Source organism: Hemiscyllium ocellatum, chromosome 9 (genome assembly GCF_020745735.1).
Source record: "Hemiscyllium ocellatum isolate sHemOce1 chromosome 9, sHemOce1.pat.X.cur, whole genome shotgun sequence".
NCBI classification, from domain to species: Eukaryota; Metazoa; Chordata; class Chondrichthyes; order Orectolobiformes; family Hemiscylliidae; genus Hemiscyllium; species Hemiscyllium ocellatum.
The window spans coordinates 60,261,471-60,396,676 of record NC_083409.1 but is presented as its reverse complement, the minus strand read 5'-3'; the positions used below and the strand labels follow the sequence as shown (position 1 = coordinate 60,396,676).

The 135,206-nt window shown below is 40.1% G+C and overlaps 2 protein-coding genes across 2 annotated transcripts; one reads left to right on the top strand and one right to left on the bottom strand.

Moving 5' to 3' along the window:
* Positions 1–17,326: 17,326 nt before the first annotated feature.
* On the top strand, positions 17,327–56,219 carry LOC132818734 (retinoid isomerohydrolase-like). Its single transcript, XM_060829784.1, has 12 exons — positions 17,327–17,399; positions 18,297–18,404; positions 26,349–26,490; positions 42,537–42,684; positions 48,874–48,955; positions 49,311–49,443; positions 49,798–49,937; positions 51,630–51,759; positions 54,778–54,892; positions 54,991–55,085; positions 55,175–55,286; positions 56,071–56,219. The coding sequence occupies exons 2-12, from the start codon at positions 18,328–18,330 to the stop codon at positions 56,217–56,219; spliced, it is 1,323 nt and encodes a 440-aa protein (XP_060685767.1). The 5' UTR covers positions 17,327–17,399; positions 18,297–18,327.
* A 5,231-nt stretch (positions 56,220–61,450) lies between these two features.
* Positions 61,451–134,696, bottom strand: si:ch211-198n5.11 (methylcrotonoyl-coenzyme A carboxylase 2). The gene is made up of 13 exons (XM_060829783.1): positions 134,384–134,696; positions 127,943–128,290; positions 123,348–123,544; positions 116,401–116,579; positions 112,460–112,540; positions 111,468–111,646; positions 105,228–105,420; positions 94,431–94,522; positions 78,522–78,678; positions 69,855–69,977; positions 68,239–68,381; positions 66,761–66,842; positions 61,451–61,700 (listed from the first exon to the last, which is right to left on the bottom strand). Exons 1-13 carry the CDS (start codon positions 134,401–134,403, stop codon positions 61,617–61,619), a joined length of 1,878 nt encoding a protein of 625 aa, XP_060685766.1. The 5' UTR covers positions 134,404–134,696; the 3' UTR covers positions 61,451–61,616.
* Positions 134,697–135,206: the final 510 nt, after the last annotated feature.

Genomic DNA, 135,206 nt, shown 5'->3' with positions numbered 1-135,206 from the left:
CTGATTCTTTGATGCCATTAACTTTATGATAAGCCAGTAGCATCAAATGTTAGTTTCTGATTAAAACAAATTTCCCCAAAAAAATTGCAGATAGAGATTTAGAAACTTAAAGATGGTGATCAAAGCAATTTATCTAATTCTTGTCTATTAGGTATTAAAGGATTATTCAGATTTGTTGAGATGGGGAAAACTTTAAAGGGAATTGAGAATTAGCAAAGTTTGCAAATTAAAAAGTCTTTTTTTAAATTTGTAAATGATGCAGATCTGAGTCTGCAACATAAGTGCCTGAGCAATCTATCAATAGTGCTGAGAGATATGGCACCTTCTGTGCTCCTCCAGAGTACTGTATCTTGATCTCACGTTGTACAGCAAACATTTTATTAACTGGCACCTATGGACCCAGGAGCGTGCCAGTTGATCAAATATTTCAGATGATCAAGAGGTCCACATAATCAATGTAAAAACATATATGAAGTGATAGAAACATAATGTAGGGGACTATACTATTTACAACACGCATCACCTAAATACTGTATTGTCCAATTATTATAGTTTATTTACACTTTGGCCTTCAATAAAACTACTGAGAGAGCCTTCTCACTCACGCCCTCCACTGACTACTCAGACATTGTGGTAGATCACTGTATTCGAGAAGAAATTTACTCAGTTGAATCAACTGTTGATATATTGTGTGGCTATTTGTTTGAAGAAGTATATTACAATGAGGTAAATAAACTGTAATAAATGGACAGTACAGTCAACTTTGATACTTGAGTTATAACTTTTGCCAGTCTATAGTGTTAGTTGATAAGGTACTGGTTAAAGCAAAGTTTGCTGTGAAATGCTGTCAATCAAGTATTGATTTTTGAAGTAACTGTCCAGTTTAGTTTCTCTCACTCAGGATTCTACTCCTAACTCTGAGAATTTTGAAAAGGCATCTGAATTATTAGGTGAAATGGACTTCCACCACCTCTTAAGGTAGTGTTCCAATCTTAACAACTCTTCTTTTTTTGTGTGAAATGGAATTATTTCTCCTTAGTCTTCCAATTGTTTTAAATCTATTTACTGATCCACTTGCTAGGAAACAGTATTTCCACAACTTGTTCTAATAGAACTTCAGGGACAAACAATTCTAACTTCTCCACTCTTTCCACATGACTGAACTACCACATTCCTGCTACCATTTTGGTATATCACTTCTATACTGTCTGAGACCTTTTTTATCTTTCATAATGTGGAATTAATTGTACATGATAGCAGAGATCTAACCAGTGATTTATATGACTTCAGCCTCAATTCCCTTGCTTTTGTATTTAATCCGTGTCTATCCTATTTACAAAGCCAAGTTAAGAAAGTTTAAAGAAAACACTTTATCAACATCCTGATATCTTCAAAGGTTTGTAAATATACAACTATCCTCTCAATTGTATTATTTAATTGGTACTTCTGCACGTTCCTCTTAAATTGGAACATTAACGTGAGTTAAGTTACATTTACATGTTTTCCCACTTTGCCAGTCTGTAAACTCCTGCAAAGACTATTCTGTCTGTCTTTATTCAATATCCCCAAACTTAGAAATTGCATGCTACACAAGCTCGGGTCATTTGTATGTAATGAGAAAAGTTGCAGGGTACACTCCTCTCTAGTCAGAGCAATTTCTCTGCTTTTTCTCTAATATTTACATTAAAATATTTCCTGATGAAGAGCTTATGCTCAACGTCGACTCTCCTGCATCTTGAAAGCTGCCTGACCAGCTATACTTTTCCAGCACCACACTTTTCGACATTAAAACACTTATTGCCTAATAAAATATTCATTAACTTTCAGCTGAATCTTGATCTACATTTCCCAACTATCCTATTCTGAAATAAATACTTTAAGACCTACATTTGAATGCAATGTGGAATTTCATCAAATTACACAGATGTCCCTCTTGTATAGTGAGAAAATCCAAAAATGGCTTTTTTGTTAAATCATGCGAACATTAAGGCATCTTACATGGGATCGATTAGGAAGGCTGAAGCAGATGATTTAGCATTGGTCATCCGTAAAGGAAAATCTTTACTGAAGAATAAAGTCAGAATTTGTAGTGCATACCTTCCTATGCAAGACTGTAATCTGATTTGGGCATTTGAAGAAATCGAAGGCAAGGAAACCTCCCAAAACCCCTCTGTTTTGTTTCATGAAACAATAGGTTAGCTGAGTCAGCTAGCTGGTATATCTTCTGTTTTCTACCAAATACCAGGCATGTGTACACACTAAGACATAACCTTCCACAATCTGTTTAATTTTTGTGACTGCAGCAAGTTTGCCGCTCTGAGAGATTCCTGAACAGCAGTTTGCAGCTCCAAATGTTTGTATTTAGTTTAGTGCATAAGAAAGTTGGTTATCAATTTAAGCAAACTTGAGCCTATCCTGGATGATCTCCAACATGAGTTTAAAAAAAATCATCTGAAACATAGGATTGGCATTTCCTTAGATATATTTGCTATCAGAAGACTGTCAGGATTGCACTTTCTTGTTGCTTTCATCCATCACTGCTTAATCTAGACACACGGCAGTATTATGATTAAGTATTATGGTGATGCATGAAGTGGTATGTTAACTACATTGAGTGCTGGTGCATCTTTTTGTAAATGTTCCTAGATCTCCTTGATTCAAAAGGGCTCACTGTTTCATAGAACTATTCTCATCTGCCCAATATCTAAAGAATGTAGGTCTTCGCTTACAAAAACTCATTAAATTTATTATCTAAATACAATTTCTGCCCCTTGAAGTAATTTGGTATTTTGGCTGATATAGTAACACATAAGCAAACAGTTCTTAGAAGTGACATTCTTTTGAGTACTATGTACTTTTGTCACAGAAGTTTTTTTTTTGAAAGAATAATCCTGGCCTTCTAATAACATACTAGTTTGTACAAATTCCACAAGTGGCATTTAAAGGCCAGAATGTTGTTTATAAAATGCATCTCTTCAGTTGTCCCCTTGCCTGCCTAATTTATAGCATGTGGAATTAGGGATAAAGGATGTGTACCTGATTGTGAAGTCAACTTTGCAGTTGACATTGAATGGGCAGGAATTGCTCCTCTGTTAAATGTAGGCTAAAAAGAACATATGTAAAGCTTACTATGAAATGTGTATAGCATGTGTGTTCAAATATGCCTTGTGCATGTCTTGTCTTGTATTTTAATCATGAAGTCTTAGAAAATGTATTTCCTGTTATTTATATATTTATATAATGTTCAAAAGTTTATTTACCACATATGAAAACAGATTAAATTAGAGTCTTCATTTTTATTTTGCAGTATTTTTCAAAATTGTGTATAATCTTTAATCTATAAAAATTGTGAACTGAACTGTTGCAAAATTATATTTCTTAGCCATGATTGCTTAGTAAATCATGGTAGTATGCTGTATTTATCAGGGAGCATGCATACTTTTCACTTTCTCTGTTGAATCATATCTGTACAAGTGAATATTCTGTTCCACAACTAGATAATGTGCCAAATAAATCAAGCCACGTAGAAATTGAATTTAATTCTGCTTGATTAAAATTTCATCATGTAATTGCCATGTCTCAATTGTACAATTTTTTGTTTTTTAAGATTTTAAAACCATTTTACTCAGCACTTATAAGATATTGTCACTTTTATTTAAACTTAAAGCAAGATGATCAAGGCTACAATTTTGCAGGATGTGAAATTTTGTGGGATTCTATAGATCAGTCAGTTCTGCTTATTTTAAGTTTATACGGATGGTTGACAGTGTTTGAACAAATAAATTTACTCACGACATAATTTCTGCAGTTATGCCATTTCAAAGAATGAACTGAATCACTGGCCCTGGTGAAAATGGTCATATTTGTCATCAACAGGAGTCTGTTCTTGTTCAGGTGCTTTTTGTAGAATAAAAATTTACAATCTGAGAGAGAAGTTTGACTTTAGCAGTTGACAATCTTTAGGAATGTAAGTTTGAATTTTCTAAACTAATATTTTTGAGTTAAATGAAGGGCTTGCCTGTGCCTTTTAATGCCTAGTAGTAGAGACGTTGACAGAGTGTATTGGGTGCTATTTCTTGGCACTGAGTGGGGTCTCTCTGCAAATGTAGTCATATCTTCGAAGGTACAGTAATCTTTGATTTAATATGGTAGTTATGTTCCTGAAAATCACAACATCATTTGAAGTTTTCTATGGAATGTGTGCTTATGTTGAGGTTGTGTTCAAATGTCAAACAATAATCCACCACCCTTAATTGCTTCCTGTGGCAACCTGGGAAATGCTTCTAAGGCTTCAGTATCAGTTTAGGCTATTGTTCAAAATACTTATCACCCACAAATGGTGTGAAAAGGTTTCACATTGCAGTCATTTTAATTTTTTCTCGCACCTAGTTATGTTCTTACTTGAACATAACGACTTGAAAGGAATGTGGAGTAAACTACTTCACCTCCATTTGTTGTCTTGGCAACAAGTTCCAAACTTGCCAAACACTCTCAAAGAGAGAAAACATTCTGTTCATCTCTTTCCTAAAAGGCTGACCACTAATTTCAAAGCAGTCACTCCTAGCTCTGGATTGACCCATAAGGAAATATCTTTTCCATGTCATGAGACATAGGATCAGAAATTAGACCATTCAGCCCATGGAGTCTGCTCTGCTATTCAGTCCTGGCTGATAGGTTTCTCAATTCCATTCATCCATTTTCTCCCTGTAATCCTTGATCCTCTTCATACTCAAGAACCTATCTAACGTAGTCCTAAATATACTCCAATGACCTCCGATGGTGACAAAACAGACTACTAACAGGAGGTGGAAGACCTGGAAAAATGGTGCACCAAGAAAAACCTAGCTCTCAATGCTGACAAAACCAAGGAACTCATTGCTGTGTATTGACTTTTGGTGGGATTTTACTCATGACACGCGCACACGCAGTACAGAGGTGGAATGAGTGGAGAGTGTCAAGCTCCTGGGAGTGCTCATCCACAGTAAGCTTTCTTGGACTCTTTGTGTGGATGCACTGGTCAGGCAGCTGAGGAAATTTGGCATGATGGCAAATTCCCTTGCTATCTTTTATAGGTGTGCCACTGAGAGTATTCTATCTGGATATATCACTACCTAGTATGGCAACTGTACCATTCAAGATCGGAGACAGTTATCGAGAGTGATGAACTCGGGCTTGGACAATCACAAAGGCCAACCTTCCATCTATAGAATCCATCTACCAGGCCCACTGTCAAGGAAAGGCCGCCAGCATTCTCAAGGATCCAAACCACCCTGGCAATGCTTGTCTACAACATCTACCATAAGGGAGAAGGTACAGGAAGCCTGAATGCACGCGCTAGCCAGTTTCCTAACAGTTTCTATGCTACTGTTGTTGGAATACTGAATGGACTCTCAAACTCTTAATATTCGCCTATACCTGTGGTTTTGTTTTTGCTACTGCTTACCTATTATTTACTTATTTATGCTACTTAACTCTGTGATCTGCTTGCATTTCTCTTAAGACAAAGCTTTTTCACCTTGCCTTAGTACAATAAATTCAATTCGATTCAAATTCCCTATACTCTTAAGATTGTCCCCTTGGGTCCGAGTGTCTCCTACCAATGGAAACATCTTCCCAACAGCCACTCTGCCAAGGCCATTCCATATTCTGTAAGTTTCAATTAGGTTCCCCCCTCATCCTTCTAAACTTCATTAAGTATAGATCCAGAGTCCTTAAACGTTCCTTATGTTCAGCTTTTTGTTCCTGGGATTATTCTCGTGGATCTCCTCTGCACATGCACCAGGACCAGTACGTCCTTACTAAGATATGGGACCCAAATCTGTGCACAATATTCCAAATGTGGTCTGACCAGAGCCTTGTAGAGCCTCAGAACTACATCTCTGCTTTTATATTCAAGTCCTCTCAAAATAAATGCCAACATTGCATTTGCCTTCCTACCTACTGACTCAGCCTGCAAGTTTCCCTTGAGAGAAGTCTGGACTAGAACTCCCAAGTGTCTCTGTACTTCAGACTTCTGAATTTTCTCCCCATTTAGAAAATAACCCGTGCCAAGAAAATAACACAAGGCTCAGTGTTCAGATCACAACATTTCACTTTATACATTTAACAATCTAGATGAAGGAACGGAGGACGTTCTGGCAAGGTTTTCAGATGATACAAAGATAGGTAGAGGGACAGGGAGCATTGAGGAGGTGGAGACACTGCAGAAGGATTTGGATGGTTAGGAGAGTAGGCAAAGAAGGGGCAGATGGACTACAATGTGGGAAAGTGTGAGGATCTATTGTAAAGCATGTGATAATGGGGTATAATACAATCAAGCAGCGTAAGCATGGATTGATGAAGGAAAAACATTGGCCAAATTTGTTTGAATTACTCAAAGTAGGAACAAGCAGGACAGATAAAGGGAAAACAGTAGATGTATTTGAATTTCCAATGTGTTTGATAATTACAATCCATAAGGCTACTAATTAGGATAAGAGCCCATTGTAGTGGCAGTGCTATATTAGCATGGTTAGAGGATTGTCGAGTTAATAGAAGGCAACGCTGGAATAAAGGTAGCATGGTTTAGAATGGTGACCTGTGACTACCAGTGTTCAAAAAGAATTGCTGCTTTGTTCACAATTATTTAAAATATTAATTGTGAAAGTATGTTCTATATTTTGTGAACTATACTTTGTGAACTATACTTTGAACTATACTATACTTTGCATTTTGTATTTCACTGTAAAGTACACATGGCAATGTCATTTATATTCAGTGCATGCACCATTTGAAGTCCCTCCTCCCTAGCTTTTATGTTAGCCTGCTTGGCACACCTTCCTCATTCCTGAAGAAGGGCTCATGCCCGAAATGTCGATTCTCCTGCTCCTTGAATGCTGCCTGACCTGCTGCGCTTTTCCAGCAACACATTTTCATCGTTTGTGATAGTATGTTCATTTCTGTCATCTAAGCTAGTATTTGAGTTTACTGGGTAATAGGAAAGACAAATGGAGCTTTTATTTCAATGTGATTGGAGTACTAAAAAGGTAGGCCTTGCCAGACCATAGCCCACACCCAGAATAGTCTGGACAGTTTTGGTCCCCTTATGTCAGGAGTGATGTATTGCCGTTGGAGGCAACCCAGAGAAGGTTAATTAAATTGATTCTGGGTATGGAGGGCACTTTCTTATTAGGAGGGATTGAGTAGGATTAGAGTTTGGAAGAGTGAGAGGAAACCTTATTGAAACACACAAGATTTTTAGGGAGATTGGCAAAGCGTACTCAGAATATTCTTTCCCCTTTATGGGGCAGTCTAGAACCAAAGGACACACATTTAGAGTAAGGTGTCACCCATTGAACAATATCATGTTTTCCCACACTATTCCATCTGACAGGTCTTTGCCTACTTGTTCAAGCTATGACTGCAACTTCCTTATGTTGGCTTCATTGTGTACAGTTGACCCCCTGTCATCACATGCCATTTAGCCCATGATCCATTTATGCATTCACTATTTTCTGCCACCTAGTCTATCTTCTGTCCATGCTTTTATAAGCATTTATTTTTCCTTTGTGGCACCTTATCAAATGTATTCTAAAAATCCAAGTATAGTATGTCTAAAGACTCCCCTTCTCCGTACGCTTCTGAAAGTTGAGCACTTTTTCCCTTTTATGAAACCATTCTGATTGTCCTGATCACCTTGAACTTTTCTACATGTACTAGATTGTACAACATCGATCGGCTCCTCCATTAAGATTTGATCTAGGGACCAAGGAAAATGCTCCGCTATGAACACTAGAGAAGACATTACCTGGAGGGCAGCTTATCATTGGAAGTGATGTGACAGAGGTCAAAAACGATGTAGTTGAAAGAAACTTGAATCACTTCTCAATCTTTCTCGTTTTGATTTTTGCTGTGCAACAGGAATATCTAAAGGCAAAATTATAGTTCCCTTGAGATATCCCGACTGTAATTTCTAATCCATTGTTTGGAAAGGTACAATCTCAGGGATTGTTAAATTAATTGTGAAGGGAACAAGTAGATAAAATACTGCAGCAGAATTTTGTTTTTAATGTATGATTTGAGGTAAAAGAATATTTTATTACTTTCCATCAATTGCTTGCTTTCAGCTATTTAGTTTGGGATTAATTACACTGGATAAGAGACTTGGAATAGATGTTGATAGTTATTATGTTATTAATAATAACAGGCATTGTAATTGATCAAATCATTGGAATTTTTAATTAATTTTATGTAATGGACTGCTTTCTAACAAAACCTTAACCACGTGCTTCATAGTAACTACTACTAAAATACTCACAATGAAGTGCGTGGTTAAGGTTTTGTTAGAAAGCAGTCCATTACATAAAATTAATTAAAAATTCCAATGATTTGATCAATTACAATGCCTGTTATTATTAACTGGGCAATAGTAACAATTTACAAAATAACTATTTATCGCCTTTTGAAAGACTGAGTGATCTAATTTGAAGTTGACCATTTTTAATGCCAGATCAATTTACTGCCTAATACATTTAGGTATTTTGAAACTTTTCTAAGAAACTTCTCAGTGGACAAAAGTGAAATATTTGCAGTAGCTGCTGTAAATCTGAAATAAGAACAGAAAAGACTGGAATACTCAGCATTACTGATGATACTTATGGAGAGACAGAAATTCTGTTGCATTCTCTCTGTTTAACTCTGTTAAATGTGGTATTATAGATAAATGAAAACAGCCAATATTTTTTCAGAATCCTTCAATGTGCTTAAAAATCAATAAAGTGCTTTTGTATTTGTCACTGTTACATAATTAAATGCAATAACAAATGAGATGGATAAGCAGTTAATCTGTTTTTATGCTGGAGCTGGCGTGGGTCAACAGACAACAGGAAACTGGGATAATTTCCTACTCTTCAAATGGTGCATGCACTGAATATGAATGACTTATTGTCATGTGTACTTTACGCTGAAATACAAAATGCAGTGAAAAGCTTTAACTTGCCATAATTTAGTGTTATTTTGATGATTTAAGAATTAAAGAAAATGAAAATATATAGTTTAAAGAGAAGTCCATCTACATAGAAGTTCTAAGCCGGCTCAGAATCACTACCACCTCGTTACACTATTAATGTCAAAGTCACTGATACTCAGGTGCCATCATTTGCTGTTGGGCCGATTCACAATCCTAATTGCCCACCGGATACACCAATGTTCCCTTAGTGCCACTGCTTCACTGCTGAAGTCACCAATCCTCGTGCCATCTTCTGATGCTGGGCATAACTTGCTGACATCACCACTAAGCTCCCTCTCTCCTCTGCGCTGAGCTCTCTCTCTCCCACCTGCTCTGAGCACCCTCTCCTCCCCTCTGTTCTGAGCTCCCCCTCTGCTCTGAGCTCCTCTTTCCCCCTGCGATGAGCTCGCTCTCTCCGCTCTGCACTGTGCTCCCTCTCTGTCACCTCCCACAAGTCTCACTCCCGGCAAGAGGAGCTGACTGCCACCACAGCTGCACATGCTCAGGAAACGGGGGTCTATTCTTCTGCGAAAGTGCCAAAAAAAGGCTTGCAAAAAGGAAAAAAAAATTGAAAAAAATGGTAAAGGAAAAGCGCAAAATCGAGATGGGATGGGGATTATAGAAAGCAGACGCAAGCGGATGAGTCCTGGACAAGCGGCTGAAATGGAGCGCTGCCACTCTGTTGTGATCTTGGCCAATGTAATACTGCCACCAAAAAGCTGCATTTTTGATAATGCATTGCGACATCAATATTAAGCAGAGGTATTGGCCTGGATTACATGTTGAAATCCTAGTGTGGTTTTGCATCTATAATCTTGGAGGTTAGAAAGGGACCCACAAAGGCGAAATTTCAATTTGTTCTATGTGCAGACCTTCCTTTATCTTGGCATGATGGATCAGTTCTAATCAGAATCTAGAATTATTTTGAGAATTGGTTTTACTCCTGTAAATTGAGGCCATATTTGAGGAGACCCAGTGTACAAAACCTGAAAAGGACACATTTAAAAATAATCTATTGCCTCTTTCATAAATGGGGGGAAAAAAACTCCTGTGCCCTTGTTAATCAATTTAGTCACTTTGCATCATGCTGTTATTTGCCTGAAGTTTCATTGTTGCCAGTTTGCTGACATTGGTATTACGTGCCAGGTTCAGGGATCTTAATATTGGAAAATAGAATGCAGTCTTTTATAGGGGTCCAGCCAAGTGTCCTTTTCTCATGAGTGTTTTCTCTTTTGTTCTTTTTAAATTTGTTTTCAAGTATGTTCTGCTTCACTGACTTTTTGTAGTACCTGCTGTCACACTGAGAGCCACTCTGAATTTCATCCCCAAATAACGATTCTTTTTTCATTTCAATATTTTCTCTGTCAGTAGGAGTGGCTATCACTGCTCCAACAAATATACTTTGTGTTGCCCTAATCTGATTGTGAAAGAAGAAGAGGTCTTTCAAGAAACTTCACGGAGCTACTAGTAAACAGCAAAATAAAACTTCTGGATTTGCAAGTTGAAAGCATCTATTGTTTTCATGAGACTCTGTAATTGGCCAAAATATTTGTTTAAACCTCTTAAGTTTGCAATGCAACTAAGCATGGCTCTATATAATTCCTGTGAAAAGCAAAAGCAACAGACTTGCCCTGCTGAAAGTGGAATTGACATCAACTCCAATGGCAAATCAGTAAGTTTGACTTTTCAGTAACAATTGACATTAATTTGCACTTTTCTAAAACAACTTGTAAAGAAGCTACAAAGTATAACTTGTTCATTGGTAAAACAAAAACCTTTCAGAATTGAACATCCAAGTGGTGGCTATAGGAAGTTGTTTGAAACAGTCAAGGAAACTGCTCAACCGCTGTCAGCCTGTGTTAGAGGTTTGTTATTTCTATTTAACTTTGTTTTAAAAGTCAAATTTGCAAATTAAGAACTAGAAATGTCTACTGTGCTACTTTTGCTTTAGCAAATGTATCACAGCAAATTTGAACTGATAAATTAATGCTCAGCAGTAATGCACAAATTAACTTATCAGTGATTTTTAGAAAAATGACTGCCTGCTTTCTCATAATATTGTGGATTACATCCAGCAGAAAAGCAATTTCATTTTCTAAACGTTTTCTTCAAGCTTTTCATCCTGGTTAAGAGAGAGAGATAAACCCAGAAGCTACATGTGAGCCAGCCTGAAGGCAGAATTGGGAAAACTCTTGAGACATTTATCCAGGGTAATATTAATTGACCCTTGGAAAATTATTGAATAATAGAAGAAAGTTAATATGATATTACTAAAGGCAAATCATATTTTAGAGTCCAAGATGAAACAATGGAGAGAGTTGATGAGGAAAATGAAATTAATGCATGCATCACCTTTTAAAACATGTTTGATAAAGTTATGCATAATATATCTGTCAAAATTGAACTCTATGCAGTTAAGTAGCAATGGCTGCAAGCAAAAAAAAAACTGAGTTTGGAACAGAAAGGAAACAGTAGTGACAAACATTTCTTTAGAGGCTTGAGGGAAGTATACAGAGGTATCTCCAGTGTGTTTTGTTAGGACACTACTGTTTTTGCTAAATTTATGAACCACATGTTGGTGCATATGGCATAATTACTTGGAAGCATAGAAAACAGTGAGGAGGATTGCACCAAATTTGCAGATGAGCAGATATGTGGCAGATTAAATCAGGGGTGTGGATTGATTCATTTTGATGGGAAAAATGACAATATAAGCCAAATGATATGATCTTAAAGGAAATACAAGATTTAAGAGACCAGTGTATCTGTGAGGTCAAAGTTTAGAAGGTGGCAGGAGCAATAGAAAAATCATGTGAAGTATATGGCTCTATAAATAACAAGATAGAATAAACAAGTAATAATAATCCTTGAAATTGGCTAGTGTCCAGCTGAAGTACTGCGCCTGTTCTGGGGACCACATTTCGGCAGGAATCCAAGCCATTGTAGATGGTAGAGAAGAGACTTATTAAAATGGTACTGGAGATGAAGGATTTCAGTTAAGAGACTGAAGAGTCGGAATTATTCCCTTTGTAGCAGAAAATTGCAACAAGTGTTCAAAATCATGAAAACTTTGATAAAGTAAATAAAAAGAAATATTTCTCAACTAAATTGCTCTCAAAATCTGCAGTAGATGCAGTGGTAGGGTTTTTACCGAGGGTATTTATATCTGTTGTGGCAATACTTACATTAGCTCTGTGAACAACCTGATGTGGGTAGCATAGTACTGAGAGATTTGATGGATGTTTGCTTCAGCTTCTGCATTTTAATGCAAAAAATAATAATGAGAGATACTGTTGTCTAAGCTAATACTGAACATTTTGGTTACAAACTGTTGCGTATTTCCCTCAGCTCCAGATGCATTTTTAAGACACAGGCTGAGTTCTTAATGCCATTATATCACATGATGATATCTTAGCATGTCTCTTAAAGATATAGTGTGTACCAGTTGTGGATGTAACAGAAAATTTCCCTTTATTCCAACCAAAATAGAAATCCAAATCAAATATTCATTGTTACACAAAGGCACATGTTATTAATCCAATAATTACATAACAGGTAAAATGGAATTAACAACTTTAGCAAATCAAACTTCAAAATGGCATTTTGGGACTTTGCCAATCATCCTCATCTGATTATCATATCCCCTTCTAGAGAAGTACATCTTAATCTCAGTTGGTCTTTCCTATTCATGTACTTATCCCAAATGCCTATTAAATGTTGTAACTGTACCCACATCCACCACTTCCTCTGGTAGTTCATCCCATACATGAACCACTCTCTGTGGAAAAAGATTGTCCCTCATGCCCTTTTAAAACTTTCTCCTCTCATCTTAAAAATATTTCCCCCTGGTTTTGAACTCCCCTATCCTAGGTCAAAGACCCTTGTTATTCACCTTATTTATGCCCCTCATGATTTTATAAACCCATATAAGGTCACCGCTCAATCTCCTAAGCTCCAGTGAAAAAAAGGTCCCAGCCTATCTAGTCTATTTATACGAAGCCTAGGCCATAGAGCAGACATGTTCTAATTGGATGACTGAACGAGCTCAAAGGCTAAATTATCTATTTCTATCCTATGAGTATTAGTCTTATTACAAAGACACACTAGTGGATAAATATTGGAAAGCTTTGCTACAAATTTACTTGACGTTGATGAGACTACACCTTGATTACTATGTAATTTTTGATTCCCTTATTTAAGAAGGAGAGACATTTATATTGGAGGCAGTTCAGATAAGGTTTGCGAGGTTGGTATCTATGTTGAAGGGATTACCTTATGAAGAAAGGCTGACCAGGTTGGCCAATGCCCTAAAGTTAAGAAGAATGAGATGTAATCTTATTGAAGTGTATAGAATTCTAAGGGGATATAGCAGGGTGAATGCTGATAGTAAAATATCCCCCTGTGAACGAGATTGGAACCAGGGGCCACAATTTGGGGTCTCATTTAAGACTGAGATGAGAAAAAAAATTTCCCCACACTGGGTGATTAATCTTTGGAATTTTCTAAGCCAAAGGAGCAGTACACCCTCTGTCATTTGCAGGCAGGTGGGATTAGATTGGATTGGGATATCTGGTCAGCATGGACGGGTTGGACCGAAGGGTCTGTTTCCATGCCGTACATCTCTATGACTCTATTTGACATATTTAATGTTGTGTTAAGCAAATTGTTGATCAACAATGTGTCAAAGATTTTGGAGGCAGCCATGTTAGTGAAGTTAACACCAGAATCAGATTAGTCAGATTTTATCGATTGGCAGAGCGAACTGAGGGGCTATGTGGTCTATTCTTGCTCATACTCCATCTTAAGATTTTGCAGTCACTGCATCATTGAAATACACATTTCCTCACATCTCACATATTGAACACTGACCATGTTAGGCACATTATCAACACATCTCTGAAGACCCTCACTAATATATGCTTCTTTCCTGTCGGTGAAGTCCCTGCAACTTTGTTAGTACCCTACCATCAGAGGAGGCTGCACCCATATTTGTGGCTTCTCTTAATGCAAGAAAAAGTGCTGGCTGTCCTGGACGAGAACTAAACAATCATCGTCATGGCAAGGCACAATACCTGAGAAGGTGTTAATGCTGAGTCTCTTCACACATTATCCATATCTCTCTTCATTTCCATTTTACACTGTCAGAAGTCACACAACACCAGGTTATAGTCCACCAGGTTTATTTGAAATCACAAGTTTTTGGAGCATAGCCCCTTTATCAGGTGAAGTAAGAAAGAAGCATACAGACACAGAATTTATAGGCAGTGAGGTCAAGGTTGAAAATGTGTTGCTGGTTAAAGCACAGCAGGTTAGGCAGCATCCAAGGACCTAACCTGCTGTGCTTTAACCAGCAACACATTTTCAACTGTGATCTCCAGCATCTGCAGACCTCATTTTTTACCCAGTGAGGTCAAGGACAGAGAGAGCAAAGTATCATACAAATGGTGCGCGTGGAGTGTCAAATAATCGGTCTCTACAGGTGATCAAAAGTGTCAGGCGGTGTGAGTAAAGTGACAACAGCTGAATACCAAGCGAAGGGATGATCTGTAATCTGACTAGACGAGTCGGAGAGACAATAACACAAAATTAAAAATAAGGTGGTGCTGGAGACAAACCAAATGACTGCAATAACATGCGAGGTATAAGAGTCGCATGCCGAGGGTCTAACTAAAGTAACAAGTAATCCACGACTGTACAAATTAATTAACGTAAGGAGAGCATAATAATTACTGAAGGTGGTGATGTCTAAACAGGACAGTAAGGCAGACTATAAAGATACAGAAATGTGGTGGGGTCACATGTATTGCAACACGTTGAGGTAGTTTCCATGGGTACGGAACTTGGTTATCTGTTTTGCTCAGCAGTTCTGCATTGTTGTATATTTCAAAGGCCACCTTGGAGGGCGTTTGCCCAAAGATCGGAGGCTGAATGTCCTTGACCACTGAAGTGTTCCCCGACTGGGAAGGAACATTCCTATTTGGTGCACGGTGTCCATTCATCTGTTGTTGTAGTGTCTGCATGGTCTCACCAATGTAACTTGCCTCAGGGCATCCTTGCCTGCAGTGTATGAGGTAGATAACATTGGCTGAGTCACATAGGTATCTGCTGTGTACATGGGGAGTACCCACCACTTCACCTGACAAAGGAACTACACTCCGAAAGCTAATGATTTCAAATACACCTGTTGGACTATAACCTGGTGTCATGTGATTTATGGTTTTGTCCACCCCAGTCCACCCCAACTCTGCATACTATTTTACCCTATGCACTCCACATGCCCAATTCTGATTGCTTTTATGAACGATTTCTTTCATGAATATATCTACCCTTGTGTCTCCCTTTCATTCCAGGTGTTGAACATGTAGAGATATCTGTGCCACTATAAGATAATGATGGCAGCCTTCCTGAAGGTGCAGCAACATGCAATCTGATTCTTACAAGCATAATTTCACATACTGGTAAAATGTATACTTTAGATGTTACACTGGAGAATATGGCTTCCTGCAAAGAATCACCAGGAGAACATGTGCAGGAGTTAGGGCAGGTAGTAAGCATGTCAGGTCATTTGATGATGACAGCCAATGCAAGGTGTGCTATAGAAGCTCTAGATGCAAACTATTAGGGCCCAAGCTACCAAAATGTCCTATGGACATAGGCTAGGAAATGTTTGCTGCACTAGGTACCCTGCAGTCAGTTTGTACCCAAATTTTTGAAGCATTCAATTTCAATCTGTGCTAAAGCTTCATATACAACTTGAGAACCATTCTGTCCAACACTGACTGAGCAGTCCAACAACTGCACATCCTGTGATTTGCCTGCACTGACAGCTCCGATATTTTCCCATGCAGGTTCAACTGACTGTCATTTTGCCTTTGAGATTCCAGGGTTCTGCTTTACTTCTGTTGTCCATTTTAGCACAAGACAGAGGAAGTGCTATGACGTAGGTACAGCAACATATTCTCTGCTTAATGAGACAGGCAGCTGCTCTGCTCTCCTCTCCCCAGGTAAGATGTTCAGTGTTCTTGGACCCATCTGCTATAACCTACTCATGGTACATAGCAGCTTAAGGTCACCCATCGAGTGTTCTAACAGAAGCTCAACAAGCTTTCACCATCTAATATCTAGCTACTGGGAAAGTCTACCAACAGTGGTTGTAAAGAGAGTGGTGATCAGGTTTACGTGGCTGTTTGTGTAGATAGTTCAGAGGAACTGCTGTTTGATGAACTAACTAGTGCTGCCTTATTCTTCCTTCTCTATGTTTTTTATTCCCCTCCTGCACTTCTTGCTTCCGAGATGTTGGTAAAGGTTAATAACTTATGATAACTGTTTCTAGAAAGAATGCAACAGAGGACCATAAATCTAAAAAGCCAGTCGAGATTGTTAAGCAAGATTAAGCAAGACAAAGGCAACAGAGGGGACTGAAACTGTATTTGAAAAATCATGACTGTGAACTGAAAACTGAACACAGACCTACCCAGTGTGCCTTTTGTGTTATTGCAAACAAATGGACATCTGGAATCCTTTTCAATGCAGAAGGTGCTAGACTGCTGATAGAAAGCCCGCAAGAAAATGCAGGAGCTGGTTTTAGCACCTTGTAACCTGGAGGAATATGCAATGCAGCTAAAACATTATTTAGAAACTGATTTCCTAATGCTGTTCAGATATGTTTATAATCATTATGTCCACATAGAGAAATTTATACAGTTTCACAAGGCTTCATGATTTTGCACAGCTTGTATTCTATGGTTCTTTGATTTTTTTTGTTTTGATGATTACTTTAGCCTTACGAATAATCCAGTTCAGATTTTGTTTCTAATTTGCATTAGCTGTATATATGTTTACTGTTGTAAAGACCATCTCAGGCAATTAGTTGTTATTGTTATACAGACAAATATTACTGCAATGTAGCAAAGGTACGACAAATACTGTTTTTGATGAAGGAATATATGTTGACCAAGAAACTGGCAGAAGGTTTCCATGTAATTTTCCACATCCAGATACTTAGACAGAAATAGCTACTTCCTTTTCAAAAGACAATAAATTCCAGTTCTGGAGCACACCTCTGCCCTGTTCCTCTTACATTATGTGCTAATAAAGGATTTAAAAGCATGCCTTTCTTGTTCATAGGAGTACTACCACTGAGCCAAGTTAGCACTTCAACTGCAATGTTTGCGTATATGCTTCAGAGTATCACAGCTAGTTGAACAAAACCATCTAGCATTACATGCTGATTAATTCATATCAGTACTTTTGACTATCTAGGTGCAATTCCTTCCTGGTTAAAGGGTAGCCTTCTACGATGTGGTCCAGGGTTATTTGAGATAGGCTCAGAGCCATTTTATCATCTATTTGACGGACAAGCTCTTCTTCACAAATTTGATTTCAAGAATGGAGAAGTCACCTATTACAGACGGTATTGTACAATTTACATATTTCATGTTTTGTGATGTTAAGCAGTTCCACAAATTTCGTTTAGAAAGTACAGTAGTAATTCTGCTAGACGAATGTGAGGCGAACAAGTATCACAAAAGCATGGGAACCAATTTTGAATAAGTTTAAGTGGCTTGTTCTTTTGGAACAAAGTTACTTTATTTCATTCTGAATAGCATCATGCACAATATTAACTTCATAAAAATTGCCCAGGGCCTTACCATAATTAAGCAAATTATGATAAACTTCACCCTTAATAAATTTTAATTATTCATTAATTAAATAATTAATAATTTGGATGACCTCAGCCAAAGATTTGGTCAGCATACCTCAGGGCATGGAGATGGCAAAAGATTAGAATTGATATTCCTGCTCCTAACTAGCTATCCAGCAAGCCTGGACTGAAAAACAAATGTATAAACAGAATGGGATTGGGATTGAATACATCTCTGCAAAATAAAGTCTTGGGAATATGTGAGCAACTACTTGCCAATTATTTTCGAATCCTTAGAAATGCACCCCTCCCCCCAACTGCTTTATCTCTCCTTAAATTCCACCTTTAACCAAGTTTTTGGTCACACTTTCAAATATTTATTGAATTATACTCCACTCCTTTTTTCCTTATGGCTCTGTGAAATTAAGTGCTTTGAAATGTTCTAAATAAATGCAGTTCTTTTTATTGTTAGTGATTGTGTATAAGCACTTGTTGTCTTCACAAAACACTCAGCTGTTCAGTGTTTTAATGCAGTTGTTAATCCACTTAAAACAAATGAGAATATATCTGCAGTAGCATAGTAGAGGACAAGATTATATTTAATGTTAAACATTTGTTAATCAAAAGTTATTTAGACTTCAACAGAGAATTTTGTTTGCTTTGTAGGTTTGTTCAAACTGATGCTTATGTGAGGGCCATGACTGAGAAACGAATTGTAATCACTGAATTTGGTACTTTTGGTTATCCTGATCCATGCAAGAACATCTTCTCCAGGTTATAGAAATAATTTTGTTACTATTTAATTCAAAGTCTTTGTCTTGTAAAATGTGAATATCTGAAATGTGAGAAAAATGCACAGCCATTTTGAAAAAAAGAACAAACAAAAAAAAATCAAGCTGACAAAGTGTCATTAAACGTGGAGGTATCAGAAGTAATAGATTGGGTGAAAATTGCTCAGCAGACTATACTAGAAAGACTGCACATCATTACATTGCATTGTCATCTGATCCAAATGGCTTGTACCTGGGAAATGAGATGGAGATAGCAGAAGTATTGGCATAATCTTCCAATCTAGGGAGGTGTCAGAGGATTAAATTAGACAAATATAACATCTCTATTCAAGAAAGGGTGTAAGGACAATTCCCAATTACTGCAAGCCAGTAGTTTAACATTAGAGTTAGGCCAGGAAAAGAAATCAACAGGTATCTGAAAGGTTTGCGTTAATTCAGGAGAGCTAGTGGTTAGTTGACATTCTTCTATTGTAGAGAGATGATGAGAATGTATCTTACAAACATTGTTGATGTCAAGTAAGATCATCTGCACTTATTTTAATGGCTGATCAAGCCAACCGTGGAAAGGCAATTTAGAACATAAGAACCAGGAGCAGGAGGAGGCCACCTGGCCCCTCAAGCCTGCTCCGCCATTCAATAAGATCATGGCTGATCTTTTCGTAGCCTCATCTCCACTTATCCACCCTGTCACCATAACCATTAATCCCTTTATTCTTTAAAAAAATCTATCTTAGCTTTAAAAATATTCAATGAGGAAGCCTCAACTACTTCACTGGGCAGGGAATTCCACAGATTCACAACCATCTGGGTGAAGAGTTTCCTTCTCAATTCAATCCTAAATTTGCTCTCCCTAATGTTGAGACTATGCCCTTTTGTTCTAGTTTCACCCACTAGTGGATGCATCTTCTATACTTCTATCTTATCTACTCCCTTCATAATTTTACATGTTTCTATAAGATTCCCGCCCCATGCTTCTAAATTCCAATTAATATAATCTCTCGTCATAAATCAACCCAGCAAAGCTCCTCTGCACCCACTCTAATGCCAGTACATCCTTTCTCAAGTAAGGAGACAAATCTGCATGCAAGTGTGGTTTCATCCACACCCTATTCAGCTACAAAATAACCTCGCTGTTTTTAAACTCGATCTCTCTAGCAATGAAGAACAAAATTCCATTGGCCTTCTTAATAGTCTTATGCACTTGCAAACCAATCTTGTGTGATTCACGCAACATGCTGCATTATTTTTTCATTCAAATAATAGTCCTTTTTACTATTATTCCTGCCAAAATGGATGACTTCACATTTATCAACATTGTACCCCATCTATCAGAACTTTGTGAACTCATTTAGTCCTCTGCATTCATCTTAATATCATCCACAAACTTTGACAGACTGCACGTGGTCCCCAACTCCAAATCATCTATGAAAATTGTGAATAATTGCAGTCCCAACAATGATCCCTGAGGCACAACACTACTCACTGATCGCCATCCAGAAAAGCATTCATTTAACCCTACTCTTTGCTTCCTGTTAGTCAACTAATTCTCAATCCATGCTAATATATTGCCTGTAATGCCGTGCACTTTTATTTTATGTAGCAGCCTTTTGTACGGCACCTTGTCGAATGCCTTTTGGAAATCCAGATACCCACATCTACTGGGTCACCATTGTTCACTGTGCTCATATTGTCTTCATAGAATTAAACATGATTTGTCTTTCATGAATCCATGCTGCGTCTGCCCAATAGGACAATTTCTATCTAGATATCTTGCTATTTCTTCCTTGATGACAGATTAAAGCAATTTTCCCCACTACAGAAGTTAAGCTAACCCAACTATAATTCCCCACCTTTTGTCTACCTCCTTTTCTAAACAGTGATGTCACATATGCTGTTTTCCAATCTGCTGGAACTGCCTCAGAGATCAGCGAATTTTGAGAAATTACCGCATTTGCTATTTCTCCCTCCACCTCTTTTCATATCCTGGCATGCATTCCATCAGGGCCAGGAGACTTGTCTACCTTTAGCTCCATTAGCTTGCCCAACATTACCTCTTTTGTGATAATGATCATTTCTAGGTCTTCACCTACTTTAGTTAATTATTGGCATGTTTCTCATATCTTCCACTGTGAAGCCCAACACAAAATACCTGTTCAGTGCCTTGGCTATTTTCTTATTTCCCATTATTAAATCCTCCTTTTCATGTCTAAAGGTTTGTCACAAGTGCCTTGTCGGAAGTTGTCCTTGCCATGTGGGGAAAATTTCTGCTGATGGATTGTTTACAGGACTGACTTCTGCTTTGGAACTTCGGAAACCACGTGTTGCTGTGTGTGTGAATCCCTGTCTACAGTTGGTGTTGCCATTTACAGTGAGAATTTCCCCATTTTGCATGATTAATGTTGAGGGATTTCACATCTGTTGTGGCAGCATCCTCGAATCACTATTTGCATACTCTTCTCATGTCTTGTCACAGGCTGAATTGCGTAACCTCTTGGAATAAACAAGTGTGGATTTCTTAAAGAGAGATTCTGCTAAGATGAATCAAATTGAAATACTTGAAGAAGCAACAGAAGAGGTTGAAGAAGAAAATGTAATAGATATTGTTATGTGAAATTTAAGAAAGAGCTTGATTTAGCCCATAAAATGTTGAACAAATAAGAACAAAACTGAGGTGCATGAAATAGGAGGATCATAGCAGATTAGATAAAATATTATTTCAAGAACAGAAAAGAGTAAGTTGTGCTAAATGGTTGTTTTTTAGACTGGAGGATGTGAAACAGTGATGTTCCTCAAGCATCAATGCAAAGAGCGTTGCTTTATAAATTTTGGAAAACAGTATAAAATTTTAACATTTTCTGATAATACCAAACTTTGAGATGCCGCAAGCAATGAGGAGAATAGCAGTTGACTACAAGAGGATATAGAGTCAAAAAGTGTGGTGCTAGCAAAGCACATTGGGTCAAGCAGCATCAGGGGAGCAGAGTGTCGATGTTTCAGGCATAAGCCCATCATCAGGAATGTGGGGGGAGCTCAAGGGGCCTGATAGATAAATAGGAGGTGGGTGGGGGAAAGTAGCTTGGAAGGCAATAAGTAGATGAAGGTGTGGATTGATTGTGATAGGTTGGAAAGGAGGGTAGAGCAGATAGGTGGGAAGGAAGATGGTAAGACAGTTCAAGACGGCAGTGCCACATTGGAGGGTTGCACCTGGGATAAGGTGGGGAGAAGGTAGATTAGGAAATTGGTGAAATCGACATTGATTCTGTGTGGTTGAGGGGTCCCAAGTTGGAAGATGAGGTGTTCTTCCTCCAGGTTTTGGGTAGCTTGAATTTGACAGCGGAGGAGACCCAGGACTTGCATGTTCTTGGTGGAATGGGAGGGGGAGTTGAGGTAGTTGGCCACAGGGTGGTGGGGTTGTTTGGTGCATGTGTCCCAGAGACATTCTCTGAAAAGTTCCACAAGTTAGTGTCCTGTCTCCCCAATGTAGAGGAGACCACATCGAGAGCAACGGTCACAATAGATGAGGTATTTGGATGTGCAAGAAAATCTCTGCTGGATGTGGAAGGATCCTTTGGGGCCTTGGATGGAAGTGAGGGGGGGATTGTGGATGCAGGTTTACACCTCTTGCGGTGGCAAGGGAAGGTGCCGGAAGTGGAGGGTGTGTTGGTGGGGAGGCAGCGTGGACCTAATAAGAGATTCACGGTGGGAATGGTCTCTGCAGAATGCTGAAAGGGGAGGGAGGGAGGGAAATATATCTCTGGTGGTGGGATCTGACTGTAGGTGGTGGAAGTGGCAGAGGATGATGCATTGTATCCGCATATTGGTGGGGGTGAAAAATGAGGACCAGGGTTCTATCCTTGTTGCAGTTGGAAGGGTGGGGTTCAAGGGTCGAGGTGCAGGAAGTGGAGGGGATGCACTGGAGGGCATTGTTGACCACATGGGAGGAGAAATTGCAGTCCTTGAAGCAGGAGACCATCTGGAATGTTCTGGAGTGGAATTTCTCCTCCTGGGACCAGATCCGGTGAAGGCAGAGGATTTAGGAGTAAGGGATAAGTGTTTTACAGGAGGGGGGATGGGAGGAGGTATAGTCTAGTTAGCTGTGGGAGTCGGTGGGATTGAAGTAGATGACTGTTGAGTCGGTCACCAGAAATGGATTTGTGTTGGGTCAGTCGCCAGAAATGGTCTCCTACTTCAAGGACCACAATTTTCCCTCCCACGTGGTCAACAATGCCATGTAGCACATCTATTCCAATTCCCACACCTCCGCCCTTAACCACACCCCTTCAACTGCAACAATGATAGAACTCCCCTAGCCTTCACCTTCCACTCCACCAATTTCCACATACAACGCATCATCCTCTGCCATTTCTACCACCTACAGTCAGATCCCACCACCAGAGATATATTTCCCTCCCTCCCTTTCAGCATTCCACAGAGACTATTCCCTCTGTAACTCGCACTTTAGGTCCTTGCCTCCCAACAACCCACCCTCCACTCGCGGCACTTTCCCTTGCCGCCGCAAGAGGTGTAAAATCTGCACCCACAACAATGACCCCCCGACCGCTTCAACTCGTCCTCCCACTCCACAAAGACATATAAGTCTTAGGCCTCCTCCACTGCCAAATCCAAGCCACCCAACACCTGGAGGAAGAATACCTCTTCTTCCGCCTTGGGAACATCCAACTACACGGCATCAATGTCAATTTCACCAGTTTCCTTATCTCCTCTCCCCCTGCCTTATCCCAGATCCAACCCACTCTTCCTATCCACTCCACTCTTCCCTCCAACCTATCACCATCAGCCCCCACCTTCATCTACCTATCGCCTTCCAAGCTACCTTTCCCCCACCTCCACCCTCCTACTATTTATCTCTCAGCCCTCCTTGGGGTCCCCTCACATTCCTCATGAAGGGCCTTTGCCCAAAACGTCATCTCTCTTGCTCCTCAGTGGATGCCTGAACTGCTGGGCTTTTCCAGCACCACATCTTTTGACTCTGATCTCCAACATCTGCAGTCCTCACTTTCTCCTACAAAAGGATATGGACTAGCAGAATGGCCAAATAACTGTTGGGTAGAATTTAATACAAAGAAGTGTGAACTAACATAATTTAGCTGAAGGAATAAGGACCTGGTGAATCATGTGAATGAATTATTGTATCTATGAATCTCACTTATTAAGAGAGTAAGTAACAATACATGTGGGACTTTAGGTTTCATAAATATTAACATTGAGGACAGAAGCAGGGAAGAAGGAACAAAGAATTAAGATCAGTACAGTAAAGGAACAGGCTCTTTGGCCCACCAAGTCTGTGCCAACACATGGTATCTTTCTGAACTGAAAATCTTTTGCCTCAATACAGTCCATATATCTCTATTCCCTGCCGTTTTGTAGATCTGTCAAGATGCCGCTAAAATATTGCTATTGTATCAGCCTCCACCATCTCCTCTGGCAGCACATTCCAGGCACTTACCACCCTCGCACATCTTGCCTCTCACATCTCTATTAAACTTTCTCCATTTTACCTTAAACCTGTCTCCCCTAGCAATTGACATTTCTAGTCTGGGAAAAAGACTGACTATTCATTCTATCTATGCCGCTCATAATTTCGTAAACGTTTTTCAGGTCACCCCTCACCCTTTGATGTTGAAGTGAAAACAAACCAAGTTTCTCCAATCTCTCCTCATAGCTAATGCCCTCCACATCTGGCAACATCCTGGTAAACCCTTGCTGTACCTTCTTCAAAGCCTCCACAACCTTCTTAGTATGGCAACCAGAACCGTACACAAAACTTCAAATGTGGCCTAACGTTCTATACAGCTGCAAAATGACTTGCCAATTTTTATATCCGACCCAATGAGGGCAAGCATACAATACACCTTTGTGCCCACATTTATTCACTTGTGTTACCACTTTCAGGGAACTGTTGACCAGTATGCCTAAATCCCACTATATGTTGATGCTGTTAAGGTTCTTCCATTTATTGTATACGTCGCTCCTGCATTTAATCTTCCAAAGTGCATCACCTCATATTTGTCTGGATTAAATTCCACCTGCCATTTCTCTGCCCAAGTCTCCAGTTTATTTATAGCTTGTTGTATCCTCTGGCAATACTCTTACGCAATCTTACTAATCAGGTCACCTACATTCTCCTCCAAATCACTCATATATATTACAAACAACAGGGGTCCCAGCACTGATCCATGCAGTACATTACTGGTTACTGATATCCAATCAGAATAACATCCTTCCATTGCTGTCTTCTGTGATTAAACCAGTTCTGTATCCACCTTACTAGTTCACTGCAAATCCCATGTTAATTCAACTTTATATCAGCTCACCATAAGGAACCATGTCAGATTTGATAAAGTCCAAATAGAAAACATTGACTGTGCCCCCCAATCAATTATCTTTGTCATTTCCTCAAAACACTTAATCAAGTTAGTGAGGCACGACAGTCCCTAAGAATCTTCTCCAATAATTTCCCTACAAGTGACACAAAGCTCCATGTAAATTCCAGAATTATCCCTGTTGCCGTTCATAAAAAAGGAACAATGTTAGTTATTCTCCAGTTCTCCAGAGTTTATTATAACATATAGGACTCCGAGGAAACTTGAGAAGGTGTGTGCTGAAAGAATGTTTTCTCTTATGGGAGAAATTTGGACCAGTATAAAGATAAGGGGTATTCCATTTAACAGAGATAAGGACACTTCTTTTCTCAGAAGCAGACAAGTCTGTGAAACTCTTTTCATGAGAGATCATTAGCAGACCAGGTTATTGAATATTTTTAATGCAAAGGTGGATAGATTTTTGACTCTCTGGGGAGTTAAAAGTTAGGAAAGAAATGGTGTTGAGGCAGAACAGGCTTGAAAGGTCAAATCTGTTCCTAATTCACATGCTCACATGTAGGTCAACTGCAATTGATTTTTTTTCTCTCTCTACTCACATGTAGTCTGCAGTTCATTTTCTTCCAGTCAGCCCCTGTTCCATCACATTCTTGATTCTCCACGTTAAGCTTGACACTACTCTGGATTAATATGCTCTCTATGCTAGAAGAAGGCAAGGAAGTGGTTGCTCTTTTCTCCAGTTCATCCCCACTTACTACTGGGCATTTTGGTGTCACTTCAGACCTTCCATGGGGTTAATTATCATGGATATTAGGATTCTCTTGCACTTTTACTGCAAATCCCAGTTGTTTTGACGATGTAGTCATCAGCCAACAGGATTTTGGTCAGGAATATCAGTGCCTTTCTGCTTGTATTGCCTGTGGTCTTTACAAACTCTGTTAGGTCATTAATACAAATATAGATTGACATTTTTTTGTTTTCAGCACCACTTGTCACTCTTACAAGCTAACCTTATGAAGAGTGACTAGACTCAAACCATTAACTCAGGTTTCTTCCCGCAGATTCTGTCAAACTTGCTGAGTTTTGCCAGGTATTTGTGTTTTGTTTCAGATCGCCAGTATCTGCAATTCTTTGTTAAGTCTCATATTTCCTTTTTTTTTCCTGGTGAGCACCTTTCTTGCTCCATATCTAGATATTTAAGAAAGTAAATCTGAGGATATTAACAATAAAGCTTCATGTTTGTACTTGATACTGTGATTTCACCTGGTCCATCATATGCTACCTCCTGGGCATTATTACATATTAACAATCATTCCTTGCACATCATACAACCAGCCAGACATGTTATACATTCTCAAACTTAAATGGTGAGACAGTAGAATTTTTACTGTTTTACAAAACATTTCCAAGAAAATAAGCTTTGTCTTGAATTCAATCCCAATGGTTCTTCATGAGTAGGTGCTTACAGAGAATTCTGGTTGCCTTGCAACAGGACATTTCTGAGATAAATGTGTTTAATCCAGAATTTTCTAATTGTAATATTTGCCTATGTCTTTTTTTACACTTTTTATTTCTGTTCTTTTCAGATTTTTTTCCTATTTCGAAGGTATTGAAATCACTGACAATGCTCTAGTAAATGTGTATCCCATTGGAGAAGATTATTATGCCTGCACTGAAACCAACTACATCACAAAGATCAATCCGGAAACACTGGAAACAATACAAAAGGTTACTCATTCCTGCTTATAATATGTTGCTGTGATTGGGTGATTGAATTAGGGCATTCATAATGAATGTTTTTTGGATGCTGCCTGAACTGCTGTACTCTTCCAGCACCACTAATCCAGAATCATTCATAATGAATGCCGTAAGCATGTCATTCTGTTGTTGTAACATTTTTTTCACGTATTGCACTCCAAATCAGTTGAATAATTATCACATAGTTGTAACATGAAATGGCTTTACTTCGCTATCTTCCCATCAGAGGTACAATAAGTGCATCAATTACTTTTGCTTTAGTACTGCATAAATATTTTACCTTTGAAATCTTTAATTGAGAAAGAGGGAATGAAAAATGTTTTTTCACCTATCTATGTGAGTCAGAGGTGAAATTGCTTAACTTAGAGCATTCATTAATCTGCATTGATTTATTGTACAAAGAACAGCATGACTCACAATTTTGCTATATTGTGGCACTGGCACTGCGTTGCTACCCTTTCAATAAAATCATTAGCATTATGCATTCCAGATCTGGAAGCAATTATCATGGCACTGGTGTTAGAGAGTTAATCCTGTTCAAATGAAAAGGTTTTTGTAAAGGACAATCTCTGGTCATATTCTCACTCATAGAGAACACACAGGGATGTAAATTCAACACCATTGCTTACACAGAACAGATATAATAATATCCAACTTAGTACGGGATATATCTCCATTTTTCTTTGGAATCTGAACCAAAACTAAATTGGTTCCACTTTTATTTTTTCAGCAGGCCGTTGCCTGAAAGAGGCAAAATTGAAGTGAAGTTCCTGCAACTATTTTGACTTCAGCTGGCATTTCTAAATGGTGACCAGCCATGATTTTATTGAAGTGGGCTGAATGGCCTATTTCTCCTATGCCTTGTGGTCATACAGAACTGCCGATTCAAATGTTTTCAAATTGATCTCTGTGGGCTCCTCAGATAAAGATCCTAAGACTTCAGAAATAGTAATTTTGTAGAATTGGATTATAACAACATGTGCTTATCTTTGCCATGACATTTTTCAGAGCCAACTACAGTGCTATTTTTCTGGAATCACATGTAAATGACTAATGAATGGTCCCTGTTGTGGTGTGGTTTGAAGCTGACTGCTGATTAAGATGAGGGTGGTTCACCTTTATAGTCGTTATATTCTCTTTATTCACTCACTGAGTTATCTAGACCCTCAAATTCTTTTGATACTCTATAGAATTCAATTACTTGTTCTGTTGGTTTTAACATTCACTTGTCTTTGCTGCACATTAGCATTTTAGAAGATTTTGCTGTATGCATTATCAAACCATCTTAATATTCATTCTTGTGTAGAACAGTAGCACCACAGTTAACAAAACATGACATTATTGTTGTTTGGAAGATAGGAAAAGGAGCAGCCCATTCAGCCCCTCAAAACTGTTCTGCTATTCTATATTCTATGTTTGATCTTTACCTCAAATCCTTTGATCCATACATTAGCCTCATAAAAGTCAGTCAACCTCAGAATCTTCTTTTGCAAAGGGAGTTCTAGATTTCCCGTATATTTTATGTGGAAAATAAAAGAGCTTCCTAATTTCATCCCTGGATGTTTGAGCTCTGATATTCATTTAATCCTTTGTTCTGGATTCTCCTTTCCCAAAGAAATATGTCTCTTAAGCTACCTAATGTAATTTTTTTTGTCATTTTAAATACCTTAATTAAATCATGATGTTATTTCCCAGTCTGCTTACATTTGTGATTAATTTGTTAACCTATTAGCTTTCTTATAAATGCAACAACCTTATGAAGTAGGATGTCAGCTTCTTTCACTATTTAAGCTTTGTTTATCTGCATTCATTTCCTGGACTTTAAATATTTTACTGGGAAATGGTCTGGTTTTAATATACTTCTGACCTCTCTGGAGTCACTTTACTTTGTCTCCTTGCTATGCTAAGCATTGTACAGCTCCCTCGGTATTTAGTTCATTTTGTCACCAGAGGCCACAACATTATGATTTCAGGGTGACTTCAAATTCTGTTGATTTCTAATAAACCACCAAAAATTAGCTGATCCATTGTGGGAAGCAACATCAACAGTTCTATTAGAAGTTCTTCTCCAGCACAGGAAAACCACCACTGAGCATCTCAACAGTTAATCACATGCCCAGCAAGGTTAGTTACAAGGGTTTAATTAAACTCAGCTGCAATTAAGCTTTTAAACATAATTACTGCTACTGATTAAATATCAATTTCATAATCCCACGATGCAGCAACTTCTGGCCTAGAATTCTCTGTGAGGTCTAGCTTTTATGCGGTTCCCTCAGATTTGAATGATAAGGGTTCATGAGGTTAGGGTAATAATTAGTGAGGTTACAGGATTGGTGAAAATGGAGAAATCCAGAATAAGGATACGCAGGGTATTTTCAAATTGGTATAATGTAAGTTGTGGAGTGCTGCAAAGATCAATGCTGGTACCTAGCTACTACCAGCTATAATAATGGCTTAGATGAAAGTTATTAAGAGTAATGTTTTGTGAGATTACATCGAGGATATGGAGGATGATTAATTTATTTTTTATTAGCTATTTATCCTATATGCATAATTGGTAGAAGAGAGCATTAATAGAACGATGTAGGATCAATCTGAATTCCATATGAATCAGCAAGCATCACGGGTGACATATGCTATTTATTAGCATAGTAGGACTTGCTTATTATCCTATATAATAGATCCAAGTTTTTTAACAATACTAAGTGAGGTAAAGCAGTAAATTATGTGGATGACACAAAAGCAGTTAGCGTGCCAAGAGAGTGAAGGTATTAATATGTCAGGTGAGTTGATGGGGTCTTAAATTATATCAAGGGGTCAGGTTGGGTAAGTGTCAGATGTGGCACAGGTGAGGAGTAAGGAGAGAAGGGATGTGTGTGCAGCATGTCAGGTTAGGGAGGGGTATCGAGTTCAGAGGTATTAGGGGTCTGGGGGCATCAATGGAGAGTTGGAAACTCAGTTTAATAGCTGCCCAGAAGTTTGAGCAGGTTTTAATCCTCATAATGTTACCTAGATTACATTTAAGGTTTACATCAAACCCTCTGAACTCTCCAAATTTAAGGGAATTATTTAGATTTTTTTTTAGATTAGACTTACAGTGTGGAAACAGGCCCTTCGGCCCAACAAGTCCACACCGACCCGCCGAAGCGAAACCCACCCATACCCCTACATTTACCCCTTACCTAACACTACGGGCAATTTAGCATGGCCAATTCACCTGACCTGCACATCTTTGGACTGTGGGAGGAAACCGGAGCGCCCGGAGGAAACCCACGCAGACACGGGGAGAACGTGCAAACTCCACACAGTCAGTCACCTGAGTCGGGAATTGAACCCGGGTCTGAGGTGCTGTGAGGCAGCAGTGCTAACCACTGTGCCACCGTGCCGCCCACTAACAAGTCCACACCGACCCGCCGAAGCGCAACCCACCCATACCCCTACACATACCCCTTACCTTACACTACGGGCAATTTAGCATGGCCAATTCACCTGACCCGCACCTCTTTGGACTGTGGGAGGAAACCGGAGCACCCGGAGGAAACCCACGCAGACACGGGGAGAATGTGCAAACTCCACACAGTCAGTCGCCTGAGGCAGGAATTGAACCCAGGTCCCTGGCGCTGTGAGGCAGCAGTGCTAACCACTTATCCATTTGACTGATCAGTTTGCTGGGCAATTTCCGTGGAGTCAGATGCATCAGGATTTCTGCATGCAGCCAACAGGCCGCTCCAATCTGTGCTGCTGCAGTGACTCTCTGGTCATTGGAAAATTTGGGCCAATAGTTTTTGATGGGACATGACAGGATAGATGTTGAGAGGATATTTCGCCTAGATGCAGAGTCCAGATCAAGCAGCTATAGTTCCAGAATAATGGATTGATCATTTAGGACTTGGATAAATAAGAATTTCTTCATTCAAAGATTGCGAATTTTGGAATTCATCACCCTAGAGGGTTGTGAATATGCAGTCACTGAGGTTATTCAACGCTGAGATTGAGAGATTCAAGTAATCTTGGAGAAATCAAGGGAAATAGGATCAAGCAAAAATTGAGGTCAAATACGAGCCATGAGTTTTTTGTATTCATTCACAGGATCTAGCCGTCAGTGGCTGGGCCAACATTTATTGTCCATCCTTAACTGCTCTTGAGAAAGGAATGGTGAGTTGCTGCTTTGATATGTTGCCAAGTCAAAGTGGTGACTGGCTTAGAGGAGAATTTGCAGGTGGTGGTGTTCCCAGGTATCTGATGTGTTTGTCTTTCTAAACAGAAGTGGTCATAAGTTAGGAAGGTACTGTTCGAGGAACCTTGTTGAAGTTCTGCAATGCATCTTGTAGATGGTACACACTGCAGCTATTATGTGCATCGAGGGAGAGAGTGAATGTTTGAGGATATGGTAACAATCCAGCAAGTTTCTTTGTCCTGATGGCATCAAGCTTCTTGAGTGTTGTTGGAACTTCACCCATCCAGACAAGTGTAACATATTCCATCACACTCCTGACTTGTGCATTATTGATAGTGGGCAGGCTTTTGGGGAGTCAGGAGGTGAATTACTTGCTGCAGGATCCCTAGCCTCTGACCTGCTCTCATAGTCTTGGTAATTATGTGGTAATTCCATTTCAGCATTTGGTCATTGGTAACCACCAGAATGTTAATTTAGGGATTTAGCAAGATCATAGAATGTCAAGAGGCAATGGTTAAACTTGTTCTTATTGGAGATGGTCTTTGCCTGGCACTTGTATGTTGTGAATATTACTTGCTACTTATCAGCCAAGCCTGAGTGTCATTCAAGTCTTCCTGTATATGGACCTCGATTGCTTCAGAAACTTAGGAATTGCAAATAGTAGAGCAGGCTGACAGCGCTGTATGACTTAACTTGGTGCTCTATGTTTGTTGTGATGTTTGCCTTTTTAACCCTTGTTTTTCTGACTGGTGGTTATACTGTGTATAGCTGTTATGTAACTTCTTTTCTCTATTCTGTAACTAAGGATTCTACCTAGGCACTCTGTACTTTAGATGGTGCTATAAGTGGCAACTTATAAACTTTAAACTATACTCATTTGAGTGCATGTGACAATAAAGCTAATTTATAGTGTTGTACAGCATGGAAACAGACCCTTCAGTCCAATTCATCCATGCCAACCAGATATCCTAAATTGATCTAGTCCCATTTGTCAACATTTGGCCCATATTCCTCAAAACCCTTCCTATTCATATACCCATCCAGATGCTTTTTAAATGTTGTAATTGTACCAACCCCCGCCACCTCCTCTGGCAGCTCATTCAATACGCACACTACCCTCTGTGTGAAAAATTTGCCTCTTAGGTTTTTGTTAAATTTTTCTCCTCTCACCTTAAACCTATGCCTCTAGCTCTGGATTGTCTCAGCCCAGGAAAAAGACTTTTGCCATTCACCATATCTATGCCCCTCATGATTTTATAAATCTCTATAAGGTTATCCCATGCCTCGACACTCCAGGGAAACTGGCCCCAGTCTATTCAGCCTCTCCCCATAGCTCAAACACTCCAACCCAGCCAACATCCTTGTGAATCTTTTCTGAATCGTTTCAGGTTTTACAACATCCTTTTTATAGCAGGGAGACCAGAATTAAATGCAGTATTCCAAAAGTGGCCTAACCAATATCCTGTACAGCTGTACCATGGCATCCCAACTCCTATACTCAATACATTGACCAATTAACGCAAGTGTACCAAACACCTTCTTCACTATTCTGTCTACCTGTGACTCCACTTTCAAGGATCTATAAACCTGCATTCCAAACTCTCTTTATTCAACAGCATTCCCTAAGACCCTACCATTAAAGTGTAGAAGTCCTGCCCTGATTTGCCTTTCCAAAATGTGGCACACATTTATCTAAATTAAATGCCATCTGCCATTCACTGGCCCATCTGATCAAAGTCTTGTTGTATTCTGAGGTAACCTTCTTCACTGTTCACTACACCTCCACTTTTGTATCATCTGCAAACTTGCTATATTCAATTCAAAATATCTTGTATATCAGATTAGTAGTTTGCAGTTATAACAGTTACCTGCGGAAAAGGTTAATATTTTGGAGAAACGCAAGTTGTGGTTTTATGAGTTTGAAGAATGTTATAAAGCTCAGGTGAAACCTAAGTAAACTCTTTTTAATGCCTTTCATAAGGCATTTCTGCAGTCCTCACTTTTACCTATGTACAAACAGAACCAAATATTGAATCTTAAACAAGATGCCTGCTCAATTAATGCTGTGTTTTCAATGTTTTGGTCCTGTTCAATATCTTTGTCAATTGTGTAATGGATGGTGTTGCATGGTCCTGTAACCCATTGTGCCAGTCATTTATGCAAAGGTTGTAGCACTCCTTTTCGCTGGTGTATCTTTGCTGGCAATTGACACAATATGTTGAACATTAAGCTGGCCTTGAAATATGGTAATTGTGCTTTGCTTTTGAGATATTATTGTGTTACATGGTTAACATAATATACTTGTGGTAGTGATTAGAATATGTCAGTTGTTGAATCATTATATTTCTCTAGGGGATACTGGTCAATGCAAGCATCAACTTAGTTAAAATTATCTAGAATATTGCTGAGAAAGCCAAGGCCATTGCCATTTTTCTTTCGTGATAACAGTATCCAATGGCAAAACAGTTTGTCTTCATTGTTCAGAAGTGTTCCTCCTGGCTCATATGCAAATTCCAACCATAAGCTTGGAGTATTTGAGCTATAGGGCGAGGCTAAACAGGCTGGGGCTGTTTTCCCTGGAGTGTCAGAGGCTGAGGGGTGACCTTATAGAGGTTTATAAAATCATGAGGGGCATGGATAGGGTAAATAGACAAAGTCTTTTTCCTGGGGTGGGGCAATCCAGAACTAGAGGGCATAGGTTTAGGGTGAAAGGGGAACATTTTCACTCAGAGGGCGGTACATGTATGGAATGAGCTGCCAGAGGAAGTGGTGGAGGCTGGTATGATTGCAACATTTAAAAGGCATCTGGATAGGGATACGAATAGGAAAGGTTTGGAAGGATATGGGCCAGGTGCTGGCAGGTGGGACTAGATTGGGTTGGGATATCTGGTCGGCATGGACAAGTTGGACTGAAAGCCCTTCACAAGAAGACCGGATAAAGTATTTGGTGATGAGTAAATCTAATTTATAACATTGGATTGCAAAACCCACATGAATAATTTGATGCATGCTGCTATGGTTGGTCCTTTCAACCATGCTGAAGCTAAATTTTCATCTTGCAACTGATCAGAAATGTACTTGATACTTGAGGTGGCAGCTAATGGAAGATATTGTCTGAAAGACAGGTGTAAGGATGTGTTCAGGTACCCAGGGCTCAATAATTCAGTCACCAAAGTACTTGTTGAATTATAAATCTTCACCACTGCTTCATCATGTTGTATGACCTAATTGGACTCTACATCACCATAGATTTGCTGCCACCATCAATCTTTTACGTTTGGGATCTACAGGGCCTGCTTTGTCCAGTAGCAAAAGAAAACCATTACTTTGTCAAACAAGAAGAGACTCTTAGTTTAAACAAGATGGCAATTTATTGTATTTAGCAATAAGATACAAGTTACAATGGTATGATAGACATTGTTACAGAGACAATGGCAAGATTTAAATGCTAGATCTTCTTCAAGATCCAGAGATTTTCTCCCCATTTATGGGATCATCCTGTTGAGTGCAGCCAAACACACTTCTCAGTATTATCCCCTTCAGATCGTAGCACGTTATACATCTCCCCTAATCCAGCAAACTCGAGCTTGTTTACCCCAATCCGTCCCCTGCCAGTTTTCTGACTTCACAAGTTCAGGCAACAGGGTGGTTTCCCCATTCTTGCAGAAAATCTTTCCTTCAAAATTAGACTGATAATCTTTTGCTGGAGGACTGTTGACCTTGACTCTGTTCTTGACCACGTCAGATCTTTAAGTCCCTTTTAAAATAGAGGACCTTTTATCTCTTTGACGTCCTTTGTGGAGGACATTATTTCTGTTGAATCAGTCAACTTGTCCATTATATTGTTAGGAGGACACTTAATCTCCTGAATTTGCTTTACCAAGGACCTCTTTCCTGCTGAAACAGCAATTTCCTGTCATAACATCATTGGGGGATGTTTAATCACTTGAATGCCCTGCATGAAAAGTATCTGCTGTGTTGGACCTGATAGTTTCTTCCTTGCAGTATCCTTGATTTCTGAAACAAGCAATTCCTTCTTGACTGTGTCCTGAATCTCTCAATATTGATCAACTGATTATGGAGTCTTTTCCAGCCTATTTTCAATTTTTATGAGCAAATGTATAATGTCAGTCTCCAGGCCAGTTTGTGCTGAAGTAAGTAGACTCTGTACTTGAACATATTGATTAGATTAATGTCCTGTAGGGAAGGAAACCACCTTCTTTATCTGGTCTCGTCCACATAGAGATGTACAGCATGGAAACAGACCCTTCGGCTCAACTCGTCCATGCTGACCAGATATCCTAACTTAATTATTTCCATTTTCCAGTACTTGGCCCATATCCCTCTAAACCCTTCCTATCTATATACCCATCCAGATGCCTTTTAAATGCTGTAATTGTAGTGGCCTCCACCACTTTCTCTGGCAACTCATTCCATAAACGCACCACCCTGTGCGAAAAAGTCACCGCTTAGATCCCTTTTATATCTTTCCATGCTCACACAAAACCTATGCCTCTGGGAACAGACCTCATACATGCCCCTCATGATTTTATAAATCTCTATAACATCACCCCTCAGCCTCCAGGGAAAACAGTTCCAGCTTAATAAGCCTTTCCCTATAGGTCAAACTCTCCAACCCTGGCACCGTCTTTGTAAATCTTTTCTGAACCCTTTCAAGTTTCACAACTTCCTTCCGAGAGGAAAGAGACCAGAATTGCACACAATATTCCAAAAGAGGCCTAACCAATGACTTGTACAGCCGCAACATGACCTCCCATCTCCTATACTCAATGCTCTGACCAATAAAGGAAAACGTACCAAAAGCCTTCTTCACTATCCTACCTATCTGCAACTCAAGGAGCTATGAACCTGCACTCCAAAGTCTCTTTGTTCAGCAACACTCCTCAGGATCGATCGATTAAGTATATATGTCCTGCTCTGATTTGCTTTTTCAGCACCTCACATATATCTAAATTAAACTCCATCTGCCACTCGTCAGCCCATTGGCCCATTTGATCAAGATCCCGTTGTACTCTGAGGTAACCTCCTTCTTGTCCACACACGTCCAATTTTTGTGTCATCTGCAAAATTACTAACTATACCTCTTATGTTCACGTCCAAATCATTTATATAAGTGTCAAAAAGCAGTATATCCAGCACAAATTCTTGTGGCACTCCACTGATCACAGGCTAGCTGTGTGAAAAGCAACCCTCCACCACAATCCTCTATCTTCTACCTTTGAGCCAGTTCTGTATCCAAATGGCTAGTTCTTCCTGTATCGCATGAGATCTAACCTTGCTAACTAGCCTGTTATGAGGAACTTTGTAGAAAACCTTACGAAAGTCCATATAGCGCACGTCCACCACTCTGCCCCCATCAATCCTCTTTGTTACTTCTTCAAAAAACTCAATCAAAAACTCAATCAATGAGACATGATTTCTCATGCACAAAGCCATGCTGATTATCCTTAATCATTCCTTGCCTTTCCAAATACATGAAAATCCCATCCTTCAGGATTCCCTCCAACAACCTACCCACCACCGATGTCAGGCTCACCAGTCTAATAGTTCCCTAGCTTTTCTTTACCACCTTTCTTAAATAGTGGTACCACGTTAGCCAATCAGTTGACTCTTAACTGCCCTCTTGGCAGTTATGGATGGGCAATAAATGACAACTTAGCTAGTGACGCTTAAATCCTCTGAACAAATTTTTTAAAAAATCATTTGCATCATCTCACAAACTTTGCTGATTTTCTAAAAAATGTGTTGCTGGAAAAGCGCAGCAGGTCAGGCAGCATCCAAGGAGCAAGAGAATCGACATTTCAGGCATAAGCCCTTCTTCAGGAATGAGGAGGGTGTGCCAAGCAGGCTAAGATAAAAGGTAGGGAGGAGGGACTTGGGGGGAGGGGAGTTGGGAATGCGAAAAGTGGAAGGAGGTTAAGGTGAGGGTGATAGGCCGGAGAGGGGGTGGGGACGGAGAGGTCGGGAAGAAGATTGCAGGTCAAGAAGGCGGTGCTGAGTCCAAGGGTTGGGACTGAGGTAAGTTGGAGGGAAGGGAAATGAGGAAGCTGGAGAAAACTGCATCCATCCCTTGCTGTTGGAGGGTTACTAGGTGGAAGATGAGGTGATCTTCCTCCAGGTGTCATGTTGCCATTGTCTGGAGTAGGCTAAAGACCTGCATGTCTATGGTGGAATGGGAGGGGGAGTTAAAGTGTTCAGCCACGGGGCAGTTGGGTTGGTTGGTGCGGGTATCCCAGAGGTGTTCCCTGAAACGTTCGTCAAGTAGGTGGCCTGTCACCCCAATGTAGAGGAGGCCACATCGGATGCAGCGGATGCAGTAAATGATGTGTGTGGAGGTGCAGGTGAATTTGTGACAGATATGGAAGGATCCCTTGGGGCCTTGGAGGGAAGTAAGGGGGGAGGTGTGGGCACAAGTTTTGCATTTCTTGCGGTTGCAGGGGAAGGTGCCGGGAGTGGAGGTTGGGTTGGTGGGGGGTGTGGACCTGACAAGGGAGTCACGGAGGGAGTGGTCTTTCCGGAACGCTGATAGGGGAGGAGAGGGAAATATATCCTTGGTGGTGGGGTCTGTTTGGAGGTGGCATAAATGACGAAGGATGATACGATATATCTGGAGGTTGGTGGGGTGGTAGGTGAGGACCAGTGGGGTTCTGTCCTGGTGGCGATTGGAGGGGCGGGGTTCAAGGGCGGAGGAGCAGGAAGTGGAGGAGATGCGGTGGAGAGCATCGTCAACCACGTCTGAGGGGAAATTGAAGAAGGAGGCCACCTGGGTTGTTCGGTATTGGAATTGGTCCTCCTGGGAGCAGATGCGGTGGAGGTGAAGGAATTGGGAATATGGGATGGCATTTTTACAGGGGGCAAGGTGGGAGGAGGTGTAATCTAGGTAGCTGTGGGAGTTGGTGTAAATGTCGGTGTTGAGTCGGTCGCCCGAGATAGAAATGAGAGGTCTAGGAAGGGGAGGGAGGAGTCTGAGACGGTCCAGGTAAATTTGAGGTCATGGTGGAAGATGTTAGTAAAGTGGATGAACTGTTCAACCTCCTTGTTGGAGCATGCGGTAGCGCCAATGCAGTCATCGATGTAGCAGAGGAAAAGGTGGGGGGTGGTGCCAAAAGGGATGAATGCAGATTTCTCCAGCTTCCTCATTTCCCCTCCCTCCACCTTATCTCAGTCCCAACGCTTGGACTCAGCACTACCTTCTTGACCTGCAATCTTCTTCCCGACCTCTCCGCCCCCACCCCCTCTCCGGCCTATCACCCTCACCTTAACTCCTTCCACCTATCGCATTCCCAACTCCCCTCCCCCATGTCCCTCCTCTCTACCTTTTATCCCTGCTTGGCACACCCTCCTCATTCCTGAAGAAGGGCTTATGCCCGAAATGTCGATTCTCCTGATCCTTGGATGCTGCCTGACATGCTGCACTTTTCCAGCAACACATTTTTCAGCTCTGATCTCCAGCATCTGCAGTCCTCACTTTCTCCTTTGCTGATTTTCTGCCAACTCTGTGTGGTTGAAGATTTTCATGCTGTTGACAACGTTGTATCTGTTAATAAAGAGCAGCTGGGGAAAGGGTAGGTTCACTCAAGGATAAGGGAAGGAATTTATCCATGGAGCCAGAGGAAATGGGTGAGGTCCTTAATGAATACTTTGTACTGGTATTCACAAAGAAGAAGAATGTTTTGGATGGTGAGTTCAGGAGAGGCGTGTTAATATTCTAGGCCTGTCAATATCGAAAAGGAGGAGGTATTGGGCATTTTGAAAACCATTAAAGTAGACAAGTCCCTAGGATCGAATGGGATCTATCCTAAAATGCTGAGAAAGACAGGTGAGGAAATTGCTGGGGACTTGTACAAAATCTTTGTTTCCCTTTAGTCATTGTAGAGGTCCCAAAGGACTGGAAAATAGTCAATGTTGTCCTTTATTTAAGAAGGACAACAGGGATAATCTGGGAAATTACAAGCTGGTGAGCCTTCTACCTGTGGTAGGGAAATTATTGGAGAAGATTCTTGGGGATAGGATTTGCTCAATAGGCAGCATGGCTTTGTATGGGGAAGGGCATGTTTCAAACTTGATTGAGTTTTTTGAGGAATAATTTGATTTGTCTTCTTTGTAGTTGCTCTATTTCATGATATCTCTGCCTGAATAGCTATTTGACCTTCTGTTGCTCTGTAACTGTATCCTACTTCTACGTATCTTTTGGAATTCTTTTTAAAATTCAATCACTGGATGTGGAAATCATTGACTAGGCCAACATTTATTGCCTTCCATAATTGGCCTTGAAGATGCAGTGATAAATTGTGTTCTTGACCTGCTGCATTGCATGTGGTGTAGGTACATCAACAGTACTGTTAGGGAGAGAATTCCAAGATTCTAACTGTTAAGGATCAGTGAAATAGTTCAAACCAGAATGGTCTGAGACTTGGAGTGGAAATTACACATGATGTTCCCATGTATCTGTTGCCCTTATCCATCGAGGTAGTAGAGGTTGTAGGCTTGGAAGGTGCCTTGGTAGTTATTGTAGTGTTTCTTGTGTATGTTGTATACCACTGTGTGTTGATGGTGCAGGGACTGAATGGTAAAAGTGTGAGATGGAGTGCCAATCAAGCAGCTGCTTTGGCGTTGACCTTATTGAGTATTGTTAAAGCTGAGATTATTCTGGCAAATGGAGACTCCTGACTTGGGCCTTGTAGATGATGGCCATGTTTTGAGGAAGTGAACTACTACCAAATTCCTTCACCTTTGACCTGCTCTTATAGCCATAATACTATATGGCTGGTCCACTTCAGTTTCTGGCAAATGGTAGGGCCCCTAGGAATTGATAGTCAGGGTATCAGCTGTGGAAATGCCATTTAGAACATCAAGTGGTGTTGTTTGGATTCTCTCTTGTTGGAGATGGTCATTACATGGCACTTCTGTGGTTCGAATATCATTTGCCATTTATTAGCACAAGCATGAATATTGTCCAGGTCTTGCCTAGTGACCTATTATTTTATAGATATAGCATTTGTTTCGAATAGATGGGCAGTGCTTATGCCTGTGAAGTTTTCTTGCTCTACAGAGCTGACACTTACTTTTAGTATCTGCTAATTTTTTGTGTACTGTCTTCTTAAATTTGTCTTTACAGTCTTTATACTTTACAATTGAATGGATTCTTTTGGTTTCCATGTTTTACAGGATTTTAACTCTGCCACAAAACAACATTGGTTTTCTACACTGCTGTATTGGAGGGTTTTTCTACCCTTTAATGGTCAGTCGGGAGGATTTCTGCCTTCTGCAGCCGAAAACAATTCCTGTCCACTTTGACACCTTTTCCAAACAAATCTGACTGCTGCGACTTCAAAGCTAACTATATTCGCTTATTGGTTTTCCTAACACAATTCACATGCTGCTTTGCTGCCAATGATCCCTATTACCTTCCAGTTTTATAAAAGATTATTATTCTCATTAATAGCTTCACTGAGTGAATCGTGCTCTCTGTAGTTTTAAAGCTGTATCCTGTTTTCATTAATGGTTTTACTCAATGAACCTATCTGCAACCTTAATAAGTTCTTCCTCCTTTACTGTAGCTTTAACTATGAATTTACTTTGCTTACTGTGACTGCAATTGTTCTCTTACATTTTTCTTCCATTAGACTTTGTTTGCTTAGGCTTTTAAATTGTTCTTTATTGCTTTAGTTCTGGCTATGTGATGCACCTCATGGTGCCTACTCGCCATGGCGATTATGCTCACTCTGAGGATTTTGCTTGTTGCTTGATTTCTCTGTTTGTAACTAGGCTGTGCTTTCCCCCATCCACAGATTTCAGTTTTACTCACGCAAGCTCCAATTCCTTGTTTATTCTTTGGCTAAACCTCATCTTGGGACTATACCTACAGTTCATCAGCCCTGAATGCAGTCTGCAACTTCCATCTGTAATTAGTGTTACAACTCACGGTTCCCTCTGCATTCCTTAACAGTACTGAAATGCTGTCAATATTGACTGCAGTTTCTGCTTTGTCAAACCTTGCCACAAATCACTGTCCTGCAGGTGTGTCGACTGTTCTGTTCAGTCAGCTACTGCATGAGTGCCTGCACAAGTCATACTCTTAAAGTTGCGCCTGAAAAAAATTCTTCTGGATTCACTTCACTTCACTCCAATGTCTTACATGGTGTTGCTAACAATTCAATCACATTATAATCTGTATTGCTCATCAGCTGTTGTCAGATGAAACCTCGCCACATTGTCAGAGAAAGTTGCTTGATCACCATGTGGCAGATTTAGTGCCACCACCCTGTCTTTAAACTTGGGATCTACAGATCCTGTTTCATCTAATCTGGTAGAAGAAACCCATGAGGTTGTCTAATGAGAAGAGATTTTTGTCTTAAACACAGGATGTCATTTATTACATAACAACAATTGGTTGTAACTCCAAGACAGACATTGTTGCATGAGGGAGATCTAGGTGGTAGATCTCACTTCTTTAAAATCTAGAGCTGTTCTCCCACCTAAATCCTATGACAATATCATATTTAATGGAATTTAACGCATTCTCCAGGAAATACTTTACAGTGGTCACAATGTTTGTGCTAAATTATGCTAATCACTATTTCACTTTTGAGATTTCTTTGTACCTGCTATCAACTTCATGTGGAGTCAAATATATTCAATACTTTAATGTTCTTACAATCATTACTACAGTTTTTAAATAGTAAAATTGATTCAAAGTTAAAATTGCTGCAAATATTCAGTGCCTCTGTCAGCACTTGTGGAAAGATCATACATGTGGATATTCAACTAAAGCCCTTCAAATGCAGTCTGATTTTTAAAAAATATATGTGGAGTTTAATTCAGATAAATGTGAGGTGCTGCATTTTGGGAAAGCAAATCTTAGCAGGACTTATACACTTAATGGTAAGGTCCTAGAGAGTATTGTTGAACAAAGAGACCTTGGAGTGCAGGTTCATAGCTCCTTGAAAGTAGAGTCGCAGGTAGATAGGATAGTGAAGAAGGCTTTTGGTATGCTTTCCTTTATTGGTCAGAGCATTGAGTACAGGAGTTGGGAGGTCATGTTGCGGCTGTACAGGACCTTGGTTAGGCCACTGTTAGAATATTGCGTGCAATTCTGGTCTCCTTCCTATTGGAAAGATGTTGTAAAACTTGAAAGGGTTCAGAAAAGATTTACAAGGATGTTGCCAGGGTTGGAGAATATGGGCTATAGGGAGAGGCTGAACAGGCTGGGGCTGTTTTCCCTGGAGCATCGGAGGCTGAAGGGTGACTTTATAGAGGTTTAAAAAATTATGAGGAGCATGGAGAGTCCAGAACTAGAGGGCATAGGTTTATGGTGAGAGGGGAAAGATATATAAGAGACCTAAGGGGCAACTTTTTCACACAGAGGGTGGTACGTGTATGGAATGAGCTGCTAGAGGCTGTGGTGGAGGCTGATACAATTACAACATTTAAGAGGCATTTAGATGGGTATGTGACTAGGAAGGGTTTGGTGGGATATGGGCCAGGTGCTGGCAGGTGGTACTAGATTGGGTTGGGATATCTGGTCGGCATGGATGGGTTGGACTGAAGGGTCTGTTTCCATGCTGTACATCTCTGTGACACTATATACTGTAAGGTTAATTGTGACCTTAATTTTCCACTATTCTCACACTAAGACAGTGCCGAAGTGCATTAGTAGGTCTCAGAACTAGAAGAAAATCTCTCCAAATTTATCAATTTGAAGAGACTATGAAGGTGTACTAAAGATCTCATTATACATTAAGAAACTATGTATTTGTATAACTAATCAAGTAAAATTTTAGTTCATATTTGGCAATGTAATTTTATTTTGATGCAGGTGGATCTTTGCAACTACTGTGTAATCAATGGTGCAACTGCTCACCCTCATATTGAGCATGATGGAACTGTTTACAATATCGGCAATTGCTTTGGGAAAAGATTTTCTTTTGCTTACAATATTATCAAAATACCCCCACTGCAATCAGGTAAATAATACACATTTAGTAAAATTATTCCAGCTACAAAAATTAATCAAAATCTTCGTCTGGAGAGGACTGATGATGAAATAAATGTACACTAATATTTTCATTGCTGCAGTCATTGCACTGTTACTTTACAGCACTGACTGAAAATGATGAATGCTTAAACTGATCAGATTTGTAAATTCATTATATTAATATTTATTTCTGTCCTTCAAAATGGCACTACAACTTTTAGACTGTTTATATAACTAGAACGACTCGTATATTAGTCTTTCAATAGACAGATGGTCACAAGCAACGTCCACGTCCCATGAGTAAATAAAAAAAACTCCTGCAAATAAAATCAAATAATTCATCAAAAAATTTGAATACAGAATTGAAAGATTTAATTTTTTTAATTAACCTGTTCAAATGTGCTACGAAATACCACAAGAGTAATTGGGACTTGAACTTGGATCATTTGAAGTAGGAATACTATCACTGCACTGCAAGGGCCCTCGGAACATTTGATGTGAAATAATTTTTAATCAACCTGTTCAGAGTTGTTATTATACATCTCTGCAGTAGGTAGGTCGAGAACATGGGCTTAGGGTCTCAGAGGTAGGAACACTACCACTGCATCACAGAGCCCCTGAACTTTTTTAAAAATCAAATAAGCATTGCCCATTGACTGATATCACAATCTGCCAACATGGCCTATTTCTAGCGGACCCACACCTTCTGAGACCATGAAATCTTGGCCTGGAATTGAAACCTGGAGCTTCTGGTTCAGAGGTAGGGACACTATCACTGTTCCACACAAGTCATAGAGTTTTTTTTCTCATATTTTTCTGAACATTTTATTAATTCCCATTCCTAAAGCTAGGAACCTGCATTTGATGAGGGACCCAATGCTGCAACTGCTGCCTCCAGTTCCAGGTATGCAGTTGGTCAATGCTGGAAAGGACAGATGGTGCTTTTGAAAGTATTGACTCTTTTCCTCAATGACAGCTGCGGTGTGACTGAAAAGGTAATTGTTGACCTTGGTGTGGCAATGCTTGGTTTTCAGGTCCAGATGTCAAGAAATCTCTCTTCAGACTTTTAGGTTCAGAAATATACTAGCTACTTCTCGCCAATCACATCTGCACAGATCCAGTGAGTCTTATCCATCATAAGAATCTATTCTAATTAGCTTATTTTATTCACAACTTGCAAAATGGTTTGAAGATTTAGAGATGAAGTGCACTTAGTCACCTAACACACTTAATTCCCTTACCATAGACGTCATACCCTCCCTGAGATGAGCCTATTTGCTCATAAACATGTTATATTTGACCCAGAAATAAACTTTTATATCTGCATCATTAAATCTGCTTATTTCCACTCCCAAGACTTTGTCCAACTCCACCTCGCCTCATCTCTTCTGCTGTTTACACCCTCCTGCGTATCTAGTGTTATTATGCTAAAGATATTTTACAAATAAGATATGTTGTGTTTTATTATTTAACAACGTTCTTGAAGTTAAAATAAATTTGCTTGAAATTATTCATTACTCTGTCACTGAAGTTACCTGTCCATTTGGTTATAAATGATATATCTCAAAAATTAGACAAAGAATGAGTCTAAAAAAAGAACTGACTAGTTTTAAGCAAAGATGCAGATCCTGATTGGGATCCAGATTCCAAAATTTTAAAGGATCCTTTGACATTTGGAAATAAGATGATTTGACTTTTTTTTCGATTATTTAAAATCTTGTGATTGTTTTATAATGTTGTGGATTGTCTCAGTTGTGGGAGAATTTCTCAGTGTTCTAAATGGGAGCAGAGTTTTCAGAGCAGGGTTTTGGGCATGGATTATCCTGAACCTGTTTCAGTGAGTTCTTATTAAAACTATTACGTTTTTCAAATTTAGAATTAAATGCATTGACCAGGCAAATGTAATTGCAACAATGTAGAGTTAAAGTCGGGTATTGGGTGTATGCATGCTGTTGAGTGTCCTTTTCACTTGTTATGGGGAATACATTTATCTGTGGAATCAAACTGATAGACCACTGCAAGAAAACCAGTGTCTTAATATACAGCACTCATACTTCAATTGCAAAGCTGTTAGTGTTATTGCTTCACTAGAGCACTTCTTAATAATTATTTGTGGTAGCTAAGGAAAATATTTGTTGAGCTTGGCATATTACAAACTACTGGAGCAGAACTTTGTAATTCTGTATTTAATGGCAGAATTCAAATTTTTATAAGGTCAAGGATAGCAGTACAGAAGTTACAGCCAGCTGTAAATACACTTAAGATGATTGAAATTTCAATTTTGTTAGAAGAATTCTCTGCAAACCACTCTTACACAGAATCCTAGAAGTTAGTTTCACAACAGGATTTCCTGAATTCTGTCAGTAGGTTATGTAAACTTAAAAGGTAAATGTAGGGATAGATGTGTTGAGTTGATTGGCAGCTTTCATGCCTGATAACTGTGCATGTTGTTTTCTTTATTTTTTCATGGGAAGTTAGCATCTTTAGGATTTATTGCCTTACCCGTATGGCTCTTGAATTGGGTGATGTGCTAGATTATTACTGGGGACAGTGAAGAGTCAGTCCAGTTGCTGTGGATCTAAAGTTGCATGTAAATCAGACAGGGAAAAGATGATGGATTTCCTTTCCTAAAGGGCATTAGTGAACCAATAATTGTTTCATGGGCACCATTCTTAAGATTTGCTTTAAATTCCAGATTTGCTTTAGATTCCAGATTTTATGAATTGAATTTAAATTATACTTGCTGGCCATGGTGGGATTTGAACCTATTTACCCAAAACCATAAACTAGTCTAATGATATAACCATTAGGCCATCAGCTGCTTATCTATATGAGTTCAATTGCTAACATTAAAATTTATTATCAAAGAGAGAGTGATTCACAATGAACTTTGTGAATTGAATTGAATTGAGTTAAATTGCATTTGTTGTCAGATGTACCGAGGCACAGTGAAAAGCTCTGTCTTGAGAGCAATACAGACAGATAGAGTCATAGAGATGTACAACATGGAAACGGACCCTTCGGTCCAACTCATCCATGCCGACCAGATATCCCAACCCAATCTAGTCCCACCTGCCAGCACCTGGCCCATATCCCTCCAAACCCTTCCTATTCATATACTCATCCAAATGCCTCTTAAATGTTGCAATTGTACCAGCCTCTACCACTTCCTCTGGCAGCTCATTCCATATACATACCACCCTCTGCGTGAAAAAGTTGCCCCTTAGGTCTCTTTTATATCTTTCCCCTCTCACCATAAACCTATGCCCTCTAGTTCTGGACTCCCTGACCCCAGGGAAAAGCCTTTTCCTATTTATCCTATCCATGCTCCTCATAATTTTGAAAACCTCTATAAGGTCACCCCTCAGCCTCCGACGCTCCAGGGAAAACAGACCCAGCCTGTTCAGCCTCTCCCTATAGCTCAAATTCTCCAACCCTGGCAACATCCTTGTAAATCTTTCCTGAACCCTTTCAAGTTTCACAACATCTTTCCAATAGGAAGGAGACCAGAATTGCACGCAATATTCTAACAGTGGCCTAACCAATGTCCTGTACAGCCACAACATGACCTCCCAACTCCTGTACTCAATGATCTGACCAATAAAGGAAAGCATACCAAAAGCATTCTTCACTATCCTATCTACCTGCGACTCCACTTTCAAGGAGCTATGAATCTGCACTCCCAAGGTCTCTTTGTTCAGCAACACTCTCTAGGACCTTACCATTAAATGTATAAGTCCTGCTAGGATTTGCTTTCCCAAAATGCAGCACCTCACATTTATCTGAATTAAACTGCATCTGCCACTTCTCAGCCCATTGGCCCATCTGATCAAGATCCTGTTGTAATCTGAAGTTGTAACCTCCTTCTTGTCCACATACCTCCAATTTTGGTGTCATTGGCAAACTTACTAACTGTACCTCTTATGCTCATATCCAAATCATTTATGTAAATGACAAAAAGTAGAGGACCCAGCATCAATCCTTGTGGCGCTCCACTGGTCACAGGCCTCCAGTCTGATCACTGAGTTAAATAGCATAGATGAATAAATAATAGATAAACGGCGGCAAAACAAAAACACAGGTACAGGCGAATGTTAAGAGTTTGTGAGTCCATTCAGTATTCTAACAATATAAGGGTAGAAACTGTTTCAAAACCAGCTGGTGCATGTGTTCAGGCTTCTGTACCTTCTCCTTGATGTTAGAGGTTGTAGAAAAGTATTGCCAGGGTGGGACAGATCTTTGAGAATGCTGGCGCCCTTTCCTTGACAGCGGGCCTGATAAATGGATTCTATAGATGGGAGGTTGGCTTTTGTGATCGTCCAGGCCGAGTTCACCACTCTCTGTAACCGTCTCTGAACTTGAATAGTACAGTTGTCATACCAGCTATTGATACATCCAGACAAAATGCTCTCGATGGCTCACCTAAAGAAGTTGGCAAGGGTATTCGCATCATGCCAAATTTTCTCAGCTGCCTCAGGAAGAAGAGACATTGTTGGGCCTTTGTAACCAGTGCATCCACATGAAGAGTCCAAGAAAGCTTGTTGTGGATGACCACTCCCAGGAGCTTGACACTATCCACTCGTTCCACCTCTGTGCTGTTAATATGTAAGGGGATATGAGCAACATCCCACTGAAATGTCAATAATGAGTTCCTTGGTTTTCTCATTGTTGAGAGCTAGGTTGTTCTCAGTGCACCATTTTCCCAGGTCTTTCACCTCCAATCTGTAGTCTGTTTTGTCCCCATCTGAATTCGACCAACTATGGTAGTGTCATCAGCAAACCTGTAAATGGCATTAGTCTGGTATTTGGCAATGCAGTCATGGGTATACAGTGAGTACAGTAGGGGGCTGAGTACGCACCCCTGGGGAGCTCCAGTGTTGAGTGTTAATGAGGATGAAATATTGTCCCCAATCTTCACTGATCTATGGCCTGTGGGTCAGGAAACTCAGGAGCCAGTTGCAGAGAGTGGGGCTTAGTCCAAGATCACTAAGTTTAGTAATCAGTCTCAAGGGGATAATAGTGCTGAAGGCTGAACTGTTGTCAATGAATAGGATTCTTACGTAGCTGTTCTTAGTGTCAAGATGTTTTATGGAAGAGTGAAGGGCAAGTGATATGGCATCTGAAGTGGATCTGTTGGTCCGATTGGCAAATTGGGGTGCATCAAGAGTAGTGGGGAGGCTGGAGTTGATTAATGCCATGACCAGCCTTTCAACACACTTCATGACCACTGACGTTAGCGCCACTGGTGATAGTCATTGAGACATGGTGCACGAGCCTTCTTAAGCACAGGGATGATGGTGGCCCTCTTGAAATAGGCAGAGAGGGTGGCCTGCTGAAGGGAGAGGTTGAAGATGTCCAAGAAGACCTCTGCCAGTTGATCTGCACGTGCTCCGAGTGCACGGTCTGGTACTCCGTCTGGTCCCATTACTTTCCTTGTATTCACATGAAGAAAAACTGATCTGACCTCTGATGCAGTGACGGGTTTGTCAAGACTTGTTGGAATAGGTGTTACCTCTCTGCCGAAATTCTACTCAAAGCAAGCGTAGAAAGCATTGAAACAATCTGGGCGGAATGCGCCATCATCTGCCATCTTGGACCGTCTCTTTTTGGAACTTATAGAGTCATAGAGATGTACAGCATGGAAACTGACCCTTCGGTCCGACCCGTCCATACCGACCAGATATCCCAGCCCAATGTAGTCCCACCTGCCAGCACTCGACCCATATCCCTCCAAACCCTTCCTATTATATACCCATCCAAGTGCCTCTTAAATGTTGCAATTGTACCAGCCTCCACCACATCCTCTGGCAGCTCGTTCCATATACATACCACCCTTTATGATGCCATTCAGTCCTTGCCATAGTCGCCGGGTGTCTATCTTGGTCTGTAGTTTGGATAGGTATTGGTCCTTGGCTGTCTTAATGGTCTGCAAAGGTCATACTTGGATTGCTTATATTTAAGTGGGTCTCCTGATCTGAAGGCCTCACGCCTGGTTTTTAGCAGGCTCTGTATATCCTGATTCATCCAAGGTTTCCTGTTGGGGAACACACAGGTTGACTTCCTCGGTGAATCTTGCATAATCAAATAAATATCCTGTAAGAATGCTCTGATTATGAAATTAAAGTTTTAATTGTTCATAGTTCTTGCATGGCCCATGTTTAACTACTTGTAATTACAGATAGGCAAGACCCATTGAAAAAAATGGAAGTGGTTGTCCAGTTTCCATGTAGTGACAGATTCAAACCATCCTATGTACACAGGTTTGTATTGACTTTTCTTGACAGAGGAGTAATTTTATTGAATAATCCTAATGCTTTTAGAGAACCAAATTGCGAGCAATTACAGTGAATTGAATAAAATCAAATTTTGAGTGGAGGTTTATCAATAGAGATTTTTGCAGTGATTTTATTCATTAAAAATAGTTCAGAAAAATCTGATACTTGAGGCAGAACTTTCCCAGTGAATGAGGTGCGAAATGATGAGTGACCCAAGATTTTAATGGTGAGATGAGAATGAGACAGTGAAGTGACTTACAAGTTCCTTTTATGTTAAAGGTATCAAGTTGTTTTTGAATTCATTATTAGTTGTGACTGGAAATCATCTTTCTCCAAACAGTTTTGGTTTGTGTGAAAACTACATTGTATTTGTGGAGCAACCGGTCAAAATTAACCTGTGGAAATTTCTCTCATCGTGGACCGTTCGAAGTACTACCTATATGGATTGCTTTGAATCAAATGATTCCATGGGAGTAAGTAACTATTCATCATGTGGAAAAACAAACATTTGACTGCTGTAGGATTTTGATTTATGATTGATGCTTTTCTAGGTGGAAACAGTTAACAGAATTTAACATCTGTGGAGACAGAAACAGAGTTAATGTTTCAAATTGCGACATTTTCTCAGGACTGTTCTGAACTAGCTGCAATTCTTTAAGGAGTGTAATTTCTCCTAATCTCTCCTTTTTCTTTCTTAGTTTCATTTTTAAGTCTACCCTGTTCTCCACATCATTATGCCCACCTGATCATATTGTCCTGACAATATAGTTATTTTTGAACAGAACCTAGAAGAATTACAGTTTGTCATAAGAGTTTATGTTTTACAGACATGGTTCCATGTTGCAAACAAGAAGACTGGTGAATACTATAATATAAATTACAGAACTTCAGCATTTAATATTTTCCATCATATTAACACTTATGAAGATAGTGGCTTTATTATTGTTGATGTATGCTCCTGGAAAGGGTAGGTATCTAAATTAATTATCTGGAGTTGTTGCAAAGAAATGTCTATATTGACCTTAATTTATGTTAAACTCCCCTTTCCAAATCTTTTTACCAATACTGTTGGTGTTGATTCATAACGGAGAGCACAATCATTGGATAGGCTTTGATTTCTCACTCCTGGCCATGTTAATGTGAGTCCAGAAAATGAGTATTTGCAAGCTATCCAATCGTATCATAAATCACAGAATGATGCAAAACATCATTAGGATATTTAGTATATCCTATCTATTGTAGTCTTATCCAACAAATCCCGTTCCCATGCTCTTTCCCCATAATCATGTAACATTTTCGTATTAAATGTTTTCCACCTCTCTTCTGAATACTGCTGTTGAATCTGTGGTTAGCACCCTTTCAGGCAGTGCAAAACAGATCACGAATAAAGAAATATTTGTCTTGGTGCCTCTGGTCCTTTTGTCTATTACCTTAAATCTATTCCATCTGGACACCTTAACTTTTCTTACAGATCATTTCAGAGAACGTCTCTGGGACACCCGTACCCACCAACCTCACTGCCCTGTGGCTGAACACTTCAACTCCACTTCCACTCCAAGGATATGCAGACCTTGGGCCGCCTCCACCACCAAATCATTACCATCCGACGTCTGGAGGAGGAATGCCTCATACTCCACCTTTGAATCCTGCAACCACACGGGATAAATGTGGATTTCAACAGTTTCCTCATTTCTCCTCCCCCCACATTATCCCAGTCCCAAGCCTCCAACTCAGTATCACCCTCTAGACCTGCCCATCACTCCCCCCTCTGACCTATCTCACCTTTATCCACCTATTGCATTCCCAGCTATCCTCCCCCCATTTATCTCTCAGCCCTGACCCACAGGCTTCATTCCTGATGAAGGGCTTATGCCCGGAACTCGATTCTCCTGCTCCTCGGATGCTGCCTGACCTGCTGTGCTCTTCCAGCACCACACTCTCGACTCTAATCTCCAGCATCTGCAGTCCTCACTTTCTCCCACCTTAACTTTCTGCCCCTGCAAACAGTTTCTCTGTATTTATTTTATCAAACAAAACCAGTCGTGATTTTGAAAACTGGTTTTGAAAAACTGGTATTAAATGTCTCGGCTTCACAGCACAGGAACAGTTTTTTTTTTCATTTTGCCTTCTCCAACGCACCGCAAACTGTAAATTTTCTTCTCTTTCCAATGAGCTAAATCATGGTTTCTCTAATGGTTCAGCCATTACAACTTCAGCTTTTTTTTTCAGCCTGAACTATGAATTCAGTGAAGAGGCCCTTAATAGCATATGCCCCATGTTTTATGTCCAGGTCGATGGCAAAGTTTTGCCTACACCACCACTCCCTCACCCTACCCCTACCCTAAATCCAACCTCCATGTTAAAGAGTCAACTTTTCACTCACCATCTTCCCAGTACTAAAAACATGTGAATTTTGTAACCGTGGAGAAATAAATTCTCACCATATATACCATTGATTTTAATTATTGCATCTTCTACTACCACCACATTTTCTAGTATTAGCATGTCTGTTATTAATCTTAAATGCCCAAATGATTTGCAAGTGTACCGTATACAATCTATTAGATAAGTTTTACGGTTACATTATCTTAGCAACTTGTTTTTACCTTCTATCTCTTTGTGCACTGCTGTAAAGAATAATGCATTATTTCTGATGCAGGTTTGAGTTCATATATAATTACCTGTGGCTTGCCAATTTACGTGAAAACTGGGAAGAACTTAAAGTGAATGCAAGGAAGGCTCCTCACCCAGAAGTTAGGAGATACGTTCTACCATTGGACATAAACAATGTGAGTTTTCATTATTGTGGAATATTAAGGGGAAAAAGCATTTAACTTCTCAGTCTGAATCTATCACAAATGGATGTATCATTAGACTGTAATATCCATAATTAAAATGAAGTTTGACAGGCTTTTATTGTCATATTGGTCATCGAACCAAGGCATTAATACACTAAAAAAGCAAGAATTGGGCTAACTTGAGAAAATGATGTGCTGAAAAGTTTAAATATGACAATAAAATTGAGATGTACATCAGGCTTTTTAATAGTTATACAGTTAGACAGTTAAGATGCTGGAAAAACCTTAACGACAAAACATTTGTCCATCTTCTATATTTTTAAGGTGCTGAGACTTGGTGTATATTTCCAGCATTTTCTACTTTCCTTAAAGCTTTGGGGCGGCACTATTGCTCAGTGGTTAGCCCTACTACCTCACAGCACCAGGGACCCATGTTGGATTCCAGTCTTGGGTGGCTGTCTGTGTGGAGTTTGCTCAATCTCTCAAGTGTTTGTGTGGGTACCCTCTAAGTGCTTCAGTTTCCTCTGACAGTTCAAAGATGTGCGGGTTGGGTGGATTGGACGTGCAAACTTGCCCATAGTGTCCACAGATATGCAGGCTAGGTGGGCTAGCCATGCACATTACAGGGATAGGGTAGGATGTGGGTCAGGGTGGGATGCTCCTAGGAGGGTCAGGCTGAATGGCCTGCTTCCACACTGTAGGGATTCTATGATTCTGACATAAAAGTATGAATGGAAGTCAACAGGCTAATACTTAATGTAAAAAATATTGGACTGACTCCCATTAATATTCCTTTTTAAAAAATAAAACCAAATTGAAAGACATTTGGTCAAACTAGAATACTTCCAGATAATTATTCTTGAATTTTAATGTGTGTAAACGGAAGTTTCTAGGTCACTCATTTAGCCGATATTGACCTATGTAAAGCAGGAAAGTTCAAAATCTAATTTTAGTTTAAATAATTTTGGTGACAATTTAAGTGCTAATAGTCAGCCTAAATATCAACAAGATAGATAAGCGGGAAATCAAAAATGGTTCCTTCCTTATGGACGTTTGGGAAGTGAGCAACTGAAAGGTATGGATTGCAGAGCTTTATCCAATGTTGTATTTGCTTACATTAATACCTATCAAAGGTGGAGTTACATGAAACCTGTGTTTGGTGTCTTGTATATATGTGTGTGTGTGTGTGATATATATATTATGTGGGAACGCACATTGTTTCTGGGGCCTTGGTATCTTTGAAATTTTCAAGGCCCTTCCACATCTCAAGCACAAACCAACACCATAGTAGGAATATGTACTTGGAATTGAAACAGCAAAGCAATGCGCTGGAAGCCTGAAACCTGAAGGTGGAATGGTTGTAGGCAAACATAGTTTTTAAACTTTTTGAGAGTTCCCGACATTGCTACTTACCTTCCTCAGATCGAAGATCTCAGGGCGTGTGGGAAGAGAGGCAAGAAGAATGCAGGCTCTACTCCATCCCATGGCTGAAGTACTTTGCACTCAGTACATGTAGCCAATTGTTTACCATAAGTATACTGACTTCAGAGTATTTGAGTTTTGGCTGAGGCAAGAATGAGTTATCATTGTGAAAACCTCCATGTGTTGAATAGGTCACTGACACACACACACCAAAACTAAGTGTGAAGTAGTTACTTTCGGTGAAATAATTCTTAAAATCAATTACACATTCAAAGGGATTAAAATAAACCTACATATGAAAAAATAGGCTAAAGTTAGAGCTCATAGAATCTTATAGCTAAATAGAGGACAGAAAAATGGTTTTGACGTATAATATATGCATTATATGCATACCATATAAAGGCAGTGATCTACCTTGCACACAACTGAGCAATGTAGAGTATGAATTTCAATGATGGTCTGATGCCAGGTATGTTAGCTAATGATTTCCTGACTGAATCAAATAGCATGTTCCTAGAGTACAAGTACATAGATAAGAGCACAAACTGTAGTCACTCAGCTCATGTTAACCATACCCATAGAATCTACTGTTAAATATGATTCCCCATTTGGCCAGTAGTTACTGAACAATCCTTTATGATTTAACAGCTACATCAACAAATTAAAATTAAGGTAATTAGTCGAGCTTGTAACATGGTTCATTTTCACCTGCTAGAAATTACAAATATTCAAGCTCAAGACCCTGTTCTCTGCAAACAAAAGCAACAGTTTAAACCTTGTGCTTTTTTTTTAATTAACCAAGTGCTTGGAGAATTTCTTATTTCCCACTATTATCTAAAAGGCAATGTCTTAGACAATTAGAAGTGACTTGTCAACCAATTTGTACCTTTTTCTCCTATAGGATAACTTGCTTTGGTTGTTTGAAATTTGGCATTTTTATGTTTGGCCTGATAAGTACAAGATGATAAAAAGCTTTGACAACATTACCGTATTGTCACCAAAATCCAAATGCTTTTACCTGAATGAAGAGAGTGTCTTTTCATTTCCCTGATGATGCGTGTTTAGTTATAGAATGGCCTTTGTGATCTGAAAAAATTGTGATCCAAATTCACATGATTTAGTTTCAAGGTAGCAGTCTATAGTCATGTATTAAGAAAGGATTAGGTCCCCATTTACAAACCATTATGGTTACATTACACGGTTTACTCCATTTTGATAGGAACATAGTCACTGCCTGTCCTTGGAGAGGTGGAGACACCCACCTAACCCCTGACCCTAATACTAGATCAGTTAGCTCCCATGCAAAGTTTTATTTTGTTTTAAATTAGTACCTCTTTGGATTCCAAACTGTTCACTGGGTTTGGCTTCCATTTGTAAGGTCCCTGTACTTCCTTGAAAAGGCCAACATGCCACCACTCACTCAGTGCATTTTCTCCAAGGATGTTACCTGTAGTTCAACCAAAATTGCTCTTACAGAACTTTAGACCTGTAAACATTATTAAGAAACCTTGAAATGAAGATTTCTCAGTTAATACTATATCAAATTGTGCATTTCTTACAATACCTTGTTTATTGTGTCTTATTTAGGTTGAACATGGCAAAAATTTGGTGTCTCTTGACACCACAACTGCCACAGCTACAGTTCGGCAAGATGGAACAATTTGGCTGGAACCAGAAGTGCTCTTTTCAGGGCCTCGGCAAGGTGACATGCACTTTTAATAAAAGGATGTGCAAAAAGTTCTGACAAGTCACTTTGAGAGACTCCTTAAAATTCACATTAAAATATTTTCTACATTACAGCATTTGAATTTCCTCAAATTAACTATCAGAAATTCAGTGGAAAGGACTACACATATGCTTATGGACTGGGATTGAATCACTTTATTCCAGACAAGGTAAAAAAAACTAGTGGGTGCGGTTGAAATTTTAACCATTCGACTAAAATGAACTTGTTTCCACTGATGTCTGTTTTTCTGTGATGCAGATATACAAGTTAAACGTGAAAACCAAAGAGCACTGGTTATGGCAGGAACCAGATACATATCCATCAGAACCAATCTTTGTTCCACATCCAGATGCAATGGATGAAGATGATGGTATAATATTAATATTAGATCAATCAACAGCATATGAAATGGTGCTTACTTTGCAGTTTATCATCAACATTTTGAATGATAATAGAAGATTCTAGTCTGCTCTCCCCATATCAAACAAGCAGGGACATCAGGTTGAATTTGTCATTTTAACCCAGGATTCTTCCTTTTTGGCTCCAAATAATCCTGCACACCAACAACCGAGCAGACAGAGCAATTCTGATTGGGAAAAATGTGGAAATCTTAAGAGGACTGGTGGGCTGTTCAGTTCTAATTAGTTAACTCCCCAGTAACACACTCCGTCAATCTGAACTTAAAGTCTCTGAATTTGAATAAGTGTGATGTTTTTACAAACTGCTCTCGGTGTGGAATTTCAGTAATTCAGTTTAGAACCTCTTGAGCATGACAATAGATTTTCAGTTATCAGAGTCTTAGCTGAAGTACGATAAGGCACACAGTATAGGAACTTTTGCAGAAGTCTTCTCATCTATTCTCCTGAATGAATCTTTGTAGAATCTTATACTTTCCAAGTCTTTCCTTTTTTTCAAAGAGGGAATAAAAATTAGTCGAAAATCTTGATAGCTCATTTAGCATGTTAACTCAATGCAGAGCTGTATCTGAACAGCATGAATGTGATTTCCTGTATGGGGCCTTAAATTTCACATATGAATACGGGCAGGTGAGTAATTTGTGGAAGTAGTGTTAAATACTAGGCTGAGTCAGTGAAAGATTGTTTGAATTAAGAAGAAAATATGATTATAAAATACTATTTAATTTTTGTTAACAGGTGTGTTACTGACTTCGGTTGTAAGCCCAGGCTCAGGTCAAAAACCTGCTTTCCTTTTGATTCTTGATGCCAAGGATCTCCATGAAATAGCCAGGGCAGAAGTGGAGACCAACATTCCTGTTACCTTCCATGGAATGTTCAAACCATAATGATCTTGTACCCAGTGTAACTGATATTATGGTCATACAAAAATACAAATGTAAAACAAAGTAATGTATGCAGAACAACAAGTTAATAGCATAATCCTTACTTTATCTGTTATGTTAGTACATGTAAAAAATCACATTAGCTTAATTCCTAAGCTGTATTTTGCAATATACATCAAAATTAGGAAGTGATTGTTGGCATTAACTATGTAGAGTTGATTATTGTGGCACTGGAAAAGTACAACAGGTCAGGCAGCATCCAAGCAGCAGGAGAGTCAACGTTTCAGGAGTAAGCCCTTCATCAGGAATCAGCCAAAACATCGACTCTCCTGCTCCTCAGATGCTGCCTGACCTGCTGCGCTTTGCAAATGCCCCACTTTTCAACTCTGATCTCCAGCATCTGCAGTCCTCACTTTCTCCTATTAACTTTGTAAAGCTGAGTATTTGTTATTAAATTAAAGTCAAAGTTGCTTTATTTTTAAGTTGTGATCAATAAAACATGCTGACACAAATTTTGCCCTCAAGATCTAAAGTGTACGTAGCTGTGATCATCAACCTGAGATAATGATAACAAAATGCTATCCTTCTGGCAATATGACACAATACAATAGATTAGAGTTATGTAAACATGGAACGTATCCCTTTCACCTCATGTCTATCACTAAGTACTCAGAACTTATGGACATTTTAGTCTCAAAAATCTGTTTCTTATGCCTTCTCTATGACTGGTTTTCTCTTCACAAAAAAATCTCACCAGGGCCCCATATCAGCACTTTCTTTCCTATTCATTTCCATTACCATCTTCAAACACTATTACATTGGGAAACCTCTGCATCTTTGAGCCTTTCTCCACTGCTTTCTGAAAAGCTCAGGTATCTTTCCTAGTCATTGTTCATTGTTATGTGGAAGAATGCTCTGCTCATTTTCTCCTCCCTTTCCAAACTCACATTCTAACCCAAGTCCTCAAAATGCACCTTTTAAATTCCAAATTCTTTGCAGTACTGTTTACTTCCAATATTCCTTGAACTTATCTTTAACAATTTCCAAAATCTAGTTTTTGCTACATCCCTTTCTGGTCAAATTAAATTCGAAGTCTGCAGCCACGATGCACTGTTTTTTATTGCTCTGGTTCACTGCTCTGGAGCTTTAAGCAAAGTTGATTATATTCTCACACAAAAAACAGATATTACTGGAAAAATTCAATAGGTATGGCAGCATCTGTGGGGAGAAAGCAGCATTAACATTTTGAGTCTAGAGACCCTTCATCAATTTCTGTTTTGGTTACAGATCTACAGCAGCTACAATTCCTTATTGATTATATCCTCCTTTACATTGGGTCCTCTATATTTTACCTCTGCATTTTCAAACCTGTTTGATAGTAAAAAGCAAATAAGATTATATTTTTGCAACTTGGGCACTGGGAAGTGTGAAATTTAAAATTAATACTTTTTACCTAACAAAATTTCACTGCCAATTCCATCCTCCACATCACTTAACCTTGATGTGCGGTTCATCTTAATAGATTCACCTCTGCAACTTATCTATTTTGCTAATGAATGTCTGCTACACACTCAGCTCCATTTTCCATAAAATATTATCCGTCGCTTAAACACAAAGCTACAACCCTATTTCCACATTTAATATCCTCCTCTTCCTTACAAGTTCCCCCCTGTCCTCATTCAGCCCTAATTGATGACTTCCTCCGTTACTTAACATCTCAAGTCCTTCATTATCCATCTCCAGCTCCCTTTGCATCTATTTAATTTCAGGCCCCCACCTCATGTCTGCCTTCCCACCTAATGCCCCAACATTAATACAGACCTTACCATTGAGTTGGCTCTGATCTGTGGAAGTCTTTCCTTTCATTCTTCACTGATTCTGTTTACTTTCTCAAAATCCACGTATTCAATTGTACTATTGTGCAGTGTTCATTTCTTTCAAGTTATTCTACACCAAAGTATAAAATGAATACAAGGCACTTATTGAAACATTTTTTCTGTGCAGTTAAGAGGATAAACTCAAAAAGTGAATTCACTGAGATATAGGCCAGGAGGATAAATGCATGAAAGTACACAACAAGCATATGATTTTGGAAACTCAAATGTGCCAAGTCAACATTCCCACTAAATACAGCCTTGATTAAGAACTCAATGTCCTTTGACTACATAAGAGATTTAATTGGTGCACATCAAATCTTCTGATTTTATTGTCTACTACTGACCTACATTTCTGTGTGTGTGCAATCTAGATAAACAGAGCCTTTTTGTAATGTGGTGGACAAAAATTTCTTACAAGGTCCAGTAATCTTAAGAGGTTTTATCAAGATGATACTTCTGGTCTCTTAAAAATAATTAATCATTTCAGTAATACTCTTAAAATTAAGTGAAAATGATCACAAATGAAGTTCATTAAACAGAATTAGTTCCAGATCTTGTCTTGAAGAATGAACATCTTTATAAGTTTGATGCTAGTAATAAGCAGAGCATATTTGGTAAGAATGTACACAACATTAACATCTTTTGTTATTCAATTGTACTCTTTCTATGAAAATAAACAACACTAATGCCAGCCAGGACAGTAGAGGGCATTCACCTCTACTGGAGTTCTTACTTCTGATTGCTAGATGCAGAATGACAGCCTGGATACATGGATGTCAATTGAACATATCATTCAATGGAGATGTGATAGGGTCCAAGTTTGGTGTTTATTTTCTAATTCAGTTCAATGCAAGAATAGGCTCCTGGCAGTAGTTGTATATTTGTTGCCCTTAGACAGCAATACCTTCAGGGAAGGGGCAAAGAGAGGGCAAAAGAGAATATATGATGTAATAATTGTATTTTATAATGCTCTAAATTACAGAATAACCAGTACAGAACAACCTTGGTTATCCGTGCGGCAATTATCTGAATTTTGGATTATTTGAACAAGATCTGAAGGTCCCACAAAAACACCATCAGTTATCTGAACAATCTGTGATCCAAACAATCCGAACAAAATACTACACGCCCGTCTCGTTCAGATAATCAAGGTTATTCTGTAAATTATGGGAGTAGAATTGTAGATTAAACTACACTGTCCAGAAAAAAAAATCTGCATTCTAGATTTGTCTAACAGATGACCCATATATTGAGGGATCCTTTGTGGTCCACCAAACATTGTTTGAAATGTAGGGAAGTGTAACTGAAGATATTGCAAAGAGCTGCTCCTCCAATCAAAAGCTGTTCACTTGTGAAGCTGTGCATTATATGATAATGGAAGAAGTAATTGTAAATACTCCAGGACAACTTTTCACCTTTTGCATTGGAAAAAGTTGGTTTAGTTCAAACCTATCCCCGAATAGGTGGAAAACACCTTACTGAAAAGGTGACATCAATTTTTTTTTATTTTAGAATCTGCCAAGTTTGCAGCATCTTTATAAATCATCAAGTTAATAAACAAATGAGAAATATTTGGCAAAACATTGAAGACATTCAGACTGATAACTTATGGACAGGGGTTACTTCACTGACCTTTCATTGTTGGTACAAAGAAAAACAACAATACAGCACAGGAACAGACCCTTTGGCCCTCCAAGCCTGTGCCAACACATTTTGCCCTTCCATATTAAAACGGTCTTCACTTACAGGACCCGTATCCCTCTATCCCCTTCCTATTCATGTATTCATCCAGGTGCTTCCTGAATGCAGTTATTGTCTGCTTCCACCACCACCTCTGGCAGGATGTGAAAAAACTTGCCTCGCATATCTCTTTTAAAAATCACCTCCCTCCTGCACCTTGAACATATGTCCCCTAGTAATTGACCCTTTCATCCTGGGAAAAAGCCTCCACTCTATACATGTCATTCACAATCTTATATACTTCCATCAGGTCATCCCTCAACATGCTGTGTTTCAGTGAAAACAAATCCAGTCTATCCAACCTTTCTTCATAGCTAAAATCCCCCATACCAGGCAACATCCTACTAAACCTTTTGTGTACCCTTTCCAAAGCATCAACATCCTTCTGGGAATGTGGTGACCAGAACTGTATGCAATATTCCAAGTGTGGCCTAACTGAAGTTCTATAAAGCTTCAGCATAACTTGTCTATCCTTATACTCAATGCGCCTTCCAATGAAGGCAAGCATAGCATGAGCCTTTGTTATAACCTTAGCTACCTGTGCTTTGACCTTCAGTGATCCGTAGACATGCACACCAGATCCTTTTGCTTATCAATATTTCTAAGGGTTCTACCATTCACTGTGTAATTTCTACCTGTGTTTGACCTTCCAAATCATGTCACATTTGTCCAGATTAAAATCCCTCTGCCATTTTTCTGCCCATACCTCCAACTAATCCATATCCTGCTGTATCCTTGGACAATCCTCCACACTATCCACAACTCCACCGATCCTTACATCATCTGCAAACTTACTAATAGACCAGCTAAATTTTCCTCCAAATCATTTATGTAGATCACGAACAGCAGAAGTCCCAGCTGATCCCTGTGGAACACCAGTCACAATCCACCATTCCAAACACTATCCTTCCACCGTTACCCTCTGTATCTATCTTGCCAGCTCACCCCTGATACAATATGACTTCACCCAGTCTGCCATGAGGGACCTTGTCAAAGGCTTGACTGAAGTCCATTTAGATATCAACTACTTTTCCCTCAATCATCGTCATCACTGTCGTAAAAAGCTTGATCAGGTTGATGAGGCATGATCTCCCCTGCACAAAACCATAATGTCTGTCGCTAATAAATCCATTTGCTTTTAATGTGTATAGATCTTGCTCCTGAGGATCTTTTCCAATAATTTACCTACCACTAATGTGAGACTCACAGGCTTGTAAATTCCAGGATTATCCTGTTACTCTTCTTAAACAATGGGACAACATTAGCTATTCTCCAGTCCTCTGGGACCTCACCTGTGGCCAAAGAGGATACAAAGATGTTTGCCGATGCTCGGGTTTGAACTCCTAACAGGCTGGTGAGCGATGGTCACTTCATTGAGACCGCACTGTGCAGAAGCTGTTCTTTTGAGGTTAGAATTAGTACACATTGCTATTGCACATGATTTGCAGCTGAAAGCAGTTGCGTTCTACCTGACATTATGGTGTTTGTATTAATATGAAAATTACTCCATTCCCAATACTGAAACCTTGAATGGTTTGGGATACTAAGTACTTAGGTTGTAAGCCAGGCACACCTTTTGCAATAAACAAACAGGAACACTGTAGGATCAAGATAATGTTTATTTTTAATTAGCCTCTTTAAGACCATATTAGCTAGATTGGTTCTTTGAGCATGCTCTGCAATACTTAATCACTATAAATAATATTTGAGTCAGTGCTGCTTTTTGTTACAGCAGCTGCTCATCTTTAATCATTGAGTTGGTGAAATGTGCCATTCTCCAAGTTTACATTCTCAGGACAGCATGTTTTTCTGGTTGTGAATGCAATCGAGGTTTCTGTTTGATGATATTTAGACATTGACCTATTACCTGTAATCAGAGACATTTCACAGTTAGATTCAATGTTCACAAGCACATTTCTACATGTTTTGAAATCTTGCATTTGGTTATTCAGTTAACAAATTATACTTTTCAAACCAGTGTCTGTAATTGAAGTCCAAACTTTGCAGTAAGATTTTTTTTCAAAATATTCTGACTTGGAAATGTGTGCAGTTGTTCTATTTAGCTAGAGTTATAATGAAAAAAACGGGAAAAGCACAACATGTCAAATACCTGTTTTTCAATCTACAGGCATTCAGAAAGTAAATCCTAAACTATAGAACTAGCACTGGTTAACTCATAGAGTCATAGAGATGTCCAACCCGTCCATGCCAACCATATATCCCAACCCAATCTAGTCCCACCTGTCAGCACCCAGTCCATATCCCTCCAAACCCTTCCTAGTCATATACCCATCCAAATGCCTCTTAAATGTTGCAATTGTACCAGCCTCCAACACTTCCTCTGGCAGCTCATTCCATACATGTACCACCCTCTGCGTGAAAAAGTTTCCCCTTAGGTCTCTTTTATATCTTTTCACTCTCACCCTAAGTCTATGCCCTCTAGTTCTGGACTCCCCCACCCCAGGGAAAAGACTTGGTCTATTTATGCTCCTCATAATTTTGTAAACTTCTATAAGGTCACCCCTCAGCCTCCAACACTCCAGGGAAAAACAGCCCCAACCTGTTCAGCCTCTCCCTGTAGCTCAGATCCTCTAACCCTGGCAACATCCTTGTAAATCTTTTCTGAACTTTTTCAACTTTCACAACATCTTGTACAACCAATGTCCTGTACAGCCGCAACATGACCTCCCAACTCCTGTACTCAATACTCTGACCAATAAAGGAAAGCGTACCAAATGCCTTCTTCACTGTCTTATCCACCTGCGACTCCACTTTCAAGGATATATGAACCTGCACTCCGAGGTCTCTTTGTTCAGCAACATTCCCTAGGACCTTACCATTAAGTGTATAAGTCCTGCTAAGATTTGCTTTCCCAAAATGCAGCACCTTGCATTTATCTGAATTAAACTCCATCTGCCACTTCTCAGCCCATTGGCCCATCTGGTCCAGATCCTGTTGTAATCTGAGGTAACCATCTTCGCTGTCCACTACACCTCCAATTTTGGTGTCAAATGCAAACTTACTGACTGTATCTCTTATGCTCACGTCGAAATCATTTATGTAAATGACAAGAAGTAGAGGGCCCAGCACCAATCCTTGTGGCACTCTACTGGTCACAGTCCTCCAGCCTGAAAAACAACCCTCCGCCACTACCCTATGAGCCAGTTCTGTATCCAAATGGCTAGTTCTCCCTGTATTCCATGTGATCCAACCTTGCTAATCAGTCTCCCATGGGGAACCTTGTCGAAGCCTTACTGAAGTCCATATAGATCACATCTACTGCTCTGCCCTCATCAATCTTCTTTGTTACTTCTTCAAAAAATTCAATCAAGTTTGTGAGACATAATTTCCCACGCACAAAGCCATGCTGACTATCCCAAATCAGTCCTTGCCTTTCCAAATACATGTATATCCTGTCCCTCAGGATTCCCTCCAACAACTTGTCCACCACTGAGGTCAGGCTCACAGGTCTATAGTTCCCTGGCTTGTCTTTACCACCCTTCTTAAACAGTGGCACCATGTTTGCCAACCTCCAGTCTTCTGGCACCTCACCTGTGACTATCGATGATACAAATAGCTCAGCAAGAGGCCCAGCAATCACTTCTCTAGCTTCCCACAGAGTTCTCGGGTACATCTGATCAGGTCCTGGGGAGTTATCCACCTTTAACCGTTTCAAGATATCCAACATATCCTCCTCTGTAAGCTGGACATTTTACAAGACGTCACCATCCATTTTCCTACAGTCTATATCTTCCATATCCTTTTCCACAGTAAATACGGATGCAAAATATTCATTTAGTATCTCCCCCATTTTCTGTGGCACCACACAAAAGCCGCTTTGCTGATCTTTGAGAGGCCCTATTCTCTCCCGAGTTACCCTTTTGTCCTTAATATATTTGTAAAAACCCTAAATGATGATTGAGAACCTTTGAAACATCACCAAACACTGACAAGTCCAACAGAATGCAGCTTCTAGGTCATTGCATCTCTTCTTGGTAATAGGAAGAGGAGAACAGGTTTGACTAGAATTAGATGACAATGGAATACTCAAAATATATGTCAGGCCAGAACTAATATAATGGACAATTCAACAAAGGTTTATTTTAGAAGCAAGAGTTGAAAGAGATTCGGAAGAGGCAACTTTGCAAATGAATTTTATTTTAACAATAAAAAAAGTCAGAGTTCTTTACATGTGGAGTTCCAGGTGGACACAGATTATGAATGAAGAAAGATGATAGTCCTGGAGTAATAAACAATTTGACCATGGAGAAAGAGAAGGTACACAGTTGCCAGATCAGTCAGTCATCAACTTTCAAAATTGAGACTAAGAGGGCAGCTGTCACACCAATGAAGGCAGAAGAACAATTAAAGTAGGCTCTTATGCGTATTTGGAATTCAAATGTGAAAGAAATATAGCTGTGGAAAGATAATAAGAGTTAGTCATAACAAGAGGAAAGAAAAATCAAAGTCAAGGAACACTTTTTGTGTATTTGTTCCCTGTTTTGAAAATCGTAATTTACCTTGCATTTTAGGAACGTGAATGAAGTAGGACCCTTAATCAATGCTTAATAAAGTGGCACACTCCGGGCAATACGAGTTCAGACAGCCCAGTAAGAATCAAGTCAATGTTTGTTCCAAGTGCAGATTGCTCAACTAAACCATGGGCTCAAAACTTTTTTTGACTAAAGGAACCCTTTCCAAATGAAACAGTAACACATGAAACTAAAGTATAATGCTATAAAAGACTTCATAATACAAAAATGTTGCAAAAAGAAGTTATAATAATGTTTTTTAACAAACTATCAATACCTTAGAGATCTGTGAGATCTGTGGGTATCTGCTTCTCACTCGAGTTTATGTCTATCTTTAGCACAAATAGAGAAAGCAGAGAATGGAGAAAGCATTAGGGGAACAGAAATAAAGCAGGATCACAGAGACAGCACAGCACAGTCAAATAGACAAACCGAGCTGGAGAGTGACAGGATACAAGTGAGGATGGAATACATAGAGATCACTGAGCAAGTTGATCATGAGGCTAGGAAGGCAGGAACTCACAAAGGGCAGGAGCATGGACAGTTTAGCTGGAAAGAGAAAACAATTCTTAGTCAGGAGCCCAAGTGGAGCAAAGGAAACCTCCGAGTTCTGTTTGGTCACTACCTTTAACAAAGGCTCTTTAGGTAGTCACCCACACCACACAGCCATAATGTCAGCTGTGTATGTTGGAACATCTGGAAAGCCTGAAACTTTGTTTGAGAGGTGCTGACCAAAATGGAGGTATAGCAATACTACTGCAACTGATCTCACTGCTTCTGAATAAGGGAGGGGAGAAATATTAATCATGGTCTCACTGCTGAGGTGACTGCTAGTAACTACATGAAGATCAGACTTAGCTTTCATACTTCTGATAACTGAATAACTAGGGAGCCAGTTGCTGGTTTGTGATGCAGATTGACTCCAATAATGTGAGTCAAATTCCCACACTGCCTGACGGCACTATGAAAGTCCTGCCTTCCTGACCTCACCAGTCACCTTGAGATGTGGTGACCCTCAAGTTAAACTCATCACCAGTCATCTCTCTGTAATGAGAGATCAACCCTATCATCCTCTGAGACATTGGCAACTAATACCATTACGGTCAAAGTCATACAGCACGGAAATAGACCCTTCAGTCCAACCTGTCCATGCTGACCAGAACACCAAATTAAACTAGCCCCACCTGCCTGCATTTGGCCCATATTCGTCCAAACATTTCTTAATAATTTACTTATTAAAATGTTTTTTACATGTTGTAACTGTACCCTCATCCACCACATTCTCTGAAAGTTCATTCCACACACAAACCATTCTGCGTTAAAAAACAGTTGTCCCACGTGTCGTTTTTAAATCTTTCTCCTCTCACCTTAAAAATATCCCCCCTAGTCTTGAAATGTTCCACCCTAGGGAAAGAACACCTACCATTCATCTTATCTATGCCCCTCATGATCTTATAAACCTCCATAAGGTCACCTCTCCACTTCCTACGCTCCAGTGAAAAAAAAGTCTCACCCTATTCAGCCTCTCCTTACAACTCAAACTCTCCATTCCTGGTAACATTCTGGTAAATTTCTTTGGAATCCTCTCCAGCTAAATAATATCTTTCCTATAACAGGGCTACCAGAATTGGACACAGTACTCCAGAAGATGCCTCACCAACATTCTGTATAACCTTAATACAACGTCCCAACTCCTATACACATAGATATGAGCAATGAAGAAAGTGCGTTAAATGCCTTCTTAACCACCCTGTCTACATGCGACACAAACACCAAAGAATTATGTACCTGAACCCCTATGTCTCTCTGTTCTACAACATTACTAGATGAATAACTTGGAAGCTGTTAGTGCCCATGGACTCATACCCACTCCTTTAGTCAGTGCCTTCAGAATAGAGTAAGACAGGGAGAAACCGAGTCAGTAAATGTTCAAAAAAGTTCATTGATTTCTTTTCAAAAAGAATGCAAAGTAAGAAATTTACCCCAGTTCACCAAGGCTTATTTCTACATATGTGATATGGATCAAATTTTTCATTTTGATTCACAGTTTAGAAAACATGTTTCCAAATGAAAACATCTCCATAGACATTATCTTAATAAAGCCTCATAGAAATAGATTTTGAGATAGTTTGTTAATAATTCATCATTTTGACTCTGGAAATTGCTACATACAAAGGACTATATACTCCAAATTGCCTTTTACTTTTACAAATTGAAAAAACGTCACAAGTAATAAATGACCCCTAGAGTGAGATATGCAGACAATTCTTGCACTTGTGAAAATGTATCAGGAATAGAAGGGAAAAAACTCAGGAATGAGATGGGGCTATTATGAAATAAGAACATAACTAGGCAAATGCAGCACAAACTATAGCTAATTGAAATGTGAATTTACCATCCGAGTGTCTTTAGGCAGTATTATACCATCATCCCAAACTCTGGAAGAGGAGTGAAAAGCAGAACTCTCGTTCTCCAGCCTAAAGAGAAAAATGGTTTTGGTGTGAAACCACGTAATCATTCAAAATCAGACTTTCTATATTACTTTGAACCAAATGCAAAGTACATATATTAATCACATTTATAGAGGGTTGAACTATTTCTAAATTCTGTAAATACAGTAAAAGGTTATACCTCACTCCTTTTTTTATTAATTTACAATTAATAGATGTTTCATGTAGTTCAGACTTCAAGATTATTTGCATAAAACTAAGACTTGTTGATCAAATTAAAAATTAAAGGACTAGCATGTTTACATCAAATTGTGGAATCTGTGATGCTGTTTTTGATGACAAAAGGTGCTGAAATTTTTAATTCATCAATACATTTTCAGGTTCCACCAAAACTGAGAGGCATTTTTTAAAAATCTGACATTAATAAAGAGTTGATCAACAGCTAAACTGATCAATTAACTCCTGATTTTAGCTTTAGATTACAAAATGAGGTTCCCTTGATGACTTAGTGAAATTATCCAATGAACAGCTATAATAGACAGGCCTCTTGATTAATGCCCAACTTGGATGGTGCTAACTGATCACCAAAGGAGGCTTTAAAAGCACAGTAATCATAAAAAAAAGTACAAGATCCAGGAGGTCATTTAGCCCAAGAAATGATTGCTGTCCCTTTTCAGTACATTCCTATTTCTGTAACCCCTCACCATATTGCTGCAATAATTTCTCCTTCAATAATGTGTCAAATTTCCTTTCAAATGCTGTTATTTAACCTGTCTATCAACCTAGTAAGCAGCACATACAAAATCCCAAATTCTCATTGTGTGAAAAGTTCTTCATGTTGCCTCTGCTTTCTTTATCAATTACCTTAAATCTGTGCTTTCTGGTTATTGTCAACTATTGGAAACATTCTCTAATTACTTTACCTAAACCAGTCATGATTTTAAATTATTGAATAAAATATCCTCTTTATATTCTTTGGTCAAAGGAAAACCATCTTAATACTTTGATCTAAATGCTTCAACTTAGAATTTTCTGCATATTCATTGCACCAACCTACCCATGTCATCTTAAACTCGTACAATCTTCTTCACAGTTTACTTACTGTACTTACAAGTTTCAAACCTTCCATAAATTTCAATATTGTGCATGCAATTTGAAGGCCAAGTTATTAACGTATATCAGAAAAAGCTGAGGTCACAGTACTGATAATATCTAATTTTGATAATATCAGGCCAGATGGACATACATTGATAATGACTGAAAACAGGATTAAAATTAACTATAAAAGATCTAGTGCTGAAATTAATAGTCAACAGTTATTATCAAAACTAGGACCATAAGAAATAGGAACAGGAATAGGTTGGTTGGCCCAAGCCTGCTCCACCATTTATTGGGAGTTCATGGCTGATCTGACAATACTAACATTTCTTTCATGATCTTCAGTTGTGTCTCATCTTGGATTTCACCATCGGATTTCTGGATCTCTCGGAAGTAACTTGGGCCAACTAGTCCAATCCTGGCATTGGGCCATAGAAAAAGGAAGTTCGGATCAAATGATCTACCGCACTGAAACATATGTAAATTTCACTTAAACATTATCCACACAGATCCAAGTGAACATAACGTGCAATAACCAATAATGTGCCCTCCTGTACTATTTTCTTAATTATAATCTTCCATTTGTTAACTTTCATTTATATGGCCACAAATAGAACAGAAGGATTTTCTTATCAAATGGAACCCTAAGACAAGTACAATAACATTTGTGAAATTTTCAGCATTAAAATAGTGGCCTAAAGATTTTACACAACATTTATCCCAAATTTCAGCAAACTCCCAGAGAATTTGCACAAATTATTAACACCTTTTCTCTTGGTTTGGTTGAGGTAACAGTGAGATATAGAAAAAAATCTTCATGGAAATTTTTCTGTAAATATATTTAACAATCAGAATTGGACAAGTTATCAGTAAGCCTTTTTAAATTACCTTATGCCTAAGGCTGCAACAGTACTGTTCATATTACAATATTAATATTGCCACTTCTATCCCACCTTCCAGATTGAACTGCACACATGTAGTTGATTTAGGGTAACATTACTCTAATTTGCTGCATCAACTCCTTTCTCCTCACTCAATTTATTGTTAGTAATTCAATTAATTGCACAATAGTTAAGTGATGCCCAAAAAATGTGGGAGGAGCAGTATTGATTACAGAGAAAATGGGGAAAAAGCATTTCTAAAAATGTCACAACTGAAAATATGGTGTCAAGAACACTCACTGGATGCAGTGTGGTAGGTAAACAGCCTATGTGTACACTGTTTTACAGGCTCAATGGCACCAGGACCATAAGCAGAAAATCAGCAAAATGAATAAGCATCTTGTTCTATTTTGGATGTAGGTTTGTATTAGGGTCAGGAAGCAAACTTGAGTGTCAGTTGCACACTGTGAGCATCTTGTTCCCTCTTTGGAGCTTTGTTGCACTCTTTAAATGATTTCTTGGCTCTCTGTGTGCAGAAGTGATAGTCCCCATGCAGTATCATTAGCAGGATCCTGCTAAAGCTTTTTTAGCGTACCAGATGATTCCTGATCCAGAAAAAACAGGTCAGTTATAGTGAGGTGATAGCAGTAGACAGAAGTCTCATCTCACCATCACTTTTAACCAATGTTCTTGCCTCGATTAGAACAGAACCAACAAAACAAAGAGGAATCACAGGCAAGCCCAAATATTTTGTCTGACATATATGAGTACACCATCCAGCAGTAGACACTGAATAGAGATCAGGAATAATAGCTTTGGCTTGTCTTTACCCTCCTAACTTCAGGATACTAAATTATTCCTATCATCCCCAAACAGGAGCCAACAGAGTGTAGACCAGGAATTGAATTGAATCTCAGAATACAATTATTATTATTAAACTAACTAGACTATGTTCTGCCTGTGCTTTCTCCACAAGATAGAACTCCTGGAAAACACTACTTTTAAACTACAATTATCTTCAATGGTATAAGGGCCATACAATGACATTTCTAGAATGTACCATAGGAAAACTTTCACCACCATAGCAGCCTCCAATTATAATGGTTATCTTGGGAACGGTGGAACACGCCACAGCTGATATCATCGTGCCCTGGGCCTTAAGTTGGTTGGTAACATCTTCAGCCTATAAAGAAAACCACAAGATGATTTGCTGAATTACATAATGCACATGAATCAGGAGAAGACTTAAAAAAGGAAACAGTATTTTCAATATTGATTATTCTTTATTGTGAACTTCCGAATGAACACCAAGAACATACATTTTAATTACCATTAAAAGGATTAATGTTTTTTAAACCCCCATTAGATAACCTCTCAACTCAAGGAAAACAAGTCTTGAAAATTTGGGCAAACAAAAGCACCTTCTGAGCTGATTTTATCAAGTTAATTCTTGGAACATGGTCATTCACATTCCTTATATTAAACGCTAACATTGATGAACAATTAGCCCAGGTTTTAAAGGACAGTGGGCTCAGATTCAGAAAGTTCTGATCTCAAATATGTCCAAAAGAATTAGAAAAGATAACAGCCTTTCAGCTTTTACAGATCGGACACAAGCGTTTTTAGATATTTTTTAAACAACCTGTTCAGAACCAGGAGCAGGTGCAATTTGAACTTACATCTCTTGGCCCAGAGGTACCACTATACCAAAGGAACCCTAACCCAAACCTACTATCCCAAACAGATCTCCAGGATACTAAACATGTAAAATGCTTGAACTTGATGGGGTGATTGACTCTTTGATTTGCACCATATTTTCTGGATGCCCTGGTAAGCAGGTTCCCATTATACCCAGTGGCAGTATTCAAGCCATGCAATCCCAGTTCTTCTCATCTGCTTGTGTAATGAGATGAGAGGATTCACAGTCATGCGTATTCAATGCAATTTTTAGGTCTAAATCTTCATGGACTAAGGAGGCAAGTAGAATCATCTAGTATATCAATTCCTGATTGAAACAAAGGGGCAATTTTAATCCCAGCCACTTGCAGAAACAGGAAAAACAGTCACAATTGATCTCTTAGTTTTGATTAGATTCCTTACAGTATGGAATCAGGCCCTTCGGCCCAACAGGTCTACACTGACCCTCTGAAGAGTAATCCACCTAGACCCATTCCTCCACCCTAAACTTACCCCTGACTAATGCACCTAACACTATGGGACAATTTAGTATGGCCAATTCACCAGACCAGCACATCTTTGGAGCACCCAGAAGAAACCCAAGCAGACACGGGGAGAATGTGCAAACTCCACACAGACAGTTGCCCGAGGTGGGAATCGAAATGGGTCCCTAGTGCTGTGAGGCAGCAGTACTAACCACTGAGCCACTGTGTCGCTTATTGACTTATGTTCTAGCCAAATCTTGAGTCTTCGGCTTTAATCTGCTCTTTAGAGAAAAGCACCTGTTGGATCAGTTCGGAGTCCTTTTAACAAGCATATAAATTGCCAAAGACTTTAGGCTTTGACTAGTTTTTAACTGGCCTAATTAAGGAACCTCTGCAGGTTTCTTACCAGGTGAGAAATGGCTCCAGAACTAAGTGAAGCCATTTCATTGTGTGCCCAGGAACAGTTGAAAGGTTTTAGTTTCCTCAGTCTTGATATTCTCCAGCCTGACCCACTGAAACCTACTCCCTGCATGGACTAACAAAGCTTCTTTTGGTGCCAGTTTGTGGATTCGACTCCCCAAATATCTGATCCCATCCATCAGCCAAGTGCTACTCCTTTCACTGCTGACCTTCGGTAATTTTGATACTTGTTACTCCCCTATCTGCTGGAACCCCACTCCCAGTTAAATTTTCTCCATAGTGATATCTGCTTAAAACTACATGTGTGAACAACGCCAGTGATGCATTTCACTTGCAAAGAGAATGCAATCTCTCACTGTCAGGAGGACATGGTTTAATGCTGAAGAAGTGCTACTCCTACACCAAACCTAACAACTAACTACAATTCTGTCTGGGTCAAGAAAGAATATGATAAATATTTGAAAGAGGATTGATCCTAGGTCCTCTCCTATTTCTCATCTACAGCTGTACCTCAATGACATCATCTAAGATCAAAGCTTTAGTTGTAACATTCACACTGATGATACCACACTCAATCTTTTAATCACTTCTCTTACCTGTCCTGTTAATGATAAATTATCCGTAAAGAATTTCCTCTAATTAACTATGGAAAAACTAAAGCCATCCTTTCTGGTCTCTCTTCAAACACTATTCCCCAACTACCAATACCAGATCTCTACCTACCAACAGTCTGAGATTAAGTCAGTCCATTTGGAACTATGGTGCCACATGATCTGAGATTAGTTTCCAAAATCACATTTGTGCCAGAACTAAAACCATCTGTTTTCATCCTCAACACTGTCTCAGATCTTAAGCTGTTGAAACTCTCATTCATGCCATTGTTACCTCCAGACTCAACTATCCTGACGTCCTCATGGCTGGTTTCCTCATTCAATCCTCCACAAAGCCAAGATTATTTCAAAGTCTGATGCTCTTGCCTGAACGCTCAGCCTACCCCATTCTCCTGCAATCTGGTGCTCCCTGACACACATTGGACCCGAGTTAAAACAACATATTTCCTTGAAAGTTCTCATCTTCATTTCAAAATCCCTCCTTATCTCTGTAGACTTCTTAAAAAACAACCACTCTTATAAAGTTTTTGAACAGCTGACCTACTATCTTCTTAAACCAAAAACTAGAACTGTGGATGCTGGTAATCAGATTGAAAATTGGAAATTGCTGGAAGCATCTGCGGACAGAAAGCATAGTTAACATTTAGGGTCCAGTGACCCTTCTTCAGAACTGATCTCGCACGGCCTGCTGCATTTTCCCAGCAATTTTGTTTCTAATATCCTATTTTGTGGTCTAACATCTGCTGTAGTCTTCTTGGACCTATATGACTGACGTAAGTTCCAACATCTGAAAGATGTGTTGTTTCTTCAACTATGAAAAGAATGTGTGCGTGTCTGTGTGTGATGCATGATGCTTCCATACTTAAGGCATGATGACCATCAGGTTCAACTCACCACCAGAGAGAGAGTCATCTCTCTGATTAGAGAGAACAGCCTGTGATCCCTTGAGACTTTGGCAACTTTCATCTTCCACATATTTCAGAAGGAAAAATGTCTCATGTGTGTCATTTTCAAAGGAAAACTGTTACATAACTGGGTTACTTTCATCTGCATGTAGGTTGGGTAAGCCAAATTAGTCACAATGGCACAGAAGACATATTTCAAGAGTGTATATGGGATGGATTTCAGCAGTAATACATTAACGAACCAACAGGAGAACAGGTCATCCTAGGCTGACTATTGTGTAATCTAGTTGTGCAAGGCCCCTTGAGCCCATTGTGAAGATTAGCAACCATAGTACTCATCATCAACTAGACATGATGGAGTTGATTCTGAGACTATAGTCCTGAATCTAAATAGAGGAAATGGTGTTTCAATGATGTATGATGGTATGAGGCATGAGTTGCAATGATAGATTGGGGGATTCTAAATGGATGACTGCAAACCTCAATGGCAATCGCTCAGAGAGTTCATGGGTGAACTATATCAGTTGTTCATTCCTGCCTCATGCAAAGATAAAATGGGAAAGGTGACCAAACCAAGGCTCACTACAGAAATTAGAGATGCTATTAGATCCAAGGAACAGGCATACATTACACCTGAGTAGTAGGAGCAATTTAGAATTCAGCAAGGAAGGGGAAATTCAGGGAAAATACAGTAAGCTTGCAAGAAACGAAAAAACCGATGGTAAAAGTTTCTAGAGATATGTGAAGAGGAAAAGATTGGAAAAGACAAATGTAAGTACCATACGGTCAGAAACAGAGGAATTTATATTGGGGAGTAAAGAAATGGTTGACCAAATAAACATATACTTTGGTTCTGTACTCACAAAGGAGGACACAAATAACATACTAGAAATTAGATTAGATTACTTACAGTGTGGAAACAGGCCCTTCGGCCCAACAAGTCCACACCGACCCGCCGAAGCGCAATCCACCCATACATTTACCCCTTACCTAACACTATGGGCAATTTAGCATGGCCAATTCACCTGACTGTGGGAGGAAACCGGAGTACCCGGAGGAAACCCATGCAGACACGGGGAGAACGTGCAAACTCCACACAGTCAGTCGCCTGAGGCGGGAATTGAACCCGGGTCTCTGGCGCTGTGAGGCAGCAGTGTTAACCACTGTGCCACCGTGCTGGATTGAATGTTGGAGGACCTGAAGGAAATCAGTGTTAGGTATGAAAATGGTATTGAGGAAATTGTTGGGATTGATCATCTACATCCCAGAGTGGTTAAGGAAGTGTCACAAGAAATAGTGGACACATTGGTGGTCATCTTCCAAGATTCTATTGACTCTGGTACAGTTCCTACAGATTGGAGGGTAGCTAATACCTCTATTTAAGAAGAGAGGCAGACAGAAAATCAGGATTAAGGTGCAGACAGCCTGACATCAGTAGTGGAGAAAAGGGTTATAAAAGTTATAGAAGATTTAATAGCAAAGCACTTGGGAAAAGGTAGCAGAATTGGACAGAGTCAGCAAAGATTTATGGAAGGGAAATCACGCTTGATAAGTCTACTGGAATTCTTTCAGGATATGACTTGCAGAGTTGATGAGAGGGAGCTAGTGGATGTGGTTTATTTGGATTTTCAGAAAATTTTCCACAAAGTCCCACATTGCGAGATTAATGCGTAAAATTAAAGCACATGGTACTTGGGGGGGGTAGAATGTTGAGAGGAATAGAAAAGAGTATGAATAAACGGGACTTTTTCCAAAAGGCAGGCAGTGACTAGTGAGGTATATTAGGAATCGGTGCTCGGGCCTGAGCTACTTACAATAGATATTAATGATTTGGATGAAGAAACTAAATCTAACATTTCCAAATTTGCAGATCACACAAAGCTGGGTGGGAGGGTGAACTGTGAGAAGGATGCAGAGATACTTCAATGTCATTGGGTCAAGCTGAGTGAGTGAGAAACTGCATGGCAGATGCAGTATAATGTGTATAATTGAGAGCTATCTACTTTGGGAGCAAAAACTGCAAGGTGGATTATTATCTGAATAGCTATAAATTGAGAAAAAGGAATGCGCAATGACACTTTGATGTCCCTGTAAACCAGTCAGTGACAGTAAGCATGCAGGTGCAGCAGGCAGTTAAGGTGACAAATGGAATGATGCCTGCATAGCTAGAGAATTTGAGTACAGGAGCAGGGATGTCTATACAGAGCCTTGGTGAGACCATAACTGTAATACTGTGTACAGTTTTGGTCTCCTTATCTGAGGAATGATGTTCTTGCTATAGAGGGATTTACCAGATTGATTCCTAGGATGGCAGGACTGATGTATGCAAGGTTGAATTAGTTAGGATTACATTTGCTGAAGTTCAGAAGAATGACACAGGTGATTTCATAGAAACTTTTAAAATTCTAACAGGATGAGACCTGGCAGATGCAGGAACAATGTTCTTGATAAACTGGGAATGTCTGGAATCAAGGGTCATAATCTAAGGATACAGAATAAATCATTTAGGACCTAGATGAGGAAAACTTTATTCATCCAGAAAGTGGTGACTCTGTGAAATTCACTGCCACAGAAAGCAGTTGAGGTCAAACATTGCATGATTTCAAGAACTTGGATATAGTATTGGGCTAAAAGGGATCGAAGAATATGGGGCAAAAGTGGGAACTGACTATTTTGCCCGAAACGTCGATTTCGCTGCTCGTTGGATGCTGCCTGAACTGCTGTGCTCTTCCAGCACCACTGATCCAGAATCTGGTTTCCAGCATTTGCAGTCATTGTTTTTACCTAATTGATTTTAACCCTACTGCGAATCCTCTTGCAAGGATGCCTGCCTTGAAGAAGTTTTCCTCCTCTCTCTACAAGAATCTCAGGGAGTCCCTCTCCCACTGCAACTCCCAGGTCATTTCCTCTGCCCTGAAGCTCTTCAACCATGTCGTGAAACAAACTCGGTACCACAGCCACATTTGCTTCCTCAGTGCCTGCCTCCGTAACCAACTCATCCCACACGGATTCCGAACCACCTTTAAACCAGCAGAGTTTGGCAAACTTCCAGTTCAGCACTCTCCCCATGACTTGTCCGACCTGCTTATCTTCTTTTCCACTTGTCCACTCCACCCTCTTCTCCCTGACCTATCACCTTCATCTCCTCCCCCACTCACCCATTGTACTCTATGCTACTCTCTACCCACCCCACCCTCCTCTAGCTTATCTCTCTATGCTTCCAGCTCACTGTCTTTATTCCTGATGAAGGGCTTTTGCCCAAAACGTTGATTTCGCTGCTCATTGGATGCTGCCTGAACTGCTGTGCTCTTCCAGCACCACTGATCCAGAATCTGGTTTCATTGTTTTTACCTATCTGCAGTCATTGTTTTTACCTATCGAGATGCTTAATTAACTATGATTATAATAATTCCCCAACTCTGCTTCTGCTATGGCACAGAAAGCTTACTGTTGTTTGGCAGAAAATGGCAGCTTCAATATGGAGGCTTCAGTACCCTTAGAAGTGTGTGCCTTGGCTAATGGAGAAATTCAGACTCTTGTGACAGTGCCTTGCTACATTGAGTATTGTTGAGCTCATACATCACAACTTGGCAATTAGTGGGTGCATGATTGCATGTCTGAATTGGATTATTTCAAGAATGTCCACTTTCAGGTTAACTGTGAATTGAAGACAGATAGTACTGTTCAATCATTTGAATAATAATGAGAGCAAATGGTCCCTGAACAGGGTTCCCGTACCGTCTTTGAAAAGCCAACTCCTCCCATTTTGCAAGAAGTTTGTCCCGGGTTCTGACCTTATAATGCAATTGACTCTTTTACTAATGTGGTGAGATTCCAACTTTGTGTGTGAGTGACTTGCAGACTCTGATTCTTGACCCCATTTCCACTGCCATACCTGTGGCACCAATGACACCCTCATTACTTCAGATGAGCCACTTTACATTAAAATTCATGTACTCTTTTACCCTCAGAGCCCAATACTATGGAGGTCTCTAAACCGTTGCTGGGATTGCACCCTACCCACACTGAGGCCAGAGTAACCATCACTTGCCCTGAAGTTGTCTCCTCAAAGACACTAATAGGTTTCGGCCTACTATCTGAAATTGTCTCTTATAACTGTGACAATTCCTTCACAAACCCAAGTTAATCTCCAGATTTGAGGTGACCACAACTTCGGCAAACCCAAGGACCGACCTCTTGAAAAGCACCTGGACTATTGCACCTTCCCCACCCACCTCAAGTCAGTGCTCCATCCTAATTGACCATGGTCTATCCTTTGGATGGATTTTGCAATAGCACCTCAATGGATCAGCAAGTAAGGCTGTTGAGTATAGCATAAAATAAATTGCTTCAACCAAACCTCCAGGGTCTGAGCATTGTCCAATCTAGACTGCAACAACAGGAATCCCCAGATTTGTGTCAAATCAATTTCCTAACCAATTATGGCCAACCTCCCTGACAAACTGACGTTCACCTTATTCCACAAACACTCCTCCCTTTTGACTTGGGTTTGCTGTGTAGGCTGCTGGCAGAAGCTGCACCTCTGACAGTGGCGCAATATTATGTTGGATAGCAACAACACTAAACTCGTTAGGACTTTTACATGTACTTTTCACTGATTCCTACAGCTCTGCCACTCCCTGTGCGATAAGCTATATCTTCCTACCTGTCAATGTTTGCTAAAGCAATAAATAAAAGCCAGAAGATGCTTGGATCCCCATGTCTAAGCTAACAAGTACTGGCTGTCCAAATCTGTTAAAAGAAGTGATGCCTATGTATTTAAACAAGGTGAAAACATATGCCATAAGGCTTGATGTCACCTGATGGTGAGAATTTGAAACACTTGCCATTTAAATACACAGAATTTAATCACAAGGGTTATCTTGACGACAAAAATCTGATTTCTGAACACTTGGTAATTAAGGCATCATGCTTGCAATTCATTTTGCAGGAAAATTGCTCCTTTTAGGTTTTCAAAGGTTCTAAACAACACATTCCACCAACCCAATTTTCTCCCCACATTGGTACTGATTCATGTTAGAGATTCATGGTTTGACATGCACTTACACATTTTTAAACTTTGCCCTAGTGATTATTGTTCAACGCAAAGTTTAGACAGTCAAGATTGTCAGATCATACAAATCCAGAGGTAATCACAGACACCTACATCAATTCAATTTCCAGAAATTGTTGCTGAACAGCAATTCAGTCATGAAAATCATACCCAGTCTAGAGGGCAATACTACCCTAGCTGAGATCAGCTAAACCATATAAATTAATGATTAATCTAGGACCTTCTTGATTCTCGAGTTAAATTGTACACTGCAGCGTATTAGTCGGTTCTGATATAACTCAATAGTTCCGTTCTCGCGCAATCTCACTTTACAAGAAAATTGTGCAATAGTCACACCGCTAAAACTAATGGGATCGCAATTCCAAATTGGCCCATTATAGCCAATACAGATAAGGGATGTTCACATTCTACAAATAACGGTCTAAATTCTTCAATTGCGTTAAAGCCAATTCATGTTGAAGAAACTCACATTATAGAAGAACTGATTGTATTTGAGAATCAATTCAGTGACAACACCAAACTATAATACTGCTGCATAAACCATCTCTGTATTACCTTGGATAATGTTCCAGCCATGGTAACATTTGATCGTGTGTTTTGAAGAAATATGATAGGAATGTCTCTCTGGTCACAAAGTTGCACAAAATGACTGCCTTTTAGTGAAGCATTATGAGTGAGTTCTCCATTGTTGGCCACAATTCCAACAAGATGACTGAAAAATTTAAAAAAAGCAATTATATTTACAGCCTATGAGTACTCAGCCTGAGAAGTAACATTTATAACAGTAGTAAAAATATTTAAATTAATTTTAGTCACATAATTACATAAAATAGATATTCAATGATTATTTACAGATAGTTATTACTGATATTTACTTACATGTAACATTAGAATGATACCATGCCACCTATTCAATACTCTCTCACAGCCTCTCCACTTACCATGAAGGTGATTATAGAGTCATACAGGAGAGAAACAGACCCCCCAGACCACGCTGACCATGTTCTCAAAACAAACTATTCCCACTTGCCATAGTCCTCCAAATCTTTCCTGTTCATGTACTCGTCCAAATGTCATTTAAATGTTGTAACTGTATCCACGTCCACCACTTTCTCTGGCAGTTCATTCCATATACAAACCACTCTGTGTAAAAAAAGTTGCCACCCGTGTCCTTTTTAAAACTCTCTCCTCTTACCTTAAAAATATGCCTCCTAGATTTGAACTTCACCAGGAAAAAGACCCTTCACCTAAACTTGTGCTCCTCATGATTTTATAAATCACTGTAAGGTCACCCGTCCACTTTGTACGCTCCAGTGAAAAACATCCCAGCCTATCCAGTCTCTCCTGATAACTCAACCACTCCATTCCCAGCAACATCCTGTACAATCTTCTCTGATTTAATAATATCCTCTCTATAGCAGGTCAACCAGAACTGCACACAGTACTCCAGAATAGGCCTCAGCAACATCCTGTACAATCTTAACAATGACATCCCAACTCCAATACTTGGAGGTCTGAGCAATGAAGGCAAGCATGCTAAACACCGTCTTAACCATCGTGTCTACCCGTGATGCAAATTTCAAAGAATTATGTAACTGAAACCCTAGGTCTCTCTGTTCTACAAAACTACCTAGGCCTGACCATTAACTGTATAAGTCCTGCCTTTGTTTGTATTACCAAAATGCAGTGCCTCACATATATCCAAATTAAACAGCATGCGGCACTCCTCAGCCCATTAATCAAATAGATCAAGATCTCTTTGTAACCTTCGGTAACCTTTTTCACTGTCCACTATACCATCAATTTTGGTGTCAACCACAAACTTTCCAGCCATGCCTCCAATCTTCTCATCCAAGTTATTTATATAAGTAACAAGCAAAAACGGGCCCAGTACCTTTTATCCTTTCTTACCTATGATTTAATGTGTGGTAGCAACTCCCATGTAGCTATTGTTTATACACGTTCCTAATCAGTGTACTTATCCAAATGTCTTTTAAATGCTATAACCGTGTCCTGCTTTATAGTATAATTCATCAGAAGTAAGGTAATACTTGTACAAATGTTTTCCAATTGGTATCACTGTATATCAATCTGGAGTAGAACCCAGGCAGATCTTCCAACAGGATTGAGATTATATTTTTGGCTAAACTGTAGCAAAAGCAGCTACAAATGTTAGATTTATAAAGGGTACAAAACAATATTAAAAGACAGGTAGTAAACCATTGCATCAGACCTCAGAGCGAATTAGAGGTTTTGTAGTTCTCAAAGAAAATGCCACCACTGGCCTACTGGTAAAGCACTGTGTTGTGCAAACAGAAGAATTGTGTGATTCCATTATTAATTTCTAATGAATAAGCTACTCTGACTAGTTATTACAAGTGGCCTCAGGACTATTATGTTCATGAAAAGAACAGTCAGTCAGTGTTCCTGTCAATGTTTCCTCAACATTGTGCAAGTCCCCACACAGTCCATGCAATTGTTGGAACCTTTAAATTACTGAGCACATAAATATTTAAAGGGAATGTGCACTTAAATAAGTCACTCATACACTTCTGAAAGTATTAGAGTAATCGTTGGTCCCAATGTTCTCCAGTGACTAGAATATGCATTTGGATGTCAAACAAGAACAGGTGAACAATGCACACCATATAAGGTCATACATATAGCTGAATCATAGCCACCTGTACAAAGTGCTGTATAGTTGCTCCCAACCATAAATTGTACCCAACCAAGATTGGGGAAGTGAAAGTTAAAGGGAGAACAATACAATATGAATGGGTGAATGAATAACTGTTAGTGTTGTGAGCATTACATTGAAGTGTCAACCTACAATGTGGATTCAAGAATGTAATTGGAATATACAACCTTCTGACTCAATGGTGGGAGTGATATCACTGAGCCAAGGCTGATGCTTCGACAATGGTAAATAGTCCTTACTGAAATGATATAACTCTTCACTTTAATTATAGTATTCATAATAACCTTAATCCACTCAGTAAAACAGTTAAGCAAAAGCGCATTATTACTAAACAATGTAGGACCATTGTATTTAATGTCTAGTAATACAAAGAATTCCAAAGCGATTAAGCAAAGCTTCAGTCATAAAATGCAGACTTAACTGCAACGTGCCTGTTGCACACCAAACTTTTCACCTACAAAATAACTTAAGTGCTGTTTCATCTACACAAAATATGGTTCTTGTATTTTTGCCTTTTTAGTTCATACACTCTCAAAGAGAGTGCTGTATGAACATTTAAGGAGTGACGTAAACTGAGCTGAAATCCAGGACCATCATGGGTTATGTGATTTTAGGAGAACCAGTTACAAGGGCTAAGTTGCTGGCTTGATCCTTACATTATAGCATTATAGAATGTTACATACAGTAGGCTGTTGTTTGGCCCATTCTGCTGGAGCTGGCTCATCAAATAGCTGTCCAATTAGTACTACCTGCTGCCCTTTCACCACTAGCCTGCTAATCTTTTCCCATGCAAGTCATTATCCAATTTCCTTTTGAAAGTGCTATGATTATGCTTCTATCAGTCTTTCTGATGGAGAGATCCAGATCCCACCTTGAACAAAGAAAAATATCTGTTCTTACGACAATAATCTTAAATTTCTGCCTTGAGGTTACTGATCTTTGTGTCACTGGATATGATTTCCCCTTATTTACTCATTAAAATATTGTGAACAACATTATTTAATTCTTCTTCACATGCTTTGAGGATAGTAACCATATCTAACCATCTCCCCTTGTCATTCAATGGCGTCACCATCACTGAACCCCACGCTATCAACATCCTGGGGTTACCATTAGCCAAAAAGCAAGCTGTCAGCCAGATAAGTACTGTAGACACAAGTGTAGGTCAGTGTCAAGTAACTCACCGTCTGTTTCCTCAAAGGCTGTTTACTATTTTAAAGGCACAGTTTGGAGTGTGATGGAGTATTCTTCACTTTTTGAGTGCTGGTCCAACAACACTCAAGAAGCATAACAGCATTCAGGGTAAAGCAACCCCATCCACCAATTTCACCATTCATGCCCCGCACCACCAACACACAGAGGCAGCAGTGTTTAAGAGCTGCAAGACTGCAGTGATTCACCAAAACTCTTTTAACGTATCTTTCAAACATGTAACCTCTACCAACCTAGAAGGACAAGAACAGGAGATGTATGGGACTTTTACCAAATGCAAGTTCCCGTCTGGGTCTCTATTCATTGCCATTCCTTCACTGTCTCTGAATTACACTTTTGGACCTTTCTTCCCAATAGCACCGTGGATGCATCTACACCACAAGACGTGCAGCAGTTCAAAAGGGCAGCTCACTACCACCTGCTACAGGGTTGAGCGACAAGCTGACATAGCAACTTTGACTTTTAAATATCAGACTATATAATGTAGCTCTCCAGGAGCTTAATTTATTCTAGGTATGATGTATTTTCAAACTCATATTCATTCCACAGCTTCCTTCCATTGACTTTACAATATCCCAAAATGAAACTGAAATATCTCGCCACTAAATGTTTGCATTTTTCCTCTTATGTAGTTTTGTAATCTTGCCAAATGCAATGTCTTACATTTGGAAATCGATAACTTGAATTTATGTAATGTCTTTCACATCTTGAAGCTGTCTTTAGGAGGTAATTATCTCCTAATTTTTTGACAGTCTTATATTAATTAAAAGCTAGCATTTCCACAATTTTTTTGGAATAAATATATATTGTGCTCCGTATGCCTCCTGGTTTCTTGGTCAAAAGGGTTACTATTCCCAAAACAACATCTGACATCATTGGCTTCTTTTCAAGTATGAAGCAAATGGATGAATTTTGGCAAGCTGTCAGGTTACTGAATGCTAAATCTCATCTTGCACTCAACTATTGTCCTCATTTTCCAGGCATCACTGGATTTCAATTTTGCTACTGAGCATTGGTGGTGGAAGCAGCAAATGCTAGTGGATGTGGTATCAATCAAATTGGCTGGTTTTCACTGGATTGTGTCAAGTTTCTTGTGTTATTGGAGTTGTACTCATCCAGTCAAGTGGGGAGTATTGCACCACACTCTTAACTTGTGCCATGTAGACAGTGCCAGACTTTGGGGAGTCAGGGGGTGACATTACCACTAAGTAGCCACTGTATTGATATGGGGAGTTCAGTTGAGTTTCTGGTCAATGGTAACCCATAGGATGGTGATAGTGAGGAATTCAGTGATTGTAACACTCTTGAATCTCAAGGGGCGGAAGTTCGATTGTCTCTTTTGGAGACTGTTATTGCCTAGTATTTATGTGGTGTGAATCTTACTTGCCACTTGTCAGCTCAAGCCTGGATATATTGTTGAGTGTAATTATTTTTATACAAAAGTATTGTATAAAAAGAATATTGTTTTGGCTCACCAATATGATATCAAAAATACATAATTAACATGCAGATTTAACTACAATGACAACTACCTGATTAAAAAAAAATAAGATTACAGATCTCACATTTCCCTATTGGCAGGTCCATATAGGGAAGGAAAGCCTCATGTTTGACCCCCAGCCTTTTCAAATTGTCTCACTTTGTAATACTAAAGGTATGAATTAGGCAGCAAGTAACTAGCTGATGCTCCCATTTCTGATCAACGTTTCTTGATTTGCTAAAGGTGGACATATGGAGTCAACGAATGAGTATAAAATTGGACTGAGCTGTGATATTACTATTCACAACTCTCCCCCTGACAGAAATGATGTGCCTAGAGTCACATTAGTGCAATCATAAAATTAGCAGCAAGTCAACAGCTTAAAGGATGAGACAACATCACTGTGTGAAAATATTTATAAAGTTTGCTCGCTGAGCTGATAGATTTATTTTCAGATGTTTCGTCACCAGGTTAGGTAACATCTTCAGTGAGCTTCCATTGAAGTGCTGGTGTTCTGTCCCACTTTCTGTGGGTGTGTGTCTTGGTCTGTTAAGGTGGGTGATATCATTTCCGGTTCTTTTTCTCAGAGGTTGGTAATTGTGTCCAAATTGATGTGCTTATTGATGGAGCTCTGATTTGAATGTCAGGCCTCTAGGAATTCCCGTGCATGTTCCTATTTAGCCTGTGTATGTTGGATGTGTTGTCCCAGTCGAAGTGGTGTCCTTCTTTGTCTGTTTGTTAAGATATTAGTGATAGCTGGTCATGTCTTTTGGTGGCTAGTTGGTGCTCTGGTCCTTCTAGGGTTTTCCTTTCCTGTGTGTTGAGGGTGTTCCCTTCTTTCTTCCTGATTAGTGTTGATGCTACTGTCTGCCTGATTGTCTGCTGGGTTTCTTCTGTGAGTCCATTGTCTTTCAGGGTTGATTCCAATGCTGCTAGGAAGTCCTTTTTGTCTGCATCTCTGTAATTGTAGTTCATCCCTCTTACTCGGATGGCTTTTTCCATGTCTGTTAGTGGTCAGTTTAATAAGTTCTTTCTCCAAGCTCCTGAATTGTCTGTGTTGTTCTTTTATGTGAGCTTGTCCAGTTTTTCTTGTAGGGCTAGTTCTTACTTTGCTTTGGTCTGCTGTTGTTTGATGCTGATGGCTCATTCTAACGTGTTTTGTCCATTCCTGGTCAGTCACGTTGGTGTACAAAGCTTTTGTGCCTAGTAGAAGACTCATTCCACTCCATCCATTCCACCCAAGATTTCCTGAACATCATCAAAGACACCAAGATAGAAGAGGACAATGTCATGGTCCCCTTTGACGTAACAGCTCTATTCACATCAATTCACATCAGCGTGGCCAAAGAAACACTGGCTGCACTACTACACAAACCAAGGACACAAACCAGACTGCACCAACTCCAGCAGCAAGGACAGCATCCTCAAGCTCACAGACCTGTGCCTTACTATCCACTTCAATGACAAGACCTACAAAGAAATCAATGGGACACTCAATGGACATACCCCCACATTTCGGAATCCTCAACTGTTCCAGTATCTTCCATCGGCCTCCGGAACCGCTAGGGCGCCATTACCCATGCGGCCGCTGCAGCAACCGCCGCCGCGAATCATGATGTCACTTCTGCCCCCACCGTCCATGCAGCCTCCGTGGTCGCCGCCCAGACAACCGCCTCCACGATTGCCAGGAAGACCATCGCCGACAGATTCGCGGCCTCCGCGGGGTCAACAGCCACTAGGAACAACACCGTTTCTGCCGTCACCGCAACCACTTCCGCCCCCGGAGTTGCTGTCGCCACATCTACTTTCGCCCCCAGTGATGTCACTCCCCTGCACAACGACCATGCCACATGCATCTTCGCCTCACGCCTAACCCTGCCCCCACAGCTAACACCACCCCCACAGCAATCTCCGACCCCACAGTGAACTCCGCCCACACACCTAACTCCACCCATATGCTTAACCCCACCCCCACTCCCAGCTCCGGCCCCACACCAGGTCCTAGCTCTGAGCCCTGCCGCATTTTCACCATCCCTCCAGACCTCCTCCTCTCTGAGGATGAAAGATCAGTCCTCAGCAGAGGCCTCACCTTCATCCCCCTACGCTCCCGGATTAACGAGTTCAACACGCAGCGAGACATCGAACAATTCTTCCGCTGCCTTCGCCTCCGTACCTACGTCTTCAACCAGGATTCTCGTCCACCCTCTGACAACCCTTTCTCCCGCCTCCAACACACCTCATCCACCTGGACACCCCGTGTTGGCCTCTTACCCGCCCTCGATCTCTTCATAGCCAACTGCCACCGCGACATTAACCACCTCAATCTGTCCACCCCTCTTACCCACTCCAACCTCTCACCTCGCAATGTGCAGGCCTCCACTCCCTCCGCTCCAACCCCAACCTCACTATCAAACCGGCAGACAAGGGAGGCGTGGTGATAGTTTGGTGCACCAATCTTTACATTGCTGAGGCTAAACGCCAGCTTGCGGACATCTCCTCCTACTGCCCCCTTGACCATGACCCCACCTCCCACCACCAAACCATCATCTCCCAGACCATCCATAACCTCATCACCTCAGGGGATCGCCCATCCACCACCTCCAACCTCACGGTCCCACAACACCGCACCGCCCGTTTCTACCTCCTGCCCAAAATCCACAAACCTGACTGCCCTGGCCGACCCATTTTCTCAGCCTTCTCCTGTCCCACCGAACTCATCTCTGCATACCACGAGACGGTCCTGTCCCCCTTAGTCCAAGAACCCTCCACCTACATTCAGGACACCACCCACGCCCTCCACCTCCTCCATGATTTTCGCTTCCCTGGCCCCCAACACCTTATCTTCACCATGGTCATCCAGTCCCTATACACCTCCATTCCCCCCCATCATGAAGGCCTCAAAGCCCTCCACTTCTTCCTTTCCCGCTGACCCAACCAATACCCTTCCACTGACACCCTCCTTCGACTGACTGAACTGGTCCTCACTCTTAACAACCTCTCTTTCCAATCCTCCCACTTCCTCCAAACCAAAGGAGTAGCCATAGGCACCCGCATGGGCCCCAGCTATGCCTGCCTCTTCGTCGGATATGTGGAACAGTCCATCGTCTGCAGCTACACTGGCACCACCCCCCACCTTTTCCTCCGCTACATCAATGACTCTATCGGCGCTACCTCATGCTCCCATGAGGAGGTTGAACAGTTCATCCACTTTACTAATACCTTCCACCCTGACCTCAAATTTACCTGGACAGTCTCAGACTCCTCCCTCCCCTTCCTAGACCTCTCCTTTTCTATCTCAGGCGACCGACTCAACACAGACATTTACTATAAACCGACTGACTCCCACAGCTACCTATATTACACCTCCTCCCACCCTGCCCCCTGTAAAAACGCCATCCCATATTCCCAATTCCATCGCCTCCGCCACATCAGCTCTGAGGACCAATTCCAAGACCGAACAACACAGCTGGCCTCCTTCTTCAAAGACCGCAATTTCCTCTCAGATGTGGTTGACGATGCTCTCCACCGCATCTCCTCCACTTCCCACTCCTCTGCCCTTGAACCCCACCCCTCCAATCTCCACCAGGTTAGAACCCAATTGGTCCTCACCTACCACCCCACCAACCTCCAGATACATTGTATCATCGTTTGCCATTTCCGCCACCTCCAAACAGACCCCACCACCAAGGGTATATTTCCCTCCCCTCCCCTATCAGCATTCCGGAAAGATTCTGCGACTCCCTCGTCAGGTCTACACCCCCTACCAACCCAACCTCTACTCCCGGCACCTTCCCCTGCAACTGCAAGAAATGCAAAACTTGTGCCCACACCTCCCTCCTCACTTCCCTCCAAGGCCCCAAGGGATCCTTCCATATCCGTCACAAATTCACCTGCACCTCCACACACATCATTTACTGCATCCGCTGCACCCAATGTGGCCTCCTCTACATTGGGGAGACAGGCCGCCTACTTGCGCAACGTTTCAGAGAACACCTCTGGGACCCCCGCTCTAACCAACCCAACCGCCCCGTGGCTGAACACCTTAATTCCCCCTCCCATTCCACCAAGGACATGCAGGTCCTTGGCCTTCTCCATCGCCAGACCATGGCAACAGGACGCCTGGAGGAAGAGCGCCTCATCTTCCGCCTAGGAACCGTCCAACCACAAGGGATGAATGCAGATTTCTCCAGCTTCCTCATTTCCTCTCCCCCCACCTTATCTCAGTCCCAACCCTTGGACTCAGCACCGCCTTCTTGACCTGCAACCTTCTTCCCGACCTCTCCACCCCACCCCCTCTCCGGCCTATCACCCTCACCTGAACCTCCTTCCACCTATCGCATTCCCAATGCCCCTCCCAAGCCCCTACTCCCTATCTTTTATCTTAGCCTGCTTGGTACACCTTCCTCATTCCTGAAGAAGGGCTTATGCCCGAAACGTCGATTCCCCTGCTCCTTGGATGCTGCCTGACCTGCTGCGCTTTTCCAGCAACACATTTTTTAAATCAATGGGACACCCATGGGATCACCAATACCAGGATTCTTAGCAGATGCAGCGATGCAGAGACTAAAACGAACAGTCCTCCCCACGATTCAACCCAAACTTCGGGGCCACTATGTGGATGACACCTTTGTCATCAGGAAACAGAACAAATTAGTGGAACTCTACAACATCCTTATGACATAAATTTCACCAAAGAGGAATAGAACAATAGGCACCCCTTCCTAGAATACGTAGTGGAAGGAAAGTCCCAGGAGAACTGCAGACCACTGTCTACAGGAAAGGAACACACACTGACCAGATACTCAACTTCAGGAGCAATCATTACAACACCCACAAACGGAGCTGCATCAGGATATTATTTAAACAGGCCACAGCATGCTACAGCACAGGAACTACGAGCAACTGAAGAAAAATACTCATTCAGCGAGCACCCGATAAACACAATCTACTGATTCTTAAACAACAAACCCAAACAAGAAGACACAACACGCCCAGAGACTCTAGCCTCACTACCATACATCACAGACATCTTGGAGAGGACTACCAGACTACTCCAACCTCTTGGCATCATGGTAGTCCACAAACCTACCAACACACTGAAACAGCTACTGATGAACTTAAAGGATCCTGTATCAACAACCAGCAAATCGAATGTCATATACAAACTATCCTGCAAGGATTGTAACAAACACTACATTGAACAGACAAGCAGCAAAATAGCAACCAGGATACACGAGCACCAACTAGCCACCAAAAGACATGACCAGCTATCACTGGTATCCTTAAAAACAGACGAAGGAGGACACCACTTCAACTGGAATAACACATCCATTCTAGGACAGGCTAAACAGAGACATGCATGGGAATTCCTGGCATTCAAACCAGAACTCCATCAATAAGCACATCAATTTGAACCCCATTTACCAACCTCTGAGAAAAAGAACCGGAAATGATATTCCCCACTTTAACAATTCAAGACTCATTCCACTCCATCCACTCCACCCAAGATTTCCTGAACATCAAAGACAACAAGATAGAAGAGGACAACGTCATAGTCCCCTTCGACGTAACGACCCTATTCACATCAATTAACAGAATTACAAGATTGGGACAGAACACCAGCACTCCATCGGAGGCTCATTGATGACGTTATCTACCATGGTGACAAAACATCGGAGAACAAACTGACCAGCTCAGCGAGCAAACTTACAACCTGAACCTCAATCTGAGTGACAAATCGTCTCAAAAGTCGGACTTGCAAAGACAAATATTTAAAAATTATGACGAATCACAGTTATTAGTTACACCATCAAAATCTTTTAAAGAATACTTTCCATAAACATGAGAAATCACTAGAAAGTAATTTCAACTAGGTAATGGCAATGCTAAAAATTACATCAGTATTATCCAGTGCAATTTGTTTACCCTAGCAAGCATTATTTGTGCTTTATACTTTGCTGTTAAAAGCCACCACAATGAAAAAAAAAACAACATTAGAAGAAACATATTTGTTTCAGCCTAGTCCTAATAATCCATTTTGGATTTCTGTCAATCTAACTTTATACGCAACCAGAAATTATAATCGGTTTAAACTAATCAACTACGGTTCATGAAGTCTGGCATTTAATTCTGGAGATCAGATCCTCTACTAATTATCAAAGGTTCATTATCTTATGGTACATTTTGCTCTTATCAAACACAATCCTAAATTATTACACAAACTTTCATTTGTTGAGAAATTAAGGTGAAGGGCCAGGGTCCACAGTGCTGGTCAAAAAACATTGTAAAAAGACAAGTTTTTTTTAAAAAAGTAATAACTAGGTACTAAATCAGAGTTTCAAAAGCCTGAGGCTTAAAAAAAATCAAAGTCAGGAATTCCAGTTTTGGGCAAAATAAAAGTGGTAGTATGAGTCTTAAATTCAATACAGTAGGATATTAGGAAGTTCAAGAAGTATTGTGTATTTCATGGGCTTAAGAAGTTTTCAAGGACTATTTTGTGATTTTTTGTGCGTTACTTTTTAGTTTTCACTCACACTAATTTACTAAGCCATGAAGATTCATAGTAACAAAACTTTCGCATCTATGTTGACATACCATCCAAAATCATCACCTGCTTTTAAACTTAAAGCCATAATAGACAAGGAGTGTATTAATTTCTAACACACTGCAATATTTGAATTGGTACAAGATAACACATCTTAATTAGCAATCAGCATTTTTTTTTAAATAATCACAACACACCCAGAAACAAAATGCCATCACACTAAACACGCTTTGCAAAGACTAGCGAGGGCAAAGGAAATACATAACCATTAAAAGTGCACAAAGTTAAAAATTGTCACTGAGCAGTTACTATATATTGGATCCCAATCTCAGAATTAAATTTAATAATTGATACTGTATATTTTCTCCCATGTATTAGCACCTGAACTTAAGCAGCCTTAAGGAAGACATTCCACATTCCCAACCATACCCCACCTCACAATTCTCACAGACTCCATTTCTCTCCACCTAACTCACTGCTCTTCCTTCCCTCCCTCCCTCTTCAACCCCACCCCCCCCCCACCTACCCTCCAGTATCCCAATTCCAGTCCAACACAACAACTCAAGTTTGTCTGGTTCACAGTACAACCTCTCACCTTCTTGCTGATCCTTCAGTCACAGGCTGTTTGTCTCCCACACAAGACAGAAAAGCCTGTGCTTGCACGAGCAGCTCCTTGAATCTTACCATTATTTTGATGGCTCCTGTAACAAAGTCACCTGCCCTATTTATCTGAATGCTGATAAACACAGAGACTATGAGGGGTAGGCTATTCGGTCCTTCAAGTCTGCTCTGCCACTCAATATGATATGGCTGATCCTCTATCTCAATGGCATATTCCCATGTTCTCTCCATACTCCTTAATGACTCTGAAATATATACATTTATCTCTTACTTGAATATATTCAGTGACTTGGCTTCCACAGCCTTCTGTAGTAGAGAATTCCACAGGTTCACTACACAGGCTACACTCCACTATACTACACTAGTAGTTAGCACTGCTGCCTCACAGCGCCAGAGACCCGGGTTCAGATCCCGCCTTGGGCAACTGTCTGTGTGGAGTTTGCACATTCCCCCCGTGTCTGCGTGGGTTTCCTCCCAGTCTAAAGATGTGCAGGTTAGGTGAATTGGCCATGCTAAATTGCCCGGAGTGTTAGGTGAATGGGTAAATGTAGGGGAATGGGTCTGGGTGGGTTGCTCTTTGGAGGGTCGGTGTGGACTTGTTGGGCCGAAGGGTCTGTTTCCACACTGTAAGTAATCTAATCTAATCTACTTTGTGGAATAAATGCTTCCTTGGTGTAGTTTTAAATGGCTGACCCTGTATATTGAGACTCAGTCCTCTGGTTCTAGACTTCCCAACAAGGGAAAACATCCTCCCTGCATCTAGTGTATTTCAAGTTTACAGAAAAAAAGAATTTAATGTTCAAAGGAGCAGAGACTCTGGTAATATCGTTAGAGAACAGAAAGACAAGAATAATTGCAACAAAACGCAGGAGGTAGAATAGAATAATTTTTCCATAACGTTATTTTCCTGCATCCTCACCTTGTCCAAAAGTGACAATAGATAATAGGTGCAGGAGTAGGCCATTGTGCCCTTCGAGCCTGCACCACCTTTCATCATGATCATGGTTAATCATCCTCAATCAGTATCCTGTTCCTGCCTTATTTCCATAACCCATGATTCCACTATCCTTGAGAGCTCTATTCAACTCTTTCTTAAACGAATCCAGAGACTGGGCTTCCACTGCCTTCTGGGGCAGAGCATTCCACACAGCCACCACTCTCTGGGTGAAGACGTTTCTCCTCATCTCTGTCCTAAATGGTCTACCCCGTATTTTTAAGCTGTGTCCTCTGATTCGGCACTCACCCATCAGCGGAAACATGTTTCCTGCTGCCAAAGTGTCCAGTCCTTTAATAATCTTAAATGTCTCAATCAGATCACCTTTCAGTCTTCTAAACTCCAAGGTATACAAGCCCAGTCGCTTCAGTCTTTCAACATAAGATAGTCCCGCCATTCCAGGAATTGACCTCGTGAACCAACGCTGCACTCCCTCAATAGCCAGAATGTCTTTCCTCAAATTTGGAGACACAATATTCCTGGTGCGGTCTCATCAGAGCCCTGTACAGCTGAAGAACCTCTTTGCTTCTATACTCAATCCCTCTTGTTATGAAGGCCAGCATACTATTAGCTTTCTTCACTACCTGATGTACCTGCCTGCTTACCTTCATTGACTAGTGTACAAGAACACCCAGATCTCTTTGTACTGCCCCTTTACCTAACTTGACTCCATTTAGGTAGTAATCTGCCTTCCTGTCCTCGCCACCAAAGTGGATAACCATACATTTAAGCACATTAAACTGCATCTGCCATGCATCTGTCCACTCACCTAACCTGTCCAGGTCACCCTGTAATCTCCTAACATCCTCCTCACATTTCACCCTGCCACCCAGCTTTGTATCATCAGCAAACTTGCTAATGTTACTATTAATACCATCTAGCCATTCAGACAGGGAGCCGTTTATCACTACCCTTTGTTTCCTGTCAGCCAATCAAATTTTCAATCCAAGTCAGTACTTTGCCCCCAATACCATGCGCCCTAATTTTGCTCACTAACCTCCGATGTGGGACTTTATCAAAGGCTTTCTGAAAGTCCAGGTATACTACATCTACTGGATCTCCCTTGTCCATCTTCAAAGATACATCCTCAAAAAATTCCAGAAGATTAGTCAAGCATGACTTCCCCTTCATAAATCCATGCTGACTCTGACCTATCCTGTTACTGCTATCCAGATGTGTCGTAATTCCATCCTTTATAATTGACTCCAGCATCCTTTCCATCACTGAGGTCAGACTAACTGGTCTATAATTTCCTGCTTTCTCTCTCGCTCCTTTCTTAAAAAGTGGTACAACATTAGCCACCCTCTAATCTGCAGGAACTGATCCTGAATCTATCAAACTCTGGAAAATAATCACCAACGCATCCACGATTTCTAGAGCCACCTCCTTTAGTACCCTGGGATGTAGACCATCAGGCCCTGGGGACTTATCAGCCTTCAGACCTAACAATCTCTCCAACACCATTTCCTGGCAAATATAAATTCCCTTCAGTTCAGGTCCTTCAGCCACTGTTACCACTAGGAGATTGCTTGTGTCTTCCCCAGTGAACACAGAACTGAAGTACCAATTCAACTCTTCAACAAAGTGTGCCTCAAATGTGGCAGTAATACTTAAGCTGTGGATGGAAACTAGACCTTTGCTACTGAAAAGAAAAAAAAATCGTCTCATATTTGCTCTACTGTTAATGGCTTCTTCCAGCTGAGTACAGAGAAGATATTGAGATCAAGGTTGTCAACAGGTGAGGAAGGACGAATAGCTGTAGATCAGATAAGCAAAAGACAAGAGAAAACCTTGACATTGATTTTTACTCTAGTCAGTAGATAGAACACGCACCAGCTGTTGCCGAAAACAACCCTGGTCCTTTTAAACAGTCAGAGTTTATTACTGTGCCACCAATGAACTGCAGACCCCAAACTGATGTCCCAATATTTCTTGCTAGATCTGAGCTGCTACGACAACAAATCACCCAGAGATTGAACCAGACAGCAGAAAGGTAAGTCAGGAGTGGCATGATTGATCATGGAGAGGAAAAATACTAAGCGGGTTATTCACCCACATCTTTCTTATGGCAGGCCAGCACCTTCTGGCCCCACAAAAAAGAATTTATTTAAATTTTCTGGAAATCATCTTTTTCCTCTGCCCACCTGGTTCACCTGAGCAGAGTATGCATGGCACATGTTCTGTCCAGCTGTTCCTCTAAGTGGCGCAGATAGAGACTCTGATTTTCATAGAGTAATGAGGCTCCTGTCTAATTCAGATTTAAGTTCCAGCAGAAGATGTTCAGCCGAGGTCCCCAGCAAATAAGCTAGTGGCGTGGAAATGGCATAGTGAGTTGTGCACAGTTGTCTTATTTTGGCTGCAACCCTGAATTGGTGGGACCGACACAGCTACATCCATGTGAATTAAAGTAGGCTCTACTGGACACCAGCTGAAACTACACTGGGAAGCTAATGCAATCCACGAGGAAACAAATTCCTCACTTATTTATTAACTGTAGTTATTATGCGACAAGTGGTCATTTCCTGTTTAAGTTCAGGCAGTGACTGTGCCTCTTTGAATCCAGGATTTATACTCATTTCATACGTCACTGTCTGGGCAAACAATGTGCTGAATACAAGCCTGTGGATACTTTCAAATGGAAATCACTGGCTAAATTTTTTCCCTCCTCTTCTATAGCCCAGTGATGCTGAGATTAACTGTACTAACTGTAAACATTAAATGAACAAAAATTATTTAATTAAATAGTCAGCTTGAATCATAAATATCTGGTCAATACAAGATCCATCTCTTATTGTTAAGAAAATAACTAAAAATAAAAGTAAAGTCAATGTCTATCAAGTTTCAATGTTGTATGCAAACTATTCTACTAAGCTTCTACACTTTCTTTTAAAAGTATAAAATCTATCATTTCTCACCCTTTAATCTGAGCGAAACCAGTTACTAGCGTGGTTCCATATAATGCTTTGAACTCCAGGAACTTACTTCCATCCGTCAAACGACTCAGAACCTATAAAATATTAAAATAAATAGTTAATTCTTCAGAGACATGTTCGATGTATTAAAAAATGAGATTTCAACTAACCAAAATTAATAGTTGAAAATAACTTGTTTTATTATATTCATTATCTTTAGATGTACAACAAAAATGGAGGCAAAATGGAGCACGTCCACAATGCTTAAGACTTAATATTCAGTTTATCCACTTATACCAAAATACCAGCATAGGAAAAGTTTATACAAGATCTTGAAAATCAGACTGTATATCTTGAGCAGAATACTACAATGCTTGCTTCTTGGACTATATTTAGTGAAATAGTGCTATTCACACAACTCTTGTTTCAACTGTACAGTGAGCTAACCTTTACAGAGCAACTGTTAACTTCTAGTCCTGATCATAGCCAGTGACCTGGCTGACATGTACACAGGCTGTGATATTCTTCACGACCAAATAACTCTCTTAAATTCATCATCTGGGTTCATGTATGAAACAAAGGCCATTGATAAAAGATACTTCAGGGCACTGGATGTTTATAAAACCATATCACAGCATGATTAATAGTCTTGAAAGGCACATAGAATTGTTAAGGAAAACAACTGAGAAAGAGAAAATCAAATCCACAACCACTGAGTGCAAAATCTGATACAAAATGAGCAAGAATCATTTGACACTACAGAGAAATACCTCACAAGGATAGCACACCAGAGAAAGGCTAAGAAATGGATGCTAATCAAGTCATTCCAAAAATGGTTAAGTTTATGCTAATAAGTAGGGATAAATGATTTCATTAGCCATAGATTGGCTTGCCAATGACTATTCCTAAGTATTCTGGAATATCAGTAGTACAAAAATATAGGCAGGGGTGGGGGAGTTAGTTTACAAATGAAAGAAATGCTTCATCAAGTGAAATAGTCAATAGGCACTCACCCAACCATTAACTATGCTATTTTTAATGATTAGACAAGCAATGATTTTCTAATACATCCTGGAAGACCAACAATTACTACTCAGTTGTATCGAATATAAAAGGTGACAACAAAACTCAATTCATAACACCTAGCTATCTATAAGATTATTAAAGTGCCCAGTGTAGGTATCATTAGCCACTTGCCATCTCAACTCCCTTATGATGCGTATGTGGCGACACTAAGTAAAACTAAAATTCACTGGAAAGTGAACATTCCAGATATATAAACAGAAATAAAATGGAGCTATAAAAGGTCTGTGACTGCAGCTGATTCCAAACATCCCTTGTAGATTTTTACTAAAGGTAGAGTAATGATATAAAAAAATCCATAACTTATTAGAAAATTAATGATTTGTTCAAGAGAAAAGAAAGTGCGAGAACTAAAGTTCTGAAGTGTTAACTCTGTCCCTCTCTCCACAGATGCTGTCAGACCTGCTGAGTTTCTCCAGCATTTCCTGTTTTTTACGCAGGAAATGAACACTGGATGCAATTTTAAGTTGATTCATTTAGTGAAAGCAGAACAGTACAGGAATCAAAATTGCTGTTCAATACTCACAGCCCACAGGCATATTTACTCGCACATTCAACTGGTGAGCCGAGGTACCAGCCTAAATCATTATAGCTCCTACAATTTCTAGAGGATAGCTGTATTAACACATTCGTCTGGATGAATTTTCGACCAAGAGCTGGGAAAAGTATGCACTATGCATCTTTCGTCCATTTAAATTTAATGGAATTAGATTAGATTACTTACAGTGTGGAAACAGGCCCTTCGGCTCAACAAGTCCACACCGACCCGCCGAAGCGCAGCCCACCCATACCCCTACATTTACCCCTTATCTAACACTACGGGCAATTTAGCATGGCCAAATCACCTGACCCGCACATCTTTGGACTGTGGGAGGAAACCGGAGCACCCGGAGGAAACCCATGCAGACACGGGCAGAATGTGCAAACTCCACACAGTCAGTCGCCTGAGTCGGGAATTGAACCCGGGTCTCTGGCGCTGAGGCAGCAGTGCTAACCACTGTGCCACCGTGCCGCCCAAATATGAGGCTCCAAACTGAAAAGCAAAGAATTATTTTTTTGAGATTAGCAGAAGCACATGCCCGCCTCTCACCTCAAAAAGAATACCTTTGGGATCATGACCTCTGTAAACTCTCTGCCTTTACAAATGGAATCCATCTTCCTGATTTTGCTGCCTGCCAGCCTTAACTGTCCACAGGCCTCTGCATGCTGTGCTAGAATGCCTGCAATTTCTGCATCAGGAATTAAAATCCACCCATTTTCACACAATAATGCTCCATACTATTTTAGTGCCTTCACTAAAACATTTCTTTTATAAATACAATGTAAAAATTAATATGAAATGTACCTGAGAGTATATTTATATTCGTGATTGTGTAATTCTGGTTATTGCAGACAGTGAGCAGGAAACTTTCTGACAATAAACAAGAGATGAATTCCCTGTTCCTAAAAATGAAAATACTGACCCCTGCTGAAGAAAATGTGAATTTTTGGATGCCAGATACAGATGAGCTATGATAACTCTCTTGGTCTAAAAAATGCTAATGCTCAATTGCTAGGCTCACACATTATGAGTTTACTCAGCTTTGACGGTCAGATTGCAAATTGTATACCTAGCTCCGCATCTCCAATACCCCTGTTTTATCCGTACAAAAGACTTGGCTTTGTTCAATAGGCCTCTTGGGCATTAACTTATAGAATCTCCAGAGTGAAGAAAGAGGTTATTTAGCCTTTCAAGTTTGCACTGACCCTCTGAAGAGAATCCTACCCAGATCCAGACCCTCACCCTATCCTCGTAACCTCACATTTACCATGTGTAGACTAATCCACCTGGCCTATACACCTCTGGACACTGCGGGGCAATTTAGTATGGCCAATCCACCTTCTGGCAGGCAGATTTGCCACTGCAACACAGCTGTTCATAAACTAACTAGCAGAGGGAGGGGACAAACTGGAAATTTGAGAAGGAAGTTTAAGAAGGAAGTTAAAGGGAAAGTTAGAACAAGAGAAGTCAAGAAAGACAACGGAATCAATGGAGCAGAAAGCTCAAAAAAAGGATCATGCCGTAGGGTCAAGTGAAATAGGGATTGATACAAAGGGTGACGGGAGTAACAAATTAAAAATATTATATATGAATGCATGAAGCATTAGAAATAAGGTGGATGAGCTTGAGGCTCATTGGAAATTGGCAGTTCCGATGTTGTGGGGATAACTGAAACGTGGCTTCAAGTGGACAGGGCCTGGGAAATGAATATTCAAAGCTATACGTGCTATTGTAAGGACAGACTGACTGGCAGCGGGGGTGGGGTGGCCCTGTTGGTAAGGAATGATATTCAGTCCTTTGTGCGGAGGGACTCCGAATCATGGGGATGTAGAGTCAGTATGGATAGAGCTGAGAAATTCTAAGGGTAGAAAGACCGTAATGGCAGTTATCTACAGGCCCCCAAACAGTAGCCTGGATGTAGTGTGTAGGTTGAATAAGGAGCTGAAATTGGTCTGTTGCAAAGATATTACTACAGTTGTTATGGGGGATTTCAACATGCTGGTAGACTGGGAGAATCAGGATGGTACTGGACCCCAAGAAAGGGAGTTTGTGGAGTGCCTCCAAGATTGATTCTTAGAACAGCTTGTGCTGGAGCCTACCAGAGAGAAAGCAATTCTGGATTTGGTATTGTGCAATGAACCGGATTTGATCAGGGATCTCGAAGTAAAGGAGCAATTAGGAGGTAGTGACCACTATACAATAAGGTTTAATCTGTAGTTTGAAAGGGAGATGATGGAATCTGAAGTGACAATATTTCAGCTGAATAAGGGGAACTATGGAGCTATGAGGGAAGAGCTGGCCAAAGTTCAATGGTGCAATACCCTAGCAGGAATGGCAGTGGAACAACAATGGCAGGTATTTCTGGGTATAATGCAGAAGATGCAGGATCAGTTCATTCCAAAAAGGAAGGAAGATCCTAAGGGGAGGCAGGGGTGGCCGTGGCTGATGAGGGACGTTAAGGACTATATAAAGACCAAAGGGGAAAAAGTATAACATAGCAAAGATGAGTGGGAAATCGGAGGACTAGGAAGCTTTTAAAGAACAACAGAGGATAACTAAAAAGGAAATACGCAAAGAAAAAAATAAGGTATGAAGGTAAACTGGCCAAAAATATAAAGGAGGATAGTAAAGGCTTTTTTAGGTATGTGAAAAGAAAAAAAATGGTTAAGACTAAAATTGGGCCCTTAAAGGCAGAAATGGGTGAATTTATTACGAAATGGCAGAAGAGTTGAATTGGTATTTTAGATCTCTGGGGAAGACACGAGCAATCTCCCAGATGTAATAGCGGCTGAAGGACCTGAAGGGAATTTATATTAGGCAGAAAATAGTGTTGGAGAGACTGTTAGGTCTGAAGGCTGGTAAGCCCCGGGGCCTGATGGTCTGCATCCCAGGGTGCTAAAGGAGGTGGCTCTAGAAATCATGGATGCATTGATGATCATTTTCCAATGTTCTATAGATTCAGGATCAGTTCCTGCAGATTGCAGCATGGCTAATGTTGTCCCACTTTTTAAGAAAGGAGGGAGAGAGAAAACAGAGAATTAAAGACCAGTTAGTCTGACCTCAGTGGTGGGAAAAATGCTGGAGTCAATTATAAAGGATGAAATTACAACACATCTGGATAGCAGTAACAGGATAGGTCAGAGTCAGCATGGATTTATGAAGGGGAAATCATGCTTGACTAATCTTCTGGAATTTTTTGAGGATGTAACTCTGAAGATGGACAAGGGAGATCCAGTAGATGTAGTATACCTGGACTTTCAGAAAGCCTATGATAAAGTCCCACATAGGAGGTTAGTGAGCAAAATTAGGGCACATGGTATTAGGGGCAAAATACTGACATGGATTGAAAATTGGGTGGCTGACAGGAAACAAAGAGTAGTGATAACGGCTCCCTTTCGGAATGGCAGGCAGTGACCAGTGGTGTGCCGCAGGGATCAGTGCTGGGACCACAGATTTTTACAATGTGCATTAATGATATAGATGAAGGTATTAAAAGTAATATTAGCAAATTTGCTGATGACACAAAGCTGGGTGGCAGGGTAAAATATGAGGAGGATGTTAGGAAAATACAGGGTGACCTGGACAGGCTAGGTGAGTGGACAGATGCATGGCAGATGCAGTTTAATGTGGATAAATGTGTGGTTATCCACTTTGGTGGCAAGGACAGGAAGGCAGATTACTACCTAAATGGAGTCAAGTTAGGTAAAGGGGCAGTACAACGAGATTTAGGTGTTCTTGTATATCAGTCAATGAAAGCAAGCATGCAGGTACAGCAGGCAGTGAAGAAAGCTAATAACATGCTGGCCTTCATAACAAGAGGAATTAAGTATAGAAGCAAAGAGGTCCTTCTTCAGCTGTATAGGGCCCTGGTGAGACCGCACCTGGAATATTGTGTGCAGTTTTGGTCTCCAAATTTGAGGAAAGACATTCTGGCTATTGAGGAGTGCAGCGTAGGTTCATGAGGTCAATTTCCAGAATGGCAGGACTATCTGACGCTGAAAGGTTGCAGCGACTGGGCTTGTATACGCTTGATTTTAGAAGACTGAGAGGGATCTGATTGAGATGTATAAGATTATTAAAGGATTGGACACTCTGGAGGCAGGAAGCACGTTTCCGCTGATGGGTGAGTCCCAAACCAGAGGGGTAGGCCACTTAGAACAAAGTTGAGGAGAAACTTCTTCACCCAGAGAGTGGTGGGTGTTTGGAATGCTCTGCCCCAGAAGGCTGTGGAGGTCAAGTCTCTGGATACTTTCAAGAAAGAGTTGGATAGAGCTCTTAAGGTTAGTGGAATCAAGGGTTATGGGGATAAGGCAGGAACAGGATGCTGATTGTGGATTATCAGCCATGATCATAAGGAATGGTGGTGCTGGCTCAAAGAGCAGAATGGCCGACTCCTGCACCTATTGTCTACAACATACACATTTTGGACTGTGGGAGGAAATTGGAGCACTTGGAGGAAACCTGCACAGACACGGGAAGAATGTGCAAACTCCACAGTAACCCAAGGCTGGAATTGAACCCAGGTCCTTGGAGCTGTAAGGCAGCAGTGCTAACTACTCAATTTTTGTACAAATGGCAAAAGGATTTGTCTGCTTGGAATCCAGACATGAGTAAGAGGCCTTCCGATTGAAATTTCTCGAGATTTTTGATTAGGAACCCACCTCCAGGAATATTGTGCATTTGGGCAAGTTGTACAGGATGACAAGTCAGAATCATGATAAAGCATGTAGGATTTCATAGGCCACTGGTAGACATCACAGTTAGTTACTGCACAGAGAAATGGTGACTTTGAGGAGTTCCTTCTGAAGAAATTAGGAGATGGGAATTAGATTGAATTGGGAAGATATTCTGCAGGGAGAAAGTGAGGTTTGCAGATGCTGGATGTCAGAATCAAAAAGTATGGTGCTGGAAAAGCACAGCTGGTCAGACAGCATCCGAGGAGCAGGAAAGTTGACGTTCTGAGCATAAGCTCTTCATCAGGAATGTGGAGGAAGCCCAAGGGGAGAAGGTAGCTGGGAATATGATAGGTAGATGAAGATGGGAGGTGATAGGTCATAGCAGAGGGTGGAGCGGGTAGGTGGGAAAGATGATGGACAGGTAGGACAGTTCAAGAGAACTATGCTGAGTTGAAGGGATGGCTCTGGGATAAGGTGGGGGAGAGGGGAAACGAAACTGGTGAAATCAACATTGATCCCATGTGGTTTGAGGGTTCCAAGGCAATAGATGAGGTGTTCTTCCTCCACAGGTCAGGTGGCTAGAATCAGGCAGTGGAGGAAGCCCAGGACCTATCTGCAAGATCTGCCAATTTTCTTACCAACACCTCTTTCATTAATATTTGTCTAAATGACCTGCTGTTGTCATCACAACATTCTGCCTATGGTTAGCCTCAAGTTAACTGCTTTCCCCTTCTATATTACAGAGTGCATAGCACCGGCAGGTCTCAAAGACTTCCTGTTGTTCATTCGTCACCTCTAAGCTGTATATGTGCTGCCCCTGATGGTAGATAGCTAATAGCTCGTTCAAAACATCTCTCAATTGCTTGTTTAACTGTATGGCTGTCACTGCTGTCCATCAAGACTCTTCCTGGAAAAGACAGAAGAAGCTGAAAGATATCTTAATACCAGCTCAACAGCGTTTTTTTCGTCCAATTTTCCTATTGTGTCCCTATCTCCTATATCATTACTTATACATTTTTGATTTTACTTGCAGTCATTTAAATACCAAATATTCTATTTGCTCTTGGAAACATTTCCCTTCATTGTCTAAGATTTAATGTTATGCCTTTTCTGTTCTCCTGCATTAATTCAACCCATTCATAGAGTCAGAGATGTACAACATGGAAACAGGCCCTTCGGTCCAACCCGTCCATGCCGACCAGATATCCCAACCCAATCTAGTCCCTCCTGCTAGCACCTGGCCCATATCCCTCCAAATCCTTCCTATTCATATACCCAACCAGATGCCTCTTAAATGTTGCAATTGTACCAGCCTCCACCACGTCCTCTGGCAGATCATTCCGTACACGTACCACTCTCTGTGTGAAAAAGTTGCCCCTTAGGTCTCTTTTATATCTTTCCCTTCTTACCCTAAACCTATGTCCTCTAGTTCTGGACTCCCCGACCCCGGGAAAATACTTTGCCTATTTACCTTATCCAAGCCCCTCATAATTTTGTAAACCTCTATAAGATCACCCCTCAGCCTCCGACGCTCCAAGGAAAACAGCCCCAGCCTGTTCAGCCTCTCCCTATAGCTCAAATCCTCCAACCCCGGCAACATCCTTGTAAATCTTTTCTCAACCATTTCAAGTTTCACAACATCTTTCCGATAGGAAGGAGACCAGAATTGCATGTAATATTCCAACAGTGGCCGCAACATGACCTCCCAACTCCTGTACTCAATACTCTGACCAATAAAGGCAAGCATACCAAATGCCTCCTTCACTATCCTATCTACCTGCGATTCCACTTTCAAGGAGCTATGAACCTGCACTCCAAGGTCTCATTGTTCAACAAAGAGATTGGGTTGGGATATCTGGTCGGCATGGACGGATTGGACCGAAGGGTCTGTTTCCATGTTGTACATCTCTATGACACTATGAATGGGTTGAATTAATGCAGGAGAATGGAAAAGACATAACATTAAATTTTAGACAATGAAGGGAAATGTTTACGAGAGCAAATAGAATATTTGGTATTTAAATGACTGCAAGTAAAATCAAGTATGTGTATAAGTCTTGCTAAGATTTGCTTTCCCAAAATGCAGCATCTCGCATTTATCTGAATTAAACTTCATCTGCCACTTCTCAGCCCATTGGCCCATCTGGTCCAGATCCTGTTGTAATCTGAGGTAAACCTCTTCACTGTCCACTACACCTCCAATTTTGGTGTCACCTGCAAACTTACTAACTGTACCTCTTATGCTCGCATCCAAATCATTCCTTCAACACTCCACCATCTGCCAGCCAATACATGGTTAATTTTGTCAGCTCCACAGTTTTAAAAAGAGTTTTAAGGTGCCTCATTCTTGCACCCAAATTGCTGGGTTAAAATAAAACTTTCCATAGTCTTCTTTTTAACTTCCAGCGTATTATGGCATTCAGGCTAAAATTTGACTTACTGAAATGCTGTTTAGTGAACAGTTGGACTAGCAATACAGTTAAAGCCCTAGGATTTTGCATATGCTTTTCTGCATAATGTTGACACAGTTACTCACATTGGGGACTGCTTTGTTTCTGGATTTCAAAAGTAAAACATCATCACTGCTTTAACGTATAACATTTTGTATTATTTCAAATATAAATCTATCAGAAATTTAAACCATCTAGATGAAAGAAAATCAGAACACTTGTCGATAAGTGAAATAGTAAGCAATTTCTTTCCACAATGTATGTTAAGAATCTTCACTTAACTTGCTTAATATTTAAAAAAGTCTAAAACACAAGTCTTGTACAGTAAATGGGTTAAATCCCTAGCACCAAGCAGCCTGCCTCATCCCAGCAAATCTGAATGCCAGAGGTCAAGTTCAATGATTGATTGATTTAAACTCTCAATTGCTACATAAAATCCGGCTTCCTTAACTCCTTCAGGCAATGGTGAAGGGAAGGAAGCGTCTCTTGTTACAAGGAGTCAGAAAAAGTTGTGGGGATAAAAGCTAGTGCTGGAAGTGGCATAAAAGGCGAGAGTTAGGAACAGGAGTACCAGGGCAGAGTCAACGGGGTGGAGTGGTGGCAGACTTGGGAACTTTGGGAATATGAGACGATGACCATGGGATGGATGAGGTCTGGGTGTTGGGAGCTGCCACTGACCAGGACGAGAGCCTTTAAATGAGTCGGTGTTTAGTTGAATTCAACTGGTCCATCTTCTGAGTCCAGAGTGAGGGCATCATTCAAAGAATGGATGAGTGCAGGCCAGCAGGGGGACCTGTCACTAGACGGTTTGGGGAGAGTTAATCAAGCTCATCAGGATGCAGGCAAAGGAAGCCTGCAGAAGGTGTGGGAGTGTGGAAGGAAGTTGCAAAGTGGGAAGGACAGGAGGAGAGTACAACAGATCTAAAGGATGAGGAGGAGGATGCAAAAGGTACGTCAGGGAAGAAAGAAGCTGCAACATGTGTGAGAAGGGAGATGAAGGCTACAATGAGTTGGTGGAGAGGTAAGGTGAAAAGTTTGGAAATCCAAGGAAACTTCAAATCATAGAGATGATGTATTCCTTGTAAATGAATATGAAAAGTCTAGTTTAACGCTGCACAACTTCAGAAGGTATCATACTTGGAAAAAATTGCAAGTAGATCCTAATGATCTATAAAGAACCATGTCAATTGTTAAATTTAGATCTGAGATTAAGATGCAGTAATTAGAGTCATAATTACCTGGTTAAAATGTTCCAGCTTTCTGCTTGTGCAATCAAAATGCAAGAACTATGACCGCAGTAGTACACATTTGTATTGAAAATACTACTAGATGTTCTTTTTTCAAAAAGAATTAATTCATTCATCTCAATGTGTGTTTTGAATCAAGCCGGCAGAAGACCATTATCTCCTTCCCTCCTAAAGTTGATGATTCTAGGGATGAAGATCCAGGGGATTCTCCCTCAGGTCCTCCATTTGTCAGGGATTTCTATTGCTCTCTTCCTGAAATTACAGGTGGACAACCCCTATGGATTTCCTCCATCATGTCAATGTTTGTCACAAGAGAAAGTATTGCTCATATGCCCAATTCTGTTCCCATGAACCAGCTACACATACACTTTTCAGCAATGTGTCACTAATTACTAACAATCAGGGGCAAAAACTCAAGCTGATTATTTTCCATTTCCAAGACAAAGCTAATTAAAATGCTCCAACTCCTGATCTAACCATCTCAGTACAGACATTGAATCTGGCATTCAAGTGCTCATGGCGAAAGTGAGGACTGCAGATGCAAGAGATCAGAGTCTAGAATAGAGTGGTGCTGGAAAAGCACAGCAGGCCTCATTCTTGATGAAGGGCTTTTGCCCAAAACGTCGATATTCCTGCTCCTCGGACGCTACCTGACCTGCTGAGCTTTTCCAGCACCACTCTAATCTAGATTCAAGAGCTTCTGTTTCAGCAGATATCATGCATGCTACGAAAGCAAGGGAAGACACTGCACTAATGCTTTGAGACTTACACGACTAAGTAATTGTAGGTATTTCAAAACTAACCAGTTTAACATTTAATGTATGTGCATAATCCCTTGGAGCAAGACCATTCAGTTCTTCAGCTGCGTAAAGAGGCTCTTCAAAGTCAGATATCTTGTTTGATGGAATATCAAGATTTAAAGTGGCGATAATATTTCTGACACATTCATATGCTTCTTCCTCTGTAGCTGCAAAATGATCAATGCATCCGCTAATCCTGAAAAACAGAAACATCACCAGTTTTACAATAGTCTAGTGGAATGGTAAGTATTGAGGCTGTTGAGCAGCAAGAAAGAGAATTCCTGCATCCAAAGTACCTGCACCAAAAGCACGGTATTGAGGTTTCCAGTTGTTGGTGGGAAAGGCAGGAATAGATTGTAAATCACATTTCTCTATCATGTCACAGAAATTTGTACATTTTAAGTTAAAGCACTGCTTCACCCTAACCTCTACAATGATGAGCTGAAAAGTTATGAAAGGAATGGTAAGCCAGTTACTGATCACCACTCCATGTATTCTCTAAAGTACACTTATTTAAAACATCACTATGTTTGGTCCTTCAAAGGTTTAAAAAAGTACAGATAACTGAGAAAACTCAGAAAGCATGGTGACAGTCTAGATGGGCTATAAATGAAGAGGATAGGAAGGTACAAAGTATAATCACATTGTATACTACAGTAATGATATATCTAGCAATGAAATAAGGCAACGGCTTAGTGGTATTATAGCTGGACTGTTAATTCAGAGACCCAGGAAATGTTCTGGAGACCTGGGTTCAAATCCCACCACTGCAGATGATAGAATTTGAAGTCAACAAAAATATGGAATTAAAGTGTCTAGTGATGACCATGAAGCCATTGTTGATTGTTGGAAAAATCCATTTGGTTCACTAACTCAGGAAGGAAACTGCCATCCTCACCTGGTCTAGCCTGACTCCAGAATAATGTGGTTGACTCTTAACCGCCTGTGGCAAATTAGGCTTGGGCAATAAATGCTGGCCTACACAGTGATATAACCTTCATCCCATGAATGAGTAACAGAAAAAAAAGGTCATTTGGTCCAACATGTCCATGCTTGCCCTTAAATGTTTTTGCACTGGTTTCCTCAAATACTTCATGTAGTAGCATGTGGTTCATACTAACCATTCTCTGGGTAAGGAAATTTCAATTCCCTATTGGATTTATTCATGACTGCAGCACAATATAAAATATATTAATATAAATATAGTGCAGTGTTATGGACTGGACTAAACCCCCTTCAAATACATCAAGTTAGGGTCTAGTCTATCTTTTTCTTATTCAAAGGCAAATTAAGATGCTGTGTTCTTGATATAATTTGGCTGGACACTATTTAGCTTTAAGCAAGACACACAATTCTTACTCTACAGTTAAAATACAAACAAAAGAAAGAATTGATATAACTTTAGCTCTACTGGAAAACCTGACAGAAAAATAGATGAGTTAACTACTAAATAGCAACTGTTGCAATATAGTAACATCCCATAAACACACCTTTGGCAAAGACACATTCAGTAAAATAGATTGTCTCAGATTCAATGTTTCTCCAACCCAGGAGGAAAAAACATCAACAGAAAATTCTAACGGGGAGAGAGAACTCAAGCACTTTGTTGTAGAAGGGAAACACATACGGCAGCTTCAAAATCTAAACAACTACTGAAAGCTAAACTAAAACCCTGGTTCCATGCGAGCCTGACTCCAACCATTCATGCTGCTTCTATTGTTCTAACTTTAAAACAAAACCCAAGGCCTCACAAGCTGTTTACTTTACTGGCTTGCAACAGTTCACTTGGTACTTCTGTCTCAGCCTCATTTCATAAAAAAAAGGACAAAATACACATCTTAAATTCATAGTTTTGTCACAATATTAATATAGTATAAAATAATAACTTGAGATTTTAATGGCTAGATTCAGAGTTTTTGGACTTACTTTTGAAAAACAACGGCATTTTACTGACACAAAAGACACCAAATCACATTAAAATGGCTGCCAGTCGCATCACTCTGGGCTACATTCTAGTTAACGGTGACACAGAGCCTAGGAAGATCGCCAGAAACAACAGATCTTGAAGTGATGCTGATAACAACTTGTTGCCTCAAAAGTAATGGAGATTCAGTGCATAACTGGACAATTAACTGTGGCCATGAAACCATAGTTAAGAAGACATACAGACATGAACTATCAAAAACTACTTTTTGGAATGTACAATGAAGTTTTGTAGCTCTGTCAGGGAGAAGTCACATGACCAATCAAGTTATGTATGGAAGTCTGGACTGAGAGAGAATATAACAGCAGTGAGGTAAAGCTGCTATCTCTCCCTCCAAACTAACAGCTAAGTTTTTTTATTTATTGAGTCTTTCCTGATGTCTACATCCCTACAAATAGGCAGAGATTCTTCTGGAAAAGCTTATGAGTAAAAGTTTGTACAACAACATTTGCAGAAGGTAAGGTGACAGTCTGGTCACATTTTGATAGACCATTTCAGTGAGGAATTAAAAGCCTGAGCAGTACAGTATTATTTTATTTCTCAGGGCATAATTTGGCCAAATTTACTTATGGTTACATTTAATCTGTAATTATGTTATTGAATGTCACGTGCATGTGTTGCAATTTGGGACTTTCTTAACTTTTGATGTTTTTATCCAGGTGGGTTTCAGAGAAATTAATTTGAACTCAGACTTCGTTAAAAACTCATAGAACCTGCCTGACTCATCCTTACAATTGGCATATAATGAGTTAACTATTTACATTCATTGTAAAGACCATCCGTTCAAATTTTAAGCACACCTATTATAATCAAACAAGGAAGAAAAATAAGGAGGAAAGCTATCTGATTTGTTCTTACCTGGTCGCAAGATGATCTTATATACATGGCTCTTCTTTCTGATAACCCTACAAGTGAAAACATTTTCACTGTATGTACCATTTAGTCTAACTGGTTTTTAGCTGGCTTGTTAGTCACTTCTACCCTGACTTCAAATGTACTAACCTTAATTGTCATGAGTGCGCACTGTGTGGTACCTTACTGAAGACTTTTCGAAATAGAAATATATTAGATCTTTAATAGTAGTCTTACCTGCACCTTGTGCTACTTCTTTGAATTCAATCAGGTTAGTTAAGCATGATCTTCCTTTTAAATTATATTAACTATTCTTTATTGTGTTTTCAATTTCTATTATAGCTTTGAGTAAGGATTCCATTATCTTTCCAAACATCAACATTAACAAACTCATCAGATTTGTTCTATTTTCTTTTTGATAGAGGAATAACATTGATAACTCAAGCACTATTGTCTTTTCCAATTAATCTTTTATATATGTAATACAGCCTCAAGTATTTATTTCCTAACTTTTTTTTATAAAGTATGCTTGTAATCCATCTCTATCAGGGAATTTATTCTAAGTTTGAATCATTTATCAGTTATCTCCTAAAGAAATCAGCTAGTTCCTTCTCCTCTTCCTTATAATCAAATTTCAGATAACAGAATTGGGTTCAAAAAGGGCCTCCATTGATGGGTCTCAATTTCTTCTGACAAAAAAAAACTCCAGATTCATCTTTGACAATAATGTAAGATTGTTTTTTCTCTTTTCTCCACTGTTAGCCACCCCTTTACACATCACTTCCTTGCTTTTCCACCTCCACTGTCGACATGTTCAAGACCTCACCAACATCTTTATCACACAATTAAAACCAAACATTTTATTTTGTCTTGGTACTTGTCCATTCCTGATGTACGGCTTTTGCCCGAAATGTCGATTTTCCTGCTCTTCAGATGCTGCCTGACCTGCTACGCTTTTCTCTTGAAACTAACAATGAGTTACCCCATCCCTCATTTTCCATGTCTTGTCCATTCTCCTCTTAGCAATAATACTCATCTCTATTCCTTTGACTATATTCACCTTCAACTCTCAATCATCCAACTTCCCAGCCTGCCCTATTCTATCCAGAATTTCAGAAGCTTCCCTCTCCTCAGGTAGTAACTCACCTTTCTGAATTACCAAAATCACTGTCCTAACCAAACTATTCATCAAATGGTACATCTGTCTTCACAAAATATCATCTCAAACACGGAATTTCATGAATGAAGCTCTCCAATCAGATTTCTAACTCTGCTATAGCATCAAAAAGGCCCTAACCAAATCACAAAGGGGATTTGCTGTGGCATGGAAGATGGTGTTCAAAGTGCAGTACTAAAAGATTTTAAAAATTCATTTAATTATTAAAACCAATAACTGGGGATAATACTTTCTCCCAATTATTTGCTCATTTGAATAATATTTTCAATTTTTTTTTTAGGAGGTACAGGTAAATACATTATTGTTTACTACAAACTCCCCACCTCTTCAGCCTCATTCACAGCTATTTTTCATGAGTGAACATTAACAGTGAGTGTCAGACTAGGAACTGAAGCTGGGTAGATGTGGTTTATTACCATTGGCCCTCAGGATGCTGCAAACACATATTAAAATTGAGACATTATTTTGTGAGGGTGATTGAACTGAGAAATCTGCAGGTCACCACAAAATAACCCTATTAATTTCTTTGGAAATTATGAGTTTGTATGTCAATTTGTTATATGCTCCCTCAGAATCTTCTACATTAAGATCACTTCTCATTCTACTAAACTCGAAAAAGGAAATAGCCAACCTGCTCAATCTTTCCACATAAGACAAGCAATTCATCATAGGAATTAGTCGACTGAACCTGCTCTGAACTGCTTCAAATGCAAGAATGTCTTCCTTAAGTAAGGAGACCAAAACTGCACATGGGACTCCAGCATGAGGCTTTGCAAGGTCTTCTATAGTTACAGAAGCCTTCTCTACTTTCATATTTCATATCCCTTGCAATGAAGGCCAACATTATAATTGTAATCTTAATTACTTGCTATACCTACAAGTTAACTGTGTCATTCAAGTGTAAGGACAAGATTCCTTTGTATTGCAGTATTCCACAGTCTCTCTCTTCATTTAAATAAAAGTCCTCCTGCCAAAGGGTTCAACCTCATATTTTCTGATGGAGTATACTCCATTTGTGAAATTAAGTTGCAGAAGTGAGGCAATTTCTTCTCTCAGAGGGTGTCAGTCTTTGGCTGTCTCTTCCCTGGAGAGTAGTGGGCATTGCATCAAGAGAACGAAAGGTTTCGGGGACAGACAGCTGTCCATGATCAATCATCAATGAAGCAGGTTTATGAGCCTCTTTCTGCTCCCGTTTCTTATAGAGTCACAGAGTCGTAGAGATGTACAGCATGGAAACAGACCCTTCGGTCCAACCTGTCCCTGCCGACCAGATATCCCAACCCAATCTAGTCCCACCTGCCAGCACCTGGCCCATATCCCTTCCTATTCATATACCCATAACTGTGCAGGTTTGTTTTCTCTCTCTCGATCTCCTGCAATGACCTCACCACGTGCTTCCTTTGTCTGTTCTTCTCCCTTTTGAAACTGATGTTGTTTTGACTTTTTTTTCCAAAGTTCCAAAACAATGCAACAGCATATAAAACAGTAACTGCTGCTCCTGGAATTCAAGGAAATCACGTCCAGCACCTAAAATACCTCAAAAAAAAAAGGAGCAGCTGTTACAGCCAGAAATTTTTCCCGTCCTCCATCTTGGATTACCCAGAATCTACAGTTCTAAAGCACACATCCTGCAAATATGAACCCACAACTTGCAAACCCCAATAACACACCTGGTCAGTGTGGGAACTGAACCCATGATCTTAGCATTAGTAACAGCACAGTCTAACCATCTGAGCTAAATCTACTGTTTTTAAAGGAATTAGTGAACCAGATGGTTTTTCACGACAATTAAATCATGGTTATCATCAGATTTACTTTTAAACTGAATTCAAAGTTCACTATCTGCTGTGACAGGATTTGAATCCTGGGTCCCTGGATTAATAGTCTAGTGATAATACCACTGAGCCATTGTGTCCCTGTAATTGTATCCTTCAATTCTTGCTGCGGAACTCAAATACCACCATCCGCTGTAGCAGGATTCAAACCCATATCATTACCTGGGCTTCTGGATTAAAGGCCCAGTAACAATACCTTTAGGCCATCCCTGCCCCTGATCTTATGATTTTGGCAATAGACTAATATAAAAATCTAGTGCACACTGAATACCTGACTCAGCAATTAAAGCAATTAGCTAAACTCTTCAAGAATGCCTGCACACACAAATATTTATAAATTTTATGCCACTTAGAATAATGATTCCTATCCCATTATGATCATTTCAAATACTTACTTTGCATGCAGACTTGCACCCCCCAGTTCTTCAGGACTAACATCTTCTCCTGTTGCTGCCTTAACAAGTGGGGGTCCAGCAAGGAATATTGTCCCAATCCTGTCCACCATCACCGTTTCTTCTGCCATTGTTGGGATATATGCACCACCAGCAGTGCAAGAGCCACACACAACTGCTACCTTTAAAACACAATGACATGTGGATATTTCAGCACTGAGTTCGGTGCATTCAGTAACTAGCTAATACAGAAAAGAAAGAACTTTTTATTTTTTCAAAAATAATGGTTTCTTTCATCCCCAATTATTTTCTGCTTTTCTGAATCCTTTCTTCCACAATTTCCAGAAGAAACAGGAGACATCCCAATAGCAATTTGACAGTTACCATTAAAGTTACAAAAAGAAAATCAGGAGTAAAGTAGACCGAAAGTTGTCATTATCTACTTTGTGCTACTGTCAAGGAGCAAATTCATGCCAATTTAAAGCCTCAGCTTTTTGCCCCAACCCATGCTTAGAAAAGATCAGACAATAGGATCAACCTTGAAAGTTAGGTTATTGGTCTGTTCCCCATCACTAACATTAATAGCAGACATTAGTCCGAAGTTCCTGTAAAGACAGGTGGGAGAACTTATTCAATAGACAAAAATAATAGTCTAACCATGTCATCGGTGCCATAATGTAATAGCGACATTGAGCTAAGAGGAAGATGTGGTGTTTACTGCTCAGCAACAGATCCATAATGGAAAAGGCCAACTGCCCAGCAGAAGTAAGTGTATAGAATTGCGTTTTTGAGTAATGAAGAGATGAAGTCATCCCTGTCTCCAGGTCCCTGAATGGCTGCTTAGATTTCTCTGGCTCTATCATACGCCTAATTTCAAGGGATCTCCAAGCCCCTATTTTGGAGTAAACACCTGTGCATTATCCCATTAATGCATTTGAGATTCACAGATCATTAACGTTCATAATAGAAGGACAGCAAGAAGAATTTTCTGTTACCTGAGGAATGCCCAGCGCTGACATTACTGCTTCATTGTAGAACATTCGACCTCCATGGTTCTTGTCAGGAAATATGTCTGCCTGAAAGAGGCACAGGTACAAATTGAGTCTCTACACTCCAATGTACAGTTGTAATCTTATTATCAAACTCACAATGGATTACAAAGACATTTCAGACTTTACCTGCACTAGCCAATAGGCCACAACTGGTAGGGACCCCATCAGTGTAAGCAGCTCAACAGATCTGAAAGAATAACTGATCATTGGTAGAAAGCTGACCAGGCACAATGTTCTAATTGCTACCTCAATAAGATTCATCTGAGGACAGCCAGCTTAAGGAAATTTGTGCAGGTTCTACATTCTTTTGGATGGACTATGAAAAGGAGAATGGCAACAAGAATGTGAAAAGGAAAGCTGGCAGTGAACTGATGGTCTGCTGGTAATCAAACACCTCTGCATGGTAACTGCAGGCAAGTCTCATCAATGTGTATACCCCTATGATGGCCAAACTCTTTAAAGTTAAGGATAAATTTAATGGAAGACCTCCACTCTTTGATTGGTACAACAGCAAAATTAAACAAGTTTAGCATTTTTGTAGATTTCAACATTGATTAGATCACCAAAATAAATACCTTAGGAGGGAAAAAAAAAACAATGGTCTTCTCTTGCTGAAGATGTGCACTAAGTATGGTTTCTTCATAGTAACACAATTTTCCATCTCCTTAATTGCAACAAAGTGTCTTGGATACACCTTCAACCCTATGCATGGTCATCCAATTGACAATGACATCAGCAGGCACAAGGTCAGAATGAAACCCATGTACAGACCAACCATCACAATGATATTTCAAATCTAAGGTCCAAAAGCATCTCAGTGTCTCAAGGGCCAAGTAGGCAATCATGAAAGAATCACTCTGAGAAACTTGAGAGTCACCCGTGTGCACTGAAATGGACACTCACTACATGACTGCTCTGATGAAAAGTCATCTAGACATGAAACATTAGCTTGCTCTCTCTTCATGGATGCTTTTTTTTGTTTTCATTACAGGTTCCAGCATCTGCAGTACTTTGCTCCTCCAAGATTAGACAATCTCAGGGAGATGGTGTACTCTACTACTATCCAATCCTCTCATAAACATTAACATTACTTTGCATCAAACATAGAACAGTACAACCCAGGAACAGGCCTTTTGACCCACCACATCTGTGCCAATGATGATGCTAATCCCATTTGCTTACACATGGTCCATATTCCTCTATCCCCTGGCTGTTCATCAATCTGTCTAAATGCTTTTTAAACATTGCTATCATATTAACTTCTACCATCAACCCTGGCAGAGCATTTCAGACACCTACCATCTTCCATGTAAAAAGAACTGCAATTAAAATGAGATCATCCAGGAGTTACTGCTAGAGAAACTTCATCTCTTTAGGGTTTTGCTCAATGACAAGTCACCACTGTCCAAGCATGATGCCTCCTGAAACATTCCCAGGACTGCTCAATGTATGCTCAGAGAGACACAACACACTTGACTGCATCAAAAAGCAGGTGAATTTCACCCAAATGCCAATCACTAACAATAGAACAAATCTCTACAATGTTTTGAAGTGTACCTTTGAGCTCCAGTTTACTAATCCACCACCAATTTTCACACTGTCAAGTCAATCGTGTTCACATAGAAAGTCTAAATGTCAAGATGTTTATCAAAACACTTTGACCACATCCTCAATAGACTTTGATTCACCAATGATAAAGCAATCAAGAGGCTGTTAAGGGTTTTCATTAACTAGTGTCTTGATGATCACCTTACATTGTTAGAAACAATGCGCAATCATACACCTATCTGGCAAGAAAACTCTAGTAGGTGATGCTATCCCAGCTGATATCAAAAAAATCAAAAGGTCAATACTTGCCGAGAAGATCACTCAACTATTTAAGTCTATAAACAAACAAGGGGTCATTCTGTAAGAATACAGAGATATCTCCATTGTTGACCTGTACAAGCAGTAAGCAACTCCTCAATCTTGCATATAGTCAGGGAATGTTACTCCTTTCCATTGGCAGCAAAATTATTGCAACAAACATTTTGAACACCTAATGGAACATTTTGATCAGGATCAGTTGCCACAGTCAGTGCAATTTCAAAAAAGTGCTGAGGAACCACTGATACGGTATCTGCAACTTGACAACTCCAGGAAAAATATCAAAAATAGAACATGCACCTCTGCACTACTTTTCTTCACTTTGTAAGGGCCCGTGACATATCAGCCATAAGCACCTTTGGAAGGCCTTGGAAAATTCATCACTATGGTTTGACAATTCCATAATGACATACTCATGCGGGACCTATATCATGGTAAGTGCTCTGACCCACTCCCAATCACTGAAGAAGTTAAACAAAGTTGCATCCAGCACCAATCCATTTCAACAATTCTTTTCTTCGTCATTTTCCCCAATGCCTTCCTTGATGGTGATCCTGTAATCAAAATCAAATATTATGTGGATGGAAAGTTACTCAACCTGAGACAACCCAAGGAAAAGATCAAAAGCCCCAAAGGACACATTTCACAATTTTGTATTTGCCAATGACTGTGAAATAGCTGCGAGATCAGAGCTGGAGATGCTGTGAAGCATGGGCTTGTTCTCCAATGTACTGGCTTTATCATCAATACGAAGAAAACTCAGGTAATGTACCAGCCTGCTCTAAGCACCCCTACCATGAACTCTAGACCAGAACCCGTTAGAAGCAGTTAGGTTCACTTATCTAAGCAGTACATTCTCTACGCAGATGACTAGATGCATGAATTGCCAAAAGAGAATTAGCCTTTAATAGAATTTGAACATCAATCTGGAAACAAAGAAGAGCAGGTCTATCAACCAAACTGATATTCTACAGTGTAACAGGTCCTTGCTGTACAGATGCAAGACTTGAACTGTGGAATGTGTACCAGCGTGATGCCAAAAGGCTCAATGACTTCAACTGTCTTCCAGAAGATTCTGAAGACTGGATGGCAGGACAAAATACCAGACACTTGGGTGTTCACCTGAGTTGGCATGCCAAGCATCAAAACATATTGAGACAGTCACAACTGAATTGAGCTGGTCATGCAAACAGAAGAGGTTGAATTCCAGGGTGCATTTTCATGATGGCCAAAGAAAGCCCTATACGTACATTCTGACAGCTTTACTTAAGAGGTTAGCTATTGAGCCCAAGTTATAGGAGAAGCTCCCCCAGGATCACAACATTTGGTGTAATAAAATAACAAAGGGTGTGGACTCCTTCAAAAACAAACACATGCAAGAAACAAAGAGAAAACACAAGAAGAAGAAGAAATCCTGAGCCAACAGCTGTCTAAATCTTAATTGTCTGCATGATCCTCTCTATCTGTAGACTTAAAAGGTACAATTTGGCCTTAGCATGTTTCCACTGAAGTGTTACTAAATGTTTGATGATGGGTACTGTCACCTTTTGAGCATAGTTATCTCAATAGACAAATAAAATTGTGAGAAGTCAGCATTGGTCCGTGTTCTTAAGCTGTCATCAAGGAAAAGAAAGGATTATAACTACGAACTGAGCTACTTCCACTCTGTTCATACTTCATGTTCTGCAGATTTAATCAGTTCTACAGGAATATCTTTCCAATGCACAATGCACTCATCGTTTTGCTAACATTAGCACTATTTCCCCTAACTGTAGGGAACTGATTAATGCTCACCTGACAACTGCTCAAGGTAGCACAGGACCTGTCTCATCCTGGTACTCTGTAGTGCAATGACCTCAAGCAAAATAGTAAGGCCCATGATAAAGAAGTTAGTTCTTGAGAGTATATCACAAAGAAGTAACAAGACTTTAGCAAAATCAGTGAAGTTCATGAGATATCATCATAATCTTTTGACTGGTTTGTAAAGGCTCCTAATCTGTGAAACATTCCATTGTTACCTGAAGTGGTAAAAATGCTCCCCCACTATCCACCAAGTAAATACAAGGCAGTCCATTTTGAATTGCAATGTCCTGGGCTCTCAGCTGCTTCTTCACTGTGATTGGGTAGGCTGTCCCTCCTTTGATTGTTGCATCATTAGCAATGAATACACACCAAACGTCCCTGACTTTTCCTACTCCTAAACAGATGATGTAAAGATAACAAATAATTAGAAGATGACATTCAATCACAATCATAATTGCAAATTTACTTTAGAATTAATGTGGTCGATAATTTAAACTATTGAGATCCTGGGCCAAAGTAAGAGAAAATAAAATAAATCAAGCATGATGTACGGTTTGTGACTCAGTGACCCAAATGCAAATGGCAAGGGCATGAACAAGAATAAAAAATTGTATCATAGTTTCTCCTCCAATCGTTTGCTACTGCCTATTACCCCAGTTCACATGATATTAAATAGTCCCTTAGACGAGCTACTAGTTTCATTTAATATGAATCAATTATTTCAGATCAGAAAATTGCAAACAAATCAAGTTGTATCATTTTATGAAGTCTGTCCTCACTACTGCAGGAGTCAGAATTATGAAAGTTCAATTAAACATTCACATTGTTACAACTGACATTGTCTACATATGTAGCATGTGTTTTAGTAAAAGGGTAGCTCTTTTAGTTTGACATTCACAAGCTAAATAGCCAGAAATGTTTTATTTTAGAGACATAGACTTATTTATCATTTCGCACTAAGTACAATAGCTTCTCTCCTGGCAACTCTGATAGACACTGATTATTCATAACTTAGCAAGGACACTAAGGAATTTGTTCTCTTTAAATTGTTAGACTTTCATTTTAGGATCAGCCTGATTTATTGTTCAGTTCAGCATATTTGGTTACTCGCTTCTTCTCTTCATTTGCTTTGGAGCAGTGGTTTAAAATATTGCTTATAATCTAGATTATTGCTTATTTTAAAATATCTGGCACTTTGTCAAAGCATGTACAAGGTATTGGATGTTTTGTAATTCACTTGGCTACATCAGAAATTGCCAATTTGTTTAGTTGTTTATTGTTCTGGTTTGAATTTTATCTTGACATTTAGAGCATTAAACTACTTCCTTTTTAGCGTGGTAAAATAAGTATTATTCTCACTACTATCATCTATGAAATTACTATCTAATTAAGAAGTTTCATAATTATTAGAAAATATTATAGTCCTGTGTCCATACACAAATATTTGCTACAGGCATCATTGGATAGTAATTGGAAGCAGGATGGTTGATTATTTGTCTCTTTTTTACACAAATTTGTCCATTTTGAATTGCAATGTCCTGGGCTCTCAGCTGCTTCTTCACTGTGATTGGGTAGGCTGTCCCTCCTTTGATTGTTGCATCATTAGCAATGAATACACACCAAACGTCCCTGACTTTTCCTACTCCTAAACAGATGATATAAAAATAACAAATAATTAGAAGCATGGGAGTGAAAATTTTCCTCTGTCTGAGTGGATGCAATGGAGGCGGAGAATTTGGGAAAACAGGATGGAGTTCTTGCAAGATATTGGGTGGGAGGTTCAGTCCAGGTAATTATGGGAGTCTGTGGGTTTAAAAATGTCCATCTGTATACTGTTGTCAGAGTTGGAAACAAAGAGGTCAAGAAAGGTGAGGGAGGTGTCTGAGGTAGACCATGTGAATTTAAGGGCAGGGTGGAAGTTGTGGGTGAAGTTTACTCCATGTGCAATTGAGAGTAGTAATAGAAGGATAGAACAGCTGAATGTGTGGCTGAGGAGCTGGTGCAGGGGAGAAGGATACACATTTATGGATCATTGGCATCTTTTCTCAGGTAGAAGTGACCTGTATAAGGAGGACAGGTTGCACCTGAATTGGAAGGGGGCTAATGTAATGGTGGGGAGATTTGCAAGAGATAGTACTGATAAATTAAATTATTTATTTCAATGCAAGAGACCTGACAGGTAAGGTAGATGAATTCAAGGCATGGTCGAGAACATGGGACTGGGATATCATACTGCAAAAGAGATGCGACTCAGAGATGGACAGGACTGGCAGCTTAATGCTTCAGGATACAAATATTATAGGAAGGATAGAAAGGGGGGCATGAGAACAGGGGGAGTGACATTTTTGATAAGCGATAACAATATGACTGTACTTAGGGAGGATATACCAAGGAATACGTCCAGTGAAGTTATTGGAGGGAGCTTAGAAATAAAAAAGGGATGATCATCTTATTCGGATCGTACTATAGACCCCCTAACAGTCAGTGGGAAATTGAGAAGCAAATTTGTAAGGAGATCTCAATTATCTGTCAAAATAATAGGGTGGTCATGGTGGGGGATTTTAACTTTCCTAACATAGACTGGGACTGCCATAGTGTTAAGGGATCAGATGGTAAGAAATTTGTTAAGTGTGTGTAGGAAAATGTTCTTATTTAGTATATGGATGTAACTATAACAGAAGGAGCAAACCTTGACCTACTCTTGGGAAATAAATCAGGGCAAGTGACTGAGGTGTCAGTGGGTGAGCACTTCGGGGTAACCGAACATAATTCTACTACTTTTAAAATAGTTATGGAAAAGGATAGACCTAATCTAAAACTCAGTGCTCTAAATTTTGACAGTATTCGGCAAGAATTTTCAAAAGTTGATTGGCGGTGGATATTTGCAGGTAAAGGGATGGCTGCCACGTAGGAAGCCTTCAAAAATGAAATAATGAGAGTCCAGGAAGATTATGTCACTAATAGGGTGAAGGGCAAGGCTGGTATTTACAGGGAATGTTGAATGATTAGAGAAATTGAGGTTGTGGTCAACAAAAAGGAAGCATATATCAGTATAGACATCAGGGGTTGAGTGAATCCCTAGAGGTGTAGAAGGATAGTAGGAGTATGCTTAAGAGGGAAATCAGGAGGGCAAAAAGGAGACAAGAGATAGCTTTGGCAAAAAGGGTTAAGGAGAATCCAAAGAGTTTTTACCAATACCTTGAGCATCGGGGCTCTCCATTTTTGTTTCAGCAGCAGGAAGAGCACAAGTGTCGACAGGAAGGTGAATCACTGATTTAAAAACTTATCTTGTGAATAGGCAGAGCACATGCTGAGCAGGAGCAGACAGGGGACTGCTGAGTAAAGTGAAGTTACATATTTGGACGGTTGCATTACCTAAAACACTACTTAGATAGTATTTCCCACTCATCCTTCTCCTCCAACCAAAAAACAAGGTTCTGCATGCCAGATTGGTAGGGAAAGTAGTTCTTTTTTCATTCTTTATTTTTCTACAGTCTCTTTGGGAGTTTAGAACAGTGGGAAATGGCGGTTAGGGCAATTGAATGTTCCGTCTGCAGAATGTGGGAGGTAAGGGTCACCACTAGTGTCTCTGCTGACTTCATCTATGGGAAGTATACCCAACCCCACGTCCTTGAAAACCACATTAGGGAACTGAAGCTGGATTAGAATTAACTTTGGAGCATTCGGGAAGCAGAGGGGCTTTACTGAGAGGAGTTACAGGGAGGTAGTCACACCTCAGGTCCAAGAAAAACGCAGGTGAGTCTTTCGGTCCGGGATGGAAAGGAACCAGCAGGCAGTGCAGGGAACCCCTATGGCCGTTCCCCTCAATAACAAATGTACCATTTTGGATACTGTTGGGGATAGGCCATGGGGTACAGGTCTCTAGCACAGAGTCCGTCCCTGTTGCATGGAAGGGAAGGTGGTAGATGAGCAGAGCATTGGTCACTGGGGAGTCCATAGTTAGGGGGACAGATGGGAGGTTCTGTGGGAACGAGAGAGACTCACCGTTGGTGTGTTGCCTCCCAGGTGCCAGGGTTTGTGATGTCTTGGATCCCGTTTCCAGGATCCTTGAGAGGCAGGGGGAGCAGCCCCAAGTCGTGGTCCACATAGGCACTAACGACATAAGTAAGAAAAAGGATGGGGATTTAAGGCAGAAATTCAGGGAGCTAGAATGGAAGCTTAGAGCTAGAAAAAACAGAGTTATCATCTCTGGTTTGTTGCCTGTGCCACATGCTAGCAAGGCGAGGAATAATGAGAGAGAGGAGTTGAACAGGTGGCTACAGGGATGGTGCAAGAGGGAGGGTTTCAGATACCTGGCACTCATTCTGGGGTAGGTGAGACCTCTACAAACAGGATGGTCTACACCTGAAACAGAGGGGTCCTAATATCCTGGGGGGACCATTTGCTAATGCCCTTCGGGAAGGTTTAAAGTAATTCAGCAACTGCATGTCCTTGATAAGTATGTACCTGTCAGGCAGGGAGTAAGTGGTCCAAGCAAGGGAGCCATGGTTTACTAAAGAAGTTGAATCTCTTGTCAAGAGGAAGCAGAAGGCTTATGGTAGGATGAGATGTGATGGCTCAGTTAGGGTGCTTGAGAGTTACAAGTTAGCCAGGAAAGACCTAAAGAGAGAGCCAAAAACAACCAGATGGGGACATGAGAAGTTGTTGGTGGATACGATAAAGGAAATCTATAAAGCTTTCCATAGATATATCAGGAATAAATTAATGACTAAAGAAAGATTAGGGCCAATCAAGGAAAGCAGTGGGAAGTTGTGCATGGAGGCCAAGGAGATAGGGGAAGCACTAAATCAATATTTTTCATCAGTATTCACACTGGCAAAAGACAAAGTTGTCGAGGAGAATATTGAGGTACAGGCTATTAGACTAGACGGGATTGAGGTTCAAACGGAGGAGGTTTTAGCAATTCTGGAAAATGTGAAAATAGAGAAGTCCCCTGAGCCAGATGGGATTTATACTAGGATTCTCTGGGAAGCCAGGGAGGAGATTGCACAGCCTTTGGTTTTGATCTTTATGTTGTCATTGTCTACAGAAATAGTACCAAAAGACTGGAGGAAAGCAAATGTTGTCCCCTTATTCAAGAAGGGGAGTAGAGACAACCTTGATAATTATAGACCAATGAATCTTACTTTGATAGTGGGTAAAGTGTTGGAAAAGGTTACAAGAGATAGGATTTATAATCATCTAAAGGAATAAGTTGATTAGGGATCGTCAACACGTTTGTGACTCACAAACCTTATTGAGTTCTTTGAGATGGTGACCAAAAGGGTGGATGAGTGTAAAGCTGTTGATGTGGTGGATATAAATTTCAGTAAGGCATTTGATAAGCTTCCCCACAGTAGGCTATTGCACAAAATATGGAGGCATGGGATTGAGATTGATTTAGTGGTTTGGATCAGAAATTGGCTCACTGAAAGAAGACAGAGGATGGTGGTTGATGGGAATGTTCATCCTGGAGTTCAGAAGGATTTGTTTTAGGTCCACTGCTGTTTTGTCATTTTTATAAAAGACATTGATGAGGGCTTAGAAGGATGGGTTAGTAAATTTGTGGATGACGCTAAGGTTGGTGGAGTTGTGGATAGTGCTGAAGGATATTGCAGGTTACAGAGGGACAGAGATAAGCTGCAGAACTGGACTGAGAGGTGGCAAATGGAGTTTAATGTGGAGAGTGTGAGGTGATTCACTTTGGAAGGAGCAACAGGAGTAAAAAGTACTCAACTATGGGTAAGATTCTTAGGAGTGTAGATGAGCAGAGAAATCTCGGTGTTCATGTACACAGATCCCTGAAAGTCACCACCCAGGCTAAAAGGGTTGTTTAGAAGGCATGCCGTGTGTTAGTTTTTATTGGTAGAAAGTTAAAAAATCACACAACTGCAGGTTATAGTCCAACAGGTTTAATTGAAATCACTAGCTTATGGAGCACTGTTCCTTCATCAGGTGGTTTATTAGTAGTGCGATTGAGTTTCGGGACCACAAGGTCATGCTGCAGCTGTACAAAACTGTGGTGTGAGAGCACTTGGAGTATTGCGTACAGTTCTGGTCACCACATTATAGGAAGGATGTGGAAGTTTTGAAAAGGGTGTAGAGGTGACTTACTAGGATGTTGTCTGGTATGCAAGGAAGGTCTTATGAGGAAAGGACTTGAGGCTGTTTTCATTAGAGAGAAGAAGGATGAGAGGTGACTCGATTGAGAAATACAAGATAATCAGAGGGTTAGATAGGGTGGACAGTGAGAGCCTTTTTCCTTGGACCGTGATGGCTAGCACAAGGGGACGTAGCTTTAAATTGAGGAGTAATAGATATAGGACAGACATCAGAGGTAGTTTCTTTACTCAGAGTAGTAGTAGAGGCATGGAACGTACTGCCTGCAACTTTAGTACACTTTCCAACTTTAAGGGCATTTAAATGGTCATTGGATAAATATATGGATGAAAATGGATTAGTGTAGGAAATATAGGTTTCAGATTGTTTCCACAGGTCAGCGTAACATCAAGGGCCGAAGGGCCTGTACTGCGCTGTAATGTTCTATACCAGAAATGCCTAAGTATGTATTTCAGGAAAGGAGTGACAGGACAGGTTAGGTCTTTCTGTTTAAAAAAACATAGGCAGAGGGTTGACCTAATAAGATATTGAAAATAATTAAACTTTTGATAGAATGCACAGAGAAATAAGAGAATATTTCTCTTGTGGGGAAGAGCATAACTAGAGATCATCAATGTATGACAGTCACCAAGACATTCAACAGAGAATTCAGAAGACATCTCTTTATGTTGAACGGTAAGAATATGGAAATTACTACAACAGGTTGCAATGAATAGCATAGGTGCATTTAAGGGAAGCTCAACAAGCCCATGAAAGCAAAGAAAACAGATGATTACAAACATAATTAAACTGGCCAGGATGGGAGAAGGCTCAAATGGAGCATAGGAGCATAGGATTACTCAAATGGCAAATTTCAGTGCTAGATATCCTAAATAATGTCAGAAAAATATTTATGACCAAGCCAGAAGTCAGCAACTCCAAATGATATTTGCAGAGAAAATAATGTTTTAAAATCCCAGAACAAAATCTCTTCCAGGAAAAGAAGATTTCAGACTGATAGTTACAATATTCTTTTGAAATAAAATAATCTGAATATTAATACCAGTTATGCAGCCTGCAGCAGGAATATCTCCATATGGCATTCCCAGGCCAGCAAAAGGAGACAGCTCCAGGATCTCCCCTTTGTCCAGAAGTAATTGTAAACGGTCTCGGACCAGGAGTTTTTTATTCCTCTGGGTGTGCCTCAAAATTGCTTTATCACCTCCACCCTTGGTTACCTGCTCCATCAGTTCCAAATACCTGTTTTTTTTAGAAACATTAATAATACAGAAATTCAATCAAAAATCTCTTTACATCAGACTTGATGCTAAAAAAAATAGAAAGGAGATGGGCAGCTGGGAATGCAGCAGCAAGTTGGAGACAGGAAAGAGAATGATCGCAGTGGATTTTGATCCATTTTCTAAATGCAGTCACTGAATATTGGGAACAAATATTTTTATACTGTTACACCACTACACGTAGACAGCTTGCCAACATTCACTGTTTAAATTCTGGAATATATTTCAGGCAATCTTGGAACTGAACCTTCAGAAAGAGGAGAAAAACTGATATGGATTTAAGGATATAAACTGTTTGCGAAAATAAATCAACAAACTATTCATTACTTGAGTCTTCATTTCCTACAGCCTTGAGAATCTGCCATTGATGGCCCCAGATTTGATTCCATCATCTGCTCCAAATATGGTGATCCTATTACTGGCTTTAAAGCCATTGGACTACAGAAGTAAAAACTAGTCCATGTTCGCTATCCACTCCTAACGGTACAACCAAGTTAGGTGACTTATGAATGTTTTGGCACTAGTGCATTGACTTGAAGCCAGACTTGTTTTGACACAGGGGGCATGGATTGATCACACAGGAAGGATAAAGCCAATCCTGCTTTCTGTAAGCAGAAAAACATCACCTAAATCTTGTAGGTGCTCAAGTCATGCTTTTTGAGGAGAGGTAAATTTGAGCCATTTCAACCAATAGTCCATGTATAATTTTTTCAAAACTTGAAATTAAATTTAAAAACTTAACCAGTGAATGACAAAGGCAAAAGAAGATTTCATCTTTTTCTTGAAGATGAAGATGAATATGAGAATAATAAAACATTTTTAGATCATGGCATTTAAAAGCTTACCCTACTGTTTGAAAGGGAAAACAAGAAGAAAGGCCCATGTGGTCCATATATTCTGCACTGGAGTAGAAATAATCAAAAACAGCATTGTGAACATCATGACATCACAACTGTTAGAGCAGTTTGTCTCTTGTGTTATACATTGTCTCTCCCTAACCAATGTGCAGAGGATATTACCTGAAAAGCCTGGAATAATTTCAGTACAAAAGATACTTGGCCTCAACTAGTCTCAATGGATAAATCAACTGAAAACAGATTATTCTTTGCATGATCACAGAAGTCTTTGTTTCATAAACTAGACTTAATACAATAAGAATATTATCACATTTAAAAATTAAATTTGGAAGGTTGTCATTTTCTATGATGATGTGGAGGTGCCAGTGTTGGGCTGGGGTGGATAAAGTTAAAAATCACACAACACCAGGTTATAGTGCAACAGGTTTATTTGGAAGCACTAGCTTTCGGTGTGCTGCTCCTTCGTCAGATAGCTAATGGAGTAGGATCATAGGACACAGAATTTATCTGTAACCTATGATCCTACTCCACTAGCTACCTGATGAAGGAGCAGCACACCAAAGGCTAGTGCCTCTAAATAAACCTGCTGGACTGTAACCTGGTGTTGTGTGATTTTTAACATTTTCTATGTCAGTGTCCCTGATAAGAGTAAATTTTAAGTCATCAAGAATATGGTCCTGATCTTATTAAGCCTTTGCGTGATTGAGTCAAAGTACATCTACTAGTTTAAAGAGGCTTGTAGTTCAGAGGTATTTTCCTTTCCTCTGGACCAGAAGATCTTGCTTCACACTCCACTTGCTTCAGAATTGCGTTATAACTTGTCTGAAATACCTATCTACTAGTTTTACATTAAATTCAAGATGCATTTATTATATGTTTATGCATTGGTAGTTGATTTTCTATCAATGATAGATAGTACCATAATCCATAATATAAAATGTTTGAGATGTCATGTTGTGAGTCACAATCTTTGTTATTTTATGGTAGAGCATATGCTTGTGCAATCTATATTCATCTGCCATCAATTCAGGAATTGAAAAATTTAAGGGTCTTACATGAGGGTTTGAACAAATGAAATCTTAAACTACAGGTTTTATTATATGGTTAGATTTAATTTATTGAATTATTTTTAAATATCTTTTAATGCCTTCAATCCAGTTTTTACTGCCTCTCCCAAAGTCAAGGGTTTGGATTTGATATTTTTATCCTGAGCTCTGTTAGCTGAGTCAGAAAATGCATCTGCAGTGTGAGATGTACCAAATTTCAAAAGATGAATCAGTTCTTCTCAATGAATTCTACTACTAGTATACTATTGTTTAGCTTTGATATCCATACATCTAAAATTTGGAAGAAAGAAGATACTTGACAAGCTTTATTACTGTAATTTTTATTTGAAGAGAGAAGTTATGTTATTCTGAGGATGAAAACCATGTCTGCCATGCTCTTGTGTTGTGTTCCATAAACTTTAAGAAGTTAGATAAAGGCTGGGTAAAGTATAAGCTTTAAAAGGTAACTTAAAGGGAAATGTTGGGGTGGTGATGGCAACAAGATGTAGTAGAGGGACAAAATGTATCAAGAATGTCTGCTGACATCCTGAAGACACTCTCACTATGGTGCAAAATATATATGCGCAGTACCTCTGCTGGCACTGATAGTGAAATCATTCTGTCCTGTTTGCTCATATTTATTGGACTTATTTGGGCATCGCCTTTTTTTTCACTGATAGGGCATTTCACAAAGCGTGCAAGTGCACAATTTTCCATAGTGCAATGTGAACCTTTTGGAGGTATCATGAGACAGTTGAATATAATACGTTATTGGAAGAACAAGGGTAGGGAGCACTGATGTGAAGGTTGGGAGGAGCGTGAGTTAGAGAGGGGAGAAGAGGGGATTGAAAGACACCCACTGAATATATCTTTCATACAAATCCCAAATCCATATGAAGCCCTGTAGCCATCAAGGTCCCTTTCAGTGCCACATCATACAATTCTACTTAACTCCCATCTGAAAGGAGGAGGAACAAAAAGATGATTATAGCAAAGTGAAGAAGAAAAGCAAACAGGAGATTCAAAGACATCAGAGACTGCATCATCTGATCAACATTATAAAATTAACTGGTTAGTTTAAAAACTGAGAAAACGTTTTACCATATAGAACAGTAATTTCCAAACTGACAAACATGGAATATATTCACTGCACAAGTATCTATATATTTACATCAAATGGACTGATTTGTCCTTTGCTAATTTTCTTCATTCTGGGCAAATGGTAAGGAACACACAAAGAGTCTGAAGAGACACGAAGCAAATAGGCAAAAAACTTGGCAGATAAAATATAATGTAGATAAATGAGGCTATGCACTTGCCAGACAGAAGAGAGAAATTGAATATTATTGAAATGGAGAAAGACTGCAGAAAGCTATACAAGAAGAGGATTTGGGGGTCCACATCCAAGGATCATAAAAAGATAACATCCAAGTTCAATGGGTAATAGCCAAAGCAAATGGAATGTAGGCCTTTGTTTTACAGGGGAATGGAGTATAAAGTAGGAAGGTTTTGTTAAAACTATTCAAGGCACTAGTCAGATCACAGCTGGAATACAGTGAACAGTTTTGGGTGCCTTCTGGCTGGCATTGGAGGCAAACCAGAGAAGGTTCACTAGGTTGATACAGGGTGTGAAGGGACTGTCATATGAGGAGAAGTTGGCTGGAGCTGTACTTATTGGAACATAGAAGAATGAGAGGTGACCTTATTGAAACAATATATTTTTAGGGGACTTGACAAGGTAGATATGAAAAAGTTGTTTTCCTTTGGGGACCAGCATAAATATGCAACCTTTTACTGTGAAGTTAACATAAAGATGATGCGATATGTCATTCTCAGATTTTACTGAATCTGTCAAACTCTATCACAGATGGCTGTTCCAGTTGGGTTATTAAGGATGTTCAAGGCTCAGATCTTTAATCAGTAAGGGAATCAAGGGTTATGGGAAAAAGAGAGGAAAGTAGAGTTGAAGGTTATCAGATCAACCATGATCTCAGTGAATTGCAGAGTAGACTCAATAGGCTAAATGGCCTACTTCTGCTCATCCACTTTATGGTCTTATGCTCTTCCTACACACAGTAACTTTGTTTAAATTGAGAAAGCTAGAAAGATGAAAGCCCAAATTTGAGGTAAAAATGCACAGGCACTGGTAAATGTCATTTGTATAAATTCTAAGATGAAATATACATGTCTACAAAATCAGCAATGCAAGGTTTCCTTCTTTGCAATAAATGTCTGGCAGCAATAAATACCTAAAAATTAGAAGTGGTTTTCTAAAACTGTAAAACAAAGCAAAGCATAGTCCAGCCATTGTTGCTTTACTTAAGATCAGCTAATTTGCCACTGTTCAAATAATCTTGTAATCTTAAGGTCCTTATGGTTTCAGTGTTGTGGTGGATTCACCAAGTCTACTGTTTCATACTTTCAATAAAGCCCATCTGTAACAAAACAAAACCTTACCTTTCACTACAGGCCATACTGTTGCGCAAGTTAAATTCAAAAACATGCCGGTGAATTGGCTGAATACTTCCATTTAAAACAGGATATGATTTTGTAAGGTAAGTTCTTATAAAACTGCTGTATGTTAAACAGAGAGGTAAGCAAAGTACATTCTTCCATGCAATTCCTTTCCTAAGAATTTGTCTCTTGAGACAGGTGTGGTCTGTCCATAATGTTCTCTGAGCATGAATACAATTAGGATGTTTTCTTTTGTTGGAGGTGCACGTTTTCTTCTGTCTTGTCAGGTATTCTTGGAATATGAAGCTGATGTTTAGCCTTGAACACAGCCAACCAGCAACCCATTTGGGACTAGTAACAAGCAAAAACACTTTAATAAACAATATGTTTATTCTCAATTCATTAAAATTTACAAACATACTCAATCTATTACAAGTAATGTTTCTAATGCAGTATACCATTTTAAGCAGGCTTTTCATTTTTATGGTTTCACTGTAGGTTATCCCCAAATGGTCCTTTCCCCAGGGAAGCAGAGCCCAACACTAGATGGCATAGGTTTAAGGTGAGAGGGGAAAGATTTGAAAAGGACCTAAGGGGCATTTTTTTCAGACAAGAGGGTGGTGCATGTATGGCATGAACTGACAAAGGAATTGGTGGAGGCTAGTACAATTACATCATTTAAAAGGCATCTTGAATAGGTATATGATAGGACGGATTTAAAGGGATATGAGCCAAATGGCACTAAATTAATTTAGAATATCCGGTCGGCAAGGACGAATTGGACCGAAGGGTCTGTTTCCATGCTGTGCAGCTCTGACCTTTTGCAATCTGTTGTTGAGAGAATGATTTGTGTTTAATTACTCAGTGAGAAACTGTAAATTTTAAGGCAGGAAGCAATTAATACAGAATAAATATCACTAAAAATTATTTTTCACCCAATTAAAAAAAACTTTCCAAAATAACAAACACACAAATAGTCATCTGGTCATACACAATTTGAGTATTCCTGAAAAAAGACATATTTAGTTGATGTTTTCATCTTGCACTCATCAGGACAATTTGAAAAACAGTAGCAATGCAAAAGAAAAAGAAACATGTTCGAGAGGAATTGGTTGGCGAGTGAACTTTGGTAGACACCACATAGAGAATATAGAGTTAATGACGATGAGGATTAACTGCCAAGCTTTGTTCACTGCAAATTTAAACGAATGGCTTGGATCTTATTCACCAAGGTTGGCAATAAGGCCGATTTTACAGTGCACGACAGTGTAGAAATCTCAAGTGTACATTAACTCGTGGAGGTAAGTTTGGAGCAGATAACAAGTAGCTGAAAATGTGTTGCTGGAAAAGCGCAGCAGGTCAGGCAGGATCCAAGGAACAGGAGATTTGACGTTTTGGGCATAAGCCCTTCATCAGGAATCCAACAGATAACCAGTAGTAAGGAACCATCTAGCCGATTTCTTAACTGGACTATCAAGAAAAGGGAGGTCAATTAATTGCTCCATTTAAAGATTAATTTGAGTGCAGAATGCCCATTAAGACATGTAAGGAAATTATCACATATAGCTGCAAATTCAAATATATATGTACCATCTGCACAGCAGAAATATATGAAGGATAGGAAGCTGAAGTGTCATTCCATCAAGGTCATGGATATCATGGAGAAGATGATTGAGAGAGCTGGGCCCAGCAGGGATCCCATAACAACACCATCCACTAGGCATACTTGCTTTCATTAGCCTGGAGCCCAACTGCCTAAGCTGCTAAGCTTGTAAGTTAATTGTGCAAGCCTGAAAACACCATCCTGTGGGATAATAGCTACCACAATCAGATTTTTTTTTTGACCATACAAGCGCATTCTCATGAATAAGGCAAAGACCATGACAATGAGTTCTGAAAATTGCTGTCAAACTCAGATTACCATGTAGGATAAGGCATCTCAAAATGTTTGAGTAACAGATGAAATTAGATGTTTCACACTGGTACTATACTATAGCAACACAAGCCACTAACAGAAAGCTACTATCAGGTCAAAAAAGATGCTCTGCCTATCATACAACTGAGTCATGCAGTATATCTATTTCAGTGACAGTAAAATGCTAGGTACATAGGCGTCACATCCCAAAGACTGATGGATCATATCAAAAAGCATATCTCTTGTTCACAAGAAACAAGGTGCTAACTATACACAACCAACCCACACTTGCAAATTTCAACACAATGTTCAATATTAGGTGTGATTCCACAATTGGAAAATATTTGCAAAATAATCGTGAGCATGTGAAGAGTCACATTGACAACCAAATTAGGATTGTCAAATGGGCTTAAAAAGCATTCTTGCATATACTGGAAGTTACACACATTAATACACACAACCGTGTTCTTTTTAGACATAAAAGGGCACGTACAAATACTGCACCTTATTCAGATCAACAAAATAGAGAACAGCCATTCTCTGCTTCATTTCTCAGGGCAATGCCTTGACCAATCAGGCCAACCCAGCTGATTTTAAAATCAAACAAAGCTTGGTCATTAATTATCAGTCATTATTAAAAGGTGTATTTTTCCACGGCAATGCCTTTACTGATTGGTATCCACTTGCCAAGCAGTCAGCAATCTGCTCTCATACAGTGTATATGGTTTGGATATGCCGGTGTTGGAATCTGTGTTACAATCGAGCCCTCCACAATCACCTGATGAAGGAGCGTCGCTCCGAAAGCTAGTGTGCTTCCAATTAAGCCTGTTGGACTATAACCTGGTGTTGTGTGATTTTTAACCTCATACAGTATAAATACTGTCTCAGGTAAAAACAAGGACTGAAGATGCTAGAAACCAGATTCTAGATTAGAGTGGTGCTGGAAAAGCACAGCAGGTCAGGCAGCATCCGAGGAGCAGGAAAATCGACATTTCGGGCAAAAGCCCTTCATCAGGAATAGATCATAAATACTGCCTTCCCTACATATTGGTATTTTTTCTGAACAGTCCTGATGAGAACAAGATAAAAAGCTTCAACAAAATGTGTATTTTATCAGCAATAACAAACATAAAATAGTAGCTGCTTTGTGAAAGGAATTAACAAGTTGCTGCCATTACTTGCCAGTATGAATTTCTTCTGACATACCTTCCACTATAAGGATTATCACTGAAAATGCTGCAATTAATTGCTCACAAATCAGCTGCCAGCTTATAGAATATTTTAGACTTTGGTCCACAATAAGGATTCATTGTAAATGATTAGCCACTGAATGCACAAATTAAGTGCTAAGGTTTTTTTGAAGACTAGAAACATACTTTTTTTAAATTAAAAGTCTACCTTTAAATCTAGCCTCAGTTCCTGGGAACTCTAACAGTCATATCTTGAATTAGTTTCACTTTTTTTTTTAAAACATAGCTCACTTTGGGGACAGCACCTACAATGCAACATTAACAATGGTTGCATTAAGTTGACAATAGCAAGAGGAATATCATAAAGATTGTTAGCATAAAATCTATGCCCCACTTTGAGTTATGAAAGCGTAGATGGTTGGTGTTGTATTTGTGGGCCTGCTTCCACACTGTAGGGATTTGCCCAATTATGGCAATTTTCAGATACAACAGAAGTTTTCAATGGTATTTCACAAGGTTCAGTATTATGACCACTTTTTAATTTATACTAATCACCTGGACCTGACATTACAGGGTATAATTTCAAAATATGGAGATGATACAAGACTTTGAGTAGTATAAACAACAAGAAGGAATGCAACAAACTTTGGGAAGACACAAATGATGAAATGAGCAGACAAAATACAGAAGAAATTTAATACAGAGAACTGGGAAATGATACATTTTGGTTAAAAGAATGAGAACAGAACATTAACGAAAGGGTACAATCCTAATGTATGTTTAGGGAGAGGCCTGGGTATAGAGGTACACAAATCCTTGAAGTGGACAGGATAAGATAAGAAGCTTGCTAAAATAAAGGATCCTTGGCTGAACATCTGGATCCCTGCGGTCCCCGACCCCTCTTTAATCTTTTCTGAATGCATTCTTACCAAAGCTGATCCTTCTCGAGCTGGACTCAACTATGACTTGAATGAGAGGAAACCAAATGGATAAAATACTCATGTCTGGCTAGCCGATTCCTTTAAACTCAATAGTGGAGGACTCAAGGTTCTTATACCCCTGCTCACAATCCATCCGTGCCGAATTGCAGTGACGGCACCAGATTGTTTTGGGGGAGGGGGGGAGGGGGCATGTGTCTCTGTTCCATGATCAGTCAATAAGCATGTACAATCGGTCTGGTTCTAATACTTATACCTTATTTTCTTAATACAGCTGGCCACAGATCATCCAGAAACACGGAAGTTATACATTTCCGTGTTCCTCAGGAGGAGCTGCGCACATGGCTTAAAACAAAGACATTTTACACTTTTCTTAAAGAAAGGTACAGGCCATATTCGTATTGTACATTCAGACAATTACCAATAAACTTACAAAATAAGCTTAACTGACAGCTACTCGGCCCAATGATGTTTCCTGGGAACCAACTTTGTTTTCCAACACTTAAGCCACCCTTATCACACTAACCGAGTCTTTGCATCTGCATCTGACGGTCAGTTTGGATGGCCAGTAACGTCTTATCTAATCGAGTTATTTCTATGCTGTAAAAGTAGCATTGTCTGTTGAGGTAGACTGTGATTAGTCTATTATGCAGATATAACAGGGTTAAAAGCCATTTTATGCAGCTTTTAGCAGAATTGTCAATTTGCAGCCTAGAAGACATTTTGTTATATTATTTGCATCCAGAAGCCATTTTGTTGCCACTTAAGTTAGTAAGAGCATGTGTTAAATGGTTATTCCTGACAACAATTAGTTATCTCAGATTGTATTCAGGTTTCAGATCCTCATGGCTTTATTTGTTGAGGAATAGAATATAAAAACAAGGAAGTTTGCCAACTTGTACTTTAAGGCCTTAGCTGGAATGCTGTGTTCAATTCAGGACACTATTCTTCAGAACAGATATCAAAGACTCAGAGAAGTCACAATAGTTGTTCATCAGAATGGCACTTTAGTTATGCAATGAGATAAGGGGGAAACTGAGGTTCTCAGAGCAGATACGGTTAAACTGAGATATCGAAAGTACAGGAAAATCATGAATGGCTATTAAAGTCTAGATAAGTAGAAGCTGTTTCCAATGAAACAGGGATGAAAAAGAATGGAAACATGTTTAAGGAGACTGAAAGAAAAAGATGGATAGATTTTTATTTTGCATAGAGTTGTGATCTGAGATGCACTGGCTGAAAGAATAATTGAAACACTGAATGGTACCTCTGAAAAAGGAATTTGGTAATCAAAGTTTGTGAGAAGATTTGTAGCTCGGGTGCTCGTTGTTGTGGTTCTGTTTGCCGAGCTAGGAGTTTTTGTTACAAACGTTTCGTCCCCTTTCTAGGTGACATCTTCAGTGCTTGGGAGCCTCCTGTGAAGCGCTTCTGTGCTGATTCCTCCGGCATTTATACTGGTTTGAATCTACCAAAATGTTAGCTCTCCTGCTCCTCAGATGCTGCCTGACGTTTTTGACTCTTTAATTCCGAGACTATTCCCTCTAGCTTGAGACTCTCCCATGAGGTGGAAAATCCTCTCAGTCCCTTAAGAATTCTATATATTACCATCAGATTACCTCTCGTCATTCTAAATAGCAGGGAGTACAGCCCCAAACAGTTTAATCATTGCTCATAAGACAATGCCTCCAAAACCAGAGAACATCCCAGCAAATCTTCTTTGACTGTCTCCAACAAAATTACATTTTCCTTAAATATGGGGACTAAAACTCTTCTCAGTACTCCAGATGTAGTCTACATAAGACCTTGTACAGTTATCGTTCTGATGAAGGGCTTTTGCCCGAAATGTCGATTTTCCTGCTCCTCAGATGCTGCCTGACCTGCCGCGCTTTTCCACCACCACTCTAATCTAGACTCCAGCATCTGCAGTCCTCACTTTGGCCTTGTACAGTTACAGTAAGAGTTCCCTACTCTTTTACACCAAACCCTTTGAAATAACAGTCACATTCCATCAAACCTTCCTGACTACCAGGTGCACCTGTGTGCTAACTTTCTGTGCTCAAGTCACCCAAAGTCCCTTCAGTGTTATGGCTTTCAGTTTCTCTCCATTTAACTATATTCTATTCTTCTGCCCTCCTTTCCAAAGTGCACAACAGCTGTTGGGCCTGGGAGGGATTATAATGAAAAGTGGCACTAATATATTGATGTTTCAGAGTTAAATCCGATTAAAGCAGGTTACATCAGTGACTGTTTTGCTCGGATATTGTAAAATCCAAATCGGATGTTTTGATGAAATTTACAATCCGCGTGACCCCTCCGGGGAAGGCGGGGTAACAGCATTACCCGGGTCCGAGGCCTGAGGCCCAACCGGACACAAGCCGCTCACTCAATGCCCGCCACTTACGCTGTTAATTGCCGGGACATTTCTCCAGCAGATTTCCGCCGCTTCTCTCGCCGGAACTTTACCCGGAGGAGGCAGCGCGTGGAGCCGGAAATGAGAGCCAAGGGCCCGGCTTGGCCGAGCCCGGCCCTCCCTCCGCGGGGCCTGCCCTCCGCGGTCAGAGCCAGGCCCCGGTGAATGTCTGTCTGCGCTACTTTTTTTGGACGTTAAGCGCCGGTTTTCCGGTGTCAGAACAGTGACAGTCCTGACTTTTTTTTCCGAAGAGACAATGGCCCGAGCACCGATCACCATCGGGATCTCTATACCCTCACACTACAACTGGACTCATAACACCCACTCCCTTCCCCCATCACCATCTGGACTCCTATATGTCCCATCATAAACAGGATCCCTCAAACCCCTTCCCCCATCACCAACTGGACGCCTTTATTCCCCCATCACCAATTAGATCCCTCTAAACACCCCATCCCCCCATCATTATATGGACTCCGACATCACCCCCATCACCAATTGGACCCTCATATGTCCCCATCACAAACTGGATCTCTTAAATCCCAGACCCCATCACCATCTGGACTCCATATAACCACTCCATCACCAGCTGGAACCCTATATGCCCCCATCACAAACTGGATATCTCATCCACCTTCTCCCATCATCAACTGGATCCCTCAAGTCCCTTCCCCATCACCAACTGGACCCCGATATGTAAATGATCCCTCAACAACCTTCCCCCAACCTGGCCATCACCATCTGGACCCCCCTGTAACCTACTTCATCAACTGGACCCCATAACTCCCGCATTACCAACTGCACTCTTATATGT

What these genes read in the sequence shown, in the direction of transcription:
- LOC132818734 (XM_060829784.1), top strand. Translation starts at nt 18,328, where the DNA reads ATGACTGAGAAACGAATTGTAATCACTGAATTTGGTACTTTTGGTTAT. An exon ending in TGCAAGAACATCTTCTCCAG is followed by an intron (nt 18,405 to 26,348) that starts GTTATAGAAATA and finishes TGTTCTTTTCAG; the next exon opens with ATTTTTTTCCTATTTCGAAG. An exon ending in AATCAAATGATTCCATGGGA is followed by an intron (nt 49,444 to 49,797) that starts GTAAGTAACTAT and finishes TATGTTTTACAG; the next exon opens with ACATGGTTCCATGTTGCAAA.
- si:ch211-198n5.11 (XM_060829783.1), bottom strand. Translation starts at nt 134,403, where the DNA reads ATGTCCCGGCAATTAACAGC. An exon ending in GAGCATTTTTACCACTTCAG is followed by an intron (nt 112,541 to 116,400) that starts GTAACAATGGAA and finishes TGCCTCTTTCAG; the next exon opens with GCAGACATATTTCCTGACAA. An exon ending in GTGGTGAAAGTTTTCCTATG is followed by an intron (nt 68,382 to 69,854) that starts GTACATTCTAGA and finishes CATATGTTTCAG; the next exon opens with TGCGGTAGATCATTTGATCC.